This window comes from Artibeus jamaicensis, unplaced genomic scaffold, assembly GCF_021234435.1.
Source record: "Artibeus jamaicensis isolate MK-2021 breed Jamaican fruit bat unplaced genomic scaffold, CSHL_Jam_final contig_3109, whole genome shotgun sequence".
NCBI lineage: Eukaryota > Metazoa > Chordata > Mammalia > Chiroptera > Phyllostomidae > Artibeus > Artibeus jamaicensis.
Genome location: NW_026521716.1, coordinates 249,495 through 379,933, shown reverse-complemented (window position 1 = coordinate 379,933; position 130,439 = coordinate 249,495). Strand labels below are relative to the sequence as shown.

Here is a 130,439-nt window from a genome sequence, read left to right as displayed (position 1 = left end):
TATTTGTTGGTTTGGTTATTCAATCAGTCATCTGTATGGGCTCATACGTATTTATTCTATACTTGAAGTTTAATCTAACACTACTTTATTCTGTTGTTCAAATGGCCCCAGTGTGGGCTCCTGCCTCCCTTTGACATACCCCCATCATTCTGGGGTTTTCTCTCTAATGCTTTATTATTTTTGTTATTGTTATTATTTTCATTTTTAGAGAAAAGGGAAGGGAGAAAAAGAGAGGGAGAGAAACATTCATGTCAGAGAGAAGCATCAACCAGGTGCCTCTTGTATGTGCCCCGACTGGGAACCAAACAAGTGACCTTTGCCTTTGTGGGATGAGCCACTCTGGTCAGGGCTATTATTATTATTATTATTTTAAATAGAATGTATTGGAGTGTATTATTATTGGTTAATAAAATTATTTAGGTTTCAGGTGCACAATTCTATGACACATCATCTGTACATTGTAACGTCTGTTCACCACCCCAAGACAAGTCTCCTCTGGGGTTTTGTTTTTGGTTTTTTTAAAATTTTTTTATTGATTATGCTGTTACAGTTGTTCTATTCCCCCTTTCATTCCCCTCCACCCTACCCCCCATCCCCCCCATTTCCCCCCCTTTAGTTTATGACCATGTGTCTCAAGTCCTTTAGATTCTATATTTCCCATGCTATTCTTGCCCCCCCTTCTATTTTATATCTACTGTCTATGCTACTTATTTTCTGTACCTTCTCCCCCCTTCTCCTCCTCCCACTCCCCTGTTGCTAACCCTCCTTGAGATCTTCATTTCTATGTTTCCACTCCTGATCTAGCTGTCCTTTTAGTTTGCTTTCGTTTTAGGTGTGGTTGTTAATATCTGTGAGTTTGCTGTCCTTTCACTGTTCATGTTTTTTTAACTTCTTTTTCTTAGATAAGTCCCTTTAACATTTCATATAATAAGGGCTTGGTGATGATGAACTCCTTGAATTTGATCTTATCTGAGAAGCACTTTATCTGTCCTTCCATTCTAAATGAAAGTTTTGCTGGATAGAGCAATCTTGGTTGTAGGTCTTTGGATTTCATGACTTGGAATACCTCTTTCCAGCCCCTTCTTGCCTGTAAGGTCTCTTTTGAGAAATCCGCTGACAGTCTGATGGGGACTCCTTTGTAGGTGAGTGTCCCCTTAGCTCTTGCTTCTTCTAGGATTCTCTCCTTCATTTCAATTTTGGCTAATGTAATGATGATGTGCCTTGATGCGTTCCTTCTTGGGTCCAACTTCTTTGGGACTCTCTGAGCTTCCTGGATTTCCTGGAAGTCTATTTCCTTTGCCAGATTGGGGAAATTCTCCTTTATTATTTGTTCAAATAAGTTTTCCACTGGTGGCTGTGCCTTCCCCCTTCTGGTACCCCTATAATTCGGATGTTGGAGTGTTTAAAGATGTCCTGGAGGTTCCTAAGCCTCTCCTCATTTCTTTGAATTCTTGCTTCTTGACTCTTTTCTGTTTGGCCATTATTTGCTTTCTTCTGGTCCACTCCATTGATTTGAGTCCCAGTTTCCTTTTCACTGCTATTGGTGTCCTGTGCAATTCCATTCATTTCAATTAGTTTCGCCTTCATATATTTGTCTAATTTGTGGCTATAATCAACCAGTTCCGTGAGGATCCTGATGACCAGTGTTTTAAACTGTGCGTCTGAGAGTTTTGCTATTTCTTCATTGCTTAGATCTATAGGCTGTGGGGCTTTGAGATCTTCTTGCGCCATTTTTGGTCTGTTCTGGCCCTTTAAGTGTGAGAAGCGGCGCCTTGGACTCCCAGGTCGCTGGGTTGTGACGCTTATGTGGGGGCGTGGTCAGAGCGGGGAAATGGCGACCCCCTCTCCTGTTTCGTGCTGCTGGGTGAGGATCAGCACCTTAGGTGGTTCACCTGGGCCGGGCCACTCAGAGTTGCTGGGTTATGACGCTGTATGTGGAGGTGGGGTCAGAGCAGGGAAATGGCAGCACCCTCCACAGCCGCCGCCGCAGGGATCCTCCCGGCCTGGTCCAACCGCCCACTCCCTCACCTGTCTACCCGCACACAAATGCGCGACCACAGTCAACACGCAGCACCACTCCCCCGCTGTCTCCCCCGAGGTCGCTCGCCAGGTCGCTCGCTCGGTCGCTCACTAGGTCCCACCCTGCGTCTGGATTCCGTGCGCCTGGATTCCGCGCCTGATTCCGTCTGACCGAGTTCTCCTGTGCAACCCCGCTTCACCAGCCGCTGGTTTCGCCCCTTACCAGTCAGGCTGAAGAATTTGTTGTTAACGGACTTCCGAAAAGTTCAATTTTCCGTGTTCTGGCTGTGTTTTCTGTTGCTAATATTTAGTTGTCTCTAAACTTGGTTGTGTGAGAAGGCACGGCAAATGCACCTATGCCTCCATCTTGGCGGAAGTCCTGTTTTTGTTTTCAGCATTTTATTACTTTCTGTACCACAAAATACTCCAGCATCACATTGAATATTTCCCGCCCGAGTCCTAGGATCAGTCACTTCTGCAAAGAACTCTGGTTCATTTTATTGGAGAATGGTGTTAGAAACCAAGACCTGGACGCTGGATTGCTTCTGGACCTTCGCTGGTGATGTGGAATGAGGGCACCCGTGTGTACACTAACCTGTGTGTACATCACACTTAGTTTCTGTGTGTCACCAGCTGTATCTATGTTGAGCTAAACTTAAATTCATTTTGATGCCTCCGATTCCAATCTACTACCACGTGGATCAGTCGGGCTAGACTTAGACCCTCCCCTGGCTTATCCATAACTTCTCGTTCCCGTGGTGAGAAGTCATCTGTCTGTCCTCCAACTACCTAATGTTCAGTTCTAGTGTGCATGTGCGGTGGCTTCAGAGCCGGGACCCCATAGCCCCATAGGAAACCACCTCACCACCAGAGTACAGTGCTCTGTGCGGTTCCTGCTGTCTGTGTCCTTACAGAGCCCGCTTGCTTCCAGCTCATCACCTCGCTCTGCCACCCCTTCAGAGGGGCCCTTTCAGACATTGGTAATACAGCTAGATTCTTTCATCATACTCTGCATCCCATCCTGGGATCCTTGGCCGCCTAAATGATTTTTTATTTATTTTAATTTTGTCATTTATTTATTTTTAGAGAGAGGGGGAGGGAAGGAGAGGGAAAGAAACATCCATGTGTGGTTGCCTCTTGTGCCCCTCCAACTGGGACCTGGCCTGCAACCCAGGCATGTGCCCTGACTGGGAATCAAACTGGAGACCCTTGAGTTCTCACACCCATGCTCAATCCGCTGAGCTACACTAGCCATGGCTAAATGATTTTTTTAATGTACACGCATTAGAGTTTACTCTTTGAGAAATGTAAATGTCTTCATTTCACCATTACAGTATCCTACAGAATAGTTTCACTGCCTTAAAAAAGAAAAGTCCCGTATGCTTCACCTATTCAATTCTACCCCTTGGCACCCCTGGCAACCAGTACGTTTTTACTTTCTGTGTAAGGTTGCCTTTTCCAGAATGTCATATAATTGGAATCATCAGTATGTGGCTTTCTCAACCGGCTTCTTTCATCTAGCAACACGCCTACCTGTGTCATTTCATGGATAGATGATTTTCTTATTGCTGAGTAATAGTCCATTGTAGGAATATATCACAGTTTGTCTGCACACCTATTGAACACCACCTCTTCTGAGAAGACTTCTGTGCGGTCACCAGGCCAGCCCCTTCCTCTACGTTTCCAATGCACCCCGTCCTAGTCTCCACATTGCCTTACTGCACTGTGCAACACCCTCGCTGTGTCTTCCTCGAGACAGGAGCTCCTTGAGGGCAGAGGCCATGGTCATTCATTTCCATACCAGTGTCCAGCACAAGGCCTGGCATGGAGGACAGAGTCAGAAAGTGTTTGTTGGATGAGTGAGTGTCCTGGGAATGAGAAAATCCTGAAGCCTTGGTGGCATGAAGGGCACACAAAGCCGCAGGTTTTAGGGGGACATGGCCTGGGAGGAAGGGTAATGCTTGGACCAGAGTGTAAGATCTAGGGTAGTGAGGAATGAGATGTGAGGGGAGGGGGCTGGGTGGAGAAATGGAAAGATTTTGAGGCACTGGAGCACAACAGAAAAGAGGAGAATGAAACAATAAAGCAGTTTATGAATATTCATTTAATCCACACAACCGCACAAGACAGTTATTGTTAGTGCCTCTATTTTACAGACGGAGAAACTGAGGCATATTGAGGTTAAAAACTTGCCGCAGGGAATGTGGCTAGTGGGGCAGTGTGACATTCCAACCGTCACTCTGACTGGTCGGTGCTCTTTTGATACAGGGCCCGGCATGCAGTATTTGACAACGGCTAGCTGTTCCTACTATTGTCATTATATGGCACAGGCGTGGGGGGTCTTGGGTAAGCAGGCTGAGGGGTCTCTGGGGTCGCCCTTGAACCTAACACTAGCCTAGACCCCAGAGCGAGGCAATTCGGAAGAGGTGGGAACGTGGCGACGGCGAGGGACCCGTTTCCATGGGAACAGACGAATGCTTTAGGAGGGCGCCTGCGCAGATCGGGAACAGGTTGTTGAACCGGCGAAAGGTGACGTAAAAGCGCACGGGGTGAGACGCAGGGCTCGGAACGTCAAAGCCCGGCGTCCTCCGGCGTCCGGGGCGGAGGAAAGGCGCGTTCTGTGGCGGCGGTGGCGGCGACAGCATCTCCAGCTGGGCCGAGACCCTGTGGCGCGGAGCCTACGTGCGAAGCAACGCAAATAAGGCATTAGGGCGGTGCCCCTCCCTGTGAAGAAGACCCATCGGCGCGTTTCCCGGCAGACCAAACCCAGGTCCCGGCTTCCGAGGCCCCGCCTCTCGAGTCTTGGGACTAATCGGTTTGAGAGCGCGCGGTCTGGGGCCGCGAACTCTCCAATTGCGGAGGGCGTCGGGCACCGCCCAATCCGGAGCAGACAGGTGCGAGGTCCGGAACGCAGAGACCAATCAACAGCGGTTGCGGCCTGTTGGGGCCGCCCTCAGCCAATGAGGAGGTTCGAGTGACACCTGTGCGCACCAATCGGGAGTGAGAGAGCGTTTGTACCCGTCCGCCCTTCCGGCCCAAGCTCTATTTACCAGGGGCGTGCAGCCCTCCTACCAATCAGAGCGCAGCTGAGTGGCTAGGCAGCCAACCCCGGAGGAGCGGCCGGCCGACGTCCGCCGTACCCAAGAGTTGGGGATGTCCTACAAACCCATCGCCCCCGCCCCCAGCAGCACCCCGGGCTCCAGCACCCCTGGACCCGGCACCCCAGTTCCTACAGGTGAGGATGCAACTCCATCCTTGCTCGCCTCCTCGGGCGGTGGAGGTGTGGGAAAGAAGACGGCCTGCCGCCCACACTCCCTGAGCCTCAGTTTGCTAGCCTGTGAAGTGGGCGTGGTCACGTAAGGGCTTGGTGGGGTGCAGTGGGAGGGATTTGTTCCTGAAGTTGAGCGGCCTGAAATGAAGCATCCCTTTACAAGGAATAGGACGAGTCCGGTCAGGGGCTTGGAGCGCTGGGAGGAGATGTCCCTGTCCCGGGCTGACCTCTTAACTCGCGCATGTTGCAGCCGGAAGTGTCCCATCACCGTCGGGCTCGGTGCCGGGAGCCGCTGCCCCTTTCAGACCACTGTTTAACGACTTTGGACCGCCCTCCATGGGCTATGTGCAGGTGAGTGGGGCCGAGAGACTGCCTACGGTTGGGGACTGGAGGCCCCCAGGGCCTGAGCTCACTGTTCTGTTCTCTTTTGACTTAGGCAATGAAGCCACCCGGCGCCCAGGGCTCCCAGAGCACCTACACGGACTTGCTGTCGGTCATAGAGGAGATGGGCAAAGAGATTCGGCCCACCTATGCTGGCAGCAAGAGCGCCATGGAGCGCCTGAAGAGAGGTGAGTGAGGCCAGGCCCACCCGCCTTAACCCCGACCTAGGAAGCAAGGACTTCAGGAGGTTCCCTGAACCAAGCTTAGGCCAAGAGTCAGGATCACTATCCATATGTATATTGAATTCATATGTGTATTGAATTGAATTGAATAGGAATTTATTCAGCTTCCAGGGAAGGACTGGGGAATTTGTATTTCAACAGGGCAAATTTGGGAATTGGCCAAACTTCTAATCTCATCTAGCCCTTCATTAGAGTATGGTCCCTTGTACTGAAAGGAAAGGGGGAGGGGAGGTAGGGGTCTTTTCTGGAGGGTAAGGGTGGGACTGGAGGGTCGCTGAGACCCTGTATGTTACTTCCCCATCCTCACCCCCACCCCAGGCATCATCCATGCCCGGGCCCTAGTCAGAGAGTGCCTGGCAGAGACAGAGCGGAACGCGCGCACGTAACAGGAAGCACCTCCACCTGCGACTCTGGACCTTTCCCGGCCACTGCAGGGCATCTGCTTCTCCCTGGCCTTCACCCTGAGTTGCGCTTCCTGTCCTGTGTCCCTTGGTGGGTGCCCTCCAGGAACCAGGGGGTGGATCTCACTCCAGTCGGCGGCACTAACTTGGGACCCCTGGAATAGTTAGGAGCGAGGTCACTGTGCGTCCCACCCGTGACCTGCCATCAGTGTTGATCCAACTGGAGCTGTCTTCTTTCTGTGCCCCCACCGCTCAGCACTTACCCAGGACTTCTCCCCACTCTGTCCCAGACCCCTTCTCCCCGCAGGGCCTCAGAAGGCCTGCCACCTCCCTGCCTTGTCTTCTGGGCAATAGCCTCTCTTTTCTCAGTGTGTCTTTTGCTAAACGTGCCCTTTTTGTATAAATAAAGGATAATTTGGAGTTGTTCTCGCAGCTTTTAGTCTTTCTGAGTCTGGTGCTTCTGCTAAGCCTGGGTGGGCTGGGAAGAGAAGGGGAAAGAGAAGACTCCAGAGTGGCGCAGTGGGTAGCAGAGAGGCCAGTGAGTCTGACGCCCCCCTGTCCCCACCCAGTCCATTGACCTTGGGAGGGACCCTGCCCCTGTCTCCCCTCAGCTTTCCCAGCCCCAGTAGCTGACAGCTCCGCCCTCATTCACCTGGGGCCACCAGGGGGCAGTGTAGGGCCTTGGCCTCCTCCACAGCTGGAGGGCAATGTCACCAGCCTGGGCCTAGATGCCTGGCAAGGTGGGAATGCCAGTTCACTTAAGCCACGCCTTCGTGTTTTAATGCCCTAACAGCCCGAATGAATCAGCCCTCAGAGGCTCTGAATATACCCCATCTCTGACTCCGTGCGGAGAAGAGGAGGTACTGCTGCTTCCCTCCGCCAGCACCTTTGAAGCAGAGCCAAGGAGAAAGGACTGAACTCCAGCACGGGTGCTGCTATCCACAGCCCCAGCGCCTTTAGTGGACTGGGTGTGGTCCCAAGGGCTCAGCCCGCCAGCGTCTCAGCCTTTGCCCAGGGTCTAGTGGCTGGCTGGCCAGACCTGTGAACCGGGAAGATAGAGGTGGGGCCACACTGAGGGGCTAGTCCTAGGAGTAAATGCAGACCTCGGCTTTGGTGTGTAGCTGAATAACGCTAAAGGTCTGGGGTGCTGGGACCCCACCTCCTAGGTAGAGGCAGGTTAGAGACCAGCTTCTGGCCAGACTTTGGTGGGAGATGCATTTCCTTTACCCTGGGTGTCAGGTTGGAAGGGCTGGGGAGAATGGGGAGGGGTCCCTGCCATATTGCCCCAGTATATGGGAGGACTGGGCTAGGGTAGAAATAGAAACCAAGAGTGCTTTGGGGATTCCGAAGAGCACAGAGGGAGTAAGAAGCACCAGCATTTAGAGAACTACCTTTCCCCACCCCGCCCCCCCAAACCCTCCACAGCCTGGAGAAAGGAAGGCAGGGGCGGGCTCCCAGGACCCCGCAGGGGTAGGGAGGGCCCGCCAGGCCCAGGAAGGGGGCGGGGCGGCCGCAGTGACGCGGCGGGCGGCGAGGAGGAACGGCTGGGGCGCCAGGGAGAAAGGTCGGGGCCATGGTCTGGCGCTACAACTCCCGAGGGTCCGGCCACTGCTGGAACCCGAGACCGGGGCTGGGGTCACTCGGGGCTCAGACCCATAGCCCGTACGCCGCCGCCCGTTCCCAGTGAGGGGCGCCCGCCCTCAGCTAGAGGTGAGCTGGAACGGGCCAAGAGCACGGCGGGGACGGGGACGCTGGGGAGCAGAGGGAAGTGGGGACAATGGGGCCCCTCGCCTCCTCGCTGGGTTGCGAGGTGGTGGGGTAGGATCGGTGCCTGCAACGGAACCGCGGCGCAGTTTGGCGGGGCGGGTCTCTCAGGACTGTACCCGAGAGATACGAAGTGGAGCCACTCTGGCCTCAGCCCAAAGAGGAATCAACCCCTGGGAAGGAAGATGGGGTCCGGGAAGGGTGCTGGGGAGGGGAAAGTCGAGGCTGGGCTGCCGGCCAGGGTGGGGAAGGCAGGTCTGGGGGCTCACAAGGGTAACCGTCTGGTCCTAGAAGGCAGGTTCGGGTGTGAGGAACACTAACAGATGGCAGGAGGGGAACCGCACGGGGCTGTTCTGTGGAGAGACACCCCGAGGGACAGGGTTTTAAGTGGACAAAAGGGAGTGAGGGACACGGGACCCCGCCGACTCCAGAAAAGGGATGCAGGGGACAGACAGCCCAGAGGAGCCAGCTCTGGGAGGCAGGCCCAGAAGGAGGGGCATGGGGGCTCCAGGGGGCGGGTTTCTCAGGGATGCTGTTTCAAGGGGGGCTTAGAAGGCAGCAGGGGAGTCAAGCTGGCCAGCCCCAAGCCGCCGCTCTGGGGGGCCCCGCGTCAGCGTACGGTTGTCACGGCGACGGGCGGGCAGGGGGCGGGGGCTTCGCCGAAAAGAGGTCACTGATCAGCCTCGCTGCGGCTCCGGGCCCCCGGCAGCGCTGGCTGCAGTGCTGGGCTCGCCTCTGCCTCCCCCGTGGCGTGCGGAAGCATGGGGTCCTGTGGCCGGAGCTCCTCGGCCTGCGCGCAGGGCTCGGGACTGCGCACCGCCACCCCGCACTGACTGCCGCGCCGTGCCCTGCGCCAGGCGGAGCGGAGGCCGCGCAGCCGGCAGAGCGCTTTCAGGATGCTCATCAAGGAGTACCACATTCTGCTGCCCATGAGCTTGGACGAGTACCAGGTGGCCCAGCTCTACATGATCCAGGTGAGGGCGATGGGAAGCGGGAGACCAAGAGGGTCTTACTTCATGATACTTCATCATCCTGCATGCAGGAGCACGCAGGCCGCATCCGGGGCAAGGGGCTGGGGCTCAGCCCCAGCCAGCCCTGCTCTGGCACTTGAAAGGGCTCGGAGGCCGGAGGAGGAGAGAGGGGTGTCTCCCCGCACCAACCCCCATTCAGATGCAGGGGGAGTGTGTAAGGGCTGTAGGAAATAAAGGCAGAAGGGCCTGGCGGTGCCTCCTCTCCCCCCCCCCCAAGTACCCAGCCCCTGTGTGGTCTCCTTTAATCCTCCTTCGGATCTGTAATCCGGTCAGGAGGGAAGGGAGCACCTGAGGAGGCCAGAGCGAGACAGAGGGAGTAAGGAGGGGCCCTCGGTGGTAAAGAAGGTCGTGAGGGGGTCCCCAGAGAGCCCAGGTCACGGAGATGGGATGGGGATCGGGCTCCAAGACTGAAACAGAGGGGCACCAGGGACCCCGGAGGATAAAGGGAGGGGGTCTGGGCTTGGGCTGTCAGAAGAGCGGGCCAGGGTGGCTCTCAGGGAGGCCTGCCCCAGATGTGCTCCCTAGTTTTCGGGTCGGCGTCTTCGGGGGCCAGAGGTCCAGGATCTGGCCTGGGCACCGAGTGGGCCAAGTTTGGGCTCCGGAGCTATAAGAGGGTGGGATCTGAGTGTCCCAAACTTTGATGGGTGTGGCAGGAGCTGGTTGTAGGGTCCCATGGAGTGAGGGGACCAGGGTCAGGTCCTCAGAGAGGTGGGAGCCTTTTTCACTTTCCTTAGTTCTTCCAGCCCACCCACCCCGGCCCCTTTGCCATCCCTGGATCCCGTGCAGCAGCTCCCGTCGGCCTTGAATCTTACTTCCCCCAGCCTCACATCCGCTCGGCACCCTCCCTTCCCTCCTGGAAGCCAGGTTCATGTTATCTCCTTGAGGCCTTCTCTGACCATCTGTGGAAACTGCAAACCCCAGCTCAATCCCCCTAACCCTATGCTATGCTTTTTCCTGTAGCACTTACCCTTCTAACGTACCACGTAATTTACTTGTTTCGGTGTCTGTCTTCCTCCATTAGGACGTAAGTTCCACAAGGGCAGGGGTCTTTGTTCCGTTCCTCAGCATATTCTCATTAATATACTCCTAAACAATGCCTGGACTAAAATGCTCCGTTGATGTTTGAGTGACTGAATTAGAGCTGGGGATTGCAGTGGGGGACTGGACAGCGGCCGTGACCCTGATCCTAGGAGCAGCCAGGGGTGGGGGTAGCCGGGGCAGGGTTTCGGGGGGTTGGAAAGGCTAGACGAGGGCCCCAGACCTGTGCCGGGGGCCAGGCAAGGCTGGGGATTCTGGGAGCTGGGGCTGAGCTCCGCGTTCTGCTCTGCCCCGGACTACAGAAAAAGAGCCGGGAGGAGTCGAGCGGTGAGGGCAGTGGCGTGGAGATCCTGGCCAACCGGCCGTACGTGGACGGGCCCGGTGGCAGTGGGCAGTACACACACAAGGTGTACCACGTGGGCTCCCACATCCCAGGCTGGTTCCGGGCCCTGCTGCCCAAGGCTGCCCTGCAGGTGGAGGAGGAGTCCTGGAATGCTTACCCCTACACCCGAACCCGGTGAGTGGGTGGGCCAGGCTCGGACCAGAACAGCCCTGGTGGGCACAGTGGTCACCCTTGTCCCTGTCCTCTGACCAGGTACACCTGCCCCTTTGTGGAGAAATTCTCCATTGAAATAGAGACCTATTACCTGCCCGATGGGGGAGAGCAGCCGAACGTCTTTAACCTGAGCGGGGCCGAGAGGAGACAGCGCATCCTGGGTGAGGCCTGGAGCCAGTGGGGGGCCCTGAAGACCCTCTCCGGCCACCTGACTCCCTGACAGGCGGGCTCTGACAAGCCCCAGGCTCTCTCTGGGCCCAGGCTTCCAGTCCTCAGATGGCTGCCCTCCCAATCCTGAGGAAGGGGAGGGGTGGAGGGGCGGGGGGGGGTGCTGGCAGTGCTCAGTGCCACCGGAACCCCCCAGACACCATCGACATCGTGCGGGATGCAGTGGCCCCAGGCGAGTACAAAGCAGAAGAGGACCCCCGGCTGTACCGCTCAGTTAAGACGGGCCGAGGACCGCTGGCTGATGACTGGGCGCGCAAGGCGGCTCAGACGGGGCCCCTCATGTGCGCCTACAAGCTGTGCAAGGTCGAGTTTCGATACTGGGGGATGCAGGCCAAGATCGAGCAGTTCATCCACGATGTCGGTGAGCGCCCAGTTGCATCCCGGTTACCCGGCACACGCTGGCTCCCGTGTTTGAGCCAGGATGCTCTCAGGCTGCAGGGCACGCCAAAGCATAAAGCCACCATTTCCATTTGATATACTGAGCACTAAGGTGGGGGGCGGAGCACAGCCCGGCGGTGGGGGGTCAGGGGAGACCAGCCTTGAGGTACAGGTAAGAGTCAGGAGGGTAAAAGACTGGCGGCATGATCTTGAGGTCTGAATTCTCAACCGTTCTGTGTATCCAGCTAGATGTAGCGACCTTTGGGGGGGGCGGGGTCACCAGCCCTAACTGGCAGCGTGCTCAGAAGTGCAGGCGAGGCTGTGAAGCTGGTGTCATGCTCTCAGGGCCCCTCCAGCCCCCAGCTCCAAGACCCATCCTCTAGCCACCCTAAACGCAGCCCACAGCTGCGGGCCTGAGGGTGGGCCAGCCGCAGTGAGAAGAATCCCTAGATGCGGGCCTCTGGGGGCCTGGGTCCCACTTGCCTGCACTCTCACAGAACCCCAGTGAGCCACTTCGCATCTCTGCACCTTAGATTGTCCTCCTGTAACTGAGGGGAGTTTGGGCCAGATGTTAAAAGCTAATGTGGGCCACAACATGCAGATTGTTTTTTTAATTGAATTTATTGGGGTGACACTGGTTAGTAAAACGATAGAGGTTTCAGGCTTACAGTTCTACGACATATCACGTGTACGGTGTATTGCGTGTTCACCACCCAGTCAAGCCTCCACCCACCACCATTTATCCCCCCACCCTGAGCACTCTTCTACCTCCCCCACCCCCTCCCCGCCTCTCTTCCCCCAGACCCTTTGCTAATTAATCACTTTTCATGCAAGGTCTCCTTTAACACACACAACACCCCTTAAGGTAAGGACTATTATTATTCCCATTTTACAGATGAGCAAATTTAGCTCAGCGGGTAAGGCAGGCTCCTTGTCTTAACATTTAGAAAAATACCAAAGGCAAAAATAAGAAAATAAAAATTACCCACAGACTAACTATAAGATTCTGGTATATTTCCTTTCAGAAGTTTATCATTACAACTCAACTGTTATCACTGTATTTCCTAGAGACTGAGATTCCGAACCTTTTTCCTCCCTTAAGATAAAAATATCCCAGAATGGGTATCGTCTTTCGCTGCACCCTTCACTGTGTGCCAACACTTCCATTAACTATTAACACCTTCATTAACCACCAACAATTTCATTAACTGTTAACGCCTTAATTGTTAACTCCTCTGGAGACATCCGCGAAGCCAGATGGGAGAGGAGGAACAGCACTGGCTCCCGCTTCCTGTGCGGTGGGCCGGGGCGGGCTGGGGCGCCTGCAGGGCTGAGCTGGGGTGTCCCCAGGGCCAGAAGAGTCAGTGGGCAGGGAGGGCGGTGCGGCAGGAAGGCAGATGCCCCAGGTTCCACTCCCAGCCCCCGGACAGCACTTGCCCTGCCCTACGTTGTGGCTCTGGCTGGGTGGTGTGCCCGGGGAGCCATTGCCCGACTTGGAGGTCTGGGCACGCGGAGCTTGTGTCAGGGACACTAGGGGTGGGGAGGGCGTTGTCCCTGATGCCTGGGCACCTGCAGGCCTTCGCCGGGTGATGCTGCGAGCCCACCGCCAGGCCTGGTGCTGGCAGGACGAGTGGACGGATCTGAGCATGGCTGACATCCGGGCACTGGAGGAGGAGACCGCCCGCATGCTGGCCCAGCGCATGGCCAAGTGCAGCACAGACAGTGAGGGGCCCGAGGCCCAGCCCCCTGGAAAGCCCTGCACTGAGGCCCGGGCTGGGGCTAGCCATGCTGGCACCCCCGACGTGCCCGAGGCCCCCCTGGGCCCTGACGCCTCGCCCGATGCCAGCTTCGGCAAACAGTGGTCCTCATCCTCCCGCTCCTCCTACTCATCCCAGCACGGAGGTGAGGTGGAGGCCCGAGGATGGGTGGGGGCGACCGGCCATCTGTCTGGGTTCCCAGGCTGACCCCATGGGGCCCTGCAGGGGGCGTGTCTCCTCAGAGCTTGTCCGAGTGGCGCATGCAGAACATTGCCCGAGACTCCGAGAACAGCTCTGAAGAGGAGTTCTTCGACGCCCACGGTCAGCACCTCAGCCGGGCAGAAGTGGGTGTGTCCCTGAGCGACTTCTCTCGTCTCCTGACACAGCCCCTTGTCCCTTCAGAAGGCTTCTGGGACAGTGACGAGGTCTTCCCCAAGGAGATGACCAAGTGGAACTCCAATGACTTTATCGACGCCTTTGCCTCCCCCATGGAGGCCGAGGGGGCACCAGGTAGAGATCCAGAATCAGGGCTCCAGCACCCCGGGGGGGCAGCGGGGACTCGGAGAACAAGTCAGCCCTGAGTGGAAAGGGGACTGTCAGTCCGGAGGATGCTCCTTAAATTCACAAGTGAAGAGCGAGTGGAGAATGGGCGGGTGGGGGGATGGCTGGAGCGTATTCAAGGCGCAGACGTCACACAGAGAACGGAGGAGCTCACTGGGAGTCCAGGCAGACTTCCCATGGGAGCTGATGTCGAAGCTGGACTTCGAAGGATGGACCAGGACTTCAGTCCAACAGGACTTTCTGTGATGGTGGCAGTGTTCAAGCCGCCAGGCGCGTGTGGCTGTTAAGCACTCGAAACATGGTTGCTGTGGCTGGGGCGCTGAAGTTTGAATGGTATTTAGACTTTCATTCATTTCAGTCTAAATGGGCACACGTGGACAGTGGCTGCCGTTACCGGCAGGGCAGAATTAGAAAGGGTTTTCCAGGCAAACGGGCATTGTGGGGAGAGGCTGCCCTGGCAGCAAAGGACTGGCCCAGAGATGCCAGCCGACCTGGGAGAGGGGAGCAGTGAGAGGTCAGAGGTCGGAGGCAGGTGGGGCTTGGGGGTGCCACCCAGGCAGAGTATCTGGAGTGTCAGATGAAGGGACCCCCCCACAGCCCCCTTCACTCTCTGCCCTACAGACCCTGGAGCCGAGGCCACCAAAGATATGAGGGATGGGGCCCGAGCACCCAGGGACTCGGAGGTAAGTATGACCGCCACCCTGTTGCAGCCCTGCCCACCCACCTGCCAGGCCACTGCTCTGACTCCCCTGGTCCTCCACTGTGCCCCACAGGGCCCAGAAGGAGCTGGGGAGCTGGGGGCCGAGGCGTGCGCGGTCCACGCCCTCTTCCTCATCCTGCATAGTGGCAACATCCTGGACTCTGGCCCTGGAGATGCCAACTCCAAGCAGGCAGATGTGCAGACGCTGAGCCTGGCCTTCGAAGCCGTCACCCGCATCCACTTCCCAGAGGCCCTGGGCCACGTGGCGCTGCGCCTGGTGCCCTGCCCGCCCGTCTGTGCGGCTGCCTATGCCCTTGTCTCCAAGTACTGGTCCGGGGTGGAAGGTGGGGGGTATACAGGGCCCCCAAGGTGCAGACACCCACCTGGGGGCTCCAGGGACTGGGAGGACCCTGTGGGGAAAGTGGGAGGAGTCTGGGAAGCCAGACAGACACCTCAGCCGGCCGGCCACGCAGCTAGACCTCAGTTTCCAGTCAGTGGCTTCATCACAAAGGCCTCGAGGGTGCGGGCGCTGCCCACAAAGGCCCCACGGCACTAGGACTTGCCAGCAGGCCAAGGGGACTTGGAGGGGGCCGTGATGGGCTGCAGGCCCCCACCCTCGCACCTCCTCTTCCTCCAGCCTGAGCCCCTACAGCCACGATGGCGACAGCCTGTCCCGCTCCCAGGACCACGTCCCCCTGGCTGCCCTGCCACTGTTGGCCACCTCGTCCTCCCGGTACCAGAGCGCGGTGGCTGCGGTCATCGCCCGAACCAACCAGGCCTATGCCGCCTTCCTGCGCTCGTCTGAGGGTGCTGGCTTCTGCGGGCAGGTCAGGAGCTGGGGCGCTCCCGGGAACTTGCTGTAGGGCCCTCCGTCCCCATGCCGGCCCCCCTGAGGCGCTGCCCTGTCCCCAAGGTGGTGCTGATTGGAGACGGCGTCGGTGGGATCCTGGGCTTTGATGCGCTCTGTCACAGTGCCAGCGCAGGCGCGGGGAGCCGGGGCAGCAGCCGCCGAGGGAGCGTGGTGAGTGGGGTTGGCCGCTGCCTCCTGGTGGGGGGGGGGGTCTCTCCTCCTCTGGGGCTCTGCCCACCCACTTTCTTCAACTCTGCCTGACATCCAAGCCTCACTCCTCACTTCCAAATAAGTAGAAATTACATCGTCTTCAGTCCTAAGGATTTTCTGTCCCATCTTCCTTCTAGAACAATGAGCTGCTCTCCCCAGAGATTGGCCCAGTGAGGGACCCCCTGGCAGATGGGGTGGAGGGGCTGGGCCGGGCCAGCCCGGAGCCCTCAGCCCTGCCCACCCAGCGGACCCCCGGTGACGTGGCCAATCCTGAACCCGAGGGCTCACAGAACAGGTGATATTCCTGCCCCATCATCCCCACCCTGGGCTTGTGCTGGGCTGTTGAGGCAGCAGCACCGACCCCCCTCCCCCACAGCCTGCAGGTGGCCGCCACAACTGGCCCCTCTTCCGGGGAGCCCAGGCGGGCAAGCACAGCCTCCTGCCCACCCACTGCCACCTCGGAGGCTCCTGATGGCCCCATCAGCGCCGCCCGCCTGGACTTCAAGGTCTCTGGCTTCTTTCTCTTCGGCTCCCCACTGGGCCTGGTGCTGGCTCTGCGCAAAACCGTGATGCCTGCCTTGGAGGGTGAGACCTCGGGACGGGGTGGGAGCCACGCCCCTACGTCAGCTCCTCCGCATTCATCTCACCTGAGATGCCAGCATTATTGCGATCCCCCTCCTCCGTACCAATTCAATGGCCTGGCTGGAGAAGGGGAACCTGTGGCCCAGAAGGAAGGGGCAGGCCAATGCCAGGTTTCCCGAAGTGCACCAGGAGGAACCGGTGCCCACAGATGTCTCTGTGGGAAGGGGTCCGACAAGCGTGGAAAGCAGTCATCCTGCACCACCTCAGCAGATCACAGGCTCTGCTCTCTTTGTGGCCCAGAGACCTGTGTCACTCAGTAGGACCCTGGTGACCTCCCAGGGAGTGAAGTTTGGGAAGTGCCAGCTTGGGGTCACACAGCACGCCTGGGTGCTGCTTCCCACACCCGTGTCTCCCCACTTTATCTTCTGGGTACCAGTCGCCCAAATGCGCCCAGCCTGTGAGCAGATCTACAACCTCTTCCATGCGGCCGACCCCTGTGCCTGCCGTCTCGAGCCCCTGCTGGCCCCCAGGTTCCAGGCCATTGCCCCACTGGCCGTACCCCGCTACCAGAAGTTCCCCCTGGGAGATGGCTCGTCCCTGCTGCTGGGTATGCTCCCCAAACAAGATAAGTGGGGGAGGGAGGAGGGCCTAACAGGGGGGATGGGGAAGGGCCCCTCATCCAAGGAGACATAAGGTAGTTTCCACACCGCTGGTAACTTCTCATGTCACCATTGCTGGGGCCAGGGAGCCCCACCCCAGCCCCCCGGGAGGTCTGAGTTCCCAAAACCCTCTGGCATTTTCTGCCCAGGGCCAGTGGTGAGGACTGGGGGCGACAGCGATGCTGGTCTGGTTATGTGAGAGCAGCCAGCAGTGGGGAGGCGGCCTGCGGAGTCCGTGCGGTGGTGCCCTGTGACCCACACCCACATGCTCCTGTGCACATGCTCCTGTGCTCGGGTGCGGCCTGTGCATGTGTACGAGACCCGTGGCCTGGGGTGGGGTGCTGCTGACAGGCACCCCAGCAAGGATGCAGCTGGCTGTGGGGTGAGCGAAGAGGAGAGCATGCCCCGACTCGTAGCTTCCACCAGATATGGCACGGTTTTGCCTCAGCTACGGCCTGATCAGGGAGGCCTGGCGGGGAAGGTGGAGGAGGGATGGGGGCTGAGCCCTCCTGGAACCCCAGAGCTGGAGGACCGGCAAGAGGGCAGCCGGCCCAGCCTGCAGCTGAGGTTGCTCCTCCTCTCCAGCTGACACCCTGCAGACACACTCGGGCCTCTTCCTGGAGGAGCTGGAGATGGTGCCCTCAACACCCACCTCCACCAGCGGTGCCTTCTGGAAGGGCAGTGAGTTAGGCACAGAGCCACAGGCCCAGCCAGCTGCCCCCAGCAGCACCAGTGAGGTGGTTAAGAGTAAGTCAGCCCGACACCTAGCCAGGGGAGGGCACCCTTGTGCCATTTCGGGAGCCCAGCGGATACACCACTACACCCAGCATCTCGTCTGGAAGCCCCTTCTTCCAGCGCCCAGCCCAGACTCAGAAAAGCAGGCTTGGGGGAAAGGAGGGAGGGAGAAGCACCCAGGGGCCAGCCCGGTGGGCATGGGGTGGAAGGCCACCCTGACTCACTGCCCACCATGGCTGTGCAGTCCTGGAGAGATGGTGGGGGACCAAGCGGATAGACTACTCGCTCTACTGCCCCGAAGCGCTCACCGCCTTCCCCACCGTCACGCTGCCTCACCTCTTCCACGCCAGCTACTGGGAGTCGGCCGACGTGGTAGCCTTCATCCTGCGCCAGGTGGGCCGGGTACAGGATAGGAAATGGGAACCATGGAAACCGGACGAAGATAGGGAGCTGTGGGCTGGGGGAGGGGCAGCCCTAGGACCCTGTTCACGTGACCTAGCCGCGTCCTGCTAGGTGATCGAGAAAGAGCAGCCACAGCTGGCCGAGTGCGAGGAGCCGTCCATCTACAGCCCGGCCTTCCCCAGGGAGAAGTGGCAGCGCAAACGCACGCAAGTCAAGATCCGAGTAGGTGCCCTGCCCCTTGGAGCCCCGCCCCTCTCCCCAGATCCCCGCCCCCAGGGTCTTCCCAAGTCCTGCCCCCGACCTCCCCTCGGTGCTCCGGGCCCCACCTAATCATACCTCGGCCCCGCCCCGCTTCCCCAAAACTTCTGGTTATCTGGCTATGCTTTCTTGCCATCTCTTCCTGCCAGAATGTCACTTCCAACCACCGGGCGAACGACACCGTGGTGTGCGAGGGCCGCCCCCAGGTGCTGAATGGGCGTTTCATGTACGGGCCCTTGGACGTGGTCACGCTCACGGGAGAGAAGGTCAGGACCCAGTGGCCTTGGCCCCGGGTAGACCCGCCCCCATTGCACCCCCAAGCGGGAGTTCCCGGTCCTGCTTCCTGTCCCCTGGGCAGCTCCGGGGGCCTGCCAGGTTGAGCCCTCAGCCCCATCCACCTCGGATGACAGGCCCGCCTCTGCCCCCCATTCAAAGTCGGGGGTGCCAGGGGTCTCCACTCCTCGGATGCTCTCACCCCTTCCGCTTACCAGGTGGACATCTACATCATGACACAGCCACTGTCCGGCAAGTGGATCCACTTTGGCACCGAGATCACCAACAGCTCCGGCCGCCTCACCTTTCCGCTGCCTGCTGAGCGTGCGCTGGGCATCGGCGTCTACCCAGTGCGCATGATGGTTAGGTGAGCACAGGGTGGGCCAGTTCTCTGGGGAGCGGGACTCGGCTGGGCCCCACCACTGCCCGCCCCCAAGCCACTCACACCACTGTGGGCCGCAGGGGTGACCACACCTATGCTGAGTGCTGCCTGACGGTGGTAGCCCGTGGCACCGAGGCTGTGGTCTTCAGCATAGATGGCTCCTTCACTGCCAGCGTCTCCATCATGGGCAGCGACCCCAAGGTGCGCGCCGGCGCTGTGGATGTGGTCAGGTAGGAGCGGCCACTGCCGGGCTCACCCTGGAGACCAGCCCCCACCCCTGGCACCTGGAGCTGACTGCCGCCCCATCCCGCAGGCACTGGCAGGATGCAGGCTATCTGATAGTGTACGTGACCGGCCGGCCTGACATGCAGAAGCACCGTGTGGTGGCCTGGCTGTCGCAGCACAACTTCCCCCACGGGGTCGTCTCCTTCTGCGACGGCCTCACCCATGACCCGCTGCGCCAGAAAGCCATGTTCCTGCAGAGCCTGGTGCAGGAGGTGTGGCGCCTGGGAAGGGTCCCACCTCCGGCCTTGGCCCATCTCTAGGACCTTAACTGATAGGGGAGGTCCCTATGCTCCCGTCCTATCATGCTCCAAGGGGCCCTACTCCTTAGGGCCAACTAGGGAGATCCAGTGGGTCCTGCCCCCCCATCCCTGCCTGGTGATGTGGGACACTCTGCCCCTCCTTTGCCCAACTAGCTTGGCTCCCTATCTGACCTGGGAAACCCGCCAGACACCACCCCCAGCCTCATGCCCTGTCCCAGGGGTGGCTCACTGGCCTCTCCCACCACAGGTGGAACTGAGCATTGTGGCTGGCTATGGGTCCCCCAAAGACGTGGCCGTATATGCAGCGCTGGGCCTGCCCCCCAGCCAGACCTACATTGTGGGCCGTGCCGTACGGAAGCTGCAAGCACAGTGCCAGGTGAGGGCCAAGTTGGGGTGAGGACTGGGAGCCTGGGTCTGAGGTCCTAAGGTCCACCTGTGTTAAGAAGAGCCGGCCCTGGCTGCTGTGGCTCAGCGGACTGAGCACTGGCCTGAGAATCAAAGGGTTGGCAGCTCAGTTCCCAGTCAGGGCACAGGCCTGGGTTACGGGCCAGGTCCCCAGTAGGGGACACATGAGAGGCAAGCACATGTTGATGTTTCTCTCCCTCTCTTTCTCCTCTCTAAAAATAAAATCTAAAAACAAGAAGAAAGGGGGCTGGCTGTGAGATGGATGGCCTGCCCAGGGGACCCGGGCTCCTCCTCCCAGGACAGGGGTCACGAGCAGCTTGGGGCTGCTGAGCAGACCAGCCCTGGTCACTCAGGCTGGTTGTGGCATGGCCCTGGGCATGGGCCTGGACCCTTCTAAGCCCCAACTGATTGTCTGTAAAATGGAAGTAATAAAATGGCACTGACCTTGACAGCTATTGTGAAGGTCATGTGATCATGTGATCACTGCACAGGAACATACACAGGCACAAAAAGTGCTTATAAGCTGCTATTAATAACGCTCCGCCCCAAGGCCATGTCGTGGGTGAGGAGACAGGCCCACAGAGGTGCAGAGCTGGGGGTGAAGCCAAGGCAGCACCGTCCGGGAGCCTGGGGGGGACGGGGTGGGGGGCAGTGAGGGGGCCTCAGACCACCATCCCCTCATCCCTACCCACCTCCGCCCACAGTTCCTGTCAGATGGCTACGTGGCCCACCTGGGCCAGCTGGAAGCTGGCTCTCACCCTCATGCCCCCACGGGACCCTCAAGAGCCACCCTGGCCAAGAGCAGCTATGGCGGGGCTGCCCCTGTGGACTTCCTCCGCAAACAGAGCCAGCTGCTTCGCTCCAGGGGCCCCAGCCAGGCGGATCGAGAGGGCCCAGGGACACCGCCCACCATGCTGGCCCGGGGCAAGGCCCGAAGCATCAGCCTCAAGTTGGACTGCGGAGAGTGAGGCCCGCGCTGTGGCTGGACCTGGGTTATTTATTTACATGTTCAGGGACCTGAGTGGCCACGTGTGGGAGGCTGGGGGCCCAGACCCCCCAGCTCCACATCCTGCATCTTTGTCTGCCCCTCAGCATTACTTCCCTTTCATGTGGGGGGGCCCAGCCCGGGGGTGGGCAGCGAGGAGGGGACAGGGATGGACAAGGATCCAGAGGCGTTTCCAGTGTATAAACCGTGGAAATAAACACCATCGGCCTCCCACCTGACTGCCCACTAGCCTGGTCTTGTGGGGCAGCCAAGCCCAAAGTTTCTAGTTCAGGGGGACACTGATGGGCAGAAGGGGGCCAGGATGTGCCCAGGACCGTACACACATCCGAAGCAGGGCCAGGAGGGGTGCCTGGGTCTCGTGGAGGGCTCTGTCCTCCCTGCTCCCCAAGCAAGGTCTTTTTCTGGAGTCAGCCCAGATTTGGCTTCTGCCTCCAGGAGCTGAGGTCAGGGGACCACTGGATCAGAGGGCGGAGGGAAAGCGTGTCACTGAAGCACGAACTCTACTGCTCCCTTAAGACAAGGCCCCGGGCACTGCAGCCCTGGCCAGCCAGAAGCCTTTTGTGGCAGAGGTCGTCCTCATTTCTCTGCCAGGGACGCTGACGCCCAGAGAGGTCTCAGAGCAGGTGAATGGGGTGCTGGGGCCGGGACCACCCAAGTACCAGGAAATGCGAGGCGATGGCGCTGGCTCCCCCAGTGGATTAACTCTGCAGGCCCACAGAGAGATAAATAAGGCCTTTATGTACAGAGAAGCATGATGTACTGGGGGCGGGCGGGCTGGCGGCAGCAGCAGAGAGCTGGGCAGGGTGGGCTGGACCCGTCAGTGGGAGAAGATGCCCCGGAAGCGGGCCTTGTCCTCCTCGTCCTTCTGCCGGATCCGTGTCTCCAGGGCCCGAAGCTCCCGGCTCACAGTGTGCGCCAGGCTGGGGTCCAGTTCCAGCACCTTGGCAAAGTCAGCCTGGGCCTCCTGGGCATTCCACACAGCTGCATGCGCCTTGCCCCGCTTGAAGTAGGCCTTGACGTTGTCTGCAGGGGTGGCAGCAGGCATGTAAGGGCCCGAGGGGGCACCCACTGGCTGCCTGGCCCAGCCTGGGGCCCAGCCCTCTCAATCTCATGACGCCATTCACATCTCCGGCACCACGAGGCCCACAGCCCTGCCTGGTGGGGAATGTTCAGCCAAGCTGTGGGAGCTCGCAATAGGTGTGATGTCCAAGGCTCAGTCCCGACCCCAGTGCCCTGCAGGCCACTCACCTGACCCCGCCACCCTCCCAGCCCGGTGCCCGAGCTCACCGTCATACTTGTTGAGGATGGAGGAGCAGTGGTCCAGAACTTCGTAATACTCTTGAGCCACCAGCTTGCACTGACAGTAGTTGAGCAGCAGTGGTGTGATCTGCTGGTCCAGCTGGATCCAGTCTGGGGACCCAGGCTGTTCCTGGGGACAAGGGGGCAGGAAGAGGAGAGCTGAGGCTGAGACTGGGGCCCCAGGCTTCACGTCCGGCCCTTACCCACTGGCCGAGGCCGGGGGCGGACCTTCATCTGCAGGTTCTTGAGGCAGGCGATGGCATCGTAGTACTTGGCGGCGGCCTCCTTCACGTGGCCCTCTCGGTACAGCCGGTTGCCCTCCTGGTGGATGACGGGCACTGCCTTTGCCTTCTCTTCATCTGTCATTGCCCACGGGTCCTGCTGGTAAGTGCCCGGGTTCTCCACCTGCCAGGGCATGGGCCAAGTTACGGGGAACCCCGGACTCCAGACAATGGATGCTTTCACTGACCATTCACCAAACGTTGGTGTAGCCCCTCCTACGTGCCTGGCACTGCGCCAGGTTCTGGAAACAGAACAGTGAACAAGACAGTGAAGACCCCTGTCACAGAGACCTGAAGGAACAGGAGGGAGCCCCATGGGGACAGTCAGGGGTCCCACACCGGTGTTCTTGTACCTGCCCTGCCCTAACGCCCCCACAGTCTATCCATGGAGCCCACGAGCCCTGGGCAGGTGGGCAGGGCTGGCTCCCGCTCTGAGGCTGGGCTGTGGCAGTTTGTCTGCGCGCCTGAGCCTTGGTAATCCCTTACCTTGAGCATCTCAATGTCAAAGATAAGAGGCTGGGGGTTCTGCTGCAGGGCATCCAGGTCGGCGTGGCCCAGGGAAGTGTGCTCGTGCATCTGGGCGATGCCGCAGCAGTGCCGCTGGCCCTCCAGGGGGTCCTTGCCGGCTGCAATGTTGCGTAAACTCTTGGCCACGAGCGGATACAGGACCACGTGCTGCAGGAGAGTGAGTGGGCACCAGGGGCTCTATCACTGTGGCCCAAGAGGCCCAGCTCCTGCCCCATCACCACCTGAGAAAGAACGCTGAGGCCTGGAGAGGGACCACAGCTGGTCCAGTCTCGCTCCGCTGACACTCAGGAGGGCTTCGCCTCGGGACTCTGGCCTCCCAGCATCCTCTCTCCCAGACAGGCCCCCACCTCCTTCCACACACTCAGGCCACCAAACCGAGCGAAGCTCGTGTCCCCACGACCACACTCTCCCACTGTCAACCCATCTCCTCTGTCCTCACAGGCACGCAGCTCACAGGCAGGACTCACCACACTCTGTTCCCAGAGCCTTTGCCTGCTCTCGTGCCCTGCCCTGCCCTGCCCTGTGCCTGCCCACTCAGGGCCTATCTCATTGCTGAGCTCAGCAGCTCCACAACCCACAGCAGGAGAGACCCTCAGGTCTGGGGGACCCAGACTTTTCCTTTCACTAGAAAACAGTTGCTGGGGTGGGGGAACAAGACTACCACACCTCGGTCTAACCAGCTCATCTCACTGACCCTGCTGTCTGCATCCAACCAGCAGACACTCCTGAGTCTGGGCTCTGGGGTGGCCCACTCTGGGCATTTTGAAGCTGGAGGTCAACAAACCCAACCCCTTCCCTGAGGTAGCTGAGACTCAGGCAGAGGACCAGACCCTTCAGGCCATGCCAGAAAAGATGGGTTGGAGGACCCGGAGCAGGGGTTCAACCCAACCACTCACTAGTAGTCAGGGAAGGCTTCCTGGGGGTGGTGACCCAGGAATTCACTGTGAGGTGTAAGGGAGGATCTCAGCCAAAAAGAGGATGGAAAGGAAAGGCAGGGAGGCGAGTGGGAGGGGCCAGGCCCTGCGGGGCCACGTGAGCAGCTACAGCTCCCGCTCTAGCCTGATGCTGACCAGGAGCTACCCAGTCCCAAAGCAAGGAGTTGCATGGGTCACTTGCATTTGAGAACCAGGCTATACAGTCTGGCTAATGGAGAAGAGAAGGCAGAAAAGAGGCTGGGATGCCCTGGTGGGAGTCGGTGATGACCTAGCCAGGGTGAAGGCCCTGATGGGGACTAGGAATGGCTGGATAGACAGCGCAGACACCACGGCACTGCAGGCAGGTGCAGGACATCAGTTACCTTGACATCACAGTGGAACTGGGCGATCTCCCCCTCACGCATGGTGCTCACGATAGCCTCCCACACGGGCAGCTTGAACTTCTTGCCGACGATGAGCTCCATGGGCTTGCCATGCACCCGGCTGTCGTCCAGCACAACACCCTCCTCATCGCTGCGCAGAGTCCGGTAGTGGAATGTGGCCTGCAGGCCGCATGTGGGATCAGGCAAGGACACAAACCCTCACCCAGCCCCTGAGCACAAGGCCAGCTCCAGCCTGCAGACAGCAGAAGGGCAGAGCTTGCCCAGGGGTTACCACCTGACCCTTACCCCACCATCCAAGTGAGGAAACTAAGTCAAGGAGAGGGAAGTGGGAAGAGGCCCAAGTCACATGGCTAGTGGGTAGATGGCCTAGGAGGGGAGCCCAGCAGCCGGCTCCAACCATTCTTCCAACAAATATTCACTGGGCACCTACTATGCCCCCGAGCTCTGTGCTAGCCATGGCAGTGAACGAAACAAAATCCCTGCCCCCCTGGAGCTCACACGGGCCATCTAGAAGAAAGAGATGGGCCTCCTGCCTGGTGAGGCTCAGTGGGTTGAGCACTAGCCTGTGAACCGAAAGGTCACTGGCTCGATTCCCAGTCAGGGCACATGCCTGGGCTGCAGACCCTGTCCCCAGTTGGGGGTGCTCGAGGGGCAACTGACTGATGTTTCTCTCCCTCTCTCTTCCTCCCTTCCCCTCTCTCTAAAAATAAATAAGTAAAATCTTTGAGAGAGAGAGACGGGCCTCAAACAACAATGTGCTCTGTAAGGTGGAGACAAGTGCTCTGCATCAGAAAACAAACAGCAGCAGGTGGGGCGGGAGGAGTTCACATGAGGTGGGGAATGGGACCTTAAGCAGAGATCTAAAGGGAGTAGGGGAAGAAGCAAGCCAGGCAGATGCAAGGCGGTGGGAACTTTCTAAGCCAGAAGAACAGCAGCACAAAAGCCTTTCAGAGGGACAGTGTGTGGTGCATTCAGGAAGCCATGGGGCCCCTGTGACAGAAGGTGAGTGACTGCAGGGGACGGGGTCACAGGGTCAGCAGGGGTGGATCTCTGCCCCCGGGGCCCGTAGGCTGTGCAGGTGAGGGCCCTGTTTTTTACTCTGAGATGGAAGCAACTCAATGGATCCAAGCAGAGGAGGAAGGATATCAGGTTGTAGAAGGGTGAGGGCAGAAGTAGGAAGGCAAGCTAGGAAGTTACTGCAATAACCCCGGGGAAACCATGGCAGCCTGGACCAGAGTGGTGATGGGAGAAGTGGTAGGAAGTAGTCATACCCTGGGTGTATTTTGAGGAATTGCTGTGGGGCGTGAGAGAACAGGAGGAACCATGGAGACTTCGAGGTGTTTGGCCTGAGCAGCAAGGAAGCTGGAGGTGCTCTTAACCAAAATGGGGAAGGTATGGGCAGAGCAGGTCAAGTCTGAGCTGCCAACCAGACATCCAGGTGGAGATGGTGAGTAGGGGGTTCGATGTCAGGTTTAAGGGACAGGTAAAGGCAGAGATGTACACGTGGGCTAGTCCAGGCACGGCGCATGTTATGGGATGAGACTGGATGAGGTCCTCTGGGGGTAAGTGCAGATGGAAGGGATCTGAAGACCCAACCCTCAACTGGCCATGGTTAGAGGAGCCCACACCCTTCACCCTTGCCACGCTGCTTCTCTGAACTCAGTTTCCACATCAGTGAAACAGCGTCAACAGTTCTACTCACCCCACATTGTAGAAATGGAAAGGAATAAACTTGGAAACCATTTAGCACAGTGCTCCTATAGTGAGCACTCAATCAGTGCTGGTGACTGGTCATTTAATATCGTCTGTCCCTGTTATTTCAGTGCCATTGTTCAAAGAACTTTACTCTCCTTACAACGTTCTCTCTTGGTGTCTGTTCCATCCAGAATCTCCCTTGTCAGGACCTTCTTCAAGGTCACCATCCCCCAGTCCATGAGGGCCCTTCCCAGATCCCAAGTTTCCAGTTCAGGGTCTTCTCCAGCAATGGGTCTGTGTAAGCACTGAGGGCAAACACCCCCCAACCTATTTATGCCTCATGACGGCCTCCTGGGCCAATACAATCACAGCGCCAAACCCAGGGGCGGGGCAGACACATCCAAATTAATCCCCTACTTAAATCCAGACCAATCAGCGTCGAGCTCCACGTGAGCCGTAGGGTCACAGGGCCGCTGCTCTCTAGGCATGCGCAACCTCTCGCCTAAGGCCTCCTCCCGCTTCGCCAGCGCACAGCGCCGCAGAGGGGGTTAAGGGGCCGGGCTAGGACACTAACCTTGGTTCCATCCTTAAAGTCAGGGAGCTCTCCTCGACCCTCCTGTATAACACGCTTTCGGATCCCGTCCTCCCGGAGGCTTGCGATGACATCCGCCATCCTCCTTACCCGCTGCTCTGTTTCGGCAACTTCCGGACTTGCTCGGCAGCTTCCGGACCTGCTTCGGCAACTTCAGGCTCTTCGGCAACTTCCGAAGTGGCGCCATTTAGGCTGATGGCAGACGCCAAAAAGGGAGTGATTGTGGAAACGGACGGTGATTGGTTCTCTGCTTTTCGGCTGAGCGTGCGGGATGGGCCAGGGGCGGGGCCGGTCAGGGAGGTGGGGCCAGGGTTTGCAGTCAGATTGGCTTAGGGGCGTCCCTAGTACTCTCCTCCTTGAATTGATTAGGACTGCGGACCTCCCACGTGGCCTGGTGCCACTCCATTTAAAGTTGTAGAAATAGTTTAACAGCATTTCAGATCTACGGGAAGAGAATGGGGACTAGGCCGGGGGGGGGGGGGGGGGGGATGAGGCTCATTGTAACGCCGTTCCCCAAAAGCTATTTTTGTGTATTCCCTTGGCTTTTTCTTTTTGCATATCTAGAAGCACGGTAGTCGTGAATTTTAAATACTGAATTTGTTTTTTGCTTTCCAAAAAAACGAGAGTAAGAGGGAAAGGAGGGTTTCCGTATCCCTGTGGGACCGTAAGCTCCCCAAGATACTGAGAGAGCGCCATGTGGGGTTGGTGGTGGGCGTGTCGTCGCCGTTGACTCCCCAGTGCCTGGCACAAAGTGGGTGCCCATTAAATATAAGGGAACACATGAATGATAGAAGCGAGGTACGTTGGGGCTAAAACAGCGTTTGTCTCAGCCCCAGGAAGCTAGCTGTGGACAACAGCTGTCAGAGGTTTAGGTCACCACGTAAGAGGGTGTCCTGGGGCCTGTGCATTGTGTACATCTCATCATCATAACTGGGAAGGGTTATCGGGGTCCTCCGTGGCCCAGGTGCTGAGTGCTTCAGATATTTACAGTGGTTCATTTCCTACAGGAAGTCCCCTGAGACCGGCAGGACCTCTGAGATGAAAGGGAAACATGCTTTGTTTATTGTTGTTGTTTTTAACCAACACAGGAAATTTTACTGTCCAGTACTGTATTTTGAAGCAACAAGTAGTCTGTATCTTGTACAGATTGTTCCAGAAAATAGGAGAAGAGGGAAGCCAACCAATATATTTTACAGGCCTTCTTTAATCTTGATTCCTGAACCAGATAAATATACCATAAGGCACAAAAAGTAGGCCATGGCCAGGGAGCTCAGTTGGTTAGAGCATCCTCCTGATATGTGGAGGTTGCTGGTTCGATCCCTTGTCGGGGCACATAAAAGATTCAGCCAATGAATGCATAGATAAGTGGAATAGCAAATTGATGTTTCTTTTTCTCTGTCTCTCCCTTCCCCCACCCCCGCTCTCTTCCTCTTCCTCTCCAGTGTTTCTCCTTCATTGCAGTTCTGACTATGTGTGTGCATTTGAAATACACAAAGATACACATATCTGTCTTCCCCACTTTAAATATATATATGCAATATTTTACTAGTAAATATAGATATGAAAATTCTAATGAAATATTAAGCCAATTGAATCCACTAGTGTATATAAAAAATGCATCAATATCTAAGTGAATGCCTCTCACAGAAAGAGACATACTACATGATTCCGTTTATATGCAGTGCCTGGAGTGGTCAAATTCCAAGAGAGAGAGAGTTGAATGGCGGTTCTCTGGGGATGGGGGAAATGAAAAGTCGTTCAAGGAGCAGGGTATAGAGTTTCGGTTTTCCAAGATGAAAAGTCCTGGTTGTGAGATAATTCGAGTGTAATTCACACTGCTGAACCGGTGTTAAAATGTTAAAGATGGTAAATGTTATGTTACGTGTATCTTACCACAGTTAAAAACTTAAAAAAAAACCATCAAGATCAAGTAGGGCCCATTCCCAGAATGTAAGAAGAGCTTAATATTAGAAACATCTATTCGTGTAATTCATTACATCAGTGAACAAAAGGAGAAAACTCACGTAGCTACCTCAAAACATGCAGAAAAGGCATGTGATGGATTTCCATGACTATTTATAATAAAAACTCACAGGAAAAAAGAGGAACTTTCTCAGTTGATGAAAGCCATATGCGATTAAGAAGGATGAAATAAGTATTCACATTCTGTTCAAGATCAGGAACAAGACAAGGAATTCTCTCTGTCCGGGATGCTGCTGAGCAAATCCTGGCTAAAGCAATAAACCAAAAAAAAAAAAAAAAAAGAGAGAGTGATTGTATCTACATGGAAAACACCCATGGCTGGTGTGGCTCAGTGGATTGAGTGCCTGCCGGCTTATGAACTACAGGGTCACCAGTTCCATACTCAGTCAGGGCACATGCCTGGGTTGTAGGCCAGGTCCCCAGTGGGGGGTGCATGAGAGGCAACCACACAGTGATGTTTCTCTCCCTCTCTTTCTCCCTCCCTCCCCTCTCTCTAAAAATAAGTAAATAAAATCTTTAAAAAAAAGAATCAACCAATGAATGCATAAATAAGTGGAACAATAAATTGATATTTCTCTTTCCCCCTTCATCTCGCTCTCTCTCTAAAATCAATAAATAAAAATAAGTAAATAAAATAAAATATTTTGTCTGTACGTCAGCAATTTTCAACCAGTGTACCTCAGGAATTTTTAAAGCATGCAACCCAACTACTTAGTCAGGGGCACTGACCTCCTTCCCCTTTCAGGGCTGTCCACCCTCCGGCCCACAGGCTACATGCAGCCCAAGAATGAATACAGCACAACGCAAAATTGTAATTTTACTTAAAACATTGTGAGATTTTCTTGTATGTGTCACAATGTACTTTTGTTTTTATTTACAAATATATTTTATTGATTATGCTATTACAGTTTTCCCAATTTTCCCCCTTTGCCCCCCTCTGCCATGCCCTCCCCAACCCTCCAGCTCCCCCTGCCTTAGTTCATGTCCATGGGTCGTACATATAAGTTCTTTGACTTCTCTGTTTCCTATACCATTCTTAGCCTCTCCCCTTCTATTTTATGCCTGCCAATTATGCTTCTTTTTTTTTTTAAGATTTTATTTATTTATCTTTAGAGGGGAAGGGAAGGAGAGAGGGAGAGAAACATCAATGTGTGGTTGCCTTTTGTGCGTCCCCTGCTGGGAACTGGCCTGCAGGGAACCTGCCTGCAACCCTGGCATGTGCCCTGACTGGGAATCGAACCGCGATTGTCTGGTTCGCAGGCCCGTGCTCAGTCCACTGAGCTGCACCAGCCAGGGCTCCAATTATGCTTCTTATTCCCTGTACCTCCTCCCCATTCTTCCCCTCCCCCTGAAACCCACTGAAACCCCTCCATGTGATGTTCATTTCTCTGATTCTGTTCCTGTTCTAGTTGTTTGCTTAGTTTTTGTTTTCAGGTTTTTTTTTTAAGTTCAGTTGTTGATGGTTGATAGTTTGTTGTCAGCAAGCATTTGGGATTTTAACAAAGCACACATTCATTTCTTCTACAAATATATTTTGAGCATCTACTTAATGCCAAACACTGTTCTGGGCACTGCAGACACAGTGGTGAATAAAACTGAAGGTAATTTAAGGTGCTGTGTGATGTGAAACTGACTTTAGATTGCATAGTCAGGGACAGCTTCCCTGAAAGGTGATACATGCTTTCCAGGCATAGGTGAAAGCTCGTGCACAGACCCTAAGGGAAGTCAAGCTCAGGCTGAATGGCTGAGGGGGTGAGGAGGGGCAGAGGGGCACTTGTTGAGACCGGGCAACGCAGGCAGAGACCCGAGTATTCAGAGTTTTGTGGACTCTAGTCAGGAGTTTGGACATTATTCCAAGCACAATGGGAAACCAAGGGACAGTTTATATGGGAGTGACTTAGAAATACATATATGTGTGTATATACAAATATACATATATATAAACTTTTATTTAAGAATAACACAGAGAAAAGGATCAGATTTGTTTTTATTTTATTTTTTAAAGATTTTATTTCCTTTTTATTTTTAGACAGATGAAGGGAGGGTGAGAGGGAGAGAATCAATGTGTGGTTGCTTCGTAGGCACGCCCCTCACTGGGGACCTGGCCAGCAACCCAGGCATGTGCCCTAAACTGGGAATCAAACTGGTGACCCTTTGGTTCACAGGTCAATGCTCAATCCACTGAGCCACACCAGTCAGGGCGGGATCGGATATGTTTTTAAAGAACACTTCGGCTACTGAGTAGAGGGTGGATTGGAGGAGAGTGGAAGCTACATAAACTCTCTGAGCCTGTTTGCACAGCTGTAGGGTGGTGAGAGAGAATACCCTTCCCATGCAAAGTTCTGGTGAATAAGGGTAGGGAAACAGTTCCCTAGAGTCTCCTTGGAACTGGATGTGGAGAGTAGGACCAATAAAATGGCATCGATCTGGTCAAGATACCATAAAGTATGTAAAACAAAATGGAGTCACTCATGTCAACCAAGATGGCGTCAGTCAGCCATGACAATTTGGTTCAAGAGGGAAACTACCTAAATCATGCCAGACACATCTGGCAAGGAGACATCTAAGATATCTGCACATGTGATCAGACAGCGTGTCTGCAGACTGGGACCACCCACAGACAGGCTCCTGGGGAAACTCCCCACTTGCCATCAGGGCTGACAAACACTTATCAAAAGGCCCAGAAGGACGGAGTCTACCACTCTCAAAGATATAACTGAGGCAGGTTCCAGACCACCGCTGAGACAGCCAAGCCCCACATACCAGAGTGCTGCTCCAAGCCAGGCTGATCTCCCTTAGCACCGGCCACCAGCTGGCCTGAGGACTTCCTCTGCCCTGATGCCCACCTGGCTCCAGAGATTCTCCCTTGCAAGACGCTGATGGCTCCCTTGAGCACCATGCTGTCTCCCTGACCCACAGTGAGGCTCGGGGACTCAGGTTCTTTGTCCCCCTATTCTCTCATGTGATGTTATTACTGATTGTTTCTGAGTGATTGGTATTGTTATTAGGTTAGTATGGATTTGGATTAAATCTGCATTAATAAAAACTGAGTGAACCTGCATTAATAAAATCCGAGTGAACCGCATAGTCACCTGTGTTGGCTCCGTTATTTTTAGTGCCAGTGTCACCCACAGGCGGGTCTGCTCTTTCGGTTCTTAAGGCTTGAATCAGACAATCGGAGCAGGACCAAGGCTGATTTATAGGAAAGACTATATCGCGAACAGACGCTCACGGCACTGGGGGAGCAGGATGGGATGCAGAAGGCCCTACCTCAGCCGGTAGGACAAAGCGTGGCAGGCTTCCCCTCCAAGTCGGTACACAACTGGGGACTGCTTCGGATCGCAGCACCGGTGGTCGCTCACGCAGACAGCCGCCGGGCGGCGCAGGAAGGGGACCAGCACGGTCAGAACCAGAGGATGCCCCGCCCACTAGTCAGCTCGGTGCTCGGCAGCTCTGGTCTGCTGGGGGGCGGGGCGGTTACGTGAGGGCGGGGCCTCGGGCGGGACGCCGGAGAGTGAGCTCCCCAGACTACGGCACCAGGCGGGGCCTGCGTGCGGGGGCGGGGTCGCAGCGAAGCGAGACTGGCGGGCGCGGATGGCGGCGGCGCGGGGCGTCTGACCAAGCGGGGGCGATGAGCGCCACCCGGCCCCAGTTCAGCATCGATGACGCCTTCGAGCTGACCCTGGAGGACGCGGGCCCTGGGCCCGAGTCCAGCGGGGTTGCCCGCTTTGGGCCGCTGCACTTCGAACGCCGGGCGCGGTTCGAGGTGGCTGACGAGGACAAGCAGTCTCGACTGCGTTACCAGGTGACCGGCCCGGCCCTCCTCAAGAGTTGGGCGGGACCCCAGGCCGGACCCTGAAGAACCCCACCTCAAGGGAGAATCTGTTTAGACACCCTAGCCGGAGTGGGAGCCTGCCCCACGACGTGGCCACTGATGCAGAGCTCTGCCCAGACCCTTCGCTCTGATTTTGGTCCCCAGCCACCACTTGAGAGCCCAGAAACTGGGCCCAGGAGCTCGTCTCCCACCCCAGCTGGAGTCCTCACCCGTCTTGGGCACTGATACTCCTTCTCAGATGTTGGAAGGGGGAGCTGGGGACCCCTTCTGTACCTGAACCAGACCTTGTCCATACTCGGGAGCAGCCAGCCGCCCTGAGCCCCAGGCCAGATGATCTAACAGGAACCTGCACCCCTTCTTCTGTTCTACAAGTCCCTACTCCATCCTCTTCCCCAGAGCTGGGGGCTCCCACTCACATGATGAATCCTCGCCCACACCTTAACTCCCACTAAACTGGAAATTCCCGTTTTCCCAGACGACCTCCACCAACTCTGTCCTTTTCTTGAAGACTTGGACCAGATTTCTATGCCCCAGACTTGGAAACCATGGGCCTTCCCTTCCCTCCCCAAATCCAGAGCCTCCAAATGGGACCCCTGAAATACCATACTGACCTCTCCACCCTGAATCCCAAACTTGGGCTATCTCCTGGCCCCAGGACCCAAGCTGAGAGCCCTCAGCCCCTGCAGCTCCTGCCCACTACCTGGTTTCGGTTTGTGAATCATCAAACCCGTTCTGCTCCGCAGTGAGGGGGGAGGGGCCAGGTGAGCAGCTGTCAAGCAGCGGGGCAAACAGCTGTGAGCTTGCTTTCCTCCTCTCCCTGAAAGGGGAGTGAGGAAGGGCCTGAGCTCAGTAATTCCTGAGCCCCGTGTTCTGGAATAGAACCTGGAGAACGACGAGGATGGAACCCAGGCGTCTCCGGAGCCAGATGGGGGAATCGGCACCAGGTCAGGGCCAGGTGGGGACCCAGCCTGTACCCCTTTTGCTGTGCCTCTGGCTCCCGTTCAGTCTTCCACCTAACTGAGCTCTTTCACATTCTGTCCTACAAGGATCCCTAATCTGATCCCCACTCCTCTCCTGGCTTTCCCTGTCCTGCAGGGTCACCTTATCCTAGCGCTAGCCTCACCCACCCACCCCACCAGGCTCTCTATGCCGAAGAAATCCTAGCCTGGTCTGACCCCTACCTTCTCACATCACATATCCAGCAGGAATCCCCAGCTTGAATCCCCAACTGTCCACCCCAGTCCTGCAAAAACCTCCAGCCCTTGAATTCCTCTTCATCCTGCCCCCACTCAGTGCCCTCTGTTCTGTGGGAACACCCAGCCCTGGTCCCACATCATGACTTCTGTCCCAAAGGGACCCCTGCCTTGCCTCCCCTCTGCCCCTCACTGGGCCATCTTTCCTGTAGGGATTCTGGCCGAACATCCGTCCGCAGCTCCCAGTGGTCCTTTAGCACCATCAGCAGCAGCACCCAGCGCTCCTATAATGCCTGCTGCAGGTGAGACCCCGTCTTCCTTGAGCTGCCTGGGGCAGAGCCCCAGTACAGAGCGCCCTGGCTATTCCCCTCAGCCCTCCTGGTGGGGAGGGTAACAGGAGAGGGTGGGTCTCCTGTCGCCTCTTTCACACCCACCCTGCTCTCCTGCTACCCAGCTGGACTCAACACCCTTTGATCCAGAAGAACCGCAGGGTAGTGCTGGCCTCCTTCCTGCTGTTGCTGCTAGGGCTGGGTGAGTGTCCCTGAGAGCCCCTGGGAGGGGTCCCCCTCCTTTGCAGGCTCTGCATCCGCCTTGGCCCACTGAGCCCCCCAGCATCCTGGGGAGGTGGCTGGCAGCCATCAACCCCACCCCAGTTTTACAGGCGAGGAAACTGAGGCCTCTGAGAGGAGCAGGCCCAGCCTCCTGGCCGTTCAGCAAACTGGTGCAGTGCTCCAAACCTTTGTTGTTTTTAAACTTAGCCTGTTTAATCCATTATTTTGTATCTACTTCAAACCAGGTGCAGGGCAGGCTTATCTGCCCCACCCAACAGAGGTCGCACAGCAAGGAAGAGATAGGGCTGTGACCCAGAGCCTGTGTGAGGGGCAGGTGCTCGGGCAGCTGCCTGGAGCCATGGCCAGGGCTGCCAGCCCGAACCACAGGGCACCCGTCACTCCCCCTTCTCTGGAGCCCGAGGGCTGGCGAGGACCTCTGACCAGCCCCCAGTGCTCAGATGGGAAGCTTGAGGCCCAGAGCAGGCAGAGCTCGTAGTCACATGGTTTCTGACTCCCACGCTTTTCACTCTGTATGAGGCTGAGGGGTCAGGGTCCCCAGGAAAGGTCTAGGGTTGTGATCAAGAGGGGCCCATAGGAGGCCCCCACTGTGGGTGGCAGCCACTCTCCCTCCTCCAGGAAGGTCCAGTCCCCTGGTCTTCTGGGCCAAGCAGAGTCCTTGCTTCAGCTCTCGGGGGGGGGGGGGGGGGGTGACCTACCACTTCCCCAGCACCTGCACGGAGGGCACTGGTCACACTGGCCACACGCCTCATCTCATTTTATCCCCTCCCAGCCCCCAGGAGGGCAAGCATAGTCACCATCCCAGTCCAGAAATAAGGACACACACTCAGGCTGGGGAAGGGACTTCCTCAGGTCACAGCTAAGTAGATGGGCTGGGATTTAAACCCACATCAGTGACATTGCAAGGCCTAGGGGCCACCATACACCCATAAAGGGCCTTTGTAGGAATTAGAAAAAAAGATGACTACTCCGAGTGGGCAGAGCCCACAGTCCTGGGCCAGGGTGCAGGGAGAGTTCAGCCCCCATTACACCCCTTTTGAGGTGCACAAGCCAATAACAGTTCAGGGCAGCCCCTCAAGCCTCCGGGCTATAGCCCCGGAGGCTGCAGAGCCCACTGCTCCCCTCCGCCTCCTGTCCTCTACCTGGGGGCCCAGGACTCTGAGTCTGAACGTCCATCCAGCTGTGACCTCCCCGGCTCCCCCATCACCCCCTTGTCCTCAGCCAAAGTCTACATCTCCCCCACCCCGGGCCTAGAGGCTGGGCCAAACTCCTTAAGCCTGGGCCTTGTCTCTCCAGTCTCACCAAAAGCTGGAAGCTTCTAGAAAGCCCCTCATTCTTTCCAGACTGTTCTGTGTCTAGAATACTCTCTCTGGGCCTCAGTTTCATCTTCTGTGAAATGGGGATCATATGGGTCTCATTCTGTCAAGGTGACGAGTAAGGCGTGCATGTCATGTGCTTAGCCCGGTGTCTGGCAGCACCTGGTAAGTGGTTGCTAAATGTTATTGCTACTGCTGCCTGCTCAGCTGAGATGCCCCCGCCCCAGGCTCCGCACTGCCCGCCCACCCTGCAGATCACAGGGCAGTAGCTTGCAGGGTTTTGTTGGTCCCACTAGGGAAGGGCCCTGAGGGCGGGACTTCATCTGCCCCCCCCATTCCCAGTACCAGGTGCTCCATAAATGTTTGTTGATGGAGAACAGGTGCTACCAAGGAGCAGGTAAAAACATCTCTTTGCAGACATTTCCCAGGGCCTGCCAGGTGCCTTGCTCTGAAAACACAGAGCTTGGCGAGCTTACCTGAGAGGGTCTCTGCCTAGGGACCTTCAGCACAGGCGGGGTAAGGCTGTTCTCAAGCCTAAGCCATGTGCGGGGTGGGGGGCGACTGGGGGTCCACACCCTTGTCCCCTGCTTCCGCTCTCACCCTCTCGGCTCCGTTTGTGTGCAGTGCTGATTCTGATCGGCGTGGGACTGGAGGTGGCCCCCTCACCAGGTGAGTGTCCCCTCCCACCTCCGCAGGCAGTGCTCATTCCCCTCTTGTGCCCAGGGCCTGTCTGCAAGCCCTCCGCCTGCCATTACTCACCACCCTCCCTGCCAGAAAGGACCCCTTTTACTGCGGAAGGTGCCTCCCTGCCCTGACCCGGCCTCTCCTCTCCTCCCGAAGGCGTCTCCAGCGCCATCTTCTTCGTGCCCGGCTTCCTGTTGTTGGTCCCAGGAGGTGAGAGGGGTGCTGGTGGGTGGGAGGAGGGGGACCGGGAAGGGCGGGGCTTCGATGCTGACTGGTCCCGCCCACAGTCTACCACGTGATCTTCATCTACTGTGCGGTCAAGGGCCACCGGGGTTTCCAGTTCTTCTACCTGCCCTACTTCGAGAAGTGAGCCATCTGCAGACGCTGAGGGACCACCGACGGCAGGGACCCACGTCGGCCCCTGGTGGCCTCCTCTCGTCCCTAGGGGGCGCTCCTCGGCGGCCCACGCTACTCCAGTTCCCTCATCTCAATGGAAAAGTACCCCCTCCAGGACCCTCAGGGCCCGGCCCCATCCATAGTTTCCTCAGGAAGTTTGGGGCGCTCCCTTTCCCTGGGCAAGTCGCCCCTCGCCTGCTCTGTGCCTTAACTTATTCTCGGGCTCTGAGGCTCCTGGGTTGGTGGTGTCTTGTGCTAATAAAAGGGGTAGTTATATCCAGCAGAGAATTGTGCTCTCCTTCCAACCCCGCTCATCAGCCTGGCCACAGCCCCCTCCCACAAAGGCTGAGAAAAGGGCTGACCCTGGGACCCAAGGGCACCCCGACCACCCATCTCCCCATGTACACAGGACAGCCCTGAAGCTCCAGACTTGCTCGGCTCCGCGGTAGGGGCCAAGCTTAGCCTGGGAGTCTTCAGCCCTGAAATTTACAGGGACATCTTCCAGCCTCTCACTGCCCCAGCCCTTAGCATTGTCCGTCCTGCCCCTGTTTTCAACTGTAAGGGCAGCATTAGTACCTGCCTTGGCCAAGGGCACTCAGAGGACGCAGGCCCGGGTCCTGGAGGCTGCTATCCTGGTTCCGGTCTGTTTCCGGAGCCCTGGGCTGCCTCAGCCAGTTCAGAATGTGGGCCACGACAAGGCGTGGCCCAGCCCCTCCACCCACTGCCCTACTTGTTAGGCCTGGGAGTCGGGAGAAATAGGAGACAGAGGAGAGGACATGGGAAGTAGGACACTGTCATGTATGACAGACAGTGCCCCTCTGTGAACAAAGACTCAGGAGCACAGAACATTAGGAACAGACCATCTCAGAATTCTGAAAAATCCGAGTGTATCAGAATCCTAAGAACCAGGAAACAAAACCTCTGCAAAGCCTGAAATTGGAGATCATAATAGCTACCATTTAGCAAACTCAGAAGGCACCAGGGCCTGTGCTGAGCACTTAACAACCAGTTGTTTCCCATCCTCACCTCCTCAGCCCCATTTCACAGATGAGGAAATTGAGGCCCAGAGAGATTGACTCACCAGTGGACCAAGTTAGGAACATAACCTAGGGCTTCCATGACTCCGGTGGGGAGGAGAAGGTCACTAAGCTGGTCACGAACTGGGAAACTGAGGGTCTGGATGGACAGGTGTGGGCTGATAAGACCCTGTTCATGTAATTACGTGTTTACAGTCTGTCTCCCCCAGTAAAAACGTGAGTGCCATTGAGAAGAAACTTGGGCCCTGGCTGGTGTGGCTCAGTAGACTGGGCGCTGGCCTGGGAACAGAAAGGTCGCTGGTTCGATCCCCAGTCGGAGCCCAGGCCTGGATTGCAGACCAGGTGCCCAGTTGGGGTTGTGCGAGGGGCAACTGATCCATGTGTCTCTCACTGAGGTTTCTCTCCCTCGCTTCCTCTCTTCGCCTCTCACTAAAAGTAAATAAATAAAATCTTTTTAAAAATTTTACTTGAAGAAAAAGGAAGGACCTGGCTGGCCTGGCCTGACTTCCTCTGAGTATGCAGTGGACAGGACGGTGCCTTTTGATTTCCGTGACTTTGTTGAAAAAGGTGGACACACAGGTCCCTGCTCTCACTCCTGCTCTCCTGCCCCCCCCCACCTTCCCACCCTCAGCCCCTGTCAAGGCACTTTCGGGGTCACTGCTTGGATGCAGGAACTCCTAAATGAGTGGTTCTCCAAGCAGCTGAAATGAAAACCAATTTTCATTCCTAGCTTCATCATAGGCCAATACATTAAGATAAAACAAAAACTAGAAAAGTGAAACAAAAAAAAAACCATACAGAATCAAACCCACAGTTTGTTACCAGATTTTTCAGACATAAAATTACATTTCAATAAATATAATCAGAACAAATACAGGAAAAAATCACAAAAAACATTCATTGAAAGTCTGCAAATCAGCAAATTATTATGCAGAGTTGCTACTATGGTCATAACTTTTTGTTTTTCCACAATCTTAACACAGCTGTCCCCGCAGGGGGATTCTCCATAGTATACGACCATTATGTCAGGAACCAGCAAACTAGCCCACAGACCCAGTACAGCCCCTAAGCTAAGAATGGTTTTCACATTTTTATAATGGTTGGGAAAAAGTCAAAGAATAATATGATTTGTGGCACATAAAACTTTATACAATTTGCCCTGGCTGGTGTGGCTCAGTGGATTGAGCTCAGGCCTTCAAGCCAAAGGGTCGCCAGTTCCATTCCCGGTCAGGGCACCTGCCTGGGTTCCGGGCCAGGTTCCCAGTAGGGGGCGCTTGAGAAGCAACATTGATGTTTCTCCCTCCATTCCCCTCTCTCTAAAAATAAATAAATAAATTCTAAAAAAACTTTATACAACTCAAATTTCAGGGTCAGTAAGTCAAATTTCATTGTTTTTGAGCAGTTCCATTTGCTTACACGTGACTCGGGCAGCGGCAGGCTGCGTGGCTGCAGCGGGAACCGGGCGGTCCTCCGAGCCTCGCCTCTTTACTGTGCGGCCCTTTTGCGAAAACCTTTGCCTGCCCTTGAGCTCCAGGGGCCCTTCAACGGAACACGGAATTGAAACGTTTAAAGTTGTAGTGGAGCCGATGTGCTTGGCTTTCGCAAGTCATCCAAGTTGGATTGACAGCAACACTATCCTCAGGGAATAAGGAATATCCAAACTCTAAACATAATTTACGTTTAACTTGGAAAACACGTTACCGGTTGCGTACATTAGGGACGTCGGATTTCCTCCGTGAGCCAGGACTCTCTAATGCTTTCTGCCTCGCGCCCACGCCTCCTTTCGGCTCCTTTCCTCCTGTCACTTTCAGCCTCGCGGTGGTCATTGTGCTGGGAAGTGTCTCTTCTATCCCGCACTCAGCTGTGGGGAAGAGGCTGGTATCTGCCCTTTGGTGTTTGCCCTCGGCCCTTGTAGTCGCAGAACCTCAAACGAGGGTTGCACTTCCCAGCATCCTTTGTGTCTAGGTGTGCCCGGTGAGGAGCTCTACTAATGAGGTATAATTATGGGGTTCACGCTCTTTGCCTCCTTTCTCCTTTGTCCCTGCCTCCATCCTGCCACCCGAACGACAGACGTGAGCACACGCTGGGAATGGCCAGGCAGCCAGCAGGAGCCGGGTCCCTGAAGACCCTGGGGTTGGGTGTGGTCTAAGGCTTCCTGTGGCGAAAGTAAACTTCTGTCTGGTTTAAGGCATTATTACATTGGGTCTCTGTCACTCACTGGGAACCCAGTCTAAAACTGAGACTTTCTTCTGGGACTGAGACTCACACTTTTAACTGGAAAACCTAATCTTTTATAGCTGTTGTCATTATTTCTACCTTCTGTTTTAGCATTTTCTATGGACTCTGTTTTTCTTTGCTTTGCCCCCTTTCCCAGCCTTCTGCTCGCTTAATCCAGAACTCTTCCCTTTGCCCCTTTCCTCTTCTGTGATTCATTCCGAACCCATTTATATTATATTGGTGCTTACCCTTAAATGGTTAAAAACATCTAAAGTTAATCAAGTCATCTATCCTCTAGGAAAAACAAGAAAAAGATTTCAGCGTATCTAAAGCATCCCCTCCCACCTTCCATTTTGTTTTTGTCTTTTATTTTAGTCCCTCCTTATTTTTAAAATCCTCCGAATTAATTTCTTTACAGTAAATGCTTCTTTAGATCCGCCAGCATGTGTACTGGTTTCTTTCCCGACTGTTCTCTAGTATGTACTCTGCCTTCATTGCTGAGTGAATTTCTTTCCTTTTTTAATTTTTTAAAAAGATTTTACTTATTTTATTTTTAGAGGGAGGGGAAGGGAAGGAGAAAGAGAGAGAAGGAGACATCAAATAATTGCCTCGAACACGCCCCCAAACCAGGGACTGGGCCTGCAACCCAGGCATGCGCCCTCACTGGGAATGGAACCAGCAACCCTCCAGTTCACAAGCCAACATTCAAGCCACTGAGCCACACCAGCAGGGTGCAAATTTTCTTCTTACTAAAGCCATTTCTTCAATGAGAGCACGTGGATGGGAAGACCTTCACCTTCATTTTGTCTTCTGCAGCTTTCCTGGCAGGCATCTAGACATACACTTGATTTCATCTCTGCTTCTCGGGCTGCCATGCGCTCCAGCAGCCCGAGCCCTTGACTTTGTGGAAATCTTCAGCCATCATCTCTTTGACTATTGCCTCATGTCCCTTCTCTTTATTTTCTCCTTCTAAGACGCCTAATGACTTTTAATTACCCTTTACAATCCTTCATCGTTTTATCCTCCAGTGCTACATTAAGGTGATATTCAGGTAATAGCTTCCAATTTGTTAATCCTCTCTTAAATTGTGTCTAATCTGCCGTTACACTTCTTCATTGATTTTTTCATTCCAATGGCTATAGTCTTTATTTTTAGAAGTTCTACTGTGTTATTTTTTTAATCTCCCTGTTTAATTTTAATACTATCCTATTATTGCATATTGGTCTCTCTTCCTTCTTTTATCTCAATTTTTTTTGCATTTACTTTATGGCCTCTTTTAAATGGTTCTGTTAACACTCTGGGGTACCAATTCTCCCCATTGTTGCATCTGCCTAGTCTTCCTAAAGGTGGCTTGTTTTCTTATGTGATTTGTAATATTTTATCATGAGTTCACCTTCAGAAGTGACAGGGGTGTGTGTGTGTGTTTTAAGTCCTGTGTGTCCTGGGTAGAAAGAGTACCCTTGACAGCAATTTTTTCCTATTTCTTCAGCTTTTCATGCCCCAGAGCATGACGCACAGGCCTGAGTTTTTGGTTCCCTGGGGTAACTCTTTCCACTCCAGGCCCTGGACACCTGTACCCATGCCAATTCCTCAGGCTGGTAGCTGGAGTTGTGTTTTGGTTCCCTTTTACACAACAGGAGACCCTTGCAGGTACTCAGGCTCATGTCCGGCTCCCCGGGGCCCTCACAAGCCTTTCATTGGACACTTCTGGTGCCAGAGCGCAGGCTCTCAGACCTCCAGGTCTGAAGACCCGCGCCCAGGGTTCACTCCCTCCCGCCACCCAGCTTGGAGTTCTCTCATTTGGTACCTAGGGTCATCCCTTTTTTCAAGTTCCACTTTTAAAAATATTTTATTTGTTTATTTTTGAAGAGAGGAGAAGGGAGAGAGAAAGAGAGGGAGAGAAACATAGATCGGTTGCCTCTCTTATGCACCCGACTGGGGACGGAACCCGCAACCGGGCACGTGCCCTGACTGGCAATAGAACCGGTGACCTTTCGCTTTGCAGGATGCTGCCCAATCAACTGAGCCACACAAGTCAGGGCTCGAGTTCAACTTCAAAATATGTATTTTTTTTATGCTTAAGTAGTGGGAGGGGTCCCTTCCAGAGCCCTCTCTCCCCCAACCCCCGTTTTTGAATGCTGCCAGTGCTGGGTGGCTCCCTCCCTCCCGAGGGGCTGCAGAGATCCAAATCTTGCTCTCACTGGGCGATGATGGGCAGTTGACTGTTGCTTTTCTCCTGGAACCTCCTTTCTCCGGGAAGGAAGGAGGCTAAGGTGCGAGTGGACAGGTGCCATCACAAGCCAGTGCTCCAGCTGGGTGTTGTCAGAGGCAGGAGAAGCTTCGGGCTGCTGGTCTCTTTCATCCTGGGGTCTTGGGGGGAGGGTGTGCAGCAGGGACCCTGCCAGTCTCTCTGCCTGGGGCCAGAGAGACAAGGCAGTGTCCCGCCTGGAGCCTCAGTGGGTGAAGAGCATCCTCACAAACTCTGCGGCAGAGAGGGGCCGTCTGGGTCAGGGCTCAGCCTGGGAGCTGGAGGGGCAGGGGTGGGTCTTCTAGGAAGGAAACTCACCATCGAAGTCTACGGTGCCGTCGCCATTGAGGTCCACGTCTCGGAACATCTCATCCAGCTCAGGATCCACCAGCGGCTCCCCCAGCAGGGCCGGCGCTGCCTGTCGCAGCTCCGCCACAGTGATCCGTCCGTCCTTGTCCCTGTCAAACTAGGGTCCCGGCAGGGCTCAGCCCTTCCCACCCCAAGCCACCTCCCCCTTTCCATCTGCTCTCCTCGGATGCCCCCTCGCCCTCCTGCCCCAGGAAGCCTCCCTGGGTGGACTGCCCCTGCTGGGGTGAGCCAAACCCTCTCCGGCCCCTCCCCGGCCCTGGTTCTACTACCGGCAGGGCCCTGTGCCTCCAGAGGCTGAGGACCCGGCTCTCCGCCTCCCCTGGCCTGGGTGGGAGACCGCTGAGGAAGCGTCCCACGGCCCTCGCACCGCCCACCCCTCCACGCCCCACACCTCTCGGAAGGCGATGCGGAGCTCCCGCACCCCAAGCATGTGCGCCGTCTCCTCCCTCAGCTTTGGGCCCATCAGTTCCACAAACTCCTCGAAGTCCACGAGGCCACCCACTGCAGAGCCAAGCAGAGTGTCACAGTGGAGGGCCGGGGCCCAGGGAGGGACATTATGAGGACCAGTCCCTCTTCACTCTGCATTCAGGAAAGAACACCCAGCATCCATACCCTCGGGGGGAGGGGGCAGGAGCCCCGTTTCCGTCTGGGGGTGCACTCGGTGCAGCACGCACGTGTGGGGGGGAAGAGCAGGCTTCGGAAACAGACAGCTCTGGGCCTTAGCCTTGGCGCTGCCACCTCCTGGTGCGTGGCTTTGGGTGACTGAGTAAACTGCCCTCCTTATTCTAGTCCGGGGCCACCGGAACCTGCTCCTGCGGCGCCCTTGGGCTGGAGTTCATGGCTACCGAGTGGGTGGACCCAGCAATAAATGCCCCTGAAGAAGCACACCCATGTCACCCCTCAGTTCTGAAATGCCATCATTTATTAAAAATGGTCAAATAATAGCATCGGGATGAGAAGAGTAGAAGAGGAGAGAGGAGGGGAGGGGAGGGGAGGGGAGGGGAGGGGAGGGGAGGGGAGGGGAGGGGAGGGGAGGGGAGGGGAGGGGAGAAGCATGAAGGGACATGCTCACATTCCCAGTGCATCTCACCCCACTGTGGAACCGTAAAGATAAACAAGGGCAGGGGTCCTGGAATGGAGGGGATCTGCTGTTGGACAAACCAGCTAATGAGAAGCACACAGTGCCTGCCCATCCTTCATTTAATCGCGAGGAATGGCCGGGATTCTGTCATGCTAAGCCTCACCTGACCCCAGGGCACTCTCTTTAGGAGACAGACAGCACCGGCAGGATGCACTTTGTCATAAGGGCTGAGGAAGGCTTGTTCAACCTGAGGCCCCCACAGAGCCCCAGGGGCCTGTCTTGGACACCCTATGCCCACCCTGGTGTCTCTGCATCCGAAGGGGCCAGTGTCAAACTGTCAAACTGCCCTGGAAACTGCCCTCTCCTTGCCCTACCCCCATGGAGCCCCCCGGGGCCCGTGGCGTGAGGCACTGACTTCGCATCTTGACGTGCTGTGAGACCTGGATGAGCTCCATCTCGGTAGGCATGTAGCCCAGTGTCCGCATGCAGGCGCCCAGCTCCCGGTAGCCGATGTAGCCGTCGCGGTCAGTGTCGAACTCCTCAAAGGCAGCCTGAAGCTCTGCGGGGGAGGGGGGTCAGGCCCAAGAGCCCAGCCCAGGAGTGCCTCCCACCCCCTGCTGCCAGCAAGGGCCACTCACCTTCCAGCTCCTCAGGGCCCAGCTTGCGGTCCTGCGGAGGCACAGGCCAGCATGTCCTCGGGGCCAGCCAGGACTCTGGCCGGCCGCCTCCAGCCCCTGCCCGCACCGGCCTGCACAGGGCCAGTCCCGCAGGGCAGGAGAAAGCAGCCGAAGTCCTGTGGGCCCCAGGACAAGAGGCGACTCCTCTTCCTGCTCCTGGGGCCTGAGTTCTCACAGAACCCTGGGTTTGAGGTCAAGGCCCACCCACTCCCAGGCTGGCCCCAGACCTTCCCTTCCTCAAACTCCCAGTCAGGATCCAGAGTTTAGAGCAGAAGCAGCAGGAGGCCCGAGTTCTAGGGGCCAGGTGGGCTGAACCTGAGGTCACAAGTCCCCATAGCCCCCCCTCCAGGCCCCCCAACCCCGCCCAGGCCCCACCTGACCTTCCCGAAGATACGGTTGAGCAGAGGCCCGTACATCTTCTGAGCGGCGTCATGGTGCGGGGCAGAGCGGTGCCGGTGGGACTGGCGACGAGAGGCCACTCCCGGGGCTGCAGGGGCTGGCTCCTCTGGCCCTTCTCTTGTGCTCGAGGTCCGCTTGCTGCTCCCGGGGGCCTCGGGACACTGGACGGGGGTCTGCCTCCCAGAGCTGTCAGCGCCTTTCTGGGGCCCTCGGAGCCCCCTCTCCCTTGTGCTTCTCCTCCTGGTCAAGGGTTGCCCCTCAGCACTGCTCCTGGGAGCTGAGACCCCCACAGGGGGCTTCTGGGGGCTGGGACCAAGGTCTGGGCCATGCTGCCCCCTCACCTGCTCTGTGGCCATGGGAAGACAGGCGACAGGGCTCGGAGACAGAGCGTGAGAAAGCACCCTTGGCTCTCAGGGCCCACAAAGCTGCTTATGCCCCCTGAGAGCACATGGCCTGGGGTGGGGCCCTGAGGCGGATTAGGCTAAGTGAGGGAGGCAGCCCAGGCCCTAATCGGGGCCCTCTGCCCTGTGTGGCCAGGGCAGATGGGCCAAGAGGACTGTTCTCAGCAACGGTGGGTACCAGGACACAGTGGCTGTAATGAGCTTCAGACTACAGCTCCGCCCACTGGTGAGCTGGGAGACCCAGCAAAATCAGCCTTCCGAGCCTCGGTAGCCTTGCCTGTAAAATGGGGGCGACATTGTTGAAGGGTTCACTCAGCCCGTCTGTGTGACGAGGGCAGCACTTAGCTAAGAGAGGACAGGAGAAGGACTCTCAGATGAGAGGAAGACTCTGGGCGGAGGCTGGGAGGTGGGCAAGGATGGAATGAATTGCCCACTGCGGCCCCCTTGTGGGGTACTACCCTGGCTGGAGCAGAGGGTGTGTGGAATTGGGGAAGAGAGACCTTGAACGCTGGATTTGGGGCATGGAGGTGCGGTCAGAGGAGGTGGGTCCTGGGGGGCCCATTGCTTGCACTGTGCCGGAGGGGTCAGGGTGGGGGTTTCAGCCACCTGGCATTTTCAAGGATGCGGGGCCTGGTTGGTCACTTGGCCTCGCTGGGCTGGGGTTAGGGTTTCCCGGTGAGCAGCCCCATGAATGATTAACGTCCTCAGCTTGGGTTTCAGGCGGGCCGCCTTAGCGCCGCCCGGCGCCATGCAGCAGGCCTCGGCGTGAGGCCTGCAGACAGCGGGACCGCTGGGCAGGCAGGCACGCCCTGCTCCTTCTGGCCAGCAGCCTTACCTCGCAGGTAAGCCGAGCCAGGGCCCTGATCCAGCAGGGGCTGGAGCTTGCGGAGTGGGGTCTGCCTGAGGAAGAGCCCGGGGTGGGGGGCGGGGAGAGGCCCCTGGGCTGAAGGCCAAGTGGCTGGAGCCACAGGCCACAGGCGGATCCGGCCTCTCTGGGGCGTCCCCCGACTCCCACTGGGGCTGTCTATGCTGAGAGGGAGAGCCCTCCACTATTGAGGGAAGTGGGGAGTAGCAGCCACCCTCATCCTCACCACACTTCGGAGTCCCTTCTCTGTTTGGTAGCCCCAAGGGACAAACGGGAGCTGAGCTGGGAGAAGGGGGAGGGCTGTCGGGGGGGGGGGGCTGGAGGAGGAAGCAGAGGCGCAAGATGCTCTGGGGACAGCCTTCCCGGCCTCAGGCCTCGGGGGCCCTGAGCTGCAGGCCTTACCTGAGGCCACGAGCTGCAGGGGCTGGGGGGGAGGGGCCTCCTCCTCCCCAAATTCCCATTCACCCTCGAATTCCTGTGGACCCATGAGTCCGGAGCCCTCCCTTTTTGGACTTTTAAACACTTGAACCCCAGAATACCAGACAAAAGGCGCCTGCAAAGATCTGATCAAGTGGTATTCAAACTTCCTTCCTTGCGGCCCTACGGGTACTCTCCCTTCCTTTAATCTTACCGTTATAATATTTTATTTAAAGAAAAGATTCACCAGCCTTTTAAGGAGAAAACCCCTGGTCTAACCCACTTGGACACACTGGGATTCCGAGGGGCAGGATGGTCAGCTCTGAGTTCGAGCCCTGGTGTCTCCCTTCCTATCGCTGACCTTGGCCGAGTCACTGGTCCTCCGACTCTTGCTCTCATCACCTACAAAACAGACTGTGTGGGGACCGAGCGAGGTGCTCCGTTAAAGGTCCCGGTATAGGGTAACTACTCGACAGGTGATGACGATGCCCAGAGAGGGCAAGCGACTTGCCCAGAGACGTAGAGCACGTCCCGTGACCAGTCACCAATGCCTTCGTTGATTTGCCAGGCTCTGTGTCCAGCACTACCCTGGGGACCTCAGAGGGACAGTATGGAAGCCAACCTGGGCGTCTTTGGCCGCCGGCCCCGCACGGAACTCGATGACGAGGACTACTACCCCCAGGGTAGCTGGGACACGGTCTTCCTGGTGGCCCTGCTGCTCCTGGGGCTGCCAGCCAACGCACTCATGGCGTGGCTGGCTGGCTCACAGGCCCGGCAGGGAGCGGGCACGCGGCTGGCCCTGCTCCTGCTCAGCCTGGCTCTCTCTGACTTTTTGTTCCTGGCGACAGCGGTCTTCCAGATCCTGGAAATCCAGCACGGAGGGCACTGGCCGCTGGGGACAGCGGCCTGCCGCTTCTACTACTTCCTGTGGGGTGTGTCCTACTCCTCAGGCCTTTTCCTGCTGGCAGCCCTCAGTCTGGACCGATGCCTGCTGGCACTCTGCCCACGCTGGTACCCAGGGCGCCGCCCGATCCGCCTGCCTCTCTGGGTCTGCGCCGGGGTTTGGGTGCTGGCCACACTCTTCAGTGTGCCCTGGCTGGTCTTCCCCGAGGCCGTCATCTGGTGGTACGACCTGGTCATCTGCCTGGATTTCTGGGACAGTGAGGAGCTGCCGCTGCGCATGCTGGAGATCCTGGGGGGCTTCCTGCCTTTCCTCCTGCTGCTCATCTGCCACGTGCTCACCCAGGCCGCCTCCTGCAAGACTTGCTGCCGCCGCCAGCCGAGAGCCGCCTGCCGCGGCTTTGCCCGCGTGGCCAAGACCATCTTGTCAGCCTATGTGGTCCTGCGGCTGCCCTACCAGCTGGCGCAGCTGCTGTACCTAGCCTTCCTGTGGGACGTCTACCCTGGCTACCTGCTCTGGGAGGCGCTGGTCTACTCCGACTACTTGATCCTTCTCAACAGCTGCCTCAGTCCCTTTCTCTGCCTCCTGGCCAGCGCCGACCTCCGCGCCCTACTGCGCACAGTGCTATCCTCCTTCGCGGCAGCTCTCTGCGAGGAGCGGCCAGGCAGCTTCACGCCAGCCGAGTCGCAGACCCAGGTGGACTCTGGTGGGCAGACTGTGCCGGAGCTGGCTGCCGAGGCCCAGCCCCAGGCAAACCCCACCTCCCTGCCACGGATGGATTCGGTGGCCCAGCCCCAGGCGAACCCCACAGCACAGCCACAGGAGAACCCATAGCCCAGCCACAATCAGATTCTATGGCCCAGCCACAGGAGAACCCCACGGCCCAGCCACAGGAGAACCCCACGGCCCAGCCACGATCAGATTCTATGGCCCAACCTCAGCTGAACTCCACAGCCCAGCCACAGGCAAACCCCACAGCCCAGCCACAGTCAGGTTCTGTGGCCCAGCCACGGGCAGACCATGAGGCCCAGCCTGCTTTGGACACTGTGGCCCAGCCACAGGCGAGCTCGGGGCCCCAGACCCCTGGACCTGCTGCCAGCCCAGCCCCCAGCCCCTGCGATGAAGCTGCCTTTGCCCCATCCAAGGATCCCAGCCCAGAGGCCCCTGAGAAGCCGGCTGCGCCGGCGGCCTCTGAGGGGGAAAGCCCCAGCAGCGCCCCTCCGGAGGAGGCTCCTCGTGTGGACCCCACGTGAGAGTCCAGAAGAGCCCAGGCCTTCCAGGCAGCCAGAGGGAGATGGAGGAACTGGCCAGTCAGAGAGGAGGGGCATCGTGGAGGAAGTCATCATGGAAAGCCCCACCAGTCCCCTGGGCCTGCAGGAGGACTTGGGGGAAGTGAGAACGGAATGGCCAAAAGTCCCAGACAGTTTGTTGTTGAACGTCACGTTTCTGTCCAGGTCCCACGAGCTCTTCCATCACTGTCATGTTTGTCCCCGCCCCCCTCCCAAAGTGGCCCACAGCCCTGAATGGCCACAGCTGATGGTGTCCACGGGGCTCTGCCCTCCGGTACCCTCGGGCCCCATGACGGTTCAGCCTTGCGGGTGCAGGGAGGGACAGCAGAGGGGCTTGATCTGGCTCCCTCCCACCCGTTCCTCCCTCCCCTTCTCCCTGCACCATCCTATAAGCTAGGCGCGAGGGTGCCAAAGGAGAAAGTCGCTGTGGAGGAAGGGTCACTCTGGAGCCAGCAGGAGCCTGCAAGCTGTGAGGGGGCAGGATGACAGGAGCGGAGGCCAGAGCCGCCAACCCTGGGTTCCAGTCCAGCTCCGGTGGCTCTGGACAAGCTGTTTCCCTCTCTGAGCCCCCTGTTCCACCTGCCATCGTGAGCATTAAATGAGAACGTGTGTGAGGCGCCTAGCAAGAGGCGCAGCACACAGTAGGGACTCAGTGAACAGATGTCCTTCCTTTCCTGGCGTCCGGAGATGTCCCTGCAGGGGCTGGGGATGGATGGGAGGAGGCAACACCTGGCCGAAGCATCTGGATCCTGCAAGCTGTGGGGGGGCAATCAACTGTGCCCATGACCAGTGGGGGCTACAGATACCCAGGTAGCCTCAGCGAGCAAAGCATGGGGTTGCCTCTGCACCTGGGGCTGCTCCGAGGACCCCAAAGTTTGCTCCATTTAAGGGTGCAGCTGCGGGAGTGGCAGGTTCGGAGAGCACCGGGCCTGCCTCCCTCTGAGCCCCTCCTGTGCACTCAGCTCAGGGGCGTAGATGAGCATGTGCCCGAGCAGAGAGCTCTGGGGACCAGGGGCCCCAGAAAGGGCAGAGGTTCCCAGAGGCCACACAACATCTCTGGGGCACAGCCAACCAACCTCTTCCCTCTCAAGCTGCAGATACTGCAAAACAAAAACCAAACCAAACAAAAACTGGGAAGCGCTGAAGGGCCGGCCTGGCCCACTTCCCTTTCTCTCCCTCACTCCTCTGGCGCCCACTGCACCCAGCTTTCTCTCAACCCCTGCTGCTTCCACACCGTGCTCCCTTCCTCCCCCACCCCCATCTTTCCCATTAGCTCAGCACTGTGACCTTCAGCAATTAGGCAGTACCCTCACCAATAGCTGTAAATGACAATGACATTCACCCTGCTACCCTTCCCAGGGTGCTTGCATTTCCAAAAGGCAGCAGGCTGTGCAGGCGGCCGACCTGGGTCCTGGTTCCCAGCTTCTCTCTCAGGCTCAGGGCTCTCCTCTGCAAACCAGGGTGATGACGTTGTCTTTGCCAGGTTGGCTGTCGGGGTCATTTCCTGTGCCAGGACAGAAGCACACCGGGCGGTGGTGACAAGAGCGGCATAGCCATAGCATCTCCTAAGTGAGGGGACCAAGGGCATGAGGCCTGTGGGAGAGAGATTTCTGGATAGGCACAAACTCGTTGAATTCATTCTTTCATCAAGTATTTACTGAGCACTTGCTAGGTGCCCTGCCAGCCAGCCTCCCATTTTGGAGACGCACAGGTGGGCTCAGGGGCAAGGCCCCTGGCGGCCCTCGGGTCTTGTTTGAATCCCAGCTCCACCACTCAGCAGCTGTGTGATCTTTTAGGAGGCCTCTTGGCCTCTGTGGGACTCGGTTTCCTCATCTGTAAATTGGGGAGCATAATTATGGTTCCAATTTCCTGGGAATGTTAATCCCTGTGAATGCTGGAATCCTTGCCTGGCACAGAATAAGTGCTTAATAACTGTCAGCCATTAATGTGATTATACCGGTGTGTACCCCCAGGCCCCACGCAGGCCTGGGACCAGTGCTGACTCACGGGCCAGAGCCCACGTGGCCGCGTCCTGCCCACTAAGCATCTTCCCCTCTACCACCCTGCCCGCTCTTCCACAATTTCACACCTTCCCATCTCCCTAAAGCGCACACCCCCTGAGGACAAAATGTGGGCTTGTGTCCCTTTGGGGTGCTCTGCCTTCTCCCAGCTACAGGTCCCAAGGTCTTTTCAGCAAGGCAGGCAGATCACAGACTGAACCCTCAGTGCCAGCCTCCTGCCTTCAACTCCAGCCCAGGCTCCAAACCCCACCTCCTGGAGACTGGACCAGTCCCACCTCCAAGGTCCCCGCGGGGAATCCCACCCATGATGGACGATTGCTCTCCAGGAGAAAGAGCAGGGCCAGGAAGGGCTCGGAGGACTGAAGAGGAGTCCTCTTGGTGGCCCGGAGGAAGGTTGTGTGTTGGGAGGAATGTGTACACCCGTGGCCTTGGGAGATGGAGGGATGGCTCTGGCAGAAGAGTCTTCAGACGCAGGAGGCAGGATGAGCCAAGGCGCTGAGGTAGGAAGGAAGGTGTGTGTTTCAGGGACAGGAGGGTCAGCGTCACCTCTGATGTTCCACGGCCCCTCCACTTCCCCCGGCACACCCTGCAGCACTGGGCTCCTGTTTTCCTCTGGGGAACTCATCCCTCCTCCAGATAAGAGACACCCACCCTCTCCCTCGTGGGGGCCAGACGTGGATTCTGAGAGCTGTGAACACGAATATTTTTCAGTTCTGTATTCAGGGCTGCTCTTTGTTCATTCGTTCGACATACGTTAATTGAACACGTACTGTGTGCTAAGTCTTCTTGTTCTAGGTGCTGGAATACAGTGGGAAGTGAGACAAAGTGCTGCCCGCAGTCTGCTGACATCCTAGCGGAGGAGGCAGACGAAAAGCAAATACACACACAGTTTGTAATATAACATCAGATGGTGATTAAGCACAATGCAGGGGGAGCAAGGAAGGGCCAGAGAGTGATGGGTAAGGGGGTGGTCAGGGAAGGCCCTTGGAGGAGATGACATCTGAGCAGAGGCCTGGAGGAAGCGAGGGACGGAGGCTTTTCAAGACCTGGGGGGAGCAGGGAGCAGGAGGTGTCAAGGCGCTGAGGCGGGAAGGCAGGTGGTGCGCTCCGGGCACAGGAGGGTCAGTGCCACTAGGCCACCTGGAGGGAAAGGACCGTAGTAGGTGATGAGGGGTGGTGGGCAGGGGTCAGACGGCGGCAGGGTGGGCAGCAACAATGGCTGCCATCTAGTTTGGGCTCTGGACACATGGAGAGGGAGGCTCTGTGGCTGGCTGTCCTCTTCCCAACTACCCACATCCCAGTCCAGGGCTGGAGGGACTGGCCTGCTCATGATTTATGGGCCAATGGGACAACTAAAGACTTCGGAGTCAAACCGGTGGGTCCTGAGTCCGGGAAGAGTGACCCAGGGCACGTGCCTCTCCTCTCTGAGCTGTTTTCTCCACAGGGTGTGGTGAGGCAGACCAGGTGGACACACAGGGGGCTTCAGGGAGCCAGAGAACAGCTCCTTTTGACTTCTGCCCTTTCCCCCTGCACCACACTGTTTCAGGAAAGGGAGGCTTGACTATCACCCCTTGATCATCCAGGTCAGTGGAGGCTCAGAGAAGTAATGAGGGGAGGTGGCCAGTGCCCCGGGGACAACGGCCCTGGGGGAGGGGCAGACTCTGTCTGCAAAACCTACAGGCACAATTCAGCAGCCTCCTCACGGGAGCAGCCTGGGAGGGAGGACTGTGGGCTGACCTGGTCTCCGAGTGGGATGGCCGAGGAAAGGCAGGAAGGTGTGAGGGACCTGGGGAGCATGGCCCCTGTTCTGTTTGTGATAAGGAGGCAGCGAGACCCAGGGGTGTTCATCAGGAAGGATGAGTTGATTGGGGCCTTCCACTCGCCCCTTAGAACACCTGTTTTATTTACATCGTTAAACGAGAGCATGTACTTCTGCATCTTAAAAAGGGGCATGCTATGTCAACTGTCCCAGTAGACAACGTATTTTGGGGTGGACTGGGGGACCCTAAAGTATGCACTGGCGCTGGGAGATGGGAAGGGCTAGGCTCCGTCTACTCCTGGGAAGGGCAGGGTCCCTCAGGCCCCATCCCCACTGGGGTCGCAGCCTCTAGCCCAGCGCCCAACCAAGAGCGACCCGAAAGTCTGCGGGGCGGGGGCGGGGGCGGGACGCCCGAGGCCCCGCCCAGACCACGCCCCCGCGCCCTCAGCGCCCCTGTGCTCCTGGCCTCCAGGCACCACAGGCAGCCTCCCGCCCCGCCCCGTCCCTCCGCGCGTGACCTCAGCCCCGCCCCCGCCCCTTGCCCCGCTCTCCTCTATCACTTCCTGATTCCCGCTTCCTGCTTTCCAGTGGCTGGGATCCGGAGCTGCTCCAGGCCGGTGCCGCTGTCCCCGGCGCCCGCGGTGAGCGCGACTGGCGGAACCTTGGGGCGCAGGCAGGGGGCGGGCGGGCCTGCGGGGGCTGAACCGTGGGGCTCGGGGAGGGAGGTCGCGAATCCCAGGAGCCCTTCCTCTCCGCGGCGCCTAGCCCTCAGTCCCAACTCCTGGTGGCCACCTAGCCTCTCCCCTCCTGGACCAGGGTCCCTGGTAGTGGGGCTTCTGGTTCACCTTGGACCCCGCTGCAAGGCGGCTCTGGGATGCTCTTCGGCTGAGAGCAGCGTCCCGACTCCCGCCCAGTCCTGCCAGGACCCCTGGGCCGGCCCGGGGCTCCCCGCACGTTCCTGCGGACATTGCACATTCTCTGGGACTCATAATTGGGGCCTAGCGCGGCCTGGACAGCAGAAATCGCCTCTGCCTTCTCTGTCCGTTCTCATCATCCAGCTTGCAAGTCCTGGGCTGGGAGGGGTCTGGTGAGACCTGGCTGGGACCTGCAGGAGAGCTGAGCTTGCTCTGATTTTGGCCCCTCCCCGCCCCACAAGCTCTCAGGTGGCTGAGCCAGCGAGGGGCCCCAGGAAGGGTCCTGCAGAGCCTCTCAAGGCTTGCAGTGTGGGCATTTCCCTCTTCACCCTGGGGACCGGCAACCAGGGTTTGTGCCGGCGACCCCATTCTGTAAGGGGAAACTGAGAGCTAGGTGGGTCACAGTGACCAGGCCCCAGGGGCAGCCTCCCCCCCTCCCTCCAGGCAGCTCCGGGAGGCCGGGGGGTGCCGGGATCCGCAGGCGCTAACACGCCTCTGCACACTGCAGACATGTCCTTCCGAAAAGTGGTTCGGCAGAGCAAATTCCGGCATGTGTTCGGGCAGCCGGTCAAGAATGACCAGTGCTATGAGGACATTCGAGTGTCCCGTGTCACCTGGGACAGCACCTTCTGCGCAGTCAACCCCAAGTTCCTGGCGGTGATTGTGGAGGCCAGCGGTGGGGGTGCCTTCCTGGTGCTCCCCCTGAGCAAGGTGGGGCCCGTGAGGGCAAGGTGGGGGAAGGACTGGAGGTGGCTTGGCCATTCCTGCCAGACCTCTCTGCTTACCCCACATCCCTTATCTTGCCACACTGCTGGGCAGGTGTCAAAATCCCCTTTTACTGCCCGAGACCATGTCAGCCCAGGAGGAGAAAGTCTGTTATTGCACAGGGTCAGGCTCAGAGGCAAGGAGCATTTCCTGCTCACCAGGGGATGCCTTTGAGGCAGAGGTGGGCCAGGAGAGGCAGTCACATCGGGGCCACCCATGGGCCAGGCACGGCGTATCATTCCTGAGCCACAGAGGGGAAGACCGAGGCTCTGGGAGGGACAGAGCTTGGGGACCGTGAGTCCCCACTGACTGCCCACCTCATGCCTGCAGACGGGCCGCATTGACAAAGCCTACCCAACGGTATGTGGACACACAGGACCTGTCCTGGACATCGACTGGTGTCCCCACAATGATGAAGTCATTGCCAGCGGCTCAGAGGACTGCACAGTCATGGTGAGGTTTGCTCTGTGGTGGGTCCAGGGTCACACGTGCGGTTTGAGGCTGTCGGAAGCCGGGCCGGGCACAGCCCTACCTGCAGCCTCCTCCTCCCGTAGGTGTGGCAGATCCCAGAGAACGGGCTGGTATCCCCGCTGACGGAGCCAGTGGTGGTGCTGGAGGGGCACACCAAGCGAGTGGGCATCATCACCTGGCACCCGACGGCCCGCAACGTGCTGCTCAGTGCAGGTCAGCACCTCTCCCCTGCCTCGCCCTTCCGTGCACAGCTCTGGAGCCTCCCGCACCTCCCCCAGGCCCATGTGGAAGATGGGAGAGCCGAGGCCCTTGGGGATCGAGAGGTTGGGTCCGGTTCCAGGAGGGTGGTCACAGGGAGCCTGGTGGGCTGATGTCCCCTGACCCGGCAGGCTGCGACAATGTGGTGCTCATCTGGAACGTGGGCACGGCGGAGGAGCTGTACCGCCTGGACACCCTGCACCCCGACCTCATCTACAACGTCAGCTGGAACCGCAACGGCAGCCTCTTCTGCTCTGCCTGCAAGGACAAGAGCGTGCGCATCGTAGACCCCCGCCGGGGCACGCTGGTATCGGTATGTGGCCCCGGAGGGTGAGGGTGGCGGTGGACAGCCCAGGGGCTCCACCAGGCACTGCACTGACCACTCTGTCCCCCTGACAGGAGCGGGAGAAGGCTCACGAGGGGGCCCGGCCCATGCGGGCCATCTTCCTGGCGGATGGCAAGGTGTTCACCACAGGCTTCAGCCGCATGAGTGAGCGGCAGCTGGCCCTCTGGGACCCGGTGAGTGGCTATGGCCAGGCTGAAGCATCAGGCTTGAGATTTAGGCCCCAACCTGGGCGAGAAGGATGGGGGGGGTCATCCTGAAGACACCTGTGCTTCCCAGGTTCTTGCCCTGGCACGGGAGGCTCTCAGGACCTGGAACCCCGCCAGCCCCTCTCCCTGATCACCCCCCAGCCTCCCCCACCGCCTCCAGCTACCTCCCAGTCTTTGTCCGCATTGTTCCACCAACTGGAAGGTCTTGCCCTCCTGGCTGGCCTGTTCCCACCTGGTTGTCCTGTGAGGCCCAGGACAGAGACCCCTCCTGCAGGAGGCCTCCCAGCCCTTGTCCTGCGGTGCCCTGACCTCCAGGGGCCCCTGAGACCAGCTGATGCTCCCGAGCGGCGGGGCCTCTCAGGGCGTGCTCAGCGGCCTGCGAGTACTCTACAGGCCTAGAGTGGGCCAACAGTGGGGGCTCTGGGAACGGATGGGAGCGGGGGGGCGGGACACACTGTGTGGGCAAAGGCTGAGAGGTGAGAGGGTGCCCACCAGTGAGGAAGGGGCAATGCTGGCTGGGCTGGGTGGTCCTGATGGGGGAGTAGGACATTGACGGGAGGGGAGAGGTTCTGGCCTGGCCAGGCCTGATGGCACCCTATGCCCTCGCCAGGAAAACTTTGAAGAACCCATGGCCCTGCAGGAGCTGGACTCAAGCAACGGGGCCCTGTTGCCCTTTTACGACCCCGACACCAGCGTGGTCTACGTCTGCGGCAAGGTGGGGCTGGGCGGGCCTGGCGGGACAGGGAGGAGGGATGCCGAACGCTGACACCTGTTCCCTGCCGCCCTGCAGGGCGACTCCAGCATCCGGTACTTTGAGATCACCAGCGAGCCCCCCTACATCCACTTCCTGAACACGTTCACCAGCAAAGAGCCCCAAAGGGGCATGGGCAGCATGCCCAAGAGGGGCCTGGAGGTCAGCAAGTGTGAGATCGCCCGGTAAGAGGGGCCACCAAGGAGGCTGGCTTTGGGGGAGGCAGCCTGGGGGCAGGGGGCAGAGGTCAGGTGATAGGAGGCTGCCCAGGAGGCCCCAGGGGCTGGGGGCAGTCTAGGCGGGGCTAGGATGAGGGAACGGAGAGTGGGGGAGACCGAGAGAGCTGGTGCGGGGGAGCTGCACCCACGGCTCCCCCTTCCCCTCACTTTTCCAGGTTCTACAAACTGCATGAGCGCAAGTGCGAGCCCATTGTCATGACTGTGCCACGGAAGGTGAGGCCACCAGGTTCACTCCGTCTCTGTTGGACAGGCCACCCGGGTGACTGGGGCAAGGCCTGTGAAGGAGTCACGGCTGAGTGGGTGCAGTCAGTGGGCTGGACGAGTGCCCGCGCACCCCCAGCTGTGCTGGGGACAAGCCGAGCGATGGGTGAACTGAGGCCCTGCCCTGGAGGAGCCCAGGAGACAGGGCCTGGAGGTCTTCCCGTCGGAGGCTGGCTGACAGCGCCCTGGACAGAGCCCTCCAGTGGTGGGCAGTAGGTCAGAGCCGGGAGTGGCGCGAGGGACAGGAAGTCTGGCTGCAGAGGAGGCCCCCAAGAGCGAGGGCATCAGGCCACATGTGTCTGGGCATCAGATGCCCGGCCAAGAGCCTTGGACGTGGTTTGCCCTTCTCCGGCCAGTGTTTGCTGAGCACGGCAGTCAGTGTGCCAGGTGCACCCCAGGGAGCTGAGCTGTGAACGAGGCTGACAGGGCTGCCCCAGGCACTCAGTCCGGGGGCACAGCGCGGCTCCCAGAACCCCAGCAAGCCCTGCTGGGGAAGGTTGCGGAGCCTTCAGAGCGAGCTGTTGGCAATGTCCAGAGAGGAAGTGAAGGGACAGGTTTGAGCTTAGAAAGGTGGTGACTTGGGTCCGGGCCACCGGGGAATGGGCTGACAGGGTGCAGGCCAGGAGAGTGATGAGGAGGTGTCCACCTAGGGTCCAGACGAGAGGACCCTGATGGTGGGCCCCCCACTGACCCACACCTCCCCCACCCCCGCCCAGTCGGACCTCTTCCAGGACGATCTGTACCCCGACACGGCAGGGCCCGAGGCAGCCCTGGAGGCGGAGGAGTGGGTGAGCGGGCGGGACGCCGACCCCGTCCTCATCTCCCTGCGGGAGGCCTACGTGCCCAGCAAGCAGCGGGACCTGAAGGTCAGCCGGCGCAACGTCCTGTCCGACAGCCGGCCTGCCGTGGCCCCTGGTGCTGCTCGCTCAGGGGCATCCACACCCGCTGCCTCGGCCAGTGCAGCCACCCCCAGCAGCAGCCTCGCCGGAGCAGGGGTACGTGCCCAGTAGTCTGCAGTGGTGCTGGGAGCCCCGGTGTGCTGCGGGTGCCTGACCATTTGTTGTCCCTCTGAGCCGCGGGCCGTCGCCTGGCAGTCGATTTGAGGAGGGCTCCAGCTCCCTGACCCGTGACCGCCCTCCATGTCCCTGCAGGAGGCTGGGAAGCTGGAGGAGGTGATGCAGGAGCTGCGGGCATTAAGAGCCCTGGTCAAGGAGCAAGGGGAGCGAATCGGCCGCTTGGAGGAGCAGCTGGGCCGCATGGAGAATGGGGAGGCGTAGGACCACAGGCCCAGCGGGTGCCACCTCCCACCTCCTCCTTGAACCCCTTCTCACTCAGCTCTGCTGGCAGGTCACACCGCTGGCTGGCTGCCCCTGCCCCCTGCTAAGGGCTTCTGGGGCAGGTTCAGGGGCCAGTCCATACCCTGACCCATCCTGTGGGCCCAGGCTGGAGCCACCGCCTGGCTTTTGTCATTGTTAGCGTGGAGGATTTTTGTACCAAGGCAAGCTTACACGCTGAGGGACCACCTCCCCACCCCCGCCCGGCCCCCTGCTCCCTCCTTGGAGGAGTGGGAGGGATGGGCTCTCTATTTTCATTCCAAATAAAATTCTCTTTCTAAAAGCCAGGTTCACTATTCTGCTGCAAGGGTGGGGCTGGGACAGGAAGTCTGGAAACCGGGACAGGTGAGGCCCCCAGGGATCGTTAGATGTGAGAAAGGCCTGGTGCCACAAGCACCCCCCAGGCGGCTCGGCCCCCCTGAATTCTGCCAGGGCAGGACATTGAGGCAGAGGACGCATGAAAACCTCTAGGGCCATGTCCTGCTTGGAGCTGGGGGCCCAGTCCCTCCTCCTGGCAGCCTGGCCACGGGCTCCGTAGCCCAAGCGTGGCCCAGTGCCGGACCTGGGAGGATCCGGTGGGGGTCAGAGTGGTCCCCAGAGGCTTGAGGGGCCCACGGCAGGGAGGGGTGGGAGGGGTGTGGTGGGCAGGAAGCGGAAGCGTCAAGCAACCCCTAGCTGCCGTGGAGCACAGCGCGGAGTTCACTTCTCCACACGCCCGCACTGAGAGGCCCACGGACCCATGGTGAGTGGTGGAGTGCGTTGCATCCTTGGGTGGGGGTGACAGGAGGTCAGGGCTGGGGTGCCCAGGCCTGGGAACTAAGGAACAATTCCCGGCTCTTGGGACCGACAGCAACCAGTCTGGGTAGAGGTGAGAGCAGGGAGCCAGGACAGGCGTGGGGCAGAAACCGGGCTTTTCTGTCATCTCACACCTTGGAGCTCAGGTTGCGGCCCCAGCGCCCCACTCTAGGCCCAGACCGCCTTCCAGACCTGGGGGTGGGCCCTCCCCTGCTCCGCTGGGGAGCATCCCCGGAGCTGCCTGGGGCAGGAGTCTTGCTTGTGCCCTGCACCCCTCCTCCCCCACACACCCCACCTGCCTCGTTCCGACCGCAGGCTTCCTCTGGCAGCTGCGCGGCCTGCCCCAGCCGCCGAGGCCCCCAGGGGCAGCGAGTGGGACTGAACGGAAGCACTGCAGCTGGGGCGGCGGTGGGGCTGCCCCGAGAGCCTGGGAGGGAGAGAGGGGTCTCGGACCCCCTTCCTCAGACCTGGCCAAGTGGACGACGGCGTACAGTTGCCTCCGGAGGGGCTACCTCCACACTGGCCTCACAGGTGCATCCCAGTGCTGTTCCTGTGGGCAGTTTTGACAGTCAGCCAGCAGTTACTGAGCACCTACTGTGTGCCAGGAGTTGTTTAGGTGCTCGAGCCAGAAAGTTCCCTGTCTTCTTGCAGCTGATTCTGGTGCGAGTGGTAAGACAATGACCCTAATAAACAGGCAGCTTTGCCTAAGTACTGGGTTAGGACTGGGGGAGGGGCGGGGGCTACAGGGACGGGGTGGTGGCCCGGCCGAGGTTAGGCCTCACCGAGGCATGAGGTACCCTGAGCTAAGGTAAGCAGGGAAGTCGTGTGGCTCGAAGGGCAGGGGGATGGAACATTCCAGGCAGAGTCCTCTAACTGCTCCCCAATAGGAGCAGGCTTTTAGGGTACAGTGGGAGGGAGGGGGTGGGCAGGTACCACAGGGCTGGGACCTTGTTGCCCAGGTAAGGGTTTTTCTGCGTGACTGTCCCTACTTTGCCCAAAAGGCAACCAAGGAGCCTGTTGCCCAGCCTGGCCCCAGCCAGGACGCTGAGCCCCTGTCTGTCTCCCCACAGGACCCACCCTGTGCCCTATGGCTCTGGATGCTGCTGGCCCTGCCTGGGGTCCTGGGCGGCAGTGCCCACGACAGCCAGGGCTCCAGCACTGTCACGGTGGTCCTGCTGCTGCTGCTTCTGCTGCTGCTGGCCATGGGCCTGGCCCTGGCCTGGCGCCGCCTCAGCCGCGACTCTGGAGGCTACTACCACCCTGCCCGCCTGGGCGCGGCGCTGTGGGGCCGCACCCGCCGCCTGCTCTGGGCCAGCCCACCAGGCCGCTGGCTCCGGGCCCGGGCTGAGCTCAAGTCAACAAATGAAGACCCAGAGAGGCAGGAGGACGAGCCAGACTCGGAGGATGACAGCTTTGACCTGGGCCAGAAGGAGGCCGAACCCGGGGAAGAGGAGGAGGAGAGGTGCGGAGAGCAGCCCAGCCCACAGCGAGGCCCGGAGCCCACGCAGGAAGCAGTGGGCGGGGACGTGGAAGGGGGCCCGGGCCTCGGCTCCCAGGGCCCCGAGGGCTCCGCAGGCAGCGCGGAGGCCCTCCTGAGCGACCTGCACGCCTTTGCGGGCAGCGCAGCCTGGGACGACAGCACGAGGGCCACTGGGGGCCAGGGCTTCCAGGCCACTGCCCTGTAGGGGCCAGCCCTGGGGTCACGCCCTTGTCACTGTGTCTCTGCTTCCCCAGCTGCTATGACTGGACACTGCCTGCCCTGGGCCCCCTTGTCACCCACACCCCCATGTGGAGAGCCTCAGACTGTCACTCCGCCCCCTAGTTTTGTCCCCAAGGCTGTGCACCCCCACCCCCTCCAGGAAGGCCATCCACCTGAAATAAAACCCTTCCAGCCCTGCGGTCCTCTGGTCCCATAGTGACCTTCCTGTCCCTAAGCAGGGACACGACCCTGCCCACACCTGCCCCCAACAGCAGAAGGAAGAGCCAGGCCACCGCCATGATCGGACACTTTAATTCCACAAGGGCGCAGCTCAGCTGCGGGAGGCGCCCACCAGCAGCCGGCCCTTTGCGCCCATGATTCCCGGACACTGACACTCCCAACACAGACGCACGCCCTCCTGTGCCCCAAGACGCACCCCGGGGTCCCACTGCCCTCATGGCCCACGGGGAGGGGCCCTAACAGCATCCTCACCCCGACCCATCCTCCTAGCGCCCAGGGCGCCCACGGCCCCTCTTGGACTTCTTGGTCCCTGAGGGGGGTCGGATGGGGAGGGGGACAGTGCTCGAGGGTGGTGGCGGTGGTGGCACCAGAGGAGGTAGAGGGGGCTCCGTGGGCTCCGGTGGTCCAGGGCTGGGCCGAAACCCCTCAAAGGGTGAGAACTTCAGGGGGCTGCAGGGGAAACATAGGCACAGTCAGTGCCTACTGGCTCTGGGGCAGGAGGGCGACCTGCCCACTTGCCTGGGTGCCCACCCAGGCAGCCCCTGCCACGAGGGGTCCCCGTGGTAGAGGGAAACAGGCTGACGCCGGCTAAGGGGCTCAGCCAGGCGGCCTCAGGGTTGGCGGCAGAGCCACAGCTGGAACTGGCCGCCTGCCGGGCTGCAGGTGCCCCGAGGTACCTGACAGGGGTCCGGGGGCTGCTGTTGAGACGCCTGGGGGAGCGCAGCTTGGGCTGGAAGGAGAAGCCCTCCCTGATGCTGTCCAGGACGGAGGGCGCCACGTACGTGAAGCCCTGGGGGTCAGAGCGGGGCCAGGAGATACTCAGCATCCACGGCTCCTCAGCCACCACCCCAGCCCACGTCCCAGAGCCCTCGGGCCCCCAGACCGCACCAGGAAGGCCTGGTTGGCGCTCTCACTGAGGGCCGTATCGTCTGGGCTGTCCACGGGTGTCTGCCGTGTGAAGCGGGCGTCAAACTGGCTCACGTCCTCCTCTGACTGCTGTGGACAGAGCCAAGTACGGAGAGGTCAGGGGGCATCCAAGATACGGGTTTGCCACCCGCCCCTGGGCCGGCAGGACCTCCACTCACCAGGCAGGGCCTGAAAGGGGGGTCCACACGGCGGGCCAGGAGATCGTCCCAATTAATGTGCCGGAAAAAGGGGTGCCTCTGTGGATAGAGGGCCCCCAGACATGCCAAGGGTTCACCTACTGTGGCTTCCTCTGGCCCCCCACCCCCCGTGGGGGTCCTAGACCCACCTGCACATCGGCAGCGTCCCCCGGGCCACCCCCCATCCGCTGGCTGGGATTCCGCTTCAGAAGCTGCAGGACAAGGGCAGGGGGTGAGGGTCAGGGACAGAGGTCTGCTCGTGTGTCGCCATGTTCCCAGGGGCCGACTGGGGTTGGGGGAAGGGAGAGGGGACAGAGAAGCAGGGAGAGAAGGCCTCTGGAGTGTGGTTTCCACCTACTGACACCCCCAAGGTTTGGTCCAGTGGCCGCTTCTCCACGAAGCCTTGGCGAAGGCATGCGGTTGCTGGCGTCACCCCAGGGTGCTTCAGTGGGGACCCGACTCTGCATGTGGCCTACCCCCCTCCCCCCGCCGTGCCCTGACCCCCTTTTCCGTGGAGGAGCAGCTAGCTCATCACAAAGAGTTTGCGGACTAGCACGCAGACTAAGGACTTGTGGGAGGTCAGCAGCTGCTGTGTCGGCGCTCAGCCCAGGCTCAAGGTCTGGGTGCCCGAGGCCAGTGTTCCTCCGTCCCAGAGGCGTGCCGCGCAGGCAGGAGTGGCTCTGGCTCCCCCAGGCCACACGGGAACCCGTGCAGGGCCTGGGAGAAGAGACGGAGGCTCGCCCAAGGGCAGGAGGCACCCACCTTTTTGACCAGGTCCCGGGCGTCCGGGGTGAGGTACGGGGGCAGCGCCAGCTTCCCTTTGACGATCTTGTCCATGGTCTTCTTCCGGTTCTCTGCGGTGAAGGGTGGCTGGAGGAGGCGGAGGGTGAGAGGAGCCCCGTGGGCCGCCCGCCGGCCCCTGCCCCTGCCCGGGAGAGGGCCCTGTCCCCCCACCCCGTCCGCTCCCGCCCTCCCAGGTGCTGGACTTGCCGATCCAGTGAGCATGTCGTACATCAGGGCCCCCAAGCTCCACCAGTCCACCGCCCGGTTGTGGCCGCTGCGCACCAGAATCTCAGGGGCCCTGCGGGCCAGGGGGAGCCATCAGCTGGGCAAGGCCCTTCCTGGCTGCTCCCCCGACCCCTGGACCCAGCTGGCTGCCCCTTACATGTACTCGATGGTGCCACAGAAGGTGTGGGTGACGGCGCCCTCATGAATCGACTCCTTGCAGAGCCCGAAGTCTGTCAGTTTGATGTGGCCTGAGGGCAAGTGTGGGAAGGGCGGTCAGGGACCCGGCCGCCCCGTGGGGCTCTGCAGCCCACCCGCCGGCTCCACCTGGTGAACGCGGCCACTGGCGCACCCTGGCTGTTGAGCATGATGTTCTCGGGTTTGAGGTCCCGGTAGATGATGCCCTGGGAGTGCAGGTGGCCCAGGGCCAGTGTGATCTCGCCCAGGTAGAAGCTGCAGAGACAGGGCAGGGTGAAGGCCATGGAGGTCCCTGGCACGCCCCCAGAGAGAGGCAGGAAGTAACACCCACCAGGCCGTGTCTTCCAGGAAGATGCCCTCTCGCTCCAAATGTGTGAAGAGCTCACCACCTGCGACACACACACGTCAGCAGCTGTGGGCCGGGCCCGAGCTCCTTCGCTCTCCGAGTCCGGGTTTCTCCTTGGGGAGAGTGGGGCTCGCATTCCCGCCCTACCTGCCTCACAGAGCTGCCGGGGGTCAATTCAGCAAACATCTACCGACGCCTACTCAGTGCCGGGCCCTGTGCTGGGTGAAGCTGGGGACACAGAGATGAAGAGACCCAGCCGTGGCCCTCAGGATGCTCAGTCTGAGAGGAGACAGACGTGCCAGACTGGGGCCACAGCCCGGAGAGCTTAACCCAAAACACCTCCCAGAGGAGACAAGGGAGGGCAAAATTAACCCCAAAGCAAGGGGACAGGAAGTCTGTGGTAGTTGTGGGACTTAAAGGCCATGCTGAAACAGAGCCCGGGGAATGAAGTCACGGGGCTCTGCTGGGACAGGTGGGCTCACGGGAAAAGCAGGCCTGGACCACTCTGTGGCGGCCAGGAGGCCCCAGGGAAGGGCCGGGCCAAGGCGGCCAGGCCCCGTCCAGGCAGTTATGGGGAGCCATGAGTTCTGAGGAGTGTCTGGAATAATGCTGGGCTCTGAGACAAGGCCCCGGGGCTGCTGGAGGAGACGCTAGGAGAGGGCGAGCCGGAGTTAAGACACAACTGCGCCTCCCCCTCCCCCAGAGAGAGCGCGGAGGATGGAGGACACGGTAGTGAGTGACCCAGCTGGCTTTGGGACCTGACTGCATGCAGGACACACAGGAGAGGAACAGGACATGAAGGGACACTGGAAATGGACAAAACAACCCTTAGACCTCTACCAAACCCACCCCTATTCCCATCCACCCCGGACACAGGTGAGGGACACACTAGGTGCTGGACAGATGTTTGCTGAATGAATGAATGAATGATGAGATGGACAGACAGACGGATGGATGGGTGTGGGGGCCCTCTAGCCACTCTACACACCACACCTCTCAGGCTCCCCCAGCCCCCAGGGCTGCTGGCACCAGTTCCTTGGCCCCGCCCATGCCCCCGGCTGGGCCCCGCCCATACCACTGAGGCACTCAAGGATGAGGTAGAGTTTGCCGCCGGTCTGGAAGGCGTAGGCCAGCTCCACAATGAAGGGATGCTTCACGGACTCCAGGATGTTCCGCTCCGCCCGTGTGTGCGCCGTGTCCTTGGCGTTGCGTACAATTTTGGCCTGGAGAGGCAGGAGATGCTTAGAAGGTGGGCACCTGCGGCCCGGCAGTCCCTCCCACTGTCCTCTCTCAGCAACTGTCTGTCCCTCCATTGTATTTGTCCAGGCCACTGCTGCTGTCAGCAACCCCTCCCAGGGACCGGCTTCTCTGCCTCGCCGCCTGGAAGGATAATTCCTTGGCGTGGGAGGCTGCCTTGTGCGCTGGAGGATACTTAGCAGCGTCCCTGGCCTCCAGCTGCTGGATGCCACTAGCACCCGTCTCTGGTCACGACTCCAAGGGGTACACAGGCCCTGCCGAATGTCCCCTGGGAGGCCGAATTGCCTGCGATTGACAATTACTGCAAAAACAATACACAGTCTATGCTGCATAATAACATTTTGGTCAACAATGGACCGCATATATGACAGCGGTGGCACAGATCATAATGGAGGTAAAAATTCCTATCTCCTAGAGACAAGGCAAAGTCCTAGCGCAACGCGTTCCTCCCTGTTTGTGGTGGTGCTGGCGTCAACAGACCTGCCCTGCTGCCGGCGTGTAAAAGGAGAGCACGCACGATCGCGGAGAGTAGATGGTACCCGGTCATGATGGTAAATGCCTGCGTTCCTGACGTATGCATGTACTACATGCATTTTCTTCTCTACTTTCGAGGACCTACAGGTGCCTTTTCTACAAGAGGCCACACCACTAAGACGAGGAGTCAGAGCAGCCCTGCCTAATGCACAGAAATGAAGACGGCGAGGCTGCCAAATTGAGGAGACAGAGAAACATGGCCCAAATCAAAGGACAGAACAAAACTCCTAGAAAAGAACTAAATGTAATAGAGATAAGCAACCTATCAGATGCAAGTTCAAAACACTGGGTACCAGGATGTTCTGGGAACTCACTGGGCACTTGAACGGCATAAAAAAGACCCAGGCAGAAACAAAGGTTACATTAAGTGAAATGAAGAAAAATCTACAGGGACCCAAGAGTGGAGGAGATAACACTCAGAATCAAATCAATGATTTGGAGCCTAAGAAAGAAGAAAGCATCCAATCAGAACAGCAAGAAGAAAAAAAGAGTTTGAAAAAAACCAAAAAAACGAGGATAGGCTAAGGAGTCTCTGGGACATCTTCAAACGTCCCAACATCCAAATCACAGGGGAGCCAGAAGGAGAAGAAGAGCAAGAAATTGAAAACTTATTTGAAAAAATAAAGAAAACTTCCCTAATTTGGTGAAGGAAATAGACATGCAAATCCAGGAAGCACAGAGAGTCCCAAAATAGAGGACCACACCAAGACACATCATAATTAAAATGCCAAAGGTCGCCCTGCCTGGTGTGGCTCAGTGGATTGAGCACCAGCCTGCGAACCAAAGGGTCACCCGTTCAATTCCCATTCAGGGCACGTGCCTGGTGTGCACAAGAGGCAACCACACTGATGTGTCCTTCCCTCTCTTTCTCCTTCCCTTCCCCTCTCTAAAATAAATAAAATCTTTAAAAAATATATCGAAGAGTAAAGATAAAGAGAGAATCCTTTTCTTAAGTCAATCTTTACCTCTTTTTTTTTTTTTAAGAGAGATGAAGGGAGGGAGAAAGAGAGAGAAACACTAATGTGTGGTTGCCTCTTGCACTTCCCCTACCAGGGACTGGGCCCACAACCTACTCATGTGCCATAGACTGGGCCATCAGACGGGCAACCCTTTGTTTTACAGGCCAGCACTCAATCCATTGAGACACACCAGGCAGAGCAAGAGAGAATCTTAAAAGCAGCGAGAGAAAGTCAGATAGTTACCTGCAAAGGAGTCCCCATAAGACTGTCAGCTGATTTCTCAAAAGAAATTTTGCAGGCTAGAAGAGACTGCCAACAAGTGTTCAAAGTTAGGAAAACCGAACATGGAGGCATAGGTAGACACACTGTGCCTCCTCACACAACCAAAAAAAGGACAGCAACAAATTTAAAAATAAAAAGCCACCAGAACTGACAGAAAATCAAACTGTATGGAAGTCTGACAACCAAGGAGTTAAAGAACAAACATTCACCCAGACTGGCAGGTGGGGCGAAGATGGGCAGCCAGATGGAGAGGACTCATGGCAAAGCTGGCAGACCGGGCGAGGTGGCTGCGGCTGGCAGACTGGATGGATCCACATTCGAGTGCAGGTAAACTAGGAGGGACAACTGGGGAGCAAGACAGACCCACAACCCAGGGTCCCAGTGGGGAAATAAAGCCGCAAACCTCTGGCTGAAAATACCTGTGGGGGTTGTGGCGGCAGTGGGAGAAACTCCCAACCTCACAGGAGAGTTTGTTGGAGAGACCCACAGGGTCCTAGAATGCACACAAACCCACCCACCCAGGAATCAGCACCAGAAGGCCCAATTTGATTGTGGGTATTGGGGGAAGTGACTGTAATCAGGCAGAGAGCGGAGCAAGCGCATTGTTTCCTCTTGGATCTTCCTCCACGCGCAGTGAGACACCTTAGTGAAGTGAGTTGCCCCACCCTGGTGAACACCTAAGGCTCCGCCCCTCACTATGCTCCAGGAATGCCAAGAAAAAAAAATGGCCCAAATGAAAGAAAAAATCAAAGCTCCAGAAAAAAATACAACTAAGCCACAAAGAGACAGCCGACCTATCAGGTGCACAGTTCAAAACACTGGTAATCAGGATGCTCACAGAATTGGTTGAATATGGTCACAAATTAGATGAAAAAATAAAGGCTATGCTAAGTGAAATAAAGGAAAATGTATAGGGAACCAACAGTGATGGGAAGAAAACCGAGATGCAAATCAATGTTTTGGATCAGAAGGAAGAGAGAAACATTCAACCAGAACAGAATGAAGAAACAAGAATTCAAAAAAATGAAGAGAGTCTTAGCAACCTCCAGGACAACTTTAAACGTTCCAACATCTGAGTCATAGGGGTGCCAGAAGGAGAAGAGGAAGAGCAAGAAATGATAAACTTATCTGAAAAAATAATAAAGGAGAATTTTCCCAATCTGGCAAAGGAAATAGACTTCCAGGAAGACCAGGAAGCTCAGAGAGTCCCGAAGAAGTTGGACCCAAGGAGGAACACATCAAGGCACATCATAATTACATTAGCTGAGATTAAAGATAAGGAGAGAATCTTAAAAGCAGCAAGAGGAAAGGAGACAGGTACCTACAAAGGAGTTCCCATAAGACTGTCAGCTGATTTCTCAAAGGAAACCTTGCAGCAAGAAGGAGCTGGAAAGAAGTATTCCAAGTCATGAAAGGCCAGGACCTACATCCAAGATTGTTCTGCCAAGCAAAGCTTTCATTTAGAATGGAAGGGCAGATAAAGTGCTTCCCAGATAAAGTCAAGTTAAAGGAGTTCATCATCACCAAGCCCTTATTATATGAAAGGTTAAAGGGATTTATCTAAGAAAAAGAAGGTAAAAAATATGAACAGTAAAATGACAACAAACTCACAGTTATTAACAACCAAACCGAAAACAAAAACAAACTAAGCAAACAACAAGAACAGGAACAGAATCATAGAAATGGAGATCACATGGAGGGTTATCAGCAGGGGAGTGAGGGGGGGGGGAAAGGTACAGAGAATAAGTAGCATAAATGGTAGGTAGAAGATAGACAGGGGCAGGTTAAGAATAGTATAGGAAATGGAGAAGCCAAAGAACTTACATGTATGACCCACAGACATGAACTAAAGTGGGGGGGAAATGTGGGTGGGAGGGGGTATACAGGGAGGAGGGGAATAAAGGGGGGAAATGGGACAACTGTAATGGCATAATCAATTATATTTAAAATTTTTTTAAAGTTATGAAAACCAAAGACCGACAACCTAGATTACTGTAAAGCTATCATTTAGAATGGAAGGGCAGATAAAATGCTTCCCAGACAAGGTAAAGTTAAAAAAGTTCATCATCACCAAGCCATTATTATATGAAATGTTAAAGGGAATCATAAGAAAAAGATCAGGACTTCCGCCAAGATGGAGGCATAGGTGGAGACGCCATGCTTTCTCACACAGCCAAGTTTAGAACAACTAAATGTTAGCAACAGAAAACACAGCCAGAACACAGAAAAATGAACTTTTCGGAAGTCTGATAACAACAAATTCTTCAACCTGACTGGTAAGAAGGGCAAAACCAGCAGCTGGTGGAGCGGGATTGGACAGGAAAACTCGGTCAGACGGACTCAGGCACGCGGAATCCAGGCACAGGGTTGGACCTAGTGAGCGACCGAGCAAGCGACCAAGCGAGCAACCGTGGGGAAACAGCGGGGGAGCAGGGCTGCGGGTTGACTGTGGTCGCGCGTTGGTGCATGGATAGACAAGCGAGGGAGTGGGTAATTGGACCAGGACCCAGCCTGTCCCTGCGGCAAGCGGCAGGGAGGGTGCCGCCATTTCCCTGCTCTGACCCCACCTCCACATGCAGCATCATAACCCAGCGACTCTGAGTGGCCTGGCCCAGGCGAACCACCTGGGCCTCTGGTCCTCACCCAGCAGTGCAAAACAGCAGAGGGGGCCGCCATTTCCCAGCTCTGACCACGCCCCCACATACAGCGTCGCAAACCAGCGACCTGGGAGTCCAAGGCTCCGCTCCTCACACTTAAAGGGCCAGAACAGACCAAAAATGGCTCAAGAAGATCTCAAAGCCCCAGAGCCTATAAATCTAAGCAATGAAGAAATAGCAAAACTCTCAGACGCACAGTTTAAAACACTGGTCATCAGGATCCTCACAGAACTGGTTGATTATAGCCACAAATTAGACAAACATATGAAGGCGAAACTAATTGAAAAGAATGGAATTGCACAGGACACCGATAGCGATGAAAAGGAAACTGGGACTCAAATCAATGGAGTGGACCAGGAGAAAGCAAATAATGGCCAAACAGAAAAGAGTCAAGAAGCAAGAATTCAAAAAAATGAGGAGAGGCTTAGGAACCTCCAGGACATCTTTAAACACTCCAACATCCGAATTATAGGGGTACCAGAAGGGGGAAGGAACAGCCACCAGTGGAAAACTTATTTGAACAAATAATAAAGGAGAATTTCCCCAATCTGGCAAAGGAAATAGACTTCCAGGAAATCCAGGAAGCTCAGAGAGTCCCAAAGAAGTTGGCCCAAGAAGAAACACATCAAGGCACATCATCATTATATTAGCCAAGATTAAAATGAAGGAGAGAATCCTAGAAGCAGCAAGAGATAAGGGGACAGTCACCTACAAAGGAGTCCCCATCAGACTGTCAGCGGATTTCTCAAAAGAGACCTTACAGGCAAGAAGGGGCTGGAAAGAGGTATTCCAAGTCATGAAATCCAAAGACCTACAACCAAGATTGCTCTATCCAGCAAAACTTTTATTTAGAATGGAAGGACAGATAAAGTGCTTCTCAGATAAGATCAAATTCAAGGAGTTCATCATCACCAAGCCCTTACTATATGAAATGTTAAAGGGACTTACCTAAGAAAAAGAAGTTAAAAAAACACGAACAGTGAAAGGACAGCAAACTCACAGTTATTAACAACCACACCTAAAACAAAAGCAAACTAAAACGACAGCTAGATCAGGAGTAGAAACATAGAAAGGAAGATCCCAAGGAGGGTTAGTAACAGGGGAGTGGGAGGAGAAGGGGGGAGAAGGTACAGAAAATAAGTAGCATAGACAGTAGATAGAAAATAAATGGGGGGCAAGAATAGTATGGGAAATATAGAATCTAAAGAACTTGAGACACATGGTCATAAACTAAAGGGGGGGTAATGGTGGGGACGGGGGGGGTAGGGTGGAGGGGAATGAAAGGGGGAATAGAACAACTGTAATGGCATAATCAATAAAAAAAAAAGTACAAATAGGGATTTACAGAATAGCCATGGGGTTGTAAAGCACAGTATAGGAAATGTGTGAAGCGTGGACATGAACAATGGTGTGGGGATTGCCTGAGGGAGTGCTGGGTGCTGGGTAGAGGGGGAGCAAAGGGGTTGGGATGACTATAATAGCATAATCAATAAAATATAATTAAAATAAATATAGAAAAAAGAAAAAGATCAAAACTGAGAACATTAAAATGGCAATAAATTCACAACTATCAAGAACTGAATCTAAAAACCAAACTAAGCAAACAAGCAGAACAGAAACAGAATCATAGATGCAGAGATCATTTGGGGGGTTATCAGTTGGAGAGGGGAGGGGGAGAATGTGGGAAAAGGTGGTGCAGGGATGAAGAAGTACAAATTGGCAGATATGAAATAGACAGGGGAGGTTAAGAACAGTGTAGAAAATGGAGAAGCCAAAGAACTTGTATGCACAACCCATGGACATGAACTAAGGTGGGGGTGACTGCTGGAGGGAAGGGGTTACGGGGTAGGAGGGGGCAAAGGAGGAAGAGTCAGGACAACTGTAATAGTATAATCAGTAAAATATATTTAAAAGATAAATAAATAAATAAAAATCCACCCCCGCCAAAAAAAAAGTTTGCCGTAAAACAGTGCCGCGTTACTTCGGCCGCAACCTCGTGCATCTCGAGTTTACAGCGTATCTGGATTGTATCACTTTCTCTTGTGCTAGATTCTATCTCGTGCTGTCTTGTATAGCAATGCGCTGTGTAGGCTTATATCCCAGGAGCAGTAGGCGCCGCCACACAGCCTCACTAGACCACCTGGGTTGGGTCAGGTGCCTCTGCGATCGATGTTCAACACACGCCGAAATCGCCCAACAACGCACTGCTCAGTATGTAAGCCCTTGTTAAGCAGCACATGACTGTAATCACCATAGACAGCAAACTGGCAAATGACCACGACAGGGACTGTCTCCTCCATCGTGCTCACTGCTGTCTTCCCAAAACCTAGTGCAGTGAATCTGGAACGGCGGCCACTCAGTGAAGATTCGCTGGCTGAACGAAGACTCACCTTCCTCAGGACTTTCATGGCATATATTTTGCCCAAGTTGGTGCCCTGCACTTTTCGCACCTGGAACACCTGCAGGGCAGGGGAGACCGGATCAACTTCCCTCTCCACACCCTGTATTTGAAAGGCCCCCACCCTGATACTTGGGACCAAGAGGCTGACATCCACCCGAGGGTGGGGCAGGAAAGATTTCCAGTCTGACTCTGAGAGGACTTGCCCCTCCCTCCTTAATGTTTCTGTCTCTGAGTTCTGTCTGGGGCTCTCCTGATTTACAAGTCTGTTTGTTTGGAGACGTCTTTGTTGGTAGGCCAGTGAGGAAGGAGGTAGGGCCCCTACCTTGCCATAGCCCCCCTTGCCCAGCACACGCAGCAGCTCAAAGCAGTGGGGCCCAATGCGCTCAGGGCCAGGGTTCACACTGGTCTCAGTCAGCTCCACCTCCTCATAGTGTCCCACAGGCCTGTGGACACAGGAAGTGAATGGGGGCAAGGCTCCATACTCCCCAGTTCCCTTCCCCAGCCCATTGCTCCTCCCCCATCACGACCCTCACTCACTCCAGGCCAGCCGCCCTCAACTCGGCAAGGGGACACACATCCTGTGAGAAACCGAGGGGTAAGAGGCGAGGGAGGTACCAGGATCCCTCCCCCCCAAGCTGGGCTACTTGGCTCAGGCGAAGAGAGGGTCAGGAATGGGAGCTGGCAGTTGACGCGCCAGGACTGGGGAGGAAAGGACGAGGGCAGAAAAGGGAGAATCAGGGGAAAGGCTAGGGTCCCGGACGGCAGGTCAGGGTGAGGGTGGGGTAGGAGCTTACTAGAGGCCGAGATCTGGGGGAGAAGGGGGTGTGCAAGAGTAAACCTACTCTGGGTGGGGGAAGCCGAGGCAACCCCATCGCCAGGATGATGAGATAGGCTCCGGGATCGAGCCCCGCCAGGGCAGACCACTCACCGCAGGGAACTCTGGCTCGCCCTCGCCCTCGCTGTCTTCCTCTGTCTCCAGATCGAGGTCAAACACGGCCGCCATGGAGGCGCCGGCCCCACGGGCCCCTCAGCCGGTGCCTGGGCCCTCCGTGACTGACAGCCCGGGCAGGGGCTGACGTTATCACTCTGCGACAGCGGCGGCGCGCTCCTATTACGCAAGAGGCATCGCCCTCACTGGAACCGGCTGTTTGGACTTGCGAGGAGAAAATATGGCGTCCGTCGCAAGGCCTCTCGGGAATTGTAGTTTCAGGGTGCCCGAGTGCCAAAACCTACGGGGTCTATCTTTGAAATTCTCAAGTCCTCAGAGCACAGCTCCCGGAGAGCGGCGCCGGACAGCGGCAGCCTGGGAAACTACCATCTTGGCTCTTGGAGAGAGTTAGAGTTTGAAAGGGGCACAGTCGGTTGCATCAGCCTCTCCCTATAGTGCCTCCAAGGCAGCTGCAGGTCAGAGCATTTACTTGGGTGACTGCTCCGTGCCCAGCTTACCTCCGGGCTTTGTTGTTAGGTTCCTGCCAGAAAGGATTTGGGTCTTATTAATCTACCTATAAACATGGGCTTATGTCGAAATTTGATCCGGGGCCAATTTAAGCACATTTAGTAATCTTGGCTACCTGGTGCAGAATAGGTGCTTAATTAAACTGTTAAAGGAATCCCTGGCTATTATGGATCAGTGGATTGAGTGCCTGCCTGCGAACCAAAGGGTTGCCGGTTTGTTTCCCAGTCAGGGCACATGCCTGGGTTGCAGGCCAGGTCCCCAGATGGGGGCGCACAAGAGGCAACCACACATTGATATTTCTTTCTCTCTCCCTTCCCTCTCTCTAAAAAAAAAAAAAAGACAACTTTGTTTAAAAAGTGAGTGAAGATTTGGCCATGGATTCTCATTGGATGGGGCTCCGAGAGGCTGAATTTGGGCTAGATGAGGCCTTGGATGAGTAGATACAAACTCAGACAGACAGATCTCAGGGGTCTCTGGGCTGGAGGAAGGCTATCTGTTATGTGATCCTCAGGTTTGGGGGCCAGCAGGGGTGCCCCCAGCAGGCTCCCACAGGTCAACTCGAAGGCCCGGCCAGTGTGGCAGTTATCCTTAGCTCCAGATGCTGCGGGTATCTTCTAGCCACCTCTCCCTCCTCCCTTCCCCAGCCCCGTCTAGCTGAGCCTGAGAGGTGTCCAAGTCGCAAGAACTTGTCCCAGATTCTGGACATTCCAGTAGTCCTTAAGCCTTTATTTGGAGAGGGATGCTTGTGGAGCAGGAGTTCTTAAAGCAGACTGCCCTGAATTAGGAAGGGAGCGTAGATCCTCCTCTGCCAGTGCTAGTTAGGTGCACACCAGAGGCCAAAGCATCCAAGCTTGGTGCAGAAGATGCCTGGTGCATGAGAGGGGGCTGTTCACGTGTGTCAGGGCCACATATGAATGAGGGCAACGAGGTGAACAAGGCCTAGAAACTAAGTGGGCACATAAGACTTAGTAAAAGCAGGAACTTGGGCCCTAAATTTTTTCCCTCATCATTCCATCCACTCTGACATAAACTTGAGGCTGTGGTTTTTCCTCTTTGAGCATGTTTCCTCGTCTGTAGAATGAGACAGTTGTGTCTGCTTGGAGGGGTGATGGTATCTGCTGACCCCAGGCCACCTGCCTCTACTGCTCAGGTCACACGAGGCAGGTGCGACACTGCCAGAAGTTGTCAGCAGACTCTAGAACGCTCCTGGAATTTGTTAAAGGAGGTGGTGAGAATCAGAGGATGGGGTTTAGTTTCAGGTTTTCTTGGGATTTGTCCAAGGCCAAGGGCCTGTCCGGTTCTCTCCTGTGGATGGGAGGAATAGAGACACTTGGAGGGGGTGGGGAGGATGGGCTGGGTTTAGGCCCACTCCCACCTCCCTGCAGGTGGGGCAGGGTATGGGTATGTGGGCCTATGTGCAACTGTTGTCACCTCTCCCTGGCCAGAGTCCTGGGGGCAGCTGAGAGTTGGACTGTAACTTTTGGGAGGGCAAGAGGGCCCCAGGACACCCCAGTTACTTTTTTTGTGGCCCTTAAGCCCAGGAGGCCTGGTATCAAAATGGCCCTGCTGCTCTGCAGGGACCGAGTGAGGCCAGCCTTGGGGAAGGGCTATGGGAAGAGAGGCAGGGAGAGTATCAGAAAGCAGAAGGCACCACAGGGCCACCTCCAGCATTTTGCCCCTGCTCTGGCCCCAATGCTATTTGAAGTGGGACAGAAAATGAGCAACGGGATAGTGGGGTCCATCGATGCCCAGGCCCTGGCAGAGGCCCAGCAGACGCAGGCGGGCCTCAGCCAGGCTGGGCCCAGCACAGGCCACACTGCAGTAGGGCTCCTCATACTCGCCAGGCGCCCGGACCTCCTCCAAAGATGCAAACTGATTGAAACGCAGCAGGCCCTGGTCATGAAGAGCCTGCAGAGCTTCTTGACTGGCAGTGGAACTCAGCACCTGCAGGTGCTGGGACACTAGACCAATGACACCCACCAGGTGGCCACTGGCCCGTGGGTGGGTGGGCAAGGCAGGCCGCAGGCCACAGGCCACCATAGCAGCAGCCAGCAGCAGGTCCACACCGTAGAGCTCCAGGATCCAGTCTCGCAGGTAGAAGCCACCCATGCGGGGGTTGATCTCGATGAGCCGAGGCCCAGTCCTGGTCAGCTTGAGCTCCACATTGAAGACGCCATCCAGCAGCCCACAGCCCAGGCAACAGCGGAAGGCCGCCTGCACCAGCTGCGCCTCCTGCTCCGGACCCAGCCCAGTGGGCATGCAGGCTGCTGTCTCAGTAAAGCCGGGGAGCCGCGTGGGGCCATTGTCAGAGACAAAAGCAGCCAGCAGTCTCCCACTGAACAACACCAGGTCCACATCATGCTCCGTGCCCTCAATGAACTCCATCAGCAACATGGAGTTGCCCCAGCCCAGCCCAATGCCAGGGTGATCTGCCTCGCCCTGCAGGTCATGGGCAATCTTAGAAAAGTGCTGGTGGCACTGTGGTGCATCCTCTACCAGCCGCACACCCACCGCGCCTGCTCCAAACTCCAGCTTCATGACGCCTGGCAGGGGCACCTGGTGGACAGCCCTCTCCACATCAGCCTCACTTTCCAGGGGGAAGCAAGGCACAGCATGGAGGGAGGGCGCAGGCCAGGGCGGGCCTTGGCAGTGTAACAGATGCAGTTGGGTGCGGCTCTTCTGCTTCGCCAGGCGCATGGCAGCTGGAGGGTTGCAAGGCAGACCCAGCTCCTGGCAGAGCAAGGCTGTGAGCACCAGGCAGTCGTCCCAGTAGGAGAAGCAGCCATCTAGCTGCAGCCCGCGTGCCCGCACCAGCTCCGCCAGCAGCTGTGCATTCTCCTCATCCCGCTGGTGCTCTGTCACATCGAAATGGATGAAGGTCTGCACCAGCTGGGATGCAAAGTGGTTGGGGTCTGACTCCACCAGGTGCAGCTGCAGAAACCACAGGAGGGCAACCCACTCAGATGAGCCTGTGCCAGGTGCTGGGGAGACAGATGGGGGCCTAAAAGGTGGTCTTGGTCCTCAGGGCAGATGAGGCTGCCAACATTAGGTGCTCAAAAATATTTGTTGATTATTGAGTAAATGGAAGGTGCCCCAGGGGTGGGACACTTCACCCAGCCTGGAGGGGAGATGTTAAGGCATTCTAGAGGAGGCAGTGATTAAGCTGAGAGCTGAATGAGAGGCTGCCAGAGGAAAGCTGGCTGCAGGAGGAAGAAGGCAGAGGGGAAGGGTGAGGAGAACAAGTGGGCCCGTTCCAAAGACAGCCTCACTCTGGCCAGGGCTTGTAGGGAAACCACCAGTTTGGGGGCTTGGGACAGGTGGTCTGTTGTGTTTGGGCATTATGCTCTTGGTCATCATTTATACAGGTGTCCTGACAGTGGGAGGTGCCCACGGAAGAATCTGGGGGGCCACGCCTCCAAAACTCACTGCCCACTAGGGGAACAAACACAAAACAGCTGGTACTGAGGGCAGAGGCAGCCCCTGAAGAGGGCAGGGAGGGCAGCACTGTAGCCCTCGGCACTGTGAAGAGACAGTCCAGATGAATGCAGTGTAAGGCAGGGGAGGAAGAAGTATAGGAATGGCTGGAGGGGAGGGTTGCCAAGGGCGTGTTGTACTGTGGGAGAGGGGAGAGGAGGCCACTGTGGTAGGTTGGGGCCAGAAAAGGCCTGGACCTTCGGCCTCCCTTTTCTTATCTGTTCAATGGGGATAAGAATGTCTGGGGGGCCTGCATGGCCCCAGATTCTGTAACAAGACCACTGTTTTGAGTGTGATTCTGGATCAGTAAACTGCTCCCCAGCATACTCCTCGCGTTGTCAGGAATTCAACCTCAAAGAAGTGCCTGACGTTTTTGTAGGACAGGGCCAGCCAGGCTCCTTAGCCTGGCATTCTAGGCCGGGTTCTGGATGCTGTCCCCGCTCCTCCACTCCTCCAGCCTGTTCTATCCTGAGCTCCACTTAAAACTGACCGGAACAGCGTTGGGCTAGCGGCTGGGCTAACTTCTACAAAGTTAGAACTTCTACAAAAGTTGGGCTAACTTCCAACCTGGGCCAGGGGGCGGGCCCCGAAGCAGACAGCCCCGCTCAGACCCCGCCCCTAGTGGCGCGGGTCTCCACCCCAAAACCGCCCCACCCCTGCCGCCTCCACCATTTAGACCAGCTCCCAGGCCTGGCTCCGCCCCTCGCCCCGCCCACCTTGAGCCCGTAGTCACGCGCCGCCTCCCACACGAACTTCTTGCTGACCCCGCCGCCGCCGACCACCAGCAGATGCTTTCCCTCCATGAGGCAGCGCGCCGAACGGCGCAGCATGGTTTCCACGAGCGGCGCGGCAGCCGCCGCCTCCTCAGTGGCCGATCTCGAGCGCGGGGCCGCCCAGAGCCCCTCGAGCGCGCCGCACGCCTCCAGACACAGGCCGCTGTTCAGCTCTAGGGCCACGGGGATCAGCGCGCCACCCGCCACTGTCAGCGCGAAGTCCACGCCTGGGCCGGGCAGGGGCGTGGGTTCAGTGCGGACCACCTCCGGCCTTCCTTGCCCCCCTCCCGCCCCACCCCAGCCTCCGACCCGGACCTCCCGCACTCACCGACGAAGTCGGTGCTGGCCAGGCGCCCGCCGCGCTGCTGGGCGCTCAGACCAGCCTCCAGGGTCAGCACCGCAGCCAGAGCAGCCTCCGCCGCCGCCTTGACGCGCTGCCGGAAGACCGCCACCTGGGCCTCCTCGCCCAGGCCGCACTGGGCCAGCACCACCTCCAAAGTCCGCGGCAAAGAGTTCTGGTGCCGCAGAGGCCGGTCCACACGACCCGTGGCGCACACCACCTGGGCAGGGTGTGGCTCGGAGGACAGACGGCCAAGGAGTCCTCCTTCCAGAACTGCCCCCCACCCGTGCATGCACACCTCCCCCTGTGCCAAGATCCAGGCCAGACCCCTCTGGACATTCATGAAGCCCTGTTCTCCAACGCGACTTACACTGCACACCACCTCCGCTGCCACTGCCCATCTGGTTCCTAGACCCCTGGGAGGGTATTCCACCCGGGGTTTCCAGGCCCAGCTGGAGTCTCTGCTCCCTGAGGGCCCCAAGCACACTGGCTCCTAGCTCCTGCAGCCCCGCTGGCCTGTGCTACCCTGGTGTGCCCCAGCCCAGGGACACCCTGCAGACAGGACCGAGTCTCCCCGTCTCAGCTTGGCCCAGAGCTGTAACCCAAGAGGGTGCCCAAGCCTTCCTGAGCTCCCTAGCTTGCAGACCCCTCCCTTCTAGGCACTGGAAGTTTATCAGGGAACCTGGGTCAGCCTCTCCTGCAGGCAAGAGCTCCCTGGGAAGAGTATTCAGCCCTGAGCTGTGGGCCCCAGTGTGGGGGGAGGTGCGGGGGTGGGGGGAGGGAAAGTGTCAGACCCAGGAGTACCCACAGAGGTAACCAGGATCCCCCCTTCAAAGATGTTGTCCCCACTCACCTTGCTCAACAGGGGCCTGTCACCCTGCGTCCGGCACACCACAGCGCAGATCCGAACAGCCAGCTCGGGGCCAGTGGGAGCGTTGCCTGGGGGAAGGCCAGGGAGGCCTGAGCCCAGCACAGAGCAGCCGGGAGGCCAAGCCAAGCTCCCACCCGCACTGACTCAGGGGGCCCTCACCTGGGAAGGGCAGCCGGGCAGGTGGGCACACAGCCTCCACTAAGACACTCTCCTCCTCCTCCAGTTTCTCCAGCAGTGCCAGCACTGTGTCCACCACTGCGCCCACCTCCGCTCGTGGGCGCAGACGCAGTGCCTGCTGCCCTCGCCAGCGCCAGCTGCTGAGCTTGATGGCCACCTGCAACCACAGAAAGGGGAAGGGGCTTCCTCACCAGCCCATGTAACTGCAGGAGGAGATGTCAAGCCACAGGAGCCGAGAGAGATGGGCACCAAATTGGGGTTAACTTCCCAGCAGGACTTGGTAACCCTGCATGGGTCCCATCCTGCCGGCATGCGCACAGACCTCCGGGGCAGGAGCCTGTTACCTGCAGGGCATCACCCAGGACCGCGGAGCACAGAAAGGCCCCGACTTCCTCCTTCACCAGTGTCTCTTGGCCCTCTTTGCCGCTCAACTCCACCAGCCGTAGTCCCGGGCTGGCATCCCCTCCCCGAAGCAGCGTGGGTGGCTTGTAGGTGAAAGCCAGGGTAGCTGGCACAGCCACGCCACCCCGCTGGGTCAATAATTGTCTTGTCAGCAGCCGGTCCTCCAGCAGCCTGGCCAGCTCTGCTGACGCTCCTGTGGGGCAGGTGAGGTCACGAGCAAGCTCCGCAGCTTCCTGACCCAGGCCTGGCCTGGGTCCCAGGCCTGCCAGGAAGTAGGTGGCTCGTCGCTGGGGTACAAAGTCATCCAGGAATGTCAGGCCCCCTGGGTGGAAGCTCACTGCCTTGGAGACCAGCAGAGCTGCCTCTCCTGGCTGCCCAGGGGCCGGCACCTTGGTCAGCCAAGCAGGGGACAGGCAAAGAAGCATGTTTCCTGTGGGAAGAGCAGGGAGGGTTGCTGGCCAGGAAAGGCTTCGTGTCCCCATGCCCTCCACCTCCAGCCCGGGGCCCCTGGGTAGCGGGGGGCAGCTGCTCCCAGAACCCAGCCCCGCTTAGAGCAAGGCAGCTGGTCCCCTGGAACGCAGGCAGTTGCCAGGGTCGGCGGTTATTTTGGGATTCGGCTGGGCCAGGGCAGGGCTGCCGTTTCCGTAGGAGGGGGGCGGGGAACCTGGGCACACACTCACCCGGACTCTGGACACCGCCCTCCAGCAGCACAGACAGAAAGGTGCTGGGGGAGCCCAGGACGCACAAGGTCACCTCCGCCCCAGGGCAGCCTGTGGCGAGAGAACGCGCCAGGCTCACCAGGCGCTCCCCTTGATGTCTTTCTGCCCACCTGTCCCGACCCCCGTGGTCCTTCTGGGGCATGGGTGAGAAGAGTGAAGGGAACAGAGAGGAAGCCGGGGAGGGAAGAGGAAGGCGCTGCCCTGCCCTGCGCTGCCCTGTGAGGCAAGCTCCCTTCTCTCTGCAGCCGGCTTGGAAGGCACTGGAGGCCCGGTGACCGGAGACTGGGGTTCTAGCCTGGCTGTCACTGACTTTCTGTGGGACCCCCGGCCCCTGTGCAGTGGGAGGAGGGGCCTCTGCACCTCGGTGTCCTGGTCTGTACAAGGCAGCCGGGGCTGATTCCTCACACATTCTAGACCTTGGGTGGCCACCTGGTATGTAAAATAGGTAAAGCATGGGAGGAGTCTTGGGTCCAACTGCTGGCCGCCTACAGCAGCTCCTAAGACATTTCTCCAGGAGCTCTGGCTCTGCAGAACAGGGCTGCGAATTCCAGGGCTGGATCTCCTGGGGGCGGAGGGGGGGCCTTGATCTCCAACTCAACAGGTGCCACAGGCAATGCCTGCCCGCCCACAGGTGACTGGCTCACCTGGCTTCAGACCTAGCCAGAGTCTGGGGGAAGGGCTGTGGGCACCCCCCTCAGCCCAGGGGTCCCGCCTCCATGGAGCCCGTGGGCACCTGTTCGGGGCACCTGGCTGCGGTCCTGGGTCTCCGGAAGGCCAGCCTGCTGCAGACAGCTCTGCAGGAGGCTGTAGTAGTAGGTGGTCCAGGCCCGGGCCTCTGGCCCTTCGGGGGAGCCCTTGCAGTCCAGGCCCACGTCGAGGCGCCAGGAGCCGGGGAAGTAGTCTGGAGGCGGCAGGCTGGAGCCTCCTCCCCAAGGGCCCTCCGCGTCCTCCAGGTCCTTGGAGCCCAGGGGGCAGTCCCACTTGGGACCCAGCGGATCCAAGGAGAGCTGGGGGAAGAGGGTGGGGCGGAAGTGGTAGGTGTTGGGCAGGGTGGTGAAGGGGCACGTTAGGTTGCCCGAGAAAGTCAGTACCCACTCTCCTAACCTGGGCTTTGTTTGGGGCGGACCCTGCCCCGAGAACCAGGAGAGGGTAAGGTAGGATTGGGGATGAAGACCGGGAACGTGGAGGTGGCGGTGCTTCTCGGGCTGTGGGTGCAGCGCCCCCCGAGGGGGTTGCTGCCGGCTGGACCACTGCTGCCCACCCTGCCCCCGCCTGTGCCAGGGTCCGCCCTAGCTTGGTTCACGGGGGCAGAGGTGTCTGTCTGTTTTGTTCTTCAAGGCAGCCCTGGCACCCACAGTGGTGCCTGGCACACGGCAGCCGCTCAGTAACTGTTTGTTGAGAGAAGGATAAATGAACAAGATGAGCAGGTGGTCACTCTCGGACCACTGCCCACCTCTCTCCGGCCTCGGTGAGCGTCTGCCACCAGGGAGTTCTGCGGAGACCTGAATGTCTTGGTGAATCTGTTCCTTGTCATTGACAGGTTGGCCTCAGAGACCTACTGTGCGCGCAGCTCCGTGCCAGGCATTGGCAGGGGACAAGCTAAAACCCTTTTTTCAGATGTTCTGAGTCATGGAAATGCTTTCTTTGGATGCACTTTTATATTCCTGGCCCTCTCTGCATCTGGCCAATGCCCCGTGGGGCTACTCAGAGGCTCAGTTGTGAAGACACACGGTCCCCTCCTCCAGGGGACCAGCTGGGCCATGAGGTTAGACAGGTCATGAGGTTTCTGTGGGCCCTGTGGGTGCTGGGTGCTGCATGTCCCACCCTTGGGTGCTGATGAACCTTGGACCAGAAGCATCACCTCGGTACTGGAGGGACAGTAAGCTGAATGTAGCTGGGAGGGCAGATGGCCCAGACCTGGGCTTAAATCCCAGCTCACCAGGGCCAAACTCGGTGCCCTGGGGCCCTCCCCTAGAAAGCAAGCGCCCTGAGAACCCAGACTGGCTTCATTGCCACGTCCCCAAACCTAGAATGGTGCCAGATACATAGTAATGCTCAATAAATATTGAGGACTAAGTGAGTGCCAAAGGAGACCAACGGCGCCCACCTCCCAGCAGATGGGATGAGACAGAGCACTGGAGACACACAGGAGCTGCCTCGGCTGCCCCCAAGGACACAGAATGGGGAGCAGCCAGCGGGGAGGCCACCTGCAGCTGGTTATGCACGCAACGCAGCCGAGGTTAGGCTAGGCTTCCGCGGGCCGGAGGCGGCCCTCTGGAAATGCCCCCTGCCTCTGTTGGGGACTTGGACACTTTAGGAGAGAGACCAGAGGAAACTCACCATCTTACAGGTGGAGAGAGGCTGAGAGCCCGACGGCAGAGGCGGAGGGAGAGAGACAAAAGAAGGGGTCAGGGCAGCCTGATCCCGTCCCACTGCCCGGCCCCTCAGATTTGGGGTGGAGAGCTGGACACCGCGCAAGGAAGTGCCCGAGGCTGCCCCAGCCCCACCCCCATCCCGGGGAGGCGGAGAGATTGCTGCCGCCCGGACTCCTGAGCCTTGCAGCCCGTGTGGTCCCGCCCCTCTAACCCCGTCCCGAGCTTGCCCCAGCCCTGCAGCGCTGGGGGTCCAGGCACTCGGCCCATCCAACTACAGGAGGGTTTGGGGGGAGGGATCCCGCGTGGGTCTGTGGGGGCGAGTAGTGACGCGGGTCCCGCTGGGAGGCTCGGGAGCTCAAAGGTCCCTGTGACCGCGGCCCGGGTAGCTCCCCTCCCTGGCTTTCCGGGGTACCTGGAGGGAGACAGAGGCTCGGCGGGGGCTCGGTGAGTGGCAGGGACCGGGCAGGGGCTTGGCGACAGCACGGTGGCGACACAATGCCGGGCTGAGACAGCACCTCTTTATATAGAAGCGTCTGGGGCATGCCCAGTGCCCGGCGGGGGCGGCGCGGGGCGTGGGGCCACACGGCTGCCAGAGGACCCGCCCCGCCCCTCCCGCCCACACCCTCCACCCACGTCAGGAAATCTGGGGTCCCGAAGGACGCAGGGCGGACCAGGAGGGCCAGAGAGAGACAGAGGGACAGATGAGATTCTCAGAGACACAGACTGTCCAGCGGAGAGCCAAGTACCCATGGACCGCGATCGTCAGAGAGGGTCACAGACATAGGGGCTGTGGTAAAGAGCAGACAAACTTGGGATATGGGACAGAGAGCCCACGTCCCACAATGGAAGAGCTGGAAAGAGGACAGGGGGTGAGGGGAAGGGAGACGGAGCCCACACAGACTGCGTTAGGGCTGGTCCTGGGGCGAGGGGTGGCCAGGAGAGCCCTGGGGCACACTCTCCAGAGCTCTGTCCCTGGCTGGTGCCCTGAGCGCACCGGCACACCCAGCTCGCCACTGTCTGTCCCAGCCGCAGGCACTCTGCCACGACTCTCCGGAAGGACCCTCCTGGCCAGGTGTCCCTGTGGACCCTCACCCCACTTCTCCCAGCCCCTGCCCCAGTAGTGACCACTGAGTAAGATGCACCAACGAGGGCGGTGTCAGTTCTCTGCGGACACCCTCTGGCCTGCGGGGGGCACAGAGGGGGAATGGGTGGGCAGACTGGGGGAGTAGTGGACCTGGGCCCCGGGAGGGGCCGGCCACCCACACCCAGGTCAGCGGGGTGCCGTGGTCTCCCCGGACACACACTCACACCCAAGGGCACCCTCAGAAGCTCACCCCCAGGAGACTTGGTTCACAGCCACTCATTCACCCCAAGAAACGCACCCAGAGATGGGCACCCTGTACTCAAGCCTGAGTGTGTCATACTGGCGGGTTCCACCCCTAGTCCCAGCCTGGGACCAGGCGCCCCCACCTCCCAGGGCTGTGAGTACTGCCGCACCCAGCACGGGTGGCCTGCTGCTGCGGTTTCTCCACCTCACGCCCCCAAACTCCCCTATCTCCCCAGGGAGCCCCTGGCTGTCCCGGACAGCCTCCTAGGCTGGGGAGGGTACTGAGGGGCTCATGGCACTCGTAGGGACAGAGGTGGCAGTTTGGGGTCCTTTCTGCAACTGCACACAGGGCAGCCTGTGAGGACCCACCCCTGCAGGGACTCAGAGGGGAGAAGTGACTTACGTAGGGTCCCCCCAGCCCCGCCCACATCCCCTCACAGTTCTCCGCCTGGCTGCTGGGATGAGGGGAAGCCGCCCTAGAAGGTCCTTTCTCGCAGCGTGGGAGTGGAGTGGGGCACGAAGGCATCGAAGGGCGTGAGCTTTGACGCTTAGCAAGTGTTGAAAACCAAAATTCAACTGAGTAGATGGTAAAGATCTCACTGGCTCCATTCAGCGATCCCTGCATTGAGCAGCATCCAATCCCGCACAGAGAAAGGGGCTCCGAGGCACTCAGTGCAGTAAAAGGCATTACGGGTAGAGGGGCGGGAACAAGGAAGTTCCTAAGCAAAGCAAGCAGCTTATTTAGTGCAAGGTTAATTACTGCCTGTCTTATTCTTTTAAGATTATATTTATTTTTAGACAGAGGGGAAGGGAGGGAGGAAAACACCTATGTATGGTTACCTCTCGCACACCCCCTACTGGGGACCTGGCCCGCAACCCAGGCATGTGCCCTGACGAGGAATCGAACCCCCAGCCCTTTGGCTCACAGGCCTGCACTCAATCCACTGAGCCACACCAGCCAGGGCAGTTACACCAGCCAGGGCAGTTACTGCCTGTCTTCAGCGCTTGGCAGGGGTCTAACAAACGCTGACCCGGTGATTCCTGATTGACGGGTTTACGTACGGTTCCATTTCTGGGAGGGCTGCAGCTGTCGTCAGTAAGTCGCGGTTCCTGTTGTCTTGTTTTTGACTCGAGCGCCGCACAGTCTGCAGACCCAGTTTCCTCACCTCCGGTGGGGTCCACAGCGCACCCTCTAGTGTGGACCTGGCTGGGCACCGGGCGTTGCACGGCGAGCGCTCAGCAGCAGTGACAGCGAGTGTTTTTTTTTTTAATGTTTTATTATATTTTTATGCTCTCTTGAGGACATTTTTTTCATTGCTTTTAGAGAGAGGAAGGAGAGAGAGAAACATCGATGTGAGAGAGAAGCGTCAATTGATTGCCTTGCGCACGCCCCTGGACCAGGGATCCTATGCACCCAGGCGGGGGATCGAACTCACAACCTAGGTATATGCCCTGACCGGGAATGGAACCCACAACCCTTCAGCTACAGGATGACACTCCAACTGAGCCACATCGTTCTGGGCAGCAAGTTGTTCTTGACCTTGTCCCAGGCCCTACGGGGAGAGCCTTATGGGCCACGTCTCACTTAACCCAGTGAAGTAGGAGTCATGATTCTCTGCCTTTTGCAGATGAAGAAAGTGAAGCTCGGGGAGGTGGTATTACTTGCCCAAGGTCACACAGCTGGTGAGCGGTGGAGCTGGGCTCTTCCTTCTGCCACCGGGTGTGCGTATGTGCCCAGAGAACAGCGTGGTTCTGTGCCCGCTCTCAGACTGCCCGGGGCTAGGCGCTGGCTGCGATGGGTTTGCCTTGTGGGTGCCGTGAGAAAGTCAGGGTGGGGCAACTGCAGCTCAAGCCTGGGGCTCTGGGGTTTGGGGCCAGCAGGCTGGCGGGGCAGGGCAGTGCTGCTCTGTCCTGCTCTGTCCTTGCCAGGAACTCCTGCAGGTCACCAGAGGTGGAGCTGAGTCAGGTGGGGCGGGGCGAGGAGACTCACCCCATGGCTGGGCTGCCCGCCCAGCTCCACTGGGCACCCATAACAATAATGAGGGCATAGAGCACTCTTGGGGCTGGAGTGAGAGCAGCTATTATCCCATTACCTGTGGGAGGAAACTGAGGCTCAGAGTGAGAGGGCCTTTCCCAGGCAGAGACTTTGCAAAGAGTCCACGGCTGATTTCTAAGTGCCTGGGGCAGTGTGGGGATGGGGGGAACCTCTGCCGTGGGTGGCAGATGGAGACCATGGGCCCTCCCCCCTCTCCTGTCTCCTCAGCTGACCTGGGCCAACGTACACAGCTGGCTGCCATCCGAGCTTTGGTGCCCCCAGGGCTGAGTGCTCGTCCGCTTGCCTTCTCTGAGCCCCTTTCCCGAAAGCTTTGTAGAGAGCTGGCCTGCCAGGCCCACCGAGTGTGCTTGCACAGGTTGCACGCTGCACAAAGGTACCCGGCAGGGTTGCACACGCCCAAAGGAGCGGGGTCTTGTCTGACCGGGCACCGCAAGGGCTTGTGCAGCCCTGCGGGCACGGAGCGTGCAGACAAGCGCTCTCACGAGGAGGGAGCTGGTCTTCTGGCCTCACGCCTGGGCTCCGTCTCCCTGTGTGGACGGGTTGCTAAGAGCACCTGTTCAGAAAACCCTTCCCTGAGTAGGAAGAGCAGTGACTCAGCTCCACCTGGAGGGGCCCTGGTGGAGACCACCTGCCTCTAGGGTCTATATCCCAGGGGACCCACTGCCACCGTGGCCCCCCTCCCAGCCTCCTGCTGGGCGCCTGGGCCCGGCCGTGGCTGTGCCTATCCTGGTCTCAGACTCTCCCAGAAGAAGAGCTGAGCCCACAGAGGGCCAGGAGTTTGGGGGGATTCCAGGGGCAAACCCCCCAACCCTGCCCACTACTGTGCCTGAGATCCCATTAGCAGCCTGGCTCTAAGGCTGACTGACGCATGGTCCGGAAGGCACCGAGGCCACGCTCCAGCCAGCTCCGGCCTCTCTGTGACTCTGGGCGGGGTACTCAGCCTGCCAGCCTCTCCATGTCTGCCTTTGTCTAATGGGACTGTCGGTCCCACCTGCAGAGAGAGGGCGTGGGAGGTAGGGCGCGGTCTGAGAAAAGGGGCCAAGGCCTGCAGGTGAGCAGGCTATTACTAGTGCAGCTTCCCTAGTGGGGTGGGCTCTCAGCGTTCTTTCCCCTCAGGGGCCCGGCTGCTGCTCCACACTCAAAGGGGCTGGGCCCAGGCCAGGGCAGGCGGAAGGAGGGAGAGGGAGCAGGAGAGAGGGCGCCCCCAGGAGGGCAGACTGAGGTGGGGGCCCCGTGGTAGGGGGCAGGCTCATGGCTACCAGTGTCGGAATAGGGGTAAACCTGGGGTCTGCCGTGGGCAGTGCGGCCTTGGCCGAGTTCCCTCCCCCGGAGCCTCAGTCCCACCAGGAAACCGCAGATCTGGCTTTGGGCCTCTGCGATGCCTCCTCCAGGCTCCGTGGGAGGGAGCTGCCCAGTCCAGGGCCCTGCCAGGCACACAGTCGGTAGCACACACATCCAGGTATGGGGAGCCCATTCCTGGAGCCTGTGGCCCTGTTGTTAGAACACTCTGATGGGTGGCCGGTGGCCGGTGGCCGGTGGCACAGCCATTGGGAAGGGCCCTCGGACTCCTTGACCAGTTAAGCTGGACTCCATATGCTTTCTCTCCCAAGTTCTGACATGCCCACCCACCCTCCACCTTCCATCCTCCGGGAGGGCGCCCAGGGCAGGCGGCAGGGCGGGCATGGGCGCCCAGCAAAGCAGGTGTGCGCCGGAACCAGGCCTGTTGTCCTGGCAATGGCTCCTGTCCCAGGCACCCACGGGGGCAATTAGTGAGTGTGGGCGGGGGTTTCCATGGTGGCAGCCCCAAGGGGTTGCTGCAGGGCTTCAGGAGGGGACAAGGGCCGGCGGGACCTTTCTTCTTTGTGCTGGACACACTAGGCCTTTGTCCCCGCCTGGCCGGCCTGGCTCTCTGTGCAAACAGGACCCGAATCACGGGTGGGGTACGGACTCGGGTTGGAGCCACCCTCCCCCGGGGGCGGTTCCTGAACCAGACTTGGGAAGAGGCAGAACAGGGGATGAGCCCCACTTCTGGGCCCAGCATCCACTTGGGGATCCCTCTTCCCACAGGTGCTATCTGCTCCTAAGAGGCTGAGCAAGAGAGCTTAGCATTGGGTCCTGTTGCTGGTAAACACCTTCCAGCAGCCAATGGGCAGCCTTGGTGTGTCTGGTGGACCCAGGGCTGGCCAAGGAGAGGCAGGGCTGTGGGGGGAGGTGGGCTGCAGGGAGCGGGGGCGGGGGCAGCTGGTCTAGGGTCAGGGATGGAGGGAGGACATTTGATCCAACTCCAGCCAGGGTTCTGCTCAATCAGACTTTATTCCAGGCCTCCCGGGAGTCCCTCGGGGCCCCCTAGCCCAGCTGGCTGCCTAGACCCCCGTGGTGTTTCAGCGTGCTGCTTCTGGGCTAATGGTGGGCTTGGGCCCCCTCACCCCCATCTGTGACCTTCCTCCATCCTGGGCCTGGCATAGTTTGCGGTGAGGAACGAGTGAAGAAAACAGGATGAAGTCCGTAGAGCTAAGCTGACTCAGAACGGCGTCAGTATCGCCGGGCTGGCCCAACGGCTTCGTGAAGACACCATTGACTTTAGCCTGAGGACTTAAACTTCTGAACTTTTCGTTTGCACGTCAACGCCTGGAGATTTGTAAATCCCTGTACACGGGACTTAGGAAAAAATGAAGAACTTAGGAAAGAATGCTCGCGTGCCCAGACGGCCTGACGTCTGGAACACGGCCGTCTCCTGCCGACCCAGAGCCAAGAACGCAGGACGATTCCTCTCCAGGCCGTGCTTTGTACTCCAGAGCTCTCTGCCTTCGTCCCTCTTCGGGACACTCTGGGCACTGCCTAGTCGGGTTCCTGGTTTGCAGACCCTAAGCATTTTGAATAAATCGTCATCATGTTGGTAGCAGGCACCTCCTGGCTCATGGACACTTGGTGACAGAGAGGGCCTCTGAGCCACTAAACCCCAGCGACGAAGTGCGGTGCCCGTCTGCGAGGTGGCGTCAGCCGGTCGGGGGACTGGGGTCCATGGTAGTGGGACCCTCAGAATCGGGTGTCCAAGAAGGAGGTGGAGCCGCGATGGGACCTGGGGGGGCCCTCAATAGGGGGGCCCTTTGACCGAGTCAGGAGCCCGTGGAAAGTCTTGCCTCGGGTCTGGGGCTTGCGCCGTGGGGGCCTGGGCTCTTCCGGGGGCTGCACCACGATGCGGGGCACCTCGGGCCTGGTGCTTGCCCGCGCCCCTGCCAGCTGCTGGGCCTCAAAGATGGCTTGGGCCCCGGCCAGACGGGCCTTGGGCCGTGGGGGCGGCCCGGACGTGGACGCTGGCAGCTGGGCTAGTTGGGTCTTGATCTCCCGCTGTAGGTCCTGCTCCGACAAAGCCACGCCGTGCACCTGTGGGGAGCGGTGGGTGCTGAATCTGCCTGGACTGCGGGGAGGCAGGAAGTCCGGAGGCCCCCACGGGGCAGGCCGCGCACACAGCCCCAGGAAGTGGCTGAGGGCTGCGGGGCGGCAGACAGCCTCCCTAAGGGAAGCCATAGCGAGCCGCTCGAGGCCTGGGGCTTTCACATTCGCTGCTGCTCAGAGGACAGGAAATGAGCGCTGGCTCTCACTCTGACTTCCAGCTCTGGGACTCAGTTTCCCCAACCATGCCTCAGGGGAGGGTGGGCAGGGCACCCACCTGGGACATGAAGACCTCCTCCTGCAGTTGGGCAGGGGGGATGGCTCGAAGGGCACCGAGCGTCTCCAGGAGCCCCGGACAGGCCAGGCGCTGTTCTGCGGTGCCCAGTGCCAGGCGCACCAGCGTCAGCCCCGTGCGGAACAGCACCTTCACACCTGCGGAGGGGGCTCACTCAGTGGGGGCCGGCTCCGCCTCTCCTCCGCTCTGCACCTGGACGTGCCCTGCCTGCTGGGGTCCTTCTGCCCACCCGAGACTCTACAGCCACAGCCCAGCCAGCAGCAAGGGCTGACAGGAGGGGTGCAGTTCAGGGCCACTGGTGAGTGTGTCTCAGCGGCCACAGATGTGCCCGGGCACAGCGGCCCGCCAGGAGCCAAGAGCAACTGACAGCGTCAGACCAAGCCTCCTCTCTCTGGGCCTCAGCTCCTTGTCCCTGTGAGGAAGGGCCGGGGTGGAGGGTGGCTGCCCATTAAGGCCCTTCCAGGTCGGATCTGTGACCTTCTGGTTCCGGAGAGTTCTGGCCAGAGCCCTGCATTCCTAAGCCAAGAGCAGAGTGCACACAGGCGCAACCGTGGGTCATCCTCAGAACCCCCTCAGGCAGCCTTAGGTCTGCTGAGCAGAGCAGCCAGGGGACCAGAGGGCTGGCAACAACTGTTACTTGTAAAGGGACGACAGCGACTACTGATGTCGTCTTTTTGAAGTGGAGCCTAGGGCAGCACTCGTGTCCAAGAGGAAGGCAGGGATAGCTCAGCCACCCCATCAGGCCCCACCCCGCCCGGCCCTGGAGGCTGGAGGCTGGAGGCTGGAGGGGCGGTGACCCATGACCCACGGATGGTGACTTGGACACCCATGGCCGGAGCTCTAAGCCAGCCTGCAGCCAACTCGGCACACAGCAGGTGTTCAATAAATGGACTGATTGATTCCTACCACTTTTTTAGGTGCCACTGCTGGACAGCTGCTAGGGAACAGAAGGCGGGTGGGTTACTGATGGAGGAACTGGGGCACAGTCCAGCTCGGCCACACTTGGCCTGGCCCAGGCACCCACCTCTGTCCATGCCCGTGCCCCCAGGTCATCTGTAGCCTGGACGCTGCAGCAGGCTCCTGCTCGGGCTCCGAGCACGCACCTGTCCCTACATATCTCCCCTTCCACCTGCCACTGCCAATGGCAGGAGCATCTTTAAAAGCAGCAGCCCCTCCCTGCCGTTCCCCTGACTCTCACTCACATCCCTTTGCTTTATTTCCTTCATGGCACTGGTGATACTCTATAAATATCTTGTAAACTTCGTTACAGTTGCCTTCCATCCCCGCCCCCCAGAATGTCAGTCTGTCCATTCAGGTGGCCCCAGTGTCCAGGGCAGCCCCTGGCACCAGTGGGCAAGCACCAAGTAGGCACTTGGGCTCCAGGAGGAGGGCCTCGGCCGTTGGCGGTGGCCCATGGTGCCAGTGCCTGCGCCCCCGCACGGCTGGGATCTCCCCAGCTCCTGCCCCGTCTACCTGGAGGGAGCCTCCGTGGCTCCAGCCTGCCTCCAGGCAGAGGCTGCCCTCCCTACAGGACAGGGGCTGCCATTCCTTACACTGGGGGGCGGGTGGCCTAGGGGCCGGGCTGTTTTCCCAGAGCCGGCAGGGTGCCCTTGCCCTCAGCACACCCCGGCACCCAGACTCAGGGCCAGGATTGGCAGTGGCAGCTGGGGCGGAGCGGAGCTGGCAGGCCACTCCTTGAGCACACTGATTGATTACCCAAGGCTCCCCACCTTCCCAGGGCCCCCACTCACCCTCACTGAGGAAGGCGTCCCAGACACGCAGCACCGTAGGGAAAGGCAGGGAGCGAGCGAAGAGGCACAGGAACCACTCGGGCAGGTAGAGCAGGGGCCCGACGCCCACCTGCTGCAGGTGCTTGTGCACGCGCGGGAGCAGCCGCCGCAGCAGGGCCACGAACACCTCGGCGTCCAGCCTCACAGCCTCCTGCAGCCGCGTCCATCAGCACCGCCCCCCAAAACCCAGGCTCTGCCCCGCTCTGGTCCCAGGCCCCCATCCGCCTGCCCAGCCCCTCCTGCCGTGCCCCCTGCCCAATCCCAGCCTCTCACCATGTGGGGCCCATAGTAGCCAGGCAAGTAAAGCTCGCAGATCTGCACCAGGCACCAGAAGGCCTCCTGAGGGCAGAGCACAGGTCATGTGTGCCCACCACAAAGGGGACCGCAGGGCGGGCAAGGGGGCGGCTCTGGACACCATCTACAGTGACTCTGGAGCCCGGGGGCTCTTACCCAAAGCCACCCCGTGCTCTGGCAGGTCTCGCCTGTGGGTTTAGGCAGTTGGAAGTCACAAGGTTCAGGGGATTGAATTTGAGGGTCACAGGATTGGGCTCACTGGGCAAGGATTGGCAGGATCCCAAAGTTCAAGTTTAAAGTTCAAGTTCTGGGTTCTTAGGGTCATTGGGTCAGGGATCATGATCACAGGGTTCAGAATCAGGAGTCATGAGGTCAAGTGATAACATCCAGACCCTGAGATCACTGGGCAAGGGGCAAGGGTCAAGGGTCCCACGTTCCTGGAGTCAAGGTTGCAGGGTTTGGAGGTGGCCGAGGCTGGCAGCAATGGGGTCACTAGGAGGGGAGTTGGGAAACAAGGACCCCAAGTCCCCGAGGTCAGACTTCCTGGGGTCAGGCGGTCATGCGCCCAGGGTACAGGATTACTGAGTCCCAAGATCTCTAGGGTTGGGGCTCAAGGATCCCAGATACCTGGATTCAGAGTCCCTGCGGTGTGGGGCCACAGGTCACAGGGGTTGGGGGTCAGGATCTTGGGTCCCTAGAGCAGGGCGGAGGGCACTCACCTCTGGGGGCAGGTGCATGAGCAGCACGGCAGCAACGGGGCCCTGGGCCTGGCAGTAGCCCTGTTCCGGCCGGTACAGGGTGTAGGCCTTGAGAACCTGCAGGAGGCCCTGCTGCCTGCGCCAGAAGGACCCCATTAGGGGGCGGGCCCTCAGCCTCCCCTTCCCCGCCTGCTGTCAACCTCTGCCCAGGTCTCACCGCTCCCCACCCTGGCCTTGCTGTGTCCCCTGAAATGCAAAACATAAAGCCAGGGTGGGGAGGGGTGGCTGGACCAACAATTGGGGTTGTGAGACTGGGGGTCCCTGGGCATCACTGGCCTCGTACCCATGACCCTGGGGTGACACAAACATCTCGTGCAGAGGGAACTGGCGGTGCAGGTCCCTGCCGATGGTCTCCATCCACTGTGGGTCTCCTGGGGCCTCAGCCAGTTCCTGTGGGTGTGTAGAAAGCTAGGGGTGAGGGCTCAGAGGGGCAAGGGGCTGTAGGCAGGGGAGGTGGGACCCCCTGTCAACTCCTTTACCTGGTAAGTACCCGGGCTGTTCTTCTGGCACACGTGGGCCCCGCACAGCAGGGGCCAGCACCGAGCACGCAGGGCTGAAGGGATGCCCTTCCGGCACTGCATCTTTACCTGCAGGCGAGGCCACGGTCCCGTTAGGCCGACCGGGCCAGCCTCCCCTGCTCCTCTTGGCAGACACCACACCCAACTTTTCATCAGGCAAGGGCCACTTTCAGTGATAGGGAGAAAAGGCAGGAGGTCCTGGGACCCAGGCCTGGAGGATGTGGCTTGGGCCTGGACCACAGCAAAGGAGGATGAGCCACAGAGGCCTGGGTGGAGTCATGGCCCCGCTCACCTTCTTGTACCGCCGAGACATGGTCTTCTCCCAGTGCGAAGTCATCTCCACCCACTTCATCTCCCTCTGGCGGATGAGGTCCACGGAAGGGCAACCGGGCCTGGGAGCACATGGCACCGCATCCAGTGCAGGGCAGCTGTTACCTAGAGCCCACGTCTGCCTCTCTCATGCAACCTGGGTGGCCACTGGGGGGTGACCTGTCACCCAGAAGTTGCCAGTGGTTGCCATGGGGACAGGAAAGGATGTGGCTCTGATGTGGGCAGAAGCAGGAAAGACTGAAGGGGGTGTGTAGGTGTGAGCTGGGGGAGGGACTGGTTGGCAGTCCCCCGGGACTTGGACACAGACAACTCCTAGAGGAAGCTGGGTGGACAGAGCCCTGTGCTAGAAGCCAGGAGTCCTGAGTCTGAGTCTGGTTCTGTCACTGAGCTGCTGCGTGACCTCAGGCAAGTTCCTTTGTGTCTCTGGACTTGTTATACTGCCTGTATATTGAGAAAGGGGGTGGGGTGGGGGTGGGGGAAAAGAATGTGTATTCTATGATTTATATTTGGGGTTCTTGGGCCAGAGATGAAAAGGGGAAGGATTTTTGTCTCCAAGGGTAGGTGCAAACAAACCCTTGGAGGTCAGGGGTAAAAGAAACACACTTGGACACCTTACCCCAACCCTGCCATCCTTAGGGCTCTACCTGGAGCCTGAGGAGGGGTAACACTGGCTGAGTCTCCAGACCCTCCCAGGACCCTTGAGTTTGGGCCTCACTCTAGAATTCAGCCCTCAGCCCCCATCGTAAATCCCAGCACCCTTCCCCACTTACCCTGGCTCTGCTGAGCTGCCCCCAATGAAGCCATAGCGGTCAGCCTGGCGATATGGGCCTGGTCCACTCAGCTCTGAGTCAGACCCCAGAGAGCTGGAGTCATCTTGCAGCTCACAAGGCTGTACCAGGTCCTCACCCAGGGCCTGGGCCATGGTGCCCCAGACCCCCAATACAACAGGCTACAAGATGTGGGGAGAGCCAGTATGAGAGGCAGCTCCCGGCCAGCCTGGGGCCCAGGCTCCCACGCGCCAGTCCCCAGCCTCAGAACCTAGATGCGGGGTCAGAGGGAGGAGGTTTCAGGATTTTCACCAGGACCCTTCTGTGCCGTCTTCTGGAGGGGGTTAGGCCCTGAAGTGGCAAAAAGGCCAAGTTCTATATGGAGACTCAGCCCCAGGCCCGGCCCCTGTCCCCGGTAGCCCAGCTTACCTCCCTGCTGCACCTCACCTCCTCTCACTTCCTCCCCAGCCACAGCTTCCACCACCCACTGGGGGCCCCTCCCCAGTGTGCATGGGGGGGTCACCCCTTCCTCTAAGAGGCTCTTCCGGCCTACCCCGGTCCCCTGGGCCACGGGCTCCTCCCACCCACCCGGAGACCAGGAGGCCTGTGTTCTTGCACTGGGTGTGACGGGGCTAAGACCTGCCAGAGGCAGCGGGGACAGGCTGCCTCTAGTTTTGAGGACACTGGCATGTAACACACTCACTTCAGGGAAGATATATTTATTTTGTAAAGATTTTATCTTTAGAGAGAGAGGAAGGAAGGGAGAAAAAGAGAGAGAGAACCATCAGCATTCAAGAGGTACATCAGTCAGTTGCCTTTTGCATGCCTCCAACTGGGGACCTGGCCCACAACCCAGGCATGTGCCCTGGCTGGGAATTGAATCAGCGACCTTTTGGTTCGCAGACCAGCACTCAACCCACTGAGCCACACCAGCCGGGGTGGAATTGTGGTTATTTAATGTTTGCTCTTTACAAACTAATACTTTTAACATAAACAAAATGCAGCATTTTTATGCAACTCAAAAGGCAACGGTGGTGCTATAAACATTAACTAAGATTGCACCACAGGCAGCCTGAGCCAAAGTCGTCCCCGAGTTCTGCCATCTGGATCTAGTCTGCGCCCAGAGGGACCGCAGAGATTCAGGAGGTAGAGTCCTCAGTGAATGTAAGACCAGCCCCTTGATAGCTCTAGGTCTCCTTTTCTGCACTTGAAGGACTGAACCCAGTGTTTGGGGAAGCGATTATCAAGGTGCTCACACCCGGTGGGAGCGGCTGCTTAGCCACTGAAAGAGAAAAACAACTTCCTCAGTACTTCCGGTCTCCTATTTTCCGAAAGAGGCTGGGTAATTTCACAGGGGCTGAACCAAACTCTACCCCCTCCCACAAAATCCCGCCCAAAAACGAGGCCCCGCCCCAGATAACCACCGCCCCGCCCCGCCCCGCCCCGTCGCCGAGGCCCCGCCTCCCGGGGCGCCATGGCCGCTGCGCCCGGGGTCCAGCGGAGGCGCTATGGAGCTGGGGCAGCGGGCCGGGAGCGAATGGGGCGGGGCGGACCGGGGAGGGCGGAAGGAGCGCCAGGCCGGAAGAAGGCGGTGGAGGGCGGGAGGCAAGAGCGGGTCCGGAGCTGCTGGGCCGGAGCGGCAGAGCCGCCATGTCCGACAGCGAGAAGCTCAACCTGGACTCTATCATCGGGCGCCTGCTGGAAGGTTGGCTGGGGGCAGGGGAGGTCGGCGCCCGCCGCGCCCTGACCCCCGGCCCGGCCCGGAAGTGGCGCGCGGGCGCGCCTGCCCCTCCCAGGGCCAGCTTAGACGGGGCGGGGACGGGCCCGCGATCCCACGGACGCAGCTGCCCCCCACTTGCGACACATCTGGGAGTCTGGAGCTGCTGGGGCACGGGGAGCAGCCCCCCTCTCTTGGGCTGGGGTCGCACGGGGTTGGCCTGGTTTCTTGGAGCGAGGAAGAAACCTGAGAAACCTAGCCACCCCCCACACCCCGGGAAAGGGTCCTGCGCTGTGGGGTTCGGGTTGGCAGCTCCTGCCTCAGAAGACCCTTAGAGCGTCTTGAGGATAGTTAGGGAGGTTGCGTCCTGTCCTGGGAAGCTCAGCAGCACCATCTGCCCCGGGCAAGGAGGGGTCCACGAGGCCCTGGCACCTCCAGAAGTGCCCATGGGTCACCTGTGTCGCCCACCCTCCTCCTGCTGGAGGGACCAGGGTCCTGACCCCCATTCTGCCTCCAGTGCAGGGCTCGCGGCCTGGAAAGAATGTACAGCTGACAGAGAACGAGATCCGTGGTCTGTGCCTCAAATCCCGGGAGATTTTCCTGAGCCAGCCCATTCTGCTGGAGCTGGAGGCGCCCCTCAAGATCTGCGGTGAGACCCCTGCCCGGGTCCCTTTGCTTCCCAAAGGTGGCACTGGCCTCCCAAATCCTTGGATCCTTACCTTGAGCCCAACCCTGGCCCAGGGTTCAAGTCTAGCCCCTGCACTCAGTGCTGACCTGGTTTCCTGGGACACAGGTGATATCCATGGCCAGTACTACGACCTTCTGCGGCTGTTTGAATACGGGGGCTTCCCTCCAGAGAGCAACTACCTCTTCCTGGGGGACTATGTAGACCGGGGCAAGCAGTCGCTGGAGACCATCTGCCTGCTCCTGGCCTATAAGATCAAGTACCCAGAGAACTTCTTCCTGCTCCGTGGGAATCACGAGTGTGCCAGCATCAACCGCATCTATGGCTTCTATGATGAGTGTGAGTGCCTTCGTGACCGGGGCTGCCCCAAGCCTGAAGAGCTCTGCCTGCTATCTAATGGGACTCTTGTGTTGGCAGGTGGCAGGGGAGTATCCGTGTGTGACAGGTACCTGCCAGACTGAACAGGGTCCTGCCTGCCTGCCATGGGGTCTGGCACCCAGCAGGGGTGTGGTGAAGGGCTGTTCACATTCTAACACAGGGCCCGTCTGGAGACACTCCCTCTAGCACATCTGTCACCTAAACACTTAGGATGCCCAGCTGGACGGACTCTGTGGCCAGAGGCTCAGATATACTGGACCTGGTTGGTCCTGTTCATAGGGCGGGGGTGGGTGTCAGCCCTGACATCATTCCAGATCAGAACTCTAGGCTTCCGTGGGTGCAGCTGCTGCAGAATCCCTCCTGAAGGCTGGAAGGCAGTGGGGTGGGGGTTCGTTCCTTGCCTTCCATGCTCTTCTCTTCCCAGCTGTGTCTGGGAGGCCCCAGAGGCCTCATCACGAGCTGTCTCCTTCCTCTGCGCAGGCAAGAGACGCTACAATATTAAATTATGGAAAACCTTCACTGACTGCTTCAACTGCCTGCCCATTGCCGCGATCGTGGATGAGAAGATCTTCTGCTGCCATGGAGGTGAGGGTGGCTCTGAGGCACCTGCTTAGGGAATTCATGGGAAGAGAAGCTGGGCAACATCCCCAAGGCTTAGGGAAGAAGCTGTTAGCTGGAGGCCTGTTCTCAGTCACCTGGAATGGCCCTCCCTGCCTGGGGTCTGGGCTTGGATGTCACTTACTGCAGGATGTTTCCCTGCTCCCCAGTGTTAGGTTGCACCCTCTACTGCTGTGGCCTTAGCACTGTGTGTGGAATTTGCTTGTTCTTTCTCCAGGGAGCTCTGCACCCCTGGGGGCAGGGACTGAAAGAGGCAGAAGGTGCAGAGTTCTGCCTGCCTGGGCTCTCAGAAGTCCAGGAAAGGGCCCTGGGGCGGGGGGGCGGACGGGACGACAGAGGCTGACTGGTCAGGGCTTTCTGGAGGGGTCCCCATTTTGAGGCTTGTTTGAGGAAGTGATGTGCCATTTGTGTCCCCCAGGCCTGTCCCCAGACCTGCAGTCCATGGAGCAGATCCGCCGCATCATGCGGCCCACAGATGTGCCCGACCAGGGGCTGTTGTGTGACCTGCTGTGGTCTGACCCTGACAAGGATGTGCAGGGCTGGGGCGAGAATGACCGTGGTGTCTCCTTTACCTTCGGGGCTGAGGTGGTGGCCAAGTTCCTGCATAAGCACGACTTGGACCTCATCTGCCGGGCACACCAGGTGGGCTGGGGCTCTGGCCCAGGAGGGAGTGGGGCCTGGGCAGCCAGCACCTGCTTAATGAACTGCCCTGCCCTCGTCCAGGTGGTAGAAGATGGCTATGAGTTCTTTGCCAAGCGACAGCTGGTGACACTCTTCTCAGCTCCCAACTACTGTGGCGAGTTTGACAATGCAGGCGCCATGATGAGCGTGGACGAGACACTCATGTGCTCTTTCCAGGTGGGGATGGGGAAAGGGTGGGTTGGCCGAATGGCTTAGCCCCATGAGCCTGACCAGTGCTTTTCTCTTTTAGATTCTCAAGCCCGCCGACAAGAACAAGGGGAAATACGGGCAGTTCAGTGGCCTGAACCCTGGCGGCCGGCCCATCACCCCACCCCGTAACTCCGCCAAAGCCAAGAAATAGCGTCCACAAGCCTGCCCTCTGCCCCGGATGGTGGCTTGTACAGAAATCATCACACAGTCATGAGAGTCATGCTGGCCTCCTGGCCCTGCTCATCACAGGGAACGTGGAGCCTTGGTGTATTCTGCTTTTTTAAAAACAAAAACAAAAAACAAATCAATAGCAGCATCCAGTCCCCCAGGGCTCCCTCTGCCTGTGCCTTGGTGGCTACAAGCAGGATCCTGGGGCTGAGGCTGCAGCTCAGGGCAAAGCAGGGCCAGGTTGTGGGTCTCCAGCCTTGCTTGGCCTCGGGGCTGGCAGCTGCATCCTGGGCAACCCATCTGGTCTCTTTAATAAAGGTCAAAGCTGGATCCTTGCCCTGGTCTGTCTCCCTTGTCCCGAACACGGGCCTCGCATCCTACTGCCCAGAGCCACTGGGGAGGGCAGGCTTGCCGGACATGGGGCCGTAGCCAGGGCAGCCCCAACCACAGTAAGTTCCCACAGGGCCTCCTAGAATTTCCAGCCAGGGCCAAAGAATATTGGAAAAAAGCAAGAACAGCAGTCTGCTGGCCACAGCAGAATGCCCAGAGGTAAGCCCAGGATTTGGTGGAGGGACGAGTCATGATTGTCAAAAACCATGGATTGGCACAAGCCAGCAGCCTCACTGTGATTCCTTTTCTTAGGGAAGACAGGTGTGTCCAGCTTTGGCCACAAGGTTGGAAGGTGGACCTCCCTTCAGTGCCAAGCCTGGAAACAGACACGATTGGTTGGGGGTTGGGAGGACAAGACAGGGCCTAGGCCAGTTTCCAATAGCCACTTCGGGCACGGGGACACAGCAAGACCAGGCAGCTCAGCTGCAGCCCAGCCCACCTTTACTACCCACCAGGGCAGAGGCCCAGCTCTGCCCCTGGCTGGCCCTGAGAAGCGGGAGGCTGTGGCTTCATGTAGTCCACAGCCCTGGACACATGATGTTCTCGGTTCAGCCTTCGCCCTCACTGTCTTCAGCCAGCACAGGGCTGGGGTGCAGAGGGGAGTGTTCAGGGCCGAGGATGGAGCCAAAGAACAGTGAGCGGAACTGGAAGAAAAGGCCGCTGAGTGAGTTGTGGAGACTGTTCCCTCCCGGCCTCCCATCCCCCGTCTTGACCCCAGGTCCCTACCTTCTTGGGTGGGGGGGTCCCAGGCACTGTACTAAGCTCAGCTTCATCTTCCTCCTCAGAGTGGCAGGAGGGCTGGAGACCAGGTGAGAGGGACACGGAGGGGAGAGTCCGGGAGCTCTCACTGCCCACGGTGGTTTCCATGGCGATCATGTAAGAGTCAATGTCGTCACTGGCAAAATCATCCAGGTGTGGGGTGCTGCAGGTAGAGATGAAGTCAGTGACAAACAGGGAAAGGAGGCAGAGGGCAGAGCCCACCTTGGAGGGCAAGGGTGGGAGTGGTTGCTGTGGGGGCCTTGTGACCACTGGTGATGTCTCTTAGTTTGATTACTTCCTGATCTGGTTGGAGGAGAGAGGATACAGGGATTAAGTGGCAGTGGCCTGGAGGGGGTGGGCCTGGAATCATTTGGTCAGAGTGTAGGCAGGGGCTAAGGAAGGGATCCTGGGGGTCAGTTGAGCTCAGCTGGGAGAGGGGTGCAAGTCTGGTGAGCTGGGCCACTTAGAGCCCAAGCCCCTACCTTCCCCAGGGGACTAGAGCTGGAGAGCACTAGGGCCCAGGGACCTGCTGGGCGAGGGGCCAGACCCAACTTCCTCTGCTTAACTATACTGGGCCCATCCTCCCCAACCCACCTGCCCTTCAGCCACCTGTTTCCTACCCCAAGCAGCCCCCTTTGCTGCCTCGCCTGGGAGGAGGCGGCTCAGAGGGGAGGCCTCAGCCAGAAAAGGAAGCTAGCCTGACCTTGGGCATACTGCCCTGGGTGGGAGGGATCTCTGAGCACAGCTGACTGGGAAGGCTGAGCCTGTGGGGCTGGGAGCTGTGAGCATGGCTAGGGGGCCGGGGGCCTTACAGGAAGTGTCTGTGTGTGTGTGTGTGGGGGGACACTGAAGCTGGGAGCGGCAGGCACAGGCCAGGGTGCACAGCGATGAGGACAGGAATGGCCCCAGGGGAACCCTCACCTGTGAGCCTGGAGCTGAGGCACTGGCCGGGGGACCTCTAGGGAGAGTAGGTCCTGGGAGTTTGGGGGTGGATCCAAGAGCGTGGCCAGGACAAAGTGTCCATCCAGCAGAGAGTCACTGATGGCAAAGATGGCTGGCCTGGGCAGGTGATGGGTCCCAGACAAGGTAAGGGCCCTGTGGCTTCTGGCACCCCAGAGCCCTTCCCTCCCTGTCCTGAGGCTGCAACTTACCTGCCCGGGGTATCGAAGTGAATGCTAAGAGACAAGTTTGCTGGCTCTGCGAAGCTCAGGAGCCCCTGGGATGGGAGAGGCAGAGCAGTTGAGGCCCTGGGCAGGGCGGGGAGGACAGGGTGGGAAGGAAGGGGGGAGGGCTCACCCGGAACTCTTTGAGGCAGAAAGTGATGGCCACCCCTTCTTGGGCCTGCAGCTGCTGGAAATCCTCCTCCCCAATGCTCATCTCCGTCACCATGGCTTTGACAGTGCTGTCTGTGGGGGCAAGAACAGGGAGAACCTGGCCACATGGATTCCAGCCCCTCTCACCCCAGCCCTGCCGCCCATCCCAGGCCACGTCCTGCTCCCTCACCTGCGTCCTCATCCTGGTAGCTGCGCAGGATGACCCTGCGGCCACGGCCGATGCCCAGCGTCACTTCAGCCAGTGCAAGGGGGAAGGGCAGAACAGCCTCCCCCAGAACCCTGTGAAAAGGGCACAGCATTACACCCGGGGCTCGGCCCTGCCCAGTGGCTTTGCTCTCAGAGGACCCGAGGCAGAGCAGTGACATGTTCGCCAGCATTGTAGGGGAACGGCCACAGGCCAGGCCTACCCTGCCCCAGGAAGGAGGACACGCCCCATCAGAAACTCGCAGGCTGTCGTGGGAGTGAAGTCCACCGCCAAGGACAGGCAGACGAGCCCAGAGAAGGCAGCAGAAAGGATGGGCTATGCCAGGCAGGCAGCACCTGCCCACCCAGGGATGGAAAACCACATCCACGCTGTCATTATAAACCTGCCCTTCGGAAAGAGCTCTCACATTCTTGTTTTTTAGGCATACATGGTGACAGTTACAAATGACATAACAATCTAGAATTAGCCTCAAGACAGTTGGGACAGGAGCTGGCATCTGCTTTATTTATTTATTTATTTATTTATTTATTTATTTTTATTTTTTTGGGGGGGGAGGAGGGAGAGAAAATCTGGGAAGAGAGTGCGACGGGAACGAGATTTCGCAAAGAGCCGGGTTTTTTTTAAAGATTTTATTTATTTTTAGAGAGAGAAGGGAGAAAAATATCAATGTGTGGTTGCCTCTTGTGCGCCCCCTGTTTGGGACCTGGCCCACAACCCAAGCACGTGCCCTGACTGGGAATCGAACCAGTGACCCTTTGGTTCCCAGGCTGGCACTCAATCCACTGAGCTACATCAGCTAGGGCTGACATCTGCTTTTATAGGTACTTAACACTATCTATGGGGAAAAAGAGTATTTATGAAAAGAAAAATAGCTTCAAAATCCAGACCAGAGGTGATAGCCTTTCCTCTTTATTCAAAGGAGCCCTAAGCAGCACTATCAAGAAAACTTAGAAAGTCAGTCTGTAGATACCCAAAGGGAACTTCAAGTCACCATAACTCATGGCTATCCAAAGAAATGAACAAGACCCTGAGCTACTTGGATGTCAAAAGCATCCAGCACAGGTGGGAAGGAAGCCACTCCTCTGCACCGGTCTTTGCCAGGGACCTGTGCCTGGGCTGGAGTCCCCGTCTCCTAGGCCGGGTACAGCCACAGCTGGCTGGACTGCCCAGAATGGTTCCGGCCCCAGAGCTGCCTGTTTTGGCCGTTGTCCTAGGCCAGGACCTCCTCACCCGGCCTCCCCCTTTGTCCGGAGGACTCCTCAAGGCTAGAGACAGGGTAGGTAGGAAGAGGGGCGGCCCGGAATGGGGAACACGCCCAGAAGGACAACCAAGCCAAAGAGGTTTTGAGCCCCTGAGCCACAAAGCTAAAAGACAGATCTTCACAGCTGCTCAGGCCAAAGACCTGCTCTCTAGAAGAGAAGCAGGGATGGATCTGACTGGCCAGAATGCCAAGCCAGACACTTGGCATGGAGCATACAGGCTCCTGAAGACGGGAGCCTACAGCAAGGGAGCCCCCTGCCCCTCCTCCAGTCAGCCTCTTCCCGTGAAGAGCCAGGCAAGGGCTGGCGAACGCTGAGGCTCATGCGAACCCTGTAGGGAAATGGTAGAGGTGCCTTCTTAAACTGCTGACCCTTGAGGCGCCAAAGAAGGAAGACAGAGACCTGGGGCTCAGCTTTTGGACAGGGGTGTACTTACTTTGCTGGGGCCCGGAGCACATGGGGGCACGAGGCTGGGTCGAAGACAGCCTGCAGGGACTCACAGTCCTGGAAGGACAGGTTGTGAGTCTTCCTCACCCCTGGACAGGCAGACAGGATCTCAGAGGGCCTCGCCAACCTCCACCCTCGCACCCCAGGGCCCCCCTGGCTGGCCCGCTGCCCACTCACCGTATTTGCAATGCAGCTGGACCACCAGGTGGCCGCTCCTCTCATTTATGGAGATGCAGCATTTCTCCACGGTCTTCTCCAGCATCACCAGCGAGCGGAAGATGGACAGGAACGACTAAGTAGAGGAAACACATCAGGCCAGCACTGCCCCTCCACCAACCAGCTCTCATGTCCCCTGTAGGACCGGCCCCATCAGGGGCTCAGCATTGTTGTATCAGGAAGAGAGTTCCCTCAACATGTAGGACATTTACACGCTCCCAGGTCTTTGTTCATGCTGCTCCCTGTCTGGAATGCCTTAAAAGACCTATTTGAATGTCACCACTCTCTCTAGGTCCGTGGTAGGACCCATCGCCCTTTCCACATCTGCCATTCCCTGCTGGGGATGCCTTCACTATGGCCCTTAGCACAGGGAGCACCAGACTGCCCCAGCACACACCCCTCTCCCCAGTTAGCATGAGCAGGCGCACTGCTGGTGGGGCTCCGGGGACGCTGTAGTGCAGCGGCTGAGGGCAGGGCCTCACCTTCATCAGGATCTTACAGCGAGGTGGGTCCTGACCAGGGGTGGCCGCCTGGTACAGCTGAAAGAAGAGCGGGGAAAAGAGGAAGCAGGCATAGGCGGAGCGGGAGGAGTTCACTGTCCGGAGAGAGAGCTGGGCCAGGGAAAAGCAGGGAGAGGGATGCAGTCAGGGGCAGCGACAGGCCCAGACCTCTGGCCTGCTCTTGCTCATACACTTGCCCTATAAAGTCCTGCATCTCCATCATCACCTGTTGAAATCCTCTGTCCCCTTCCAGGGATCAGACACCTTCTCCATGAAGCCCTCCCTGAGTTAAGGGAGGGTTCGGCTGCTCCCACCGCCAAGGGCCTTACACGGCTGTCAGGAGACTACCTTGTCCCCTCGTTGTCCCCACTCGCCACCCGGCCCTTCAGGGAGGGCAACTGCTGTCAATTGACACACAGGCCCGGGAAGATGACAGGGCCCAAATCGATGCCCAGCATCGGGGGTTGGAGACTGAAACCCAGCTGACAAATTCGTCCACGGGCTTCCTGCCAGGTGCAGGCGAGAATAAGGCCCAGCTTAGGTCTCCCTGTTGGAATCCCCCCACACACACACACACCCCAGACCCTCACCCCGTCTTCCAGGGGCTCCAGATAGAGCTCGTCACCGATACGGGATAGAGAGTGGACGGCCTTGCCGAGCACTGCGAGGGCGGAGAAGAACTGGGGGTTAGGCGGGCGCCTCGGGCGGTCCCACGTGCCCCCGCCCCCCGGCCAGCTCCAACTCACCCTTCACGTTGCCGCCCGCAACCAAACACTTCATGCCGCCCCCAGCCCCGAGGCCGGGCCTGGCCGGCGAACGGGCTGAGGCTGGCGGCTGGCCGGCGGCGGGTCCCAAACGGGCCTCGTAGTGACTTCCCTCCGGGCCTCCCCAACCGTGCACCTCCCGGGTTCACTTCGCGCGCACCGCCCCTGACAGCCCCGCCCCAGCCTCCTCATTGGTCCACACTGCAGGGCGTGCGTCACGTGAGGAAGACGTCTTTCGGTTCCGCTCTCACGTGACGGAGGCCGGAGTAAGGGGGTCTGGTCAGGTGAGCTGGGAGCACCTGGCGCAGACCTAGTTCGCTTTCTCTGACCTGCCAGGCCCGGCCAAGCCCCTCCGCGCCCCTCCGCTCCCCACCGCTCCCCTCCGCCGCGGGTCCCAGGGCCGCAGCGCACACGAGCGCGGGGAGCACAGAGGCCGCGGCCCCCGGGTGCTGCGTGCGGAGCAGCCCTCTTGAGCGGCCAGTTTAGTACGGATTTTCTGGCTGTCTGTGGAGGGTACGAGGTCGAACCGAGACCATCCTCACCCAGCCCTGGCCGGGGACTCGGATGCACGCAACAACCACCAGCACTAAAAAGAGATGAAAGCCATTGCGGCCTGATCCAGTCGAGAGAGGTGGCTGTTAATTCTGGCTTCGAGGACCCTTCATTTATTGTTGAAGGGTGGAAGATTCTCGGGCAGGGAGGGGTGGATGGATGTGCGTCGCAGGGGAAGGCGAGAAGAAAGGCTCAGTGGTGCGTGCGGCATGAGGCTGTATTCCGTGGAGAGCGAAGTGGGTCTGTGAGCCTCGCAGAGGGGTGAGGCTGCCAACCGCAAAGGGCACGTGTGAGAAGCGTTGGAAACGTTTTACGAGGGTAGAATCGTACTTGTGAGGCCATTTAAAAAAAAAAAAAAAAAGCCCGCACTGTGAAGAAGAAACGTTTTCACCATCCGGGAATATCTGCCCTGGGCCTGGGCCAAGGCCTCAGTCCCCCTGGGTGATGTGGAAGGAAAGCCCTGGGGGGACTTGCTGACACCTGGTTTCCTGCAACACGAAGGTTCTAGTGCTTTGAAGGGCCAGGGCGTCCCTGCATTACTTTAGGGCAGGCCTGGCCTTGCCCCTCTGGTACAGTCTGCGGTGAAGAGAATATATTTGTCTGCGGACCCCTTGCCCTCCATCTCCTAAGCTGCAATAGTGAACCCCACTTTGTTTCTCTCTATCCCTGCCCTCAGCTCCTCCCTGTCACCAGGCTTCCTTAGGGCACTGGGAGAGGTTACTGGGGGTCAGTGTGGATGGTACTGCCTCTCTGCAGCCGTTTAGGTCAGTAAACCGGAGTCACCCTTGACCTTACCCTCCCTCACCCCCCCATACTTTGGCAAGCCCTGACTCCTCTACCTCCCAAACATGGCAACTTCAGCCTTCCTCCGCTTCTCCAGAGCCTTCATCCTGGCTCAGGACACCGTGGTCTCCCACCTGGACAATGGACTGTAGGAGTTTTTGGAGTGGCCTCCTGCCTCCAGCCTGTCTCCTCCAGTCCTCTCTCCACCATATAGCACCAATGTGACCTAAAATGTCCATCACGTTACACCTCTCCCTTATTTAGACTTCCAGTGGTTTCCCACTGCTACACATGCCACAAAATCTGAATGCTTTACCCCGAAACTGCAGGAGCCACCCAGTCATCTCTTCACCTTGTCTGGCCTTCTTCCTCAGCCCGCTGGTTCTCCACGCCCACCACACCCCTTTCCAACTTGGGATCTCCTCGTAGGCTGGTCCCACCACTCGGAATGCTCTTCCTCCTCCTCACATGCTGGTTCCGCCTGTTCCTAGAGCTCAGCTTCTGTTGCCCGTCAGTGGGCCTTCTCTGCACCCTCCCTCTTGTCAAGCCCTCGCTCTGGGTTAGTCACAGCGCTTAGCACCGCTCAACATTATTTCACACGTGTGCACATTTAAAGGCTGTCATCCTCACTAGTATGTCAGCTCCTGAGCACGGGGAGCATGTCCGTTTGTTGCTATGTCCCCATGCCTCTCACGGCTGATCGGCGCACACGTGTTCAGTGGATAAATGCGTGATCCAAATGAAGCTGAGCTGCCTCCCAGTCACGCTTAGCAAGCCCCCTGCCCACAGCCCCACCCCTCCTGGGACAGGAGCTGCCCTGCACGGTTCGTCAGAAGGACAAAAGAACCCACACAGCTGCTCTCTTCCTTGTCTGTCCTCCTCCTTGCTGGGTCTGTCCCTCTTGCCCCAGTGCAGGTCAGAGCAGCCTCCCAGCGTCTCCGTCTCTCGTCTGCCCCACACCGTTCCCTGAACAGCCCACCTGGAATAGGAGACAGTGGCTAAAGCTTGGGAGGCCAGGGGGAAAAGCTGTGACCCCTCAGTCGTGTCTGCCCGCGACCCCTAGGGCCGCAGGGTCCTGTGGCTTTGAGGTCTTCGGAGAAAGGCCCTGGGGAAGGGGGACAAGCTCCTACAACTTTCTTCAGTCTCACAGATGCCTGCCAGAAGTTGGCCCTTCCGAAGGGTTCCAACAACAGAACGGAGCCTGGAGCTGAGAGTCAGGGGTGTGGGTTTCTCATCTGTGCTTCAATGTGGACTCCCTGCGTGACTTTGCACAGGTCCCTCCCTGTCTGTGTGGCTGTTGGTGGCAAGAGGTGCTCGCTGAGGTGCCCCTCATTGGGCCACAGCTCTGGAGAGGAGCTGCAGTTGCCTCCCCCAGGCTCTGGTGCTGGAAGGCAGCTCAACAATCTGGGGTCGAGCAGCCTCTCCAGGCTTGCGGTTAGCACAGCCAGTAACGCCTCTCGGTCTGGAAGGGAGGATTCTCAGTGGGGCGCAAGGGCCTCTGGACAGTTGGCAACACTGTGTTGGGTGGGCGGGTGAGTATGGGAACCCAAAGACGATGTGGGATCTGTGCCAGAAGTCAGGAGGTCTGGAGGGAGCCCGGTCCTACTGACAGATAGCCTGAAGCAAGTGAAGACTGTCTCTGGGCCTCAGTTTCCCCTTGATAAAATGAAGGCATTGGATGACATGCTCTCTCAGGACCCTTTCAATGGCTAGATTCTTAGTCCCCGCCACACCCCACAGTAGCGGTGGCCTCCCACCAGCACTGGAGTGTGTGGGGGTGTGGGAGGGGCCGGATATGGAACTGAGGAAGGTGCTTACCGTTTCACACTTTGAAACTAACTCTGTTGGGAAATTTCTCCAATTCGGGCACCACTTTTCACCCAGTCGGTTAGGAATCCCCAGAGCCCAGTCGTTCGTTCATTCAACACGTATAGGACACACTTTCCTAAGTTCAGGAGAGAGTACGGGACACAGGTTTCTGCTGTCCTGCGCTTCCACTTGCTGGAGAAGGACAGACCGGAGGGCCACGGCAGAGTCTGCTGGGCAGCGCACACACAGAAACTGGTATTTGTGTGATTTTTCTGGAGTAACCAACAGAGCCGGGCGGCTCCGAGCTGCTGGGGGTGCTGAGCTGGCTGGGCACCACTTGCCCACCTGTATCTGTTGCTGGTTCACCAGGCGCCGGCACGCCTGTAGCCAAGCCCTGCCTGGGCCTTTCTCATCCCCCAGCATTTCTCCCGGCAACCAGCGCAAGCTCGGCACGGGGCGGTGGTTTAAGGAGCACATACTGGCTGAAGAGCACAGGACTCGGAGAGTGTACAGCACCTGAAGCAGGTTGTCTGTCGAGGTGGACGACGGGGCTCCAGGCGCCAGCCTGCCTTGGTCTGAGTCCTGGCTTCATGACTTTCAGGTTGTGTGCAAATGGTCACATTGCCGACGGTCTCTGAGCCTCGGTTACTCATCTGTAAGTTGGGGAAGGAAAGGCCGTTGCCAGGATTCACTTAGTCAGTGTTTACAAAGTTCCTAGCACGCGCAGTCAGGGTTGCTGGGGCGGTCCTTGCCGGGTCCCACCTCCCACATCGTGGGTGTGCCCACTCAGGATTCTAGGGTCAGAACCGAGAACAAAAGAAATCGCCACCGTGGATGAAGCCAGGGCAAATCCACACTAGGAGGCAGGCAGCAAAGCCCCCCAGAGAAACATCATGGAGAACAGGCCGGAAGGCCAAAGACCGGAAAACACTCGCAGGCCTCCCGTGGGGACAGAAGTCAGCCCCAGGGAAGAGCCGTGAGGGGGCTGTGGCTGAGGACCCCGGCCTGGTCCTCCATTCTGCCCCCTCGGAGGTGCCCTGTGTTTGTGAGGAGGATCTGAGTTCTTCTGTGCTCAAAAGCTGCTGGAAGCTGGCATGAGGCAGGGGCTGTGCCCACACCGCCGGGCACGGCGCACAGACGGCACCAGGGCTCTCCAGTCTGCAGGGCGGGCGGCGGTGGCGGGGAGGGAAGTTTTTAAGCGGGAATGGAACGGGAAGCTTGGGCTTGATCACCAAGGCCTGGCTCGCTGGAGTTACAGGGCCCCCTTGGAGCACAAGTGTGGTGAGTTTGGGACAAATCAAAGTCGGCCTGCTTCTCCCAGCAGGGGAGGACACCGATGGAACACATTACTCCAGACTGCGGTCTCGGCTGGGAATATAAATAGCTTCACAAAAGGTTTAGATAAATCCGGGGATGACAGCTCCATTCACAGGGCAGGAGGGGAAGGAAGCTGTCTGGGGCCTGCTGGTTGGTGGGGAGAGCCTCCGCCGGCGACCCGGCCTCCCTAGGAGCACTTCGTAGGCGGCAGGCCACAGGGACCCCAGACGGCAGCGTTGGTGCTTCTGCCAGCTGGAGCCCCTCCTGAGTTCTTGGGCTCTTTCCTCAACCCCCGACACTCGCCACCCACTGTCTGGGGAGACACCGGCACCGCCGGCTCTCGGGGAGAGAGCCCTGGCCGGCTGTCCCCGAAGGGACCAGCAGAGGGAGACAGACACCGTGCCCAGTCCAGCTCCCAGGGCAGAGCCAGGCCACTCTGCCAGGTAGAGAACTCCCTGGGGCCCAGCTCTACCGCACACTTGCACCTGAGGAAGGAGGGCCGAGATGGGGTCACCACAGTGGGGGCGAGGTGGGGGGACAGGCTTCTCAGGGAACCGGGGGCAGGGCGGCGGAAAGGAGTCCAGTCATTAAGAGCAGAGTGCTCTGGAGCCATCTCGCCCTCTGTCCCAGGACACCCCAGGCCTTTGGCTGGCAGCCATGGGTCTCTGTAGGTCCAAACTGTTCTGTGGGGCACCTATAGGAGGTGCTTCTGAGAGCTTTGGGGGGCGACGGGACCCGCGGGCCTGTGTGCCAGCCCCCGCCCCAGCCCGGGACAGGTGCCAGGCCAGGCGTGGCTTTCCCCTCTTGCCACTCAGATTCTCCCAGCCCCTCTGCAGTCTGCCCTGGCACCTCCACCCGCTGGCCTGTCCTTTCCCTGAAGCACAGCCCCTTACAAACCTCCTTAAGTTCTTCAGTCCCTGCGTCATTTAACACAGGTCATAGCAGTCGGTGGCTGAAACTGCCGTGCTGGCGCAGAGTGGGGCTGGCACCCGGCACAGCCAGCTTTGGTCGGCTCCTCTCCTCTCTCCCGGCCCTCCTTCCGGAGGCGGGTCTGGGAAGCCAAGTCAAACGGTCAGGAGCCACTTGTCGCGGGGGGAGAGCTGAGCAACAGCCCAACTCCGGCGCTCTCTAGAGTCCGTGCCCTGTGTGGGGAGGCAGGTGGGGTGACGGGGACAGGGTTCAGGAAGGCAGGGGCAAAAGAACAGAGAAGGTGCCGGTGTGGACGTGCAGACATAGGGGGTGGAGGGGCCTCGTGAGGGGTAGCGGCCTCATTAGCAGGAGCAGGAGGGTAGGGCATGAGGGCAGATGATGGCGGTATTTCCCGTTATTGAGTGAGAAGTGCCAGAGACGTGACTTTTATTAACGGGGTCACCCCTTATTCTGAGGTGGGTAACAGGGTCATCATCCCCACCTTATGTGGGGGAAAACTGAGGTGTACACGGGCCAAGTGACTTGCCCAAAGTCACACAGCGAGGAAAGACAGAGTGGTCACCCTCAGCTACGTCACTCTCCCAACAGTGCAGGCACTTGGGACGATGGGCACTGGGGGTGGGACTCCCATCGCTGCCCCACAGGGGTGGCCCGGGAGCCGCTCCCTGCCCTCCACCCCCCAGGGCCCCTGAGAAGCCTGGGCAATTCTGGAGGAGGCCCTGGGGAGCCCGAGGGGGGGTGGGAGGTGGGGAGGGAGGGGACAGGGCGGGAGGAGCCGGCAGTGACTCAGCAGGGCAGGATAAGGATCTCCCAGCCCAGGGAGAGGTAACCCCACTCCTCTGCCAGGGGAGACGGAGTCACGGAGCCCCAGGCATGGGTTGGCCAGGGCAACGGAACATCCTGGGAGAGTGGCGGCAGGGAAGCCTTCTGGCAGGCAAGGGAGGAGTCGGGACCGGGGGTACCCCTTCTGTCCCTGCCCGCGTCACATGCCCGTCACCCAGTCACCCAGACATCCTCACGGATGGGAAGCTAGAGCCCAGGGAGGGCAGGGGGTGACCGGCAGCAGGGCCCAGTTCCTCTCAGCTTCAAGGGGAGGCAGGTGGGTGCGGTGTCCTCTGAGAGGCCTGAGCTGGTCCAGGTGCGCGGGTGAGAGACGCAGGGCAGGGTAGGACCTTGCTGAGGGAGGAGGAGGCCCAGGGGCTTCCGCTGACATCATGGCCAGCTCAGGGTGAGGCAGGGCCCTCTGGGCTACTGCGCGCTGGAGGGAAGAAAAAGCGCACACCCCCGCTGCCTGCCCTCACCCTCCCGCCCTCGGTGGCCCCGGGCCTGCACATTCACTCGGGAGCCTTTGCACGTGGCAGTGGCGGGAGGTGCTGTTCCCAGGAACGGACGGGGGCACGGAGTGGGAGGGCAGCGGCGTCTGGCCCAGGCAGGGCCTCTGAGGCCACCTGCCCGCACCCGTGCAGCCCTCAGGAGGCACAGGGCGCGGCGAGGCCCTGGTTCTGCGGGCGGGCGGTCCTCTAGCTCCCGGCTTCATCTCACTGCTCCTGGAATCTAAGGTGCCAGTGCAGCGGCCGAAGCCCTCTTGCGTGCGGGGTGCCTCGCACTGACCCAGGAGCGCGATGTGGGGTGACAGTCCAGTGTCACTGGTGGGTGTTGGTCCGGGTCTCTGCTTCAGGCAAAACACCTCAGTGTCCCGAAGAGACCAGGCAGGGCCCCGATTAGAAACCAGCCGACCAGCTGCGCAGCCAGGCGCTGGGCAAGTCTCGGCACCCAGCCTCCTGTCCTTTCCAGAGCCACCCCCCCCCCCCCCGCCCCGGAGCCCCTCCCAGGTCCACATCTGTGGGTGTAGTGTCGGCACGGCGCTGAAGGCAGACAGTCCTGGGCTCTGGTCCTGGTTCTCCTCCCCGTGTGACCTTAGACGGGTGACCTTCACCTTGCCAAGCCTTAGTGTCCTGTGTGAAAGGGGAAATAACAGTTCTCGCTGTAGAGGGTTCCGGTGAGAATGAGACGGAATTGTCCTCTTAAAGCCTTAGTTTTAAGCCGAAGGAGTAGCACATCCCCAAGCAAGCAGGCGTGGCGGCGGGGCTGGCAGTCTCCAGGGTAGGGCCCTGCCTCTCCCGCCTGCACGCAGGTCAGCCTCCCCTGGACCCCACAACCCCCAAGGGCTCCTCTCTGTGCCCCTGGCACTTGGCATGGAGCAGGGTCTCTGGGAATGCTTGGTGAGCAAAGGAATAAATCCGTGGGTGTCTGTACTCGCCCCTTCAGGCTTCTCTACCACCGCACTGCTGCCCTCCCGCCAGGAAGGGATCAGACCGTCATCCTTCCAGGTTCAGGAGGCCAGTACACCCAGAGCTCAGGGCCCCTGCAGGGCCAGTTCTTCGGCTGCCTGGGACATGGTGTCGCTGGGGCATCTAGAGAGCCTTCCTTGGGGGGGCCAGTTATGAGGGCGGAATGGAAGGGAGAGGTGGGGACCTAGCTTGTCCCTAAGCCATCCAATCACATTTCTAGCCTGAAGCTCTGCCTCCTCCCAGAGCTGTCCTTCTCTGACCATCCTCTGACCTCAGATGGTTTAATGAGCATCCCTTGCCACAAGACTGAAATTCCTGAAGGCAGGAGTGGGTTTTCCTCCCTTCTCCACCCCTCACAGGACTCAGCACCCAGCAGGGGCTCCGGACAGGCCCACAGGACACACCAAGGGTCTGGGGCTGGGTTGGGGGCGTCTCCTCTAACCTCTGCCCTGCCCCCCCCAGCGATCCCAGATTGTTCGAGGAGGAAGAGCCGCAGGGGAGCAGGACCTTTCCGAGGTCCCCAGCTGGAAATGAGAGGGCAGCCACCTGTGCCCTGCTAGCCACCGAAACCCTGTGGGTGTTATTCCAGTCTGCCTCTCCTTCCTTCCTTCTCCCCATGATTCCAGCAGCCCACTCCCATTTGGGATTTGGCAGAATAAAGGCACAGTCTTTACTCCAGCCCCCACCCCAACCCAATTGGCAGCTCCTAGCCTGCTGCCTTTGCCCAGACATGGCAGAGGGGCACAGGCAGCTTGGAGATGGAGTTGATTTTCCCTTTGGCAGTAGGCAAGAGGGGGAAGGGAGAAGGCCCCTCACCTCCCCATGAGGGGAGAGGACAGGGGCACAAGTCCAGACAAGAGGCAGGGCAGAACACAACTGCCCCGGTTTGCGGGGCCACAGCACCGAACCCGGGGCAGTCTGTAGAGCCAACTGCCCCTGCGCCCCCGGGGCACAGTCCTCATTTTAGAGACACAGCCTCAGTCCCTGCAGACCTTCAGACCAACTCTTTCTAGACTCTTGAGGGAGCCACTGGGGGTGGGGCAAGATGGTGAGCTCCCCTCATCTGCTGCAGTCAGTTCCTCTTCCTCCTGGCTCCTGCCTCCTCCCCTTCTTCCCACCCCCACCCATTTATTTGCCTTTGTGTCTCCTCTTTCCTGCCCTGTCCCTTCTCCCCTCTTCTTCCCTCAGCCTCCACCCTCCTCCTCCAGCTCCCCTCTCCCCCTTTCTCTCCTGGCCCCCTCCCCCTCTCCCATGGTGGGGCTGCTTTCTCCCTGACTCAGCAAGGTGCTTTATAAGGTGCTGAGGGGCTCAGCCAAATCCAAACCACATTGTCTGTGCAGACGCTCTCCACGAGGAGCAGGCTGCAAACCGGAGAGAGGGACTTGAGGGGCTCCCCTCTCCCCTCCCCTTCAGGGCTCCCCACCCTGACGGGATGGCTGCCAGGGGACCTCCTGGCTGGCCTCGGCGCCGGTCACCCACTGGGCATCTGCCTTCTTGACCTTGGCATGGGCATCAAAGATCGTTGGGCTCACAGGCCAAGAATGTCATTGAAACTCCAGCGTTCGGCCTGGGGGGGGGGGCGGTGAGTGGGGAGAGTGGAGGCCTTTCTCGAAAGGGCCCCTCCAAGGCAGGTTTCACCAGAGCTGCTGCTTGTGTCCCAGAAAGTCCCCTGCCCCCAGCCTCAGGCCAGCCCCCCTTTCCCAGTTCTTTTTCTTGTTTAGGGAAGCAAAAAAAGAAGAAAAAGAAGGGGAAAAAAACAACAAAGTCTGTCCCACTCCAGTGAGGTAATTGAAAACAAACTTCTTCCCCACCCCCCCATTCTCCCCCCACCCCAGTTCTCAAAGTGCAGCACAGGGGAGAGCCGCCCCGGGAGCCGGGCTGCCCGCTCTGACCTGCAGCCTGGAGGGGCTGGGGCAGGGCTGGCGGGCGTCCGCCTTCCTCCGGGGGCACCAGGGCAGTGAGGGGCGCGGGGGCTCCGATGCTGTCCCGGAGAGAGGGGTCACCTTCCAGGTCTAGCCCACCATCGCCTCTGTCCCGTGATACAACAAATAAACAACTAAAGCAACTCATTACCAAACGACTTTATTGCTGGTCTGCGTCTAGAGCTCTCGGGCATTGGAGATCGAGTAACGGCCGACCCCAGATGAAAGCTGTTTCTCCGCGCTCTTCCCAGCAGTCCTCTGTAGCCGAGGAAGACCCTCCGGGGAGGGTCTAGGCTTACGGGTCCCTTGGGTATCCCGCTGAAGCGAGTCCCAACACAGGCCCGAAGGAAGGAAGAGGAGGGAGAGCACCCCACAGCCAAAGCACCCCCACCCCAACACCAGGGAAACCCACAACCTGAGCCCTGCAGGCGGAAGGAAGCCAAATGTCTTTATGGGGAAGCAGTTCACAAACGGGGTCTCTTCATTGCCTTGAATTGGAGCATTCTTGATGAGTCACCCATGAAGTCCTGGTGTTGGAACTGGTCCGGGCGCCTCGTGCTGATTAATGAATTACAAATCCCCCACCCGTGTGCACTTTCCTGGCCACTGGAAAGAAGAATGAAGAACCTCGTGAACTTGAGGGAAGAGCCCTCAGCCAAGTGCCCTCTGCTTTCCTCCCAGCCGGGCAGTGGGCCTGTGGGGCCCTCGTCCTCCCCCGCCGGGGGCATTGTGACCCGGTTAGTCACCTGCCCCGGCCAGCGCCTCACTTAGCCCCAGCTTTTGGAAGTGGGACAGGCCGCGGGACAATAGGCAAGGGGGGCGGTCAGCCCAGACAAAGGGCAGCAGGAAAAACACCATCACTCGCTTGGAGGCCAGCTCGCTGGCATTTGGGAGAATGTGTCATTGCATTTACTGGGTGTGTGTGTGTGTGGCGTGGGGGTTAGAGATGAGAAGGCAGAGGTAGGGTGAGAGCGGGACCCACGCGGGGCCGGAGCAGCACCCTAGGCCAACACGAGGGCCAGGGGAAGGAGAGGGCCGCTCCCTCCCAGAGCTCTCGGAGCTTGCAGACCGACTGATGCCCTCCCCACCTCCTCCCCCAGGAGGCCCAGGGTGGTACCACCGCAGCCTCGCCTCACCTCACCCCCCCTCGGTGTAGTGGGAGGGAAAGGAGCCCCAGAAGCCCTCCCTTCCCTCCTCCCCCCACCCCAGGGAGGGCCGCTACAATTTGTGGTTACAGCTTTACACGTCAGAAAAAAAAAAAAAACTTTGCAGAATGTCCCACACTGAAAAAAAAAAAAAATCCGAAACCGAGCGAAAAAAACCTGCGAGTGGGCCTGGCGGATGGGATTATTAAAGCTTCGCCGGAGCCGCGGCTCGCCCTCCCACTCCGCCAGCCTCCGGGAGAGCAGCCTCGCCCGGCCGGCCCGGCCCCCGGCCCCATGGACCTCCGAGCAGGTAGGAGCCTGGCGTCCGAGGCCCCGGCCCCCGCCCAGGAGCCTCGAGATCCGGTTCCGTCCTTCCCCCGGGAGCCCGGAGCCGAGGAGCCCGGAGCCGCCCCGCTAGCGAGGCTCGGGCCGGGGGAGGCACGGCTGGGCGCCCTCGAGAGCGGCCCGGCGGGGACCGCATTCCTGGAGTCCGCTCCGCGGGGCCGGGAGGTCGCAGGGAGCGCGGCCGGTAGCCCGGCAACCCGCAGACCTGGGGAGCCGGCCACCTGGAGCCCCAGCGAGGCGGGGTCCCGCCGATCCCGACGGACGGAGCCCGGCGCACAAGTCGGGGAGAGCGAGTCCGAGGCGGGCGCGGGGCTGCGGGAGGAAGACGCGGAGCGCGGGGCGGTGGGGGCCGGGGGAGGAAGAGGGGGCGGGAGGAAGGGGCGGCGGAGCGGAGCCCGGGGCCGGGCCAGCGGGCGGCGAGGGGAGGCCGACACCTCGGGCCGCGCCGCTCTCCCTCCCCGGCCCGGCGGGAGGAGAGGGCGGGAAGCGGGGCGGGCGCGAGGGGAGAGGAGGCGGAGGGCAGAGCCGAGCCTGGCTGGGCCGGGCCGGGCCGCGGGCGCGACTCGCGGCTTCCTGGCTGCGCCCGCGCGGCCGGAGCCCACCATGCTGCCCGCGGCCGGGGAGCCGGCGGCAGGTAGGGGCCGGGCGGCGGGGCGGGCGGCGGCCGGAGCCCTCCGCTCGGCCCGCGGTGGCCTGGGAGTGATTAGTGCGGGGCGGGGTGGCGCGGGCGCCGCCGGGCCGGACCGGGCGGGGGAAAGTCCGTCACCCGCCGGGGAGCGGCGGCACCGGCCGCTCGGCGCTGGCGGCCCGCGCGAGGACTGGCGACCCGGCAGGGAGTTGACGCGCGGGAAGGGGCAGCGGCCCGGCAGCGCCCGGAGCCCCGGACCCCGCCCCCGCCCCCGCCGACGGGAAGGGAGCGACCGGGCGGGAGCGGGCCGGGGGCGGGGCCGGGGGCGCCGGGGCCACACAAGGGGAAGGCGCCGCCGCCGCCGCAGGGAGGGGGCCGGGAGCGAGAGGTCACCGCCGAGGGGGGAGGGCCAGCAGGCGGCCGCCGCCGCCCGGTTCCCGGGCAGAGCCCCTCGAGGGAAACCCCACGTCCCCGAGCCTCTCGGAGCTCCCTCATCTCCGCTCTCCCCGCCTTCCTTCCCAGCAGCTGCACAAGGCGCTCCAGGAGCCCTCCCCAGGGACCCCCAATCCCAGAGGACCCGGCCCCAGTGTCCTTGCGCCCGGCCTGGCCCTCCCCCTTAGGGTAGGAGGGGGCTGCCGGGAGCAGAGAGGAGGCCGGCGGTCGCCTAGGCAGGACCCCCCTCCGCCCCCGCCCCCGAGCCTTGGAGAGAGGCCGTGGGCGGGGGCCCTGGCCACGCCGCCCTGTCCGGCGCGCTCTGTGTCGGACCGGGCGGACGTCTCCGTGCTTTCAGTGGACCCACAGACTCCTCCTGGGCTCCCAAGCACACATCACCCCCACCCCGCGGGGCACGGGGCCCGCTGCCCTGACCCACCAGACCGCCCACCACTGGCTCAGACACGCTCACTGCCCTGGAGCCACCAGGGCACAAGACAGGGATGGCAGCGGCTGTCACCCAGCAGCCCCAGAAGCCTCTCCTCCTGACTGGTGTCATGGCTCCCTCTCCCGCCCCACAGAGCCTGCACTGCTGCCCCAGCCGCACTTCTGCAGGCCACCCTGCCCGCACCAGCTAGTCTGCTGGTGACACTTCACATTCCTCCCCACAATCCCACCTGCTTGTTCACACTCTGGCTCCTGCGGTCCTTCCCAACCCCTCCCTGGCCTTTTGGATAACACCCCGATTGTTCCCTCACCTCTCCCACTGCCTTGCTTTCTGCAGGTGGCCCAGCTGCCCCGGCTCCAGCTCTCCCTGAGCACCCTGAGTCCCCATGCAGCACTGTCCAGAACCCTCTCACTCCAACGAGCGCCCGACTCCTTTGCCCACACTGACCTCACAGGACAAGGCGGCTGGCCTGCCTGGCTGCTGCTTCCACAGGCCTCAGTTTCCCCTGTGGTTCAGGCGGCAGAGAAGGACAGGGAGGGGCTGTTGAAGAGGCCGCAGAAACAGAGCCCCGTGCAGCTCTGCTGAGGGACTTCAGTGTCCCCCTCATGCAAGCCCATCACCTGATGGCTGGGTGGCAAAGCAAGGTCTCCTGGTGTCCGGGGGCCCCTGCGTACCCACTCACTAAGCCACCTCTCAGGAGCCTGGGGGCTGGGGAACCGAGGAGGGGACAGTAGCCAGGCAGCCCAGAGGAAAAGGAAGCCCTGCTGATTCTGTGGGCTTTCCCCTGGGAAGGCAGGTTAGGAAGCTCCCCCAAAGCCCTTCCTTACAGTTTCACTGGCTGGATCTCACATCACGGTAGACACCACCCCCCAAAACTGCTTCATTTCCCCAATTCCCCCCAACAGCCCCCTCCAATGGCACCAGGACTCTGTCCCGGTCTGGCCTGAGGGCAGAGCTTTCCCTTCTGGCTCCCACATTCCGCCCAACACTTCTGGAGCTTTTTGATGCCTCCCCGGCTCCTGTGCTTTCTGCTGATAGCTCGTAGCCACCAGCCCCACGTGCAGAGCCTCCGGCTGGCTTGTCCTGCCCACACTGACCTTCCTGCCACATCTGTACCGCTGAGCACCCCTCCCTCACTGGATGAGCTCAGCCTGGGGGACATAAGCTAGGGACTGAGGGGCAGCTGGCTGAAGACGTCCATACACGAGTGTGCCTGCCTGTGCAGCGTGTCAGGGTGCCCATGCACTTGCGTGGGCTGAGTGTATGTGCATGTGCACACACGTGCGTGCGGGAGTGTTCATGAGGGGGGGCCCTGGGAACCAGGGCCCAGGGATCTGGATGGAATTAGGGGCTAGCCCAGGCGGGGGGCCAGGATGGGGGGTGAGGGGGCTGTAGCAGGAAACGTGAGCTGCACTCATTAGCTCCTCACGTGCTCAGCCGGATTTATAAACACAGGGGAAGACGGGATGTAAACAATCAGTGGGCAGCAGCCAGAGGCAGAGCTGGAGCTGGGGGGGGGGGTGCGCTGGGTGGGAGCCAGGACTGGGAGAGGGGGCCCAGGACACAGCCCGCAGTGGCTAGGTCCACCTGCACACCACGAAGCCTGGAGAGGAGAGGGGTGGACGAGAGCTCCAGGGTGCCCCCTGCACTCGCCCTCCCAGGGACACCGGCAGGCTGCTCGCTAGTTACAGCTAAACCACAGGTGTTCTCTGCCGGGGATGCTGTCGGTTTTGCTGCCTGAGACATGGGAACATTTTGCCCAGAGTGAAAGCCACCGTAGCCGAGGACAGAGCCCTATCCAGTTCCCTTTCTCCTCTCCTAGCCTCTTCTCCCTCTGGATTTCTGAGACTCCTTCCCTCTTTCTGGTTCTCTCCATGGGTCAGTCAGTTGGATCCTTCTGCTCTCTCCCCTGCCCCCCCCCAGCCTGCAGTGACAGTTACCTCAGAACTGAAATATTCCTGGAAACACCGGCCTCGTCTGGTTAATTTCATGAGCCGTTTTTCTGCCCAGATGACTTAGCTCTTGTTTATCCAAAAGCTTCTCCCCCTCTTCCCCTGCTGTCCCTGTGTGGGGAGCCAGTGCTCCCCAGGGACGTCCCACAGGGCCCAGAAGGGGAGGGAGAAAACAGGACCGTAGTGGGGTTCCTGATGCCCCTCCCTGGTTGTGGGATAAGCAGAGCCCTGTCCTAGAACTCCTGTCTAACAGGGCTGCCCAAAGTGGTGGTGGTGGAGGGAGGGGTAAAGAGGCAAGGCCAGCTCCACAGTTCCCGCCTCAGCCAGGACCCTTGGCTTCCTCACTAACTGCCAGCCAGGCCAGACTCCGTCCTGAATCTGTGGCATGGCTGTCATGCTGCTACCCACCTCAGCAGGTCTCCAAACTCCAGAACCAACCAGCCCGCCCCCCAAGTAGAAACTTGGGGGTGACTCTGCCAGATAGGCAGGCTAAGGGTAGCCCAAGGCTTCATGCAGAGGAGAAGGGCCTGGAGTTGTCTTGGGATGTGAAGAATAGGAACTAGAAAGGAACTCAGAGAGTCAGCAAGAGCTCAGATGGAAAGAACAGGGAAGGAATGTTCAGATGGGAAGGTGCAGGCTGCCCACGGGGAAGAGGAAAAGGGGAGCCTGTCTCCTCAGGAAGCAGCCATGTGCCTGGTGTGGCTCTCTGCCCTAAAACACACGTGTGTGTGTGTGTGTGTGTGTGTGTGTGGGCGCATGCGCACCCTCCTCTCAGACCACGAGCCCGTCACCCAAGGGGGCAGGGCTCCTGAGACTAGCAGGACCCCCACTCCCACGCTCCATCAGTAAAGCCAGCCAGCCGAGCATCTGAAAGAGTAGAGACCGACCACTTCAGAAGTCCCCAGCTGAGCCCGACGCTGTAAGAGATGTTCTGTGCAATTTGAATCCTGAATCCTTCCAAGTTTTACCCTCTCTAAACCCCGATCCAGCATGATGACTGTGTACGTACCCTAGTCTTAACTCCGAGCCTATCCTAACTCTAAGTACATTTAAACTATTCAACCCACATCCAAATTATTTATATCAAAACAACATATGTCAGTGCAGAAAATCTGAAAGTATAAAATACAAATCAGAGGCCCTGGCCGGGTAGCCCAGTGGGTTAGAGCATTGTCCTGATATGCCAAGGGTGAGGGTTTGATCCCAGGTCAGGGCACATACGAGAATCAACCAATGAATGTATAAATAGGTGGAACAACAAACCAATCTCTCTCTCTCTCTCATCAATAAGTTTAAAAAATTAAATATAACTTAGAAGAAAAAGAACACTCATGATCTCACACCTACCCAAGCTCAAAGTTCAAACCAGCCTACTCTTAAGGCATGGCACCAGCCCATCTGAAATCTGAATCGACACATTCGCAAACCTCTGTCCCAGCCAACCCTCTGCCTGCCCAAACCTAACCACATCCCCCAGCTGGACCCAAACCTCAACCACACTCTCTCAGCCAAATCCCAATAAATTAACCTGGAACTTTAAAAGTAACCCAGTCCTTAAAGCTAACCTATGCCCAATGCCAGTTACAGCCTTACCCCATCCTAATTCTAATGGCCTTTACCCTGTCCCAATGCCCACTGAATCCTGGCCAAGTGCTCTTGACCTTGGATATCACCTAAGAGCTGGGAAAATCGTGTTTCCCAACTGCCTATGTCTGTTCTCACGGCGCTGACCCCTGGCCTATGGCCTCCCGAGGTGCCCAAACTCTCCAGCACTATCAGCTGACAAGCCCAGTTCATCGAATACATTGTTCTCTCTCCTTCTTCCTTCCATCTCTCCCTCCCTCTCTCTCTCTCCCCTGCAGGCTGACCAAAAGCCTCCTTCAGGTCAAACTTTTCCCACCTAAAGCCCTTAGATAAGAATGGGGCAAACTTCCACACTACCGCCCATCCCTGAGAGTGACCGTTCTATCCCACCCTATACTTCCACACCAGGGACCATAGCCTAGAATGTTCCCACACCACTGACCACATGAGCCAGCCCTGTGTCCTTCAGCCTGACCCCAGTGTTCTGACCCTGTACCTGGCCTCCTACAGCTCGACCGGGACTTGTTTGCTCGTTCTCGGGCGGCAGCCTCTCTCTGTTGCATCCCTCCCAGGGCTGACTGCTCGCAGCTGGCAGCTCTGACACGTGCTGTCTCCCACCCCTCGGCTCCCCCGAGCTGCAGTGGGACGCGGAGAGGAGGCTGAGGTACACCTGGAACTCGGGAATGCTGATCTGGGTTCCTAGGCCTGGCCCTCCGTGTACACACACCTACGTGTTGGCACACATACAGCGAGTGTTAGTTGACCCACAAATATACTCTCCAGTATCTACTGGCATAACACGTATAACATACATGCCTACACACACACACACTTTCTCAGGCCAGGAATGCTCCTCTCCTCCATCCCCCCTGCCTCCCATCTGGCGTCCCACCCTCACCCCTCCCTCCCATCCCAAGGTGAGGACAGACACCTGAGGGGCTGCCAGCTGCTTCCTCTAAAAGGCCAGACCCGCCCTCATGCTTCTTGCCCATCCTGTCCACAGGGGACTCGTGGGGGATGATAGCTTGCCTGTGCACCGTGCTCTGGCACCTCCCTGCAGTGCCAGCCCTCAATCGCACAGGGGACCCAGGGCCTGGTTCCTCCATCCAGAAAACCTATGACCTCACCCGATACCTGGAGCACCAACTCCGCACCTTGGCTGGGACCTACGTGAGTATCTAGGGCAACTTAGGGGTCTAGGAATTGGGTGAAGAATGAGAAGAGGAGTTGGGGGAAGAGAGACAGAGTGGTGGAGGGGTCCTGATGAATGTAGGGTGATGAGGAAGGGACCTGTGGCTCTAAACAGTCTCTGTATCTGGCATATCTCTTGCCCTTCCCTCTAGGGTGCCCCCTCCTCCCCATCCCAGGCCCCAGGACTAGGCATGTGGGCAGGCCTCGCACCCGCCTTGGCCCATTGCCCCACTGGCTGACTGCCCAGCCGCCCGCCTCCCCCTGGGGGCCGGGGAAGTCTCCTCTGTTTACACCGTGTTGTGGTGTCTCTTGCACGGGTGGGGCTGGGTGGGGATGGAGGGGCCCCACCTCCCATGCCTGTGTTCCAGCTCGCCTCTGCCCCAGACCTGGGGCCCTGCTGCTCTGGACCCATGGGCCTCCCTTCTGTCTGCCTCTCCCGTCCTAACTGGGCCTCCTAGGGGGGACTTAAGGAAAGGGCGCTGCAGGGAACCCAGGCCAGCAGTGGCAGGGGGCTCAGGGTGTGCATTGAAGTTCTGCCATAAGAATTTGGGGGCAGTCCAGAGGTGTTCAGAGAACCCAGGAGAGGAGGAAGGAGGGTCAGAGTTAGCAAGGACCATGGGGAACTGGCCCCCTCTTCCCGTGTTCCTCCTCCACATCCCAGACCCTACTCTGAAGCCAGGGAAAGAAAGGGGAGGAGGGTGGCGGGGGAGCTGGCTCCAGCCCCAGGATACACCGAGGAAATTAGTTTGTCTCTGTGCTTGTCAGCGTGTGAACCTCCCCCTGGGCCCTTGCCTATCCCAAGCCTCGCCCCTCTCTTCTCCCTTTCTCTCCCCGCGGCGCCGTCTCCCTCAGCCCTTTCCCTGGGCCCCAGGCTTCTCTCCTGGGGATTGGCAGGGCTCTGTCCTCTTCCCTAGACTGACTTCCATACCCTTCCTCCAGCCTGACTCATGAGACTGCCTCAGTTTCTTCTTACTGCAGTCCTACTGCCATGGGCTGAGCCCTTCCTTGGGGGTTAGTGTGTCCCTTCCGTCCACAGCCCTTCAGCTGGTGGGACTGGGCATGTCAAGAGGCAAATGGAACTCCAGTGCCCACAGGCCCCTCTGCCTTCTGACCTGCTTTTCCTGTCCAGAAAACCTCTGCTTCACTCTGCTACCCCCTCTAGTTCCCGACCCTTTTTCTCTCCTGGCTTTCCCTGCCAAATTTCTCTGAAGGAGTGGTCTACACCCTCTGCCTCCACTTCCTCTCCACCCACTCACTCCTTAACCCCCTGCGATCTGGCTTCCAGGCTACTGAAACGGTTCTCTCCGAGGTTGTCAGGCACGTCCTTGCCAAACCCAGCAGCACTTCCTAAGGCTCATTCTCCTTGCTCTCTGTTTTACAGCCACACTGTTGAGCACTGCTGCCTTCCTGAACTCCTCTTCTTGGCTCTGCATTCTCCTGGTCCATCTCCTACCTCTGCAGCCTGGCCTCCTGGGTCCCCATGGCTCCTCTTCTTCTTCTGCCCTGCCTCTCCGGTGGGTGGGTGCCCTCTGAAGGCCTGCACGCCCAACCAGTCGGTGAGCTCTCCCTGAGTATCTGCTGCTCAGTTTTTCTCATTCTGCACCCCTCCACAGGAGAGCTTCTCACCTTCTCATTGCTTCAACAATCACCTCCACGCAAATGACATTCATGGAGAAACTTAGGGTTGGCCTGTGAACACAGAGGCCTGGTGTAGAGGTGGGGCCAGTGTCAGGGGACACAGGAAGTAGAAGCTTAGGGGACAGGTATCTCCTGGTGGCAGCAAGCTGGCTGCTTCGCCCTCCTCCTTCCCCATCGCCCTCTCCTTTCCACAGCTGAACTACCTGGGCCCCCCTTTCAACGAGCCTGACTTCAACCCACCTCGGCTGGGGGCAGAGACTCTGCCCAGGGCCACTGTCAACTTGGAAGTGTGGCGAAGCCTCAATGACAAACTGCGGCTGACCCAGAACTACGAGGCCTACAGCCACCTTCTGTGCCACTTGCGCGGCCTCAACCGCCAGGCTGCTGCCGCTGAGCTGCGCCGCAGCCTGGCCCACTTCTGCACCAGCCTCCAGGGCCTGCTGGGCAGCATTGCGGGTGTCATGGCAGCCCTGGGCTACCCGCTACCACAGCCTCTGCCTGGTGCTGAGCCCGCCTGGGCCCCTGGCCCTGCCCACAGTGACTTCCTCCAGAAGATGGACGATTTCTGGTTGCTGAAGGAACTGCAGACCTGGCTGTGGCGCTCAGCCAAGGACTTCAACCGGCTCAAGAAGAAGATGCAGCCCCCAGCAGCTGCGGTCACCCTGCACCTGGAGGCCCATGGCTTCTGATCTTTGACCTTCACCACCTCCTCTTCCCCTCCCCTTCCAACCCTGCTCCCACTCTGGGAGGGAGAAACCTGTATGCCAACACCTGTTGAGCCAGGACACAGAAGCTGTAAGCCTCTGGCCCTTCCGGACTTGGATAGGGTGTGATGCAATAAGGCCCATCCCCTCCCCACTTCCCAAAGTTCTGCAGGTCTGGGGAAGAGGTGCAATAGGCCCTGTCCCATCCCATTTCTACAGGAAGCAATGCTCAAGGGAGCCTGCAGCGGTCCAGGTCGGTGTGCAGGCTCTCCCAGCGGCCTGCTTCCTGCCCACCGCCTGCCAGTGCCCAGCGAGCCCCTCAAGTGGCACTTCAGAAGGTGTGCCTCTAGGGCAGGGAGGGCCCCACGGCGTGTGCCTTTCCCCGGTGAAGCCCAGCGCTGCCCCACACTCCTTAGATGGGTGTTGCTCCCCTACCCCCAATTAACTCCGTACGCTCAATCAGGAAACGAACACAGTGGCAAGTCTGAACAGGAAGAGATGGGATTAAAAATGGGAGAGGTAGGGTCTGCAATGGAGGTAATACTGAAAGCAGAGGGGCAGGGACAGACTGAACCCGGGGGTCACCAAGGCACAGGGTGGCCACTGAAGGACCTTGTCTGGAATTTTCTTGCCAGCATCATGGTACCTCCTCTCCACCCGCTTTTCCAGGGTATCTGTGGGTTGCCCAGCCTGGGGAGGGCAGTCATAGCCACAGCCACGGGATTTCCTGAAAGTTTACATTGCAGTAGCATTTCGGGGGTGTGGGGGCAGCTCCCCCAGGCCCTGCACCCCAGCCCCAACCACTCATGACTCTGTTTGTTGTATTAATATTTATTTATTTGGAGATGTTATTTATTAGATTATATTTATTGCAGAATTTCTATTCTTGTATTAACAAATAAAATGCTTGCCCCAGAAGCATGCCTTTGCTTGGCCCTGCTCCTCCTCCTGGTTCCCACGCCTGCTGGGAGGGCCTGGAAATCCAAAGGTTAGCTCAGGAGATGCACAGAGCTTGGGGAAGACGCTCTCCCCATTTTGTCATGGAAGACGTGTACACAGCAGACCTCAGCCCAGCTGTCCCCATCAATGCCATGTCCCTTTAGTCCCCCCAGATGCCTTCTCGTCTGTCGTTGATCTCCCTTCTCCCAGCCTGGGCTCAGCCTGCCTCCCCTCTGTGGATTATTTTAATGTCTCATAGGCCTGTTGCTCCGCAAAGTGACTTATCTGTCCCTCTGGTGCCCTCTCCAAGCAGCTGGCCTACACACTCAGCCCTCGGTTTCCCCAGAACCGGAACCCGTAGCTGCCCCGGGGCCCCTCCTCAGCAGTGATCCTCGCCTTCCCAGTGCCCTTCCTCTGCTAGGGAAGGTGACAGACCACGGCCAAGGTGCGGTTCTCCGCTGTGACAGCTCCCTTCTCTCAGATGTGGGGCCACAGGTTCGTGGGAAAGAGGACGACTCCTACGGGAGTGCAAGTGATTGGGATGGATGCTGTGCAAGGGGTGGCCTGACCTCAAGCCCCAGTCCCCTAATCTATGAGCAGAATGACCTCGGACAGGCTCTGCAAAGCTCTCCATCTGTTTCCCCATCTATAAAATGGGCATTTTAAGTACCCTCATAAGATGTTGGGAAGGACATGAGAGAATGAAGTTAAGATGCTTGGCTGCAGCAGCAGTGATTGGTAAACATTACTCGGGACATATGGCCTGTCTTGACACTGGTGAAGAGCCACTGGGTCACTTAATGGGCTAATGCCCCCAGGTAACCTGTGGATATTTTACAAGAGCCTCCTGGAGGCAGTGCTCTAAGCGAAGGGGTTAACAAGTGGCAGTGATGTCATTCGGTTGACAAATACTTTAAAGACATTACCTGCCCATTTACTAGGCTAACCGGTGTAGAAAAGATTTTAAAAAGTCCACACCTAACGTGGCTCCTGCCCTTACCAGGAGCCTGTGATCTACCCGGGAAGAGAAGACCAGCTTACCCGAAACGATAACAAAAGCAGACATGTGCAGCGTGTACTGGGAGGTCCCCACACGAACCACTGGAAAAGGGAGAGGCCGGAATGTAGGTGCAGGAGCTATTGGACTTGCTTGTGGGCGGGGCAAGCCAGGCTCCGCTGAATGTCCCTGAGTCACCTGGCCCAAGTTGGAGGGAACATGCCCACCCTGAGGGGTCCGGGCTCTGCAGGCGGAGGCATCTGCCCAGGCATGGCCCTGCCTCCTGCCTCACAAGACAGACAGGAGAGGGCGTCTGTGCTGCCTCCACGCAGGGGCAAGATGAGCAGCAGCCTGTTATATGTAAGGCCCCGGGCAGGGGGCTGTACAGAACCCAGGGCGAAGCGGGGATGTCCCACACTACTGCGGGTTTACTGGGGGCAGATCGGAGACTTTGCCATCTGTCTGTCTCAGCTCGCGCTCCAGCCCAAAGACAGTGTTCAATTAGTGTACTGAACAAAACAATCTGGAAAAGGGACTAGGCTCCCCCTCTCCAGAAATGCTAGGATCCAAGGTAGAATTTGATTAGGTGCAGAAATAGGCAGGGGAAATACCGTGGATGTCAAGGAAGGAGTGATTACTCCCAGTTGGGTGTGGGTTCTGCTGGTCTGTGAGCCCTGGAGGGGGACAAGGGAGCGTCTGAGATAACTGCTGTGTTTCAGTGTCTTGAACATACTTCGTGCTTTTGCATAGATGTAGAAGGTAGGATTTGACCCCATTCTGAGAGGGGAACAGGACAAAGGGTAGCTAAGTGAGTCCAACCCCCTTTTAAGGAGGCAGTGTCTGAAGGGGGGGCTCTGTGATGTACTCATCTTTGCATCCCTGCGGCATTTTAGCACGATGCTGGGCACAGACTAAAGTTCTCCATAATTTGACTTAAACTGATTTAAAGTGTGTCGACACATTGGTATATGAGAAAGCAAAAGAGGAGAGCAGCTCCTCTTTTTTTAAGGAAGCAGCTGACAGAATCAGGTGCCCCAGAAGAACTGAAAGAACACGGGAAAACCCACCGGCTTTGGGAAATCAGGAAGTCACTGGCGACCTTTGCAAGAGCAGCTGAGAGGCGGATATCAAATCGTGAGATTCAAGGAGAAGATGAGAAGAAGCAGAAGGGGTAAATATATTTCCTCAGGAGTTTGGTGGTAAAGGGAATATCTGGAGAGGATAGCGAAAGCATGGAAGATTGTTCGGTTGGTTTGTTTTCGTTGTTTGCAAACAGAAGAAACCTAAACATGTCATTGAGGCGTGAGGGGTGGCAGCTGGAGGGGAATGGAGAGACTTGAGGAGTGGAATCAGAGACCAGCACAGGAGAATCAGAAGGTTTCTGGGCAGCCACATGGGACCAGGTGACATCAGCAAACACAAGTCTGTAGTCCCTGACCCTTTTGACATGGATTATGACATGCCCTACCATCCCTAGCAGGCCAGAGCTGCCTATCAGTGGGGGGCGGAGTTGAGAAAGGGCATTTCCCAAGGCTGAGGCCTGGCCAGACGGGAATGGCAGCAAATCACAGGACAGACCCTAGAGTGTTAGAAATTATACTGTGGCCCGGTTGGTGTGGCTCAGTGGATTGAGCACCGGCCTGCGAACCAAAGGGTGGCCAGTTTGATTCCCAGTCAGGGCACATTCCTGGGTTGCAGGCCAGGTCCCCAGTTGGGGGTGCGTGAGAGGCAACCACACATTGATGTTTCTTTCCCTCTCTCCCTCCCTTCCCTTCTCTCTATAAGTTTTTTTTTTAAGAAGAAATTATACGGTGGGATGGCCATGAGCCTCACAAGGCACAGTGCAGGCATGTAGGTAGCAAAGGGAAACAGCAGTGAGTGACCTGAGAAGGGCGGGGGCAGGGGGAGCACTGGCATTCACTCCAGCTGAGGATGCAGAGGGTACACCCTAGGATCACGGCAGGGGAGGTGGACACAGAGGAGAGCCCAGGCATAGAGGACATTCCATAGTTTGAGTTCTTGAACTCTCCCCCAAAGAGCTCCCTACTGATGCTGCTGGTGGCGTAAGCCCCTCCTTTGGGTTTCTGTACCGTAGACCAAGGGGCAGGTGGCTCCTAGTAACTGACAGGTCACCAGGCTTTTCTGTGAGTGAGTTCCTCATTGCTTCTGCAATCACAGTTATTTCAGGATAGTTGTTGAGTTTTTATTGGTTATCTTAGGTTCTACCTCTAAAGCATGTTCTTGTGGTCAGGGGCCCAGGTATCGAGAGGTCACCCTAAGAACTTGGAATTACTGAGGCCCTGCAGTGTCAATGGAGAGAGGGGACTGTCTGGAAGTTCTTCTGTTCCCAGAAAGTTTAAAAAGAGTGTTGGTGGGGGGTGAGGGGGGGAGAAAAGGCTCTCCTCTCTGTCATCTCCAGGCACCACAGAGTGGATTAGAAATCCCGTCTTCATCCAGACAGAGAACTGTCAGTTGGGGGAGACAACTTCCAGGGGCCTAGGAGTGGGTACAGAAGGGGCTCTGATGCAGGATGGCAAAAGGTGGTTATGCCTTTCCTATGCCCACTTTAGCGAAGACTGACCAACATCCAGGACTTGGGGCCCCTCGGTAAGTCAGGAGACTCATTCTGGTGCTCATCTTACACACACACACACACACACACACACACACACACACACACTCACCCACAAACCCAGCCCCCCAAATGGGGAAGGGCCAAAGGAGGCTCTGTTTCCCCTTGACCCAAAGGGCAATGGCCAGTGATCCGGGCCTGGCTGAACGCTCTGATGGGTGGCTCTCTCTCAGCTCCCCCTTCTCTGGAGCCACAACTGTCCCTGCCTTTGTCACTTCAATCCTTGAGCTCCCTGACTCAGCTTGGTTCCCCCAATTTCCCAGCAGTGGACAAAGCCCTTGTCAGGGGGTTGGGGGTGGGGGCAGTCAGAGTAACTGTGAGCTTTAGAACCAAAGGTCCAGCCCTTCCCTCATCTCGACCTTCAGGGTCCCTCAAACTCCCTAGTTCGAAGACCCCCCCCCCCCTCCTCCACTTGCCCTCGTCTCCAAGGCAGGGCCAATGGGGCTGAAACTAAGACCTTCCTCCCAGCTGGACAAAGGCTGACACCTGGTGGCCGAGGCGAGCAATGGCGAGAAGGGCCCCCTCTCAAATCTCCGAGTTCACAGGCGGGATGATAGCCACAGTGAAGGAGAGGTGATGGGAACAGGTTCGGAGGGGGTGGCTGGGACAAGACAAAAAAGACATCCAGTGGCAGAAAAACCCAGACCCAGGGGAACCTGTGTCCTCCACCAGACTCCCACCCCTTAAAGCCCACAGGCCAGAGAACCTGCAACGGCTTGAGGTGGGCTGTTTGGGAGGGTAGTGAGGGACTAGGAGGAGCTGCCTGAAGAAATTGGGGCCCACAGAGTGGGGAATGGGGCCCAGGGAATTTGAATATGTGGGGGCTTGGGGTGTGAGTCTGGCTGCCCAGAATCTCCAGCTCAGGGTGGGTGGCAGGGCCTGAGGGCCTGAGGAAGGGGTGTGCTGGGGAGAGGGGAGGAGAGCGGCAACGCCCCACAGCCAGCTGGGCCCCAGGCAGCTGCTTCCCTCCCTCTACCTGTCCCCACCTTCCTAGTCCTAGCTGGCTCCCCCACAAGCTCCACTATGAGCTGGGGGAGGGAAGAGGCTCTTAGGGCGCATGTGCAATGCTGAGGCACCCCTGTCCTGCCCTATTGTCTGAGCAAAGCCAGGCTTAATCCCCCTTCCCCTTGAGCAGTCAGCGGGTGGGCCTCAGCCCTCAGGAAGATTCTAGGCTCCTGTTCCAGTTCTTTTCTTTTCTCAAGATTTTGGTTTTGACTATGAAGCAAGTGGCTTGAGTATTCCCAGGCCAAGGTCCAAGGGTGACTTCTGGAAGCCCATCGCTACTAGCCTTTGGGGGTCGGGGCTGATATAGTAACCTAGACCCTGGCCTCAGGAAATTCCCTAAAGGACAGAGAATCAGCCCCCCCCCCCCCCAGACCTCTGGCCTGACCCTCTAGTCTGTTGCCTGAATTGTGACAGTCCTCAGGACAGCAACTTTGGGGATAGGCCAGAAGGCCACCTAAGTAGGGTAGGGGTCCCAGGAAGGAAGGTGATGGAGGGCTGACAAGATCGGGGAAGTAAAAGAGAGAAAGACACATGCAAGGATGGGCAGGCCAAGGTCCAGCCTAGTTGCCAGCGCACTTCAGGGAGCCAGATGCCAATTACAGGAAGGGTGCCAACTGGACAGGGACGGTTCTGCACCCCAGGGTGCCAACTCCTTCGAGCCCTGGGAGCTCGATCCCACGGTCCTCTGACTGGGAGAGGAGGGCAGTGCTGCCTACGGAGAGTTCTGGCAGCTTCAGCTGGAAAGCCAGTCTCAGGGGGCCTGCACTAGAGCTGACGGCCCTCTTTCCTCGCACTGGGTGAAGCCGAAGGCTAGGGGAGACATTTTCCAGACCGGGTAGGAGAGGCTAGTGCGGCGTGGGCCAGGCAGAGCTGGGGGAAGCTGGCAGGGGTGACCCAGATAGTGCCCACAGAGCAGGTCAGGGTGCCGGAGGGGGAGGGAATAGGCTCGGGCGGCAGTAGGGGCCACGGCGGCCTCCCAGCGGCACACCCCATTTCACGCTCCCTGGGCGGTGGCAGGGCCTCACGGCTATCAGCTTTCAGGGGTGGGAGGGACCAGGAATGAGGAGGGATCTGCCCCGCCCGTGGCTCCCTACTCCCTCATGGCTTTGTGGGCTCAAGAGTTGGGTACCACACACCTGTGGCAATGCTCCCTGGGGAGGGGGTGGTCAGTCCCACCATCCTTCCACAGGGTTCTCAGTGCCTGACTGGATGCCACACCTAAGCCCTTCGTAAGCCTAGTGGAAAGGGCCTCCCTGCTTCCCTTCCAACACAGCAGGGCCCCAGTCTCCCTCAGTGTGGGCCCCGCATAGTCCATAAGGCAGATGGGGGGATTCAATCAGGCCCAGCCCAAACAATAAGGCAGGGAAGGGCCCTCCAGCTCTGTGCAGCACACCCCGGGCTTGTACTCCTCCACACAGCCTTCCTCAAGGAAGCAGATGGGGAGGACCAGGTGGGAGGAGGCCCCTGAAGACATGGCCTGCTCCTGCTCCTCCCCTTCGGTGGTCTACATTCCAGAGTGTTCTCTTTCCTTGGGCCTACCTTCCTCCTATCTCAGGGCACCCAGACTCCAGAGCAGTGGACGAGGAGGAAGGCAGAGCCCTCTGAGTAGGCCCTTACATCCCTGGAGGGCGAACCGGATGGGATCTCTAGAGGGCGATTAGAGCAGGGTTGGCCCCTGTGCCCATTCCCAGACTCCCAGTGGCCAGCACTTTTGCCTGCTGCCA

The 130,439-nt window shown here is 58.8% G+C and overlaps 14 protein-coding genes across 30 annotated transcripts; 8 read left to right on the top strand and 6 right to left on the bottom strand.

Moving 5' to 3' along the window:
• The first annotated feature begins 4,583 nt into the window (after window positions 1-4,583).
• Window positions 4,584-6,746, top strand: CDK2AP2 (cyclin dependent kinase 2 associated protein 2). The gene is made up of 4 exons (XM_037135417.2): window positions 4,584-5,254; window positions 5,541-5,641; window positions 5,727-5,859; window positions 6,232-6,746. The coding sequence occupies exons 1-4, from the start codon at window positions 5,173-5,175 to the stop codon at window positions 6,297-6,299; spliced, it is 384 nt and encodes a 127-aa protein (XP_036991312.1). The 5' UTR covers window positions 4,584-5,172; the 3' UTR covers window positions 6,300-6,746.
• A 727-nt stretch (window positions 6,747-7,473) lies between these two features.
• PITPNM1 (phosphatidylinositol transfer protein membrane associated 1) lies at window positions 7,474-20,847 on the top strand. Its single transcript, XM_037135275.2, has 24 exons — window positions 7,474-8,024; window positions 8,936-9,052; window positions 10,450-10,664; window positions 10,743-10,864; window positions 11,068-11,292; window positions 12,885-13,211; window positions 13,292-13,387; window positions 13,469-13,576; window positions 14,249-14,310; window positions 14,401-14,651; window positions 14,965-15,154; window positions 15,241-15,348; window positions 15,525-15,682; window positions 15,764-15,972; window positions 16,406-16,576; window positions 17,214-17,375; window positions 17,608-17,756; window positions 17,877-17,987; window positions 18,173-18,289; window positions 18,515-18,663; window positions 18,759-18,908; window positions 18,992-19,175; window positions 19,471-19,599; window positions 20,333-20,847. The coding sequence occupies exons 2-24, from the start codon at window positions 8,975-8,977 to the stop codon at window positions 20,594-20,596; spliced, it is 3,735 nt and encodes a 1,244-aa protein (XP_036991170.2). The 5' UTR covers window positions 7,474-8,024; window positions 8,936-8,974; the 3' UTR covers window positions 20,597-20,847.
• Window positions 20,848-21,351: 504 nt separating this feature from the next.
• AIP (aryl hydrocarbon receptor interacting protein) lies at window positions 21,352-26,539 on the bottom strand. 2 transcript variants are annotated; one of them, XM_037135276.2, is made up of 6 exons: window positions 26,330-26,535; window positions 24,040-24,219; window positions 22,701-22,889; window positions 22,162-22,338; window positions 21,922-22,063; window positions 21,352-21,657 (listed from the first exon to the last, which is right to left on the bottom strand). In XM_037135276.2, exons 1-6 carry the CDS (start codon window positions 26,426-26,428, stop codon window positions 21,452-21,454), a joined length of 993 nt encoding a protein of 330 aa, XP_036991171.1. In that variant the 5' UTR covers window positions 26,429-26,535; the 3' UTR covers window positions 21,352-21,451. The 2 variants fall into 2 exon arrangements, with proteins under 2 accessions (XP_036991171.1, XP_036991172.1); XM_037135277.2 differs by having other exon boundaries at window positions 21,585-21,657; window positions 21,930-22,063; window positions 26,330-26,539.
• Window positions 26,540-31,894: 5,355 nt separating this feature from the next.
• TMEM134 (transmembrane protein 134) lies at window positions 31,895-36,603 on the top strand. The gene is made up of 7 exons (XM_037135317.2): window positions 31,895-32,135; window positions 33,045-33,109; window positions 33,571-33,660; window positions 33,813-33,889; window positions 35,868-35,912; window positions 36,084-36,137; window positions 36,215-36,603. The coding sequence occupies exons 1-7, from the start codon at window positions 31,962-31,964 to the stop codon at window positions 36,295-36,297; spliced, it is 588 nt and encodes a 195-aa protein (XP_036991212.2). The 5' UTR covers window positions 31,895-31,961; the 3' UTR covers window positions 36,298-36,603.
• Window positions 36,604-41,413: 4,810 nt separating this feature from the next.
• CABP4 (calcium binding protein 4) lies at window positions 41,414-45,468 on the bottom strand. 3 transcript variants are annotated; one of them, XM_037135315.2, is made up of 6 exons: window positions 44,333-45,468; window positions 43,914-43,944; window positions 43,691-43,834; window positions 42,586-42,695; window positions 42,144-42,291; window positions 41,414-42,059 (listed from the first exon to the last, which is right to left on the bottom strand). In XM_037135315.2, the coding sequence occupies exons 1-6, from the start codon at window positions 44,705-44,707 to the stop codon at window positions 42,031-42,033; spliced, it is 837 nt and encodes a 278-aa protein (XP_036991210.2). In that variant the 5' UTR covers window positions 44,708-45,468; the 3' UTR covers window positions 41,414-42,030. The 3 variants fall into 3 exon arrangements, with proteins under 3 accessions (XP_036991210.2, XP_036991209.2, XP_036991211.2); XM_037135314.2 differs by having other exon boundaries at window positions 41,414-41,991; XM_037135316.2 differs by having other exon boundaries at window positions 41,414-41,991; window positions 43,914-44,068; window positions 44,333-44,470.
• A 959-nt stretch (window positions 45,469-46,427) lies between these two features.
• On the top strand, window positions 46,428-48,865 carry GPR152 (G protein-coupled receptor 152). Its single transcript, XM_053662884.1, has 2 exons — window positions 46,428-47,685; window positions 47,805-48,865. Exons 1-2 carry the CDS (start codon window positions 46,582-46,584, stop codon window positions 48,186-48,188), a joined length of 1,488 nt encoding a protein of 495 aa, XP_053518859.1. The 5' UTR covers window positions 46,428-46,581; the 3' UTR covers window positions 48,189-48,865.
• Window positions 48,866-52,481: 3,616 nt separating this feature from the next.
• CORO1B (coronin 1B) lies at window positions 52,482-57,832 on the top strand. Of its 2 annotated transcripts, XM_037135271.2 has the most exons (11): window positions 52,536-52,645; window positions 53,427-53,629; window positions 54,014-54,136; window positions 54,238-54,367; window positions 54,544-54,725; window positions 54,812-54,931; window positions 55,575-55,679; window positions 55,755-55,900; window positions 56,110-56,167; window positions 56,932-57,210; window positions 57,367-57,832. In XM_037135271.2, exons 2-11 carry the CDS (start codon window positions 53,429-53,431, stop codon window positions 57,490-57,492), a joined length of 1,470 nt encoding a protein of 489 aa, XP_036991166.2. In that variant the 5' UTR covers window positions 52,536-52,645; window positions 53,427-53,428; the 3' UTR covers window positions 57,493-57,832. The 2 variants fall into 2 exon arrangements, with proteins under 2 accessions (XP_036991167.2, XP_036991166.2); XM_037135272.2 differs by lacking the exon at window positions 53,427-53,629 and having other exon boundaries at window positions 52,482-52,645.
• A 351-nt stretch (window positions 57,833-58,183) lies between these two features.
• PTPRCAP (protein tyrosine phosphatase receptor type C associated protein) lies at window positions 58,184-60,243 on the top strand. The gene is made up of 2 exons (XM_037135273.2): window positions 58,184-58,291; window positions 59,415-60,243. Exons 1-2 carry the CDS (start codon window positions 58,289-58,291, stop codon window positions 60,027-60,029), a joined length of 618 nt encoding a protein of 205 aa, XP_036991168.2. The 5' UTR covers window positions 58,184-58,288; the 3' UTR covers window positions 60,030-60,243.
• Window positions 60,244-60,339: 96 nt separating this feature from the next.
• On the bottom strand, window positions 60,340-73,080 carry RPS6KB2 (ribosomal protein S6 kinase B2). Its single transcript, XM_037135270.2, has 15 exons — window positions 71,954-73,080; window positions 71,563-71,603; window positions 71,348-71,468; window positions 71,015-71,083; window positions 64,011-64,158; window positions 62,921-62,978; window positions 62,744-62,844; window positions 62,552-62,642; window positions 62,377-62,467; window positions 62,149-62,256; window positions 61,536-61,598; window positions 61,369-61,446; window positions 61,172-61,279; window positions 60,961-61,073; window positions 60,340-60,733 (listed from the first exon to the last, which is right to left on the bottom strand). Exons 1-15 carry the CDS (start codon window positions 72,026-72,028, stop codon window positions 60,550-60,552), a joined length of 1,449 nt encoding a protein of 482 aa, XP_036991165.1. The 5' UTR covers window positions 72,029-73,080; the 3' UTR covers window positions 60,340-60,549.
• A 97-nt stretch (window positions 73,081-73,177) lies between these two features.
• Window positions 73,178-82,127, bottom strand: CARNS1 (carnosine synthase 1). Of its 4 annotated transcripts, XM_053662882.1 has the most exons (11): window positions 82,025-82,127; window positions 81,578-81,598; window positions 79,971-80,244; window positions 79,598-79,666; window positions 79,199-79,288; window positions 78,461-78,948; window positions 78,099-78,273; window positions 77,922-78,007; window positions 77,057-77,288; window positions 76,672-76,955; window positions 73,178-75,412 (listed from the first exon to the last, which is right to left on the bottom strand). In XM_053662882.1, the coding sequence occupies exons 2-11, from the start codon at window positions 81,578-81,580 to the stop codon at window positions 74,177-74,179; spliced, it is 2,937 nt and encodes a 978-aa protein (XP_053518857.1). In that variant the 5' UTR covers window positions 81,581-81,598; window positions 82,025-82,127; the 3' UTR covers window positions 73,178-74,176. The 4 variants fall into 4 exon arrangements, with proteins under 4 accessions (XP_053518857.1, XP_036991206.2, XP_053518858.1 ...); XM_037135311.2 differs by lacking the exon at window positions 79,598-79,666; XM_053662883.1 differs by lacking the exon at window positions 81,578-81,598 and having other exon boundaries at window positions 82,025-82,108.
• Window positions 82,128-87,289: 5,162 nt separating this feature from the next.
• TBC1D10C (TBC1 domain family member 10C) lies at window positions 87,290-93,636 on the bottom strand. Of its 5 annotated transcripts, none has more exons than XM_037135399.2 (10): window positions 93,570-93,636; window positions 93,144-93,411; window positions 92,336-92,435; window positions 92,005-92,112; window positions 91,809-91,915; window positions 91,487-91,601; window positions 90,747-90,812; window positions 90,435-90,624; window positions 88,666-88,820; window positions 87,290-88,379 (listed from the first exon to the last, which is right to left on the bottom strand). In XM_037135399.2, exons 2-10 carry the CDS (start codon window positions 93,293-93,295, stop codon window positions 88,032-88,034), a joined length of 1,341 nt encoding a protein of 446 aa, XP_036991294.1. In that variant the 5' UTR covers window positions 93,296-93,411; window positions 93,570-93,636; the 3' UTR covers window positions 87,290-88,031. The 5 variants fall into 5 exon arrangements, with proteins under 5 accessions (XP_036991294.1, XP_036991292.1, XP_036991295.1 ...); XM_037135397.2 differs by having other exon boundaries at window positions 93,144-93,491; window positions 93,570-93,608; XM_037135400.2 differs by having other exon boundaries at window positions 93,588-93,603.
• Window positions 93,637-94,704: 1,068 nt separating this feature from the next.
• On the top strand, window positions 94,705-97,932 carry PPP1CA (protein phosphatase 1 catalytic subunit alpha). The gene is made up of 7 exons (XM_037135332.2): window positions 94,705-94,845; window positions 95,375-95,506; window positions 95,651-95,881; window positions 96,401-96,505; window positions 96,957-97,180; window positions 97,262-97,396; window positions 97,470-97,932. The coding sequence occupies exons 1-7, from the start codon at window positions 94,791-94,793 to the stop codon at window positions 97,578-97,580; spliced, it is 993 nt and encodes a 330-aa protein (XP_036991227.1). The 5' UTR covers window positions 94,705-94,790; the 3' UTR covers window positions 97,581-97,932.
• On the bottom strand, window positions 97,641-103,640 carry RAD9A (RAD9 checkpoint clamp component A). Of its 3 annotated transcripts, XM_037135328.2 has the most exons (11): window positions 103,454-103,639; window positions 103,298-103,368; window positions 102,690-102,818; window positions 102,169-102,283; window positions 101,981-102,080; window positions 100,250-100,359; window positions 100,043-100,152; window positions 99,898-99,962; window positions 99,668-99,805; window positions 98,714-98,909; window positions 97,641-98,631 (listed from the first exon to the last, which is right to left on the bottom strand). In XM_037135328.2, exons 1-11 carry the CDS (start codon window positions 103,485-103,487, stop codon window positions 98,536-98,538), a joined length of 1,164 nt encoding a protein of 387 aa, XP_036991223.2. In that variant the 5' UTR covers window positions 103,488-103,639; the 3' UTR covers window positions 97,641-98,535. The 3 variants fall into 3 exon arrangements, with proteins under 3 accessions (XP_036991223.2, XP_036991226.2, XP_036991225.2); XM_037135331.2 differs by lacking the exon at window positions 99,668-99,805 and having other exon boundaries at window positions 103,454-103,640; XM_037135330.2 differs by lacking the exon at window positions 102,690-102,818 and having other exon boundaries at window positions 103,454-103,640.
• A 10,733-nt stretch (window positions 103,641-114,373) lies between these two features.
• CLCF1 (cardiotrophin like cytokine factor 1) lies at window positions 114,374-124,050 on the top strand. 4 transcript variants are annotated; one of them, XM_037135263.2, is made up of 3 exons: window positions 114,374-114,530; window positions 120,613-120,779; window positions 122,633-124,050. In XM_037135263.2, exons 1-3 carry the CDS (start codon window positions 114,515-114,517, stop codon window positions 123,125-123,127), a joined length of 678 nt encoding a protein of 225 aa, XP_036991158.1. In that variant the 5' UTR covers window positions 114,374-114,514; the 3' UTR covers window positions 123,128-124,050. The 4 variants fall into 4 exon arrangements, with proteins under 4 accessions (XP_036991158.1, XP_036991156.1, XP_036991155.1 ...); XM_037135261.2 differs by lacking the exon at window positions 114,374-114,530 and adding an exon at window positions 117,636-118,944; XM_037135260.2 differs by lacking the exon at window positions 114,374-114,530 and adding an exon at window positions 117,636-119,026.
• Window positions 124,051-130,439: the final 6,389 nt, after the last annotated feature.

Coding starts and splice junctions, on each gene's coding strand:
- CDK2AP2 (XM_037135417.2), top strand. CDS start 5,173: ATGTCCTACAAACCCATCGCCCCCGCCCCCAGCAGCACCCCGGGCTCC. Junction 5,642..5,726: donor CCTCCATGGGCTATGTGCAG/GTGAGTGGGGCC, acceptor CTTTTGACTTAG/GCAATGAAGCCACCCGGCGC. Junction 5,860..6,231: donor CATGGAGCGCCTGAAGAGAG/GTGAGTGAGGCC, acceptor CCCCCACCCCAG/GCATCATCCATGCCCGGGCC.
- RAD9A (XM_037135328.2), bottom strand. CDS start 103,487: ATGAAGTGTTTGGTTGCGGGCGGCAACGTGAAGG. Junction 102,284..102,689: donor GCTGTAAGATCCTGATGAAG/GTGAGGCCCTGC, acceptor TCCTCTACTTAG/TCGTTCCTGTCCATCTTCCG. Junction 100,153..100,249: donor CTACCAGGATGAGGACGCAG/GTGAGGGAGCAG, acceptor TTGCCCCCACAG/ACAGCACTGTCAAAGCCATG.
- CABP4 (XM_037135314.2), bottom strand. CDS start 44,707: ATGGCCACAGAGCAGGTGAGGGGGCAGCATGGCCCAGACCTTGGTCCC. Junction 43,945..44,332: donor TCAACCGTATCTTCGGGAAG/GTCAGGTGGGGC, acceptor GTGCCTCCGCAG/GACCGCAAGCTGGGCCCTGA. Junction 41,992..42,143: donor CGGCACCGTAGACTTCGATG/GTGAGTTTCCTT, acceptor CTCTGGCCCCAG/GCAGAGAGACTGGCAGGGTC.
- CARNS1 (XM_053662882.1), bottom strand. Junction 78,949..79,198: donor GGGCGGTGTCCAGAGTCCGG/GTGAGTGTGTGC, acceptor CTCTTCCCACAG/GAAACATGCTTCTTTGCCTG. Junction 76,956..77,056: donor GGCCAGCACCGACTTCGTCG/GTGAGTGCGGGA, acceptor TGCCCGGCCCAG/GCGTGGACTTCGCGCTGACA.
- TBC1D10C (XM_037135399.2), bottom strand. CDS start 93,295: ATGGCCCAGGCCCTGGGTGAGGACCTGGTACAGCCTTGTGAGCTGCAA. Junction 91,602..91,808: donor GTGTCACCCCAGGGTCATGG/GTACGAGGCCAG, acceptor CTTCTGGCGCAG/GCAGCAGGGCCTCCTGCAGG. Junction 88,821..90,434: donor GGACGCCTTCCTCAGTGAGG/GTGAGTGGGGGC, acceptor CCCCCTCCGCAG/GTGTGAAGGTGCTGTTCCGC.
- RPS6KB2 (XM_037135270.2), bottom strand. CDS start 72,028: ATGGCGGCCGTGTTTGACCTCGATCTGGAGACAGAGGAAGACAGCGAG. Junction 71,084..71,347: donor GCAAGGGGGGCTATGGCAAG/GTAGGGGCCCTA, acceptor CCTGCCCTGCAG/GTGTTCCAGGTGCGAAAAGT. Junction 62,643..62,743: donor CATCATGCTCAACAGCCAGG/GTGCGCCAGTGG, acceptor ACTTGCCCTCAG/GCCACATCAAACTGACAGAC.
- PITPNM1 (XM_037135275.2), top strand. CDS start 8,975: ATGCTCATCAAGGAGTACCACATTCTGCTGCCCATGAGCTTGGACGAG. Junction 15,973..16,405: donor CGTGATGCCTGCCTTGGAGG/GTGAGACCTCGG, acceptor TCTGGGTACCAG/TCGCCCAAATGCGCCCAGCC. Junction 19,176..19,470: donor TGCAGAGCCTGGTGCAGGAG/GTGTGGCGCCTG, acceptor CTCCCACCACAG/GTGGAACTGAGCATTGTGGC.
- CLCF1 (XM_037135259.2), top strand. CDS start 121,874: ATGGAACTCCAGTGCCCACAGGCCCCTCTGCCTTCTGACCTGCTTTTC. Junction 122,357..122,632: donor CCTGCACGCCCAACCAGTCG/GTGAGCTCTCCC, acceptor TCCTTTCCACAG/CTGAACTACCTGGGCCCCCC.
- GPR152 (XM_053662884.1), top strand. CDS start 46,582: ATGCCTTCGTTGATTTGCCAGGCTCTGTGTCCAGCACTACCCTGGGGA. Junction 47,686..47,804: donor CTGCCGAGGCCCAGCCCCAG/GCAAACCCCACC, acceptor GCCCAGCCACAG/GAGAACCCCACGGCCCAGCC.
- AIP (XM_037135276.2), bottom strand. CDS start 26,428: ATGGCGGATGTCATCGCAAGCCTCCGGGAGGACGGGATCCGAAAGCGT. Junction 24,220..26,329: donor ACTTTAAGGATGGAACCAAG/GTTAGTGTCCTA, acceptor TGCGGCCTGCAG/GCCACATTCCACTACCGGAC. Junction 21,658..21,921: donor CATCCTCAACAAGTATGACG/GTGAGCTCGGGC, acceptor CCACCCCTGCAG/ACAACGTCAAGGCCTACTTC.
- PPP1CA (XM_037135332.2), top strand. CDS start 94,791: ATGTCCGACAGCGAGAAGCTCAACCTGGACTCTATCATCGGGCGCCTG. Junction 94,846..95,374: donor CATCGGGCGCCTGCTGGAAG/GTTGGCTGGGGG, acceptor TTCTGCCTCCAG/TGCAGGGCTCGCGGCCTGGA. Junction 97,181..97,261: donor TCATCTGCCGGGCACACCAG/GTGGGCTGGGGC, acceptor GCCCTCGTCCAG/GTGGTAGAAGATGGCTATGA.
- TMEM134 (XM_037135317.2), top strand. CDS start 31,962: ATGAGCGCCACCCGGCCCCAGTTCAGCATCGATGACGCCTTCGAGCTG. Junction 33,110..33,570: donor GATGGGGGAATCGGCACCAG/GTCAGGGCCAGG, acceptor TCTTTCCTGTAG/GGATTCTGGCCGAACATCCG. Junction 35,913..36,083: donor GGAGGTGGCCCCCTCACCAG/GTGAGTGTCCCC, acceptor CTCCTCCCGAAG/GCGTCTCCAGCGCCATCTTC.
- CORO1B (XM_037135271.2), top strand. CDS start 53,429: ATGTCCTTCCGAAAAGTGGTTCGGCAGAGCAAATTCCGGCATGTGTTC. Junction 54,726..54,811: donor GCCGGGGCACGCTGGTATCG/GTATGTGGCCCC, acceptor TCCCCCTGACAG/GAGCGGGAGAAGGCTCACGA. Junction 56,168..56,931: donor TCATGACTGTGCCACGGAAG/GTGAGGCCACCA, acceptor ACCCCCGCCCAG/TCGGACCTCTTCCAGGACGA.